Raw genomic sequence first — 121,896 nt, 5'->3', positions numbered from 1 at the left:
ATTTTCAGCTGTATCGCATATATACTCGGCGTCATTCTATCTACCTGTCTATTCTTCTACCTATCCACCGGTCTATTCGTCTGCCTGTCCTCCTGTCTTCCCGGCTTTCTATCCACTTGTCTCTCCGGCTTTCTATCCACCTGTCTGTCTGGCTTTCTATCCACCTGTCTAATCGTCTGCCTATCCACCTGTCTGTCCGGCTTTCTATCCGTCTGCCTATCGACCTGTCTATCCGTCTGCCTATCCACCTGTCTGTCCGGCTTTCTATCCACCTGTCTATCCGTCTGCCTATCCACCTGTCTAACCGTCTGCCTATTCACCTGTCTATCCGGCTTTCTATCCACCTGTCTATCCGTCTGCCTATCCACCTGTCTGTCTGGCTTTCTATCCACCTGTCTATCCGTCTGCCTATCCCCCTGTCTAACCGTCTGCCTATTCACCTCTCTGTCCGGCTTTCTATCCACCTGTCTATCCGTCTGCCTATCCACCTGTCTAACCGTCTGCCTATTCACCTCTCTGTCCGGCTTTCTATCCACCTGTCTATCCGTCTACCTATCCCCCTGTCTGTCAGGCTTTCTATCCACCTGTCTATCCGTCTACCTATCCCCCTGTCTGTCAGGCTTTCTATCCACCTGTCTATCAGTCTACCTATCCACTTGTCTATCCGTCTGCCTATCTGCCTGTCTAACCGTCTGCCTATCCACCTGTCTGTCAGGCTTTCTATCCACCTGTCTGCCCTGCTTTCTATCCACCTGTCTAACCGTCTGCCTATCCACCTCTCTAACCGTCTGCCTATCCACCTGCCTATCCACATGTCTATCCGTCTGCCTATCCACCTGTCTATCCGTCTGCCTATCCACCTGGCGGTCAGGCCTCCTATCCACCTGTATATCCGTCTGTCTATTCATCTGCCTATCTGTCTGTGTATATGTATGCCACCTGTCTATCCGTATTCCTATCTGTGTGCCTGTCTATCCGTCTGCCTATCCAGTATTTATTTTAGCTACCTATTCACATGCCTATGTAGCTACTTATTCGCCCTTCTAACTACCTATCCACCTGTCTATCCTACGATGTTATGCTAACTTTATATATAACCTGCTCTCATATAAAGCTACGGGCATGCATACATTACTGATTCTATCATCTCGCAATGTGCAGTGAGGCAATGAAACGAGCCACGCCCTTGCAGTGATTAGTCACCCGTGTTTCAACAATGATATTCGACTGAGGGTAATATTTATTTTTGTTATGAATGTACTTCATATCGAAATTCTTTAAGGTTGTTAAAATGTTAATGCTAGTTCTTCAAAATAGTGATGTACACGGTTGCTGCTTGTGAGAACTGATGTAAACTGCTATTCGTATTCATTAATGCAGACTTAGACCATTGCGTGTATGTAAGGGCGCGCTGTACATGGAATCGGTCATGCTCGTGGCTACGGGCGATTATTACAATATACAATCTCACAGCATATCGTACATTAAAACAGAACCAATATTACACAACTCCTTTGTGAATCGTGTCGCACGTCTTTGGCAACTTGCTCCAAATATACACGCTCATTAAGCGATGTACACTAGGTGTGTATTGAGTCTTCACAATGTAATGTATTCGTGAGTGTGTGTTGGGGGTGGGGTGGTGGTGGGGTGCGCTACGATTATACCTATAGGCAGCGCAAGTCCTAACATAATATAGACAGACAGACGGACAGTTTATTTGAGTCTCATCTCATATATATAACAATATAAGGAATATACGAGCCGCTCTATAAAAGTAACGAGAGACACACACACACACACACACACACACACACACACACACACACACACACACACACACACACACACAAGAACATATATATATGCCATAAAAATGCATAAACATATTTGAAAATAAATACATACAGAATACTTAAAAGGTAAAACATAGGCATGCAATGATATATGATGATGCAAATTGCTGCTGGGCGAAAACAACCTGTACCCATCAACGTTTGATGGAGACTGCAATAAAACAAACATAAAAGGTTAATCGATGGTGATGAATTTGATTCGGATTTGCCTTGTTTCGGCGTCATTGCCTCATAACGTCTTCGATAACGTTTGTTATCATTTGGTAAAATACAGTTTTTAGTTGACTTCTTTCTTTTGTTAGTCAATTGTATTTAAAAATATATGTATTGCATTATAAATCATAGGAAACAATCGCACGTATGTACATGTTGTTACTTTTATCAATATAGTATTTCATTTTCGTCATTTGTTTTTACCGTATTAATAAATATCAGTAATGCATATTTAGAAAGCAGGCTTGGTGAACCCGACAATATACTCGATGTTCAGACTGTAAAGTAATGACATTAAAGTAATAGCTTTGGAAATTTTATTTTCGCCGAATCCGATTTCGAGAAATACATTTATGAGATACGAACTGGCTACTGTTTGGAGCAAGCGCCCCCACAGCAAAGCTCATGATGTCACGCGCGTGAACGCTACTTCCTGTGACGTCACAACAGCACTCGCCTGCCATTTTTCAGTGAGAAAGGCACATCTATCGTACCAGCCAGGTATTCTACTTTCAGGCCAGGATTGGTTGGCCTTTCGGACCTCGTTTTACCATGACAGAAAGTGACAATGTAAACAGAAGCAATTTAACACTATTGTGTAGCTTCTAACACCTTATTTCCCTGACAGTCCCTCAATTTTCCACACCGATTTTTACCGGAGAGTGCATGCTTCACATTGAAAAGTGCATCATCGGATCACATAAACTTCGATTTAGGAGAAAATCCAAGGCGGATTGCAAAGGGCAGTTACAGGTAATTATTCATTATCCGAGAGACCAAATCTATTCAGTTAGTCTAAAGTGAACGTTTATGCCGCTGTCAGGTGAACGTTAGCACAAGAAATATCAACAGCCAGCGTTGTTGAGTTGTTCGCTGTCACATGGCAATTCTTTTTATTTCATAACTTCATATATTGTCATGCTTTTTTCCCAGTCCACCTACACAGGTACACTATTATCTGAAAGTATAACTGCCGAACTGCCTACATAATTCCTTTGGAAAATAATGAAACGTTCGCTCAGTGCATGATCGTAACGTGAGATTTTAAATGTCAACTTGAGATTTTATGTTTACTTCACTCCAGTGTAAGTGCTTTGCCATGTGTTTACATGCACAAGTTGATGACCTGAAGATACCACCCTTGAATTAACCTGGTCATGTTTGTGATAATTCACCTCAATGCCATATTTGAATTGGAATAACAAATAAAAGCATCGTGACAAGTGATATTTCCCCTCAGGTTTTCTCAAAATCATGGTGATGGAGCATCATCATAGGTTATTTACTGACCGAACTCCCCTTAATGCATACAGTATACTTGTAACATAATCTTAGTATTATAATGTCGGTGTGGGGATGGATGGGTCATCTATCAAATGGACCCGCGCCAATATACAGACAAGGGAGTTTGGTAAAATCAGATATCCACATTTGTCTCATCCAGATGGATAAATTGTCCGGGCAGGGCAACATGATAAGGAAAAAGAGTTTGTGTTTTATACTTGTATACCTGTATTATTTTGTTGTTAATAGTTAGCCAGCCCCAGTCATTTGACTTGATTTTCATGAACCAAAATTTGTGACTATTAATCCAGATTGTTCATTAGAGTCAGATGATGATCAATCTTTTTGTACAACACTGCTTGTACATGTTTTGAGAGGCTTCCCTTAAGGTTGGGGTAGTTTAGTGATTGCAATAAATATTCGTTTAGATTTCAATCTGGTAGTGGTAAACCCTGAGCTCTAATCAGACTTACTGATCAGTGATGATTAAACTATTACTCTCGATAGTTTTACTATTAAGTACTTTTCAACCTGCTGTTAGGATATGGCATCTTAAGACATTACAATTCGCCATGCAGTTTTGTCGCAAAGTTGCATCTCCACCTCCAGCTTTATTACCACTTGTTCATTAAAGTCATTTTGGAAATAATAATATAATGATAATAATAAATAATGTACTTATATAACGCTGCAATCCAGACAGATATGCCTGCTCAAGGCGCTACAAGGGTATTGTCAGATAAAAGGCAGGAAGTGTTCACTGGATTTAAATGTCACTATGATACTTGGAGAACATATGGGTCTTCAGTCTTGATTTGAATAGTAAGTAAGTCATTAATGTTTCTATAGCCCCAAATTGTGACGCTGACCGAGTGAAACCTCATTTCTATTTGAATAAACTGCCGTTATAGTTTTATAGATTATGAACTCATTGTAATGTCCATCTGAAAAGTGGGATTTCCACATGAACAGTGTACAAACAAAGGAGATTTCACTCTATGTGAACTATTATGAGCTGAGCATACCAGACAAAGAAATTTTACCAGACTTGGTCTTTGGACATTTGTGGACTGAACATTTGTAATTACATTTGTGTCTCACTTTTGCCTCTTGTCTGAAGCATCAGTCAAGGAAAATTCTCTTCGGTCTTGTCATTTCAGGAAATATTAGTCCACCAAATAACACCAAAATCTACTGAAAATGTCCCCGATAGCTAAGTTTGAACATGCAGACTCAAAAGATTTTGGCACAGGCTGCATTTATTGTTTGAAGGGAGAAAGATGGTCAAGGATAAATGCTTGCAATTGCCATTCCCACCCCTTGTGCAATACCGTATTCAGAGTGAAAAACATGAGTCAGATGGGAACTAGAATAACTATTTCCCTTGCATTGTACAGAATGTGGAAATTTTGGATACTATATTAGGTATATGATAAAGTATTTGAAGAGTGCCAGTGGAAACCTTTATTCAACACGTGACATGATCACACTAGGTTGAGGGGAACTAGGATCAAGCCATTTTTTAATCCTAGAATGTGTGATTCAATTGATATAAAATCCACATGGTTTGTCTGTATATAGTTTGATGTATATCAAACTAGCACTCAGTGACTAGCATAACTGTACATGAGAATGTCTCAGTTTTGCACATGGTACTAATTAGGTCGTCTTGATCCAGTCTTATAATGTGAACCAGGCAATGTGGTATGGTCCACCCTTAAATATACATTATCTTCCAGGTGAGAATGTCTATGTTATTTCATTGTCAAGCTTCATTAATACTGATGTCTCTGAATTCTCCAGTGTGTGTAATTTGACAAGAAGAATTATGAATGAAATGAATAGTGTTTTGAAGAGTAACACAAACACTAGATGCCTAAACCTGAATAATGTCCAATAGGATTGCCAGGAATGCTGACTACTTCCTGGTTCCAGGATATTGTGAGATACAACATAGATGATTGCACTTAGGATATCACTTTCGTTATCACTGACTGTTTGGTCAGGAAGCATTGTGTGTTGTGGATTCTCAGTTAATGCTATTGCTGTTAAACATGTGATTGCTTATACTTGTGATGAAAGAGAAGATCCACTCCATTTCATCCATTGGCATAAAAAACACTTCAATGAAGAGAAGTGAGTAATCGTTTGTAATGTCTGTCTTCAGGATTATTAGCAAAGGTTATGTAATATTGACCAATGTCCATCATGGTTAACTGATCTCATAACATGATTACCTGAGTTGACATTAATTGTGGAAGATTCATTACCATGCTTACAAAAGTATTTGTACACAAATGTACAAGTGTTTTATCATTCTTGTTACACACGGCAGTTTTCAATACCTGTTATTGAAGAGTTTTGTAGCACGGACTATGGCTCTACAGGAATTTTATGTCATAGACCTACTCACTTGAATAAAATAATACGATTATCCCATCATTTCAGGTGAAAGAAATTGCCTTTTACAATTCGATATACAGTACCTTTGCTATCACTTCATGGCAGATACAGGTAGCATGCATCAATGAAAGCATAAGTGGTAAAAGTATGTCAGGTTATCAGGAAACCTGTCATAGATACCTTCATTAATGGTTTGGCACTTTCAAATGCTATTATGAACTTAAAATAGACTCTTGCTGTCTGCCTGCCAGTTAAAGGAGAATACGAACGAAAACAAAACTTTTGATATATTGTAAAGGACGTTCTAAAAGTCACATCCATGATTAAAATTGAACAAGAAGTTTGTAAATAGCAATAAAAAAACATACTCGTATTTCTGCCTATTACGGAAACACCCGACAGTTAATGAGCAAAGGGGGTATCACGTGACATGACGTCATATGTGCCGGTTGCTGATGGCTTCCTCTTTGATTTTACCTCACAACTTAACAGTGTCCATGGATTCTGAAGCAGTAAAAGATGTTCCTGATGTCATTTCTGAAACGAATGTTAGACCGTATCATTACGATCCGATTTTACTTCTTGCAAGACAATCTTCCAGTGAAAATGCAGAAAAAGAATCAAGCGAAACGGAGGCACCGCTTGAGTTCAAAATAAATGTTAAAATAGACCATATAATTTAATATGAATACTATTTGTCAGCAAAATGTGATACAGTTCCAACCAGCAAACCCACCCCTATATAAATATGACCAGTCCCTAAGAATTATTTTTTTTGAAATGTGATTGCAGTTCCTTTTGTGTCAAACGGGTGACTGTAGAGTGTCTGGGATTTAAAAACAAAATAAATATGCTTCAGACAGGGGAAAATAGAAATTATCTGCTGCAAAAATTACACTGGAATTATTTTGTTGAAAATTTTTTAGGATCCTAGTTCTCATTAATAACGTAGCAAGTCTCCACACAAAATCCCAGCCTGGTCGAGCAGAGATAATATTTGCGACGCAGGTAAGTTATTCCCCAAAACTGGTGAATTATAAAATACTAGTCAGGACCATGGATTTTTCCCTAGTTATTGGTTATGGAAATAGTTATGGTACTCGGTCATAGCCTTAGAATGACATCTTATCAGCCAATGAGAATACAGAACAACTTTCACGGGCACACACTACTGACAAATATATATGGCGAGTCTGATGCCAACGTGGGACAAAATGGAAAACAGTGAAAGCAACAAATACTTCATGATTTGCTGTTGTATTCGGCAATGTTTCGGGTAGACTGCAGAATTTAGGGCTCAAAACTGAAAAGAAGGTTATAGCGAAAACATTTTCAAGCTCATGTGAAATCTTTTACTGATTTTGATAATAAATTTATTTATTACCCGCGTGGTCAACGTATGGGTAGTTGTATACTAATCTCGTACGTCACACGAGTGTCGTATCGCGTTGACCTGTGTCGTATCGCGTTGACCTGTGTCGTATCGACTTGACCTGAGATTCTAACGATTTGATTGGATAACCGATGACCTCTCAATTAGGTCTCATTCTGACGTAACTATTTTTTCATTCATAACAAACACGTGAATTCATTCATTCTACAACTTAAATGCATTGTGGGAATGTAAACATCGCGAACGTGAGTGAGTCGAACTGAGACATTATATCCGTCGAAAAACGTAAACGCAATATTACCACCAGTGATGTTAGCCGAATGAAGCAACTGCAAACCAAGAAACGGGGTGATACGGAGTAGTTTACTGTAGGAGGCTGTACGAGGCGATGGCAACTGACATGCATCGTGACGTCGGTTACCAAGGCAGTGCTGTCATTACATTGTGACGTCATGCAAATATTGTACTACAGTACAAAACTCTACCGCAACCTCTTTATGAAACCGGTTTCGGTTTGAAACCAAAATATTAACAAAAATACGCTATTTTGTCAATTTAATGCATGTAAGACGTGGGCAATAAATAATATATTACTTCGGTTCATTACATACGAAGTATAATGAAACTGGTGACCTTCCTATAAAGATCTGACCTCGCCACCGGGTCAGATACCATAGGAAGGAGACTCGTTTCGTATAATTCGTATGTAATGAGACCTCGTGTAGTATTCTCTATATATCTCATGGGTACCAGTGGAATTGCCCCAGCTACAAAATGCCCCAGCAAATTTGGTCATTCATTCTAATTTGGTCAAATTTATTTAACATGATTAAATATATGCCGTAAATGCATAGTTTTTGTCAACTTTGATATTATGTTCTTCATATAAAAGTTATTAAGAAGTAATATTTCTGAAAAATGTTCCATTAGTAAACTCATAACTATGTATATACTTTTATATGAAGAACATAATCTCAAAGTTGACAAAACTATGCATATATGGCCTATATTTAATCATTTTAAATAAACTGGGGCATTTTGACTACCACCTGGGGTTATTTGACCAAAACCCCGGTCAATTTGACTAAATTTGCTGGGGCAATTTGTAGCAGGTGCAATTTGACTGGCAATCAGACTTATGTCTAATTTATGTTAAAAATACCACTGACAGTAAGTTGTAACAGGGAATGATGGAGTATAAATGAATCTCGTGGGTACTTCTTCCTTCTTCAGTTTAGCTTTGGGATTTTCATACCCCATGTGTGCATGTCTCTTTCATATGCATCCAACTCGGAATGATCGGAGCATTTATCGTGCCTAAATCTGTCTCTTTACTTGGAAAACGGAAGAAATGGTGGCTCTTTCCATTGCTCGATGATTCCATGCATCCCCAGGCAACGGAATACACCATCGTACCATTTACAAAAACGACGGAAACAACACGATTTGTATTACTGTAGCGCTTGTTCTTTGGCAATATGGCACACGCTTGTCACATATGACGTCACGAGCGGAAAGGTCACGTGGGTTCCAGCGAAATATGCATAATGGCCGAAGCTGAGATTTACAGAAACTGTTTTCGCGATTAAAACATAATTATGCATAATTTTTAATTGAAAATTTGGGAATATGTTTCTGATGACTTTATCTTTCACCCAGCAAATTATTGCAATTCACTAGTATTCTCCTTTAAGTTGCACACCAGATTTCGTAAGGAGTGATTACAAAGTTAAATGTACATTCACTTATCAGTCTAATTGGCTAACAACTAACTCACAGTGAACTATGAACGTGACTGCTATTTGAATTGCATTTCCATTGCCAGGTCTAAGACATGGAAGTCCATCATGGATGTATTGGTTTCTGCAGGGGATGTTACGGCATCAGTTTTATATGTTTCAATTGGATCTATAATGTAAGAAGCAATGGTTGCTAAAAACAAACAAACAGTGAAATGTCATTAAAATGAACCCTATATACTTCATGTATCATTTAAAACTATGCTACTTTTAGGTCCCGATGTCTTCAGTATAGTTGGGGGATTTTGTAAATGATTTGTTGGTTTCAATTTCAAAATTTGGAAATGATGATGAAACAGTTTGGCCTGGTCACAATAGATATGCTTATTTTAAGGACCTATATGAATACTAAAAGCATGAAAAGAAGGTCACATGTGCTTTTATATTTTGTTGTATTCTCTTGATGATATCTACTATTAGTTTTCCACATGGCATTATGAGTAGACCCTCTTGCCATATCCAAGGTTCCAAAACCTGTGAACTTTCATTCTTATATTTTAAACTCTCACTTTGCATTAAGCGTGTTTGTTAGGATTAAAAAATACATTACATGTTAGTAGATTATCATAAAAGATTGGCAATGATCCTTAAATCAAAGAATATGTTAATGTTGTACCTAAACAAGTGGATAGTTGGCACTACCTCACAAAGCTCGCTTTACTTCCTTGCATTTTACATTCATTTAAAAGTTGACTTTAATTATTGCTGTTCTTTTGTTTTTTCTGACATTTGAAATAGCAACTTAACAAAATATGGCATAGTTGTTTATGATTGTTTTAATGATTGAAGTGGGTAAGTGTCAGATATTGCTATTTTTGCAAGTGTTTTGTTGTGTTTGTAGCCATATGGCTTATTATTTGTTTGTTGTTTAATGCTGCATTTAGCTTTATTTCAGTTATATGGCGGCTGTCTGCAAATAAGCTAGTCTGGACCAAACCATCCAGTGGTCAACATCATGAGCATGGACCTACAAAATTGTGATAGGATGACATGTTGTCAACCAAATCAGCTACTAGCCTGGTGACCCGATCCCGTTAATCTGCATTTATGACAAGCGTGGGTTGCTGAAGACCATGAGTTCTATGGCTCTTAAAGTAATCAGAAATCCTTGACCATTTGAGCTTCAGTATATTGTACATATCCCAAGCAACCAATCTACCTTGCACCAACAACTGTGGCATTGGAAAACAAATATCCACAGTAGTGTCCATATAAAAAATCTTGTAGCTTTTTTAAGTTTAGGATAGATTCAAATGTTCATAAATATATAAAATAGCATAACATAGAGTTCCAATAAATCTTACAATCTAATTTCAGTAGTAGTATGTACAGTATATGGTGTCATGTGCTGTTAACAACATTGACATTAACTTTACAAAATCCCCAAATATTGCTGCCACCCAATCAACTATTAAGGCTAAAGACGCAAAGACTCATGTAGACCGTTTAGAAGGTATGTATTTATTGAATAATGAATGCAGATATCATCATGATCAACTCCTGCAGAATAAGATCCTTGGTGTAAGTATATGAACTAGGGCTGTGCAATATTACCGGTAAACCGGTATGTACCAGTACAGTATCTCACGATACGATTATCGCAATAAGGTTCAGATTCTGCAATATATTGGGTCATCCAGAGTAAGCTCCCTTTGAATTATCTGCCCTTGATTTCCATAGCAACAAAATGTGCTCTAAAAGTGCCAAATATACTTTTGTTTCTTTTCTGTTTCATGTAACATTGTACAAGTGGAAGTGTCTTTATAAGTGGCTCCAAAAGTGCCAAATATTCTACCATATGCTTAAAGTTTTGCGGTTTTAATGGTGTCATATGTGACGTTTTGGAGGAATTAAGTGGCCTCAAATGGACCAATCTTTTAAGAAAAGCAAGAGTAATGGATATCAACTTCTTCTTGTGAATTACACTGTTTCGGAGTGTATGCTTGCTCCTTCATCAGGTGATGAATATTCACAATAAAGAAGTTGACATCCATAAATCTTGCTTTTCTTATCCATTCCACTTCTATACCCTTCAAAGATTTGACCAATCTTTTATTTTGACGTATAAGTAGAGCTACTGGCTCTGAGTGACCATTTCACAATTCACATTTTTTTGTTATTTTTGTTTTGTTTCATAATGGGACATATGTTATCAATTTACGATAAAGGCCAAAGTCTTATAAATTTTGTAGGACTGTATAATGGCATTCTAGTCACAGATCTTAGAGATTTTAAGCTCAAGTAGTTCACCTAAATCATGTTTTTGTTTCATTTTACAACAGTTCATGTTAACACATGTTTATATTGGATGGAATCTGAATGAATCACTGACAAACAGTAACGATAATTACATACTGCATTGAAGTGCATTCTTTTGAAGCAAGCAACACTGACCATGAAAACCATGTTATACTATAACCTTTATCATTATGTTCGCAAAACTTTGTTGCAATACAGTGCTTCGATGAAACATTCCACATTAATGCTCTATATCATTTATCTGTACACCACTGGCATACAGCCATACACAATGGGGACGGGGAGCCTGAAAATATGGTGTAACAGCAACTAAGAAGACGATGTCGCACACAGAGAGCCCCTATGAATTTATGATGTACGCACTTGGACAGAAACCTTCCAGTCAATATATCACAATATGTATTGCAATATCTCTTGAATTATTGCAATATATCACAATATGAGAATCAGGGCAATATCCAGCCCTAATCTGAACATGCTTAACATGTAATTTGACCTTGTTGACACTATTTCCATGACTTAGATCATGTTTATCAGATCTTGATGCACAAATGTACAAATCCATTTTAATGTTTCTGTGTATTGTGTTAAAGGATTACAGGTAAAGTTCAAACATGTGGGTCAGGTACACAAGCAAACCTTATGTTAAAAAAGTGCTACTTTTAGTTTATAAACCTTTAATCATACTGCATACTGTTTTTCCATCTGTCCAATATCTAGCAACTATTTAATGAAAATGTCTCAAGAACAATTCTGAAGCATAAGTGTGAAGACTTTTAGAAGATTGAAATTTCATTGAACCTTTAGTGTATAATGTGTATGTTGTTTCCCATCCATTTATGTAGGATGTTTGATTATATTTCTCATTATGCTATTTTTTAACTTTGAAGGAGTAGACTAGAAATTTGTAACCATATTTTTTATACAAGTTGACTATGCAACTTTATGCAAATAGCACAATTGCATGGTATCCTAATCCAAGTTATTGTCTCAGAATGACACAATTATTTTGTGTCTGACCTCATATTGTCACATACATTGGTATAAAATTTTACACCTAGTAGATAAATATCCGTATGGGTATGTGGGGTGTGTGAAAACTTTATCTTGCTAATTGCAGCTGATGGGGTTCCTTCCGCCAAGGGCAGATAATTCTCATGAGTTTTTGCAAATGAGATTGTCTTAGTTTTATCCTAAGTGATTGTATTTCCACTGAAATATTTTGTGGTTTATACAGAAATCCTATACTACTGAAACAGGTTTCAAGTCATGATTGTTTTTTCATGTTATTGGTGGGAGAGTGTTAAATATTCACAAACCTATGCAACAAGAAGTACATTGTGTTAGAATTTGTTTGAGGTTCAGTAGTATTTTGTGAGTTGAGTGGACTAGTAAGGCGGAAGGAAAACAACAGGCTCCATCTTACAGCATCACAAACATGCATGCATATATACATTGCAATAAAAGTTCATTTCATTTCAAGATGACAAAGCTCTTCTGTGGTGTATTGGTTAGAGCACCCGCCCGGAGAGCGAAAGGTTGTGAGTATGATTCCCGGCCGTGTCATACCAAAAGACTTTAAAATATGGTCCTTATTGGTCCCTGCCTGGCGCTCGGCATTGATGGGTACAACAAGGACTGCTCGGCTCAGAGTCAGTATAATGTGTCTGAGTGGGGTATTCATGCTTAACTGCGGCATGGCATCTCACTGAGCTAGCACTATAAAACCAGCTTAAGTCTGGGCTAGTACAAGCAGCCACACATACACACGCATGTACGTCGTCATGTGAGCAAAATATTCTGAAGTATGACGTTAAACCCCATTTCACTTCACCTCAAGCTGACAAATATTCACTTTTGTACCAGTCAGTGACTTGAAGCCCAAGTCAAGTAAATATCCATACTTTAACAGAATAGTCATCAGAATATGTGAACAAACAATAATATTGGTTGAGGTCTTTTCCCATGGTATTTTAATCGAGGGAACCCTCAAATCTAGATTAACGTAAGGCTTATGATGAGGACTACTTGGCATTCATGCTTAGTTTTGAACACTGCATGTAAACTCCAAGCTTGTTGGGATACCATGAAGAATGGGATTGCTGATTGAGATATTGTACTTCAACACTATTGCCATTATTGGACAAGACCTTTCCAGACAGATAATCAACAGGTTTCACTTTCATTATCTGATTGCAGTAGTTTACTCTCCTGATCATTAGGTGAGGGGCACTAATTACATTGATTATGGTATACCGAAGTGAAACAAGATCAACTATCAGCAAATAAGCACCCAGAACTTGTACACAGGATGAGAAAGTCTTCTTGTAGACCGAGTATTTAGTCCTGGTGAGGTTTATCATGCCCTTTGAGGTTTCTGTTGCCTGAAAACAGTTGCTGCCCTGAAAATATACCATTCTGAAACTAATATCAATATCTTTTCAGTCAAGGCTGTGCCTGGGATAGACTGCTAACCAGCTGGTTACATTCTGGCAGGTTGTCTGTCCTTATAAGGGCACTGTGTATTGTTTTTCTGTCCAGATTCAATTATCTACTGACAACTGTGATCTAATGTTAACTGCGGCATGTGACAGTATTCACTTACTCTGTTTTTTGTAGCATGTCATGGATTGTGAAATGATACATTAGTGATGCCCAACCGCAGATAACGTGGAACTTTGGGACCTGCCACTAAAAGTGTCAGTCATTTTAGGAGTGAGTGAGTGAGTGAGTTAATATTTAACGTCACATCGGCAATATCTCCGCCATATCGTAACGACAGTCATTTCAGGAGGTGGGCCAGTTTAAGAGACTTCTGATGTACAAGCGTATAGTAAATAATCACCCTCCCTGAATGCATGTCATATTTTTGTGTAGAGGAACCCCCCCTCGACCTAAACATATTTAACGTGACAAAAGACGAAATGCAAACAAATATTTTATTATGAAACAGGGCTCCCACAGGTCAGGGAAAAGTCAGGGAAATTTGGCATTTCTCTGAAAGTCAGGGGAAAGTCAGGGAATTTGGGGGTTAAGTCAGGGAAATTTAGGGGTTTGGTCAGGGAGAAATAAGACTCAGAATGTCGCTAATCAGGTATGGTAGTAGTCAAAGTCAAAGATGCAGCACACGTTACAGACATTTCATGAAATAAATTACAGTTCAGATCAGAGATTGCTTTTAAGCATAACAGCATGTTTTACATAAAGCCCTAGATTACATATTACAGTTTCATTTCTGGAGGATAGAATGGAAACAAAGTCACTTGAAGGATATTTTTACAGATAATTATTTGGCTTGTATTGTTTTCTTAAATTAGTATAATGTGAATTTCATCTTCTACAGACGGGTTACATAACAGACATATTCTTCTATGAAGCACAATCGGTTGAATTTGTGAATCAAACAATATGAAACGTATTTTCCGGGTTAAAATTCCAAAATTCTGGGAAACTGACATAAATTTGATAAGAGCCTTCTTATTATCTTTCTTCTTCCCCCCCCCCCCATCATGTAATGCAGGGGGGATATAGTCATCCGTCCGTAATCATTTTTTTTCTGGAGCATAGCTCGAAAACGGTTCAATATTTTTGAACAAAAGTTTGCAGATATATCAAACAGAACCTAAAGTGGTGCCTTTTGCTATTTACAATTTTTTGTAATATCTATTTTTCTTGGTTTCCATGGAAACGTTTTGGACTTTGTCTAAAAAAATGAAGTTCAACTTTAAGTAACTCTCAGATGATTTGCTCTTTCATATTTGTAGGGGCCGGGGGATTTGTCATCTTCTGATGACTCTTGTTTAGTATGGAAAAACACTAGTCCGAGATAGGCATAGTGATTGACAATAGATAATTGTTTGCCATTCAAAAACATTTTTCTTTATAGGCAATAGATCCACCTCTTCTAAAGATAACTATGCTAACAGATAATTTTCCATTCATTTGTATACCGTGTTCCAAAATATTATAAATAGTATGATGGCTATGGTGGTTTCTTGCAAATTGTGAAAGCCCATTTTGGCCAAAAATACCCATATAAGTTTCATTGTTAAAGTACAGCATAGGTTTATAATATGCCCTATGTTCTGACATTTGCTGTTTATTTACAAAATTGAAAGTGGTTGAATGGTGTTCATAATCTAGTTGTCATGGTTGTACTGAATGTAAAGTTACATCTTGCATGTTTATTCTTTTCAAATACGCCATTGATAATTACAACATTTTGTGATAATGAAGAAATGTGTTCCTGACATTGAATGAAACAATTCAATTAAATCATTAGTTTCACGTTTATGCTCTTTGTCAAAAGCCTTTAATATAAAATACAAAGTTTTCAGATGATATATTACTGACTTCACCTGGGAATATATATTTTATGGTCACAGTCAAATGTATCTAATAGTATTATGTAACATTGTGGCAGTCAAGGAAAATTTTCTTCATCACAAATATCAATGTTTTGGTTAATGTAATAAATTAACAAATACTGTGTGTATTTATGATATGTGTGAAGGAAATATCTTAACACGGTGGTTAGGACTGACTGAAAGGGAGGAAGGAGGCCAGTTTTTACACTTAAATGGTCAGGGAAAAATCTATACTTGTCAGGGAATTTTGGCCTGCCATGCCTGTGGGAACCCTGTAAAATGTTGAATCAGTTTTTTCATGACCATCCCCCAATTTGCATTAGTTTTAATGATCCTCCCCTGTTCCTTCTGACCCACCAATCCTGTAATAAATGGCTGGTCCCATTTATAGACAAAACAAAAAAATAGCCTGACCTTTGTTGTAACCTACCCTCTGAATGTGAGGTTCCATTAAGGACAGACTATTTACTCCCAAGATAAGTGTCAGTAGCATGTACGTCTTCGCTGTTCTATAAAACTCTTGATCTTTGCAACATTAACTGTCATGAGACTGTTATCATCATGAAGCAATGGTTAAACAGAAAAATACCAGCCTTTTCAAAACTATTTCTTTTTATCAGCCATGTTAGCAGCCCTAAAAAATGGATCTACTGAAGATTGTTGTTTGACTGCCAGCACTCTTTGCACTGTTCGGCAAATATTTTCAGGATAATATTGCATAAGTGTTACAAGATTGAAATAGTGTTAGGATGGTTTCTTAAACTTTCCCACTGTTTGTCTAAAAGGAAATCTTTTTTTTTCCTTCACAATATAAAATGTGAACTATTCTCAATACTGTTGCTTGCTTGAAAACTTCAAATGGGCATAACTGTTTTTGAAAAAAATTTCCTGAACACTTTGTTTTATGTAACATTATACTTATTTGCTGTAAGCTGGTACATACAATTCTGGAAAATGTCAATACTTTTAAAACATTAATTATATATTTTAGCTTTCATGTCCGCTTCAGAGGGCTTAGCTTGTAATTGTTGCTGTACATGATTTGGCTTGATCAGTTAGGAAGCTTTTGTTTATATTGTCCTTGTTGTCAACTGTCAGTGTTGTGGTTAATAAAAGTAATCAAGCACTGTTGGTAAAACTTGTCATAGAGTAATAAGTGAACACGGCTCAAGCAATGTGAAGGCAACATTTTGTACATGTGAATGTAACATCCATACACTGTTGGGGGGGGGGGTGCTGAGGTGTAGCCTAATCATTAAAGTGTTTGCTCGTCAAGGCAAAGGTCTGGGTTCAATTCCTCATGGGGGTCAAAGTGTAAAGCCCATTGTGATATAACATGAATATTGCTAGAAGCAACATAAAACCGTTCACATGCTGTCTTTGTGTATAACAGTTGTTTATATGGGATTTCATGTGATCTGTCTGTGTTCACTTCATATTCATGTTTTCTTGACATGTTCTACATGTTGAAACAAATCTTCCAGAAGAATTGGACATATTACTTTCAGATGTTTAGAGTATATTTATGACATCTTCAGTTACAATAATACATGTTTTCTTTGGAAATACATCAGGTCACAGCGACTGTAGCAATTGTCTGAAATAAGGTTTATTAACTCAACCAAATGACCATTTTTGTCCCCCGCCGCAACGCGGAACGGGGCACTATGTATTCAGCGGCGTTCTTGTTAACACGATATCTCATGAACTGTTGCACCCAATGTCTTCAAATTTGGTGACAGCCTACATTGGGAGATTATGCAGACACCAGTTGATTTGGGTGACCTTGACCTTATTTTCAAGGTCACCACGACACTTTGACCACTTTTCAAACTCTTGTTAACGCGATATCTCATGAAATGTTGTACCCAATGTCTTCAAATTTGGTGACAGCCTACATTGGGTGATTACGCAGACACCAGTCGATTTGGGTGACCTTGACCTTATTTTCAAGGTCACCACGACACTGAACACTTTTCAAACTCTTCTTAACACGGCATCTCAACGACTGTTGTACCCAATGTCTTCAAATTTGGTGACAGCCTACATTGGTTGATTACGCAGACACCAGTCGATTTGGGTGACCTTGACCTTATTTTCACACTTTTAACTCTTGTTAACGCGATATCTCATGGACTGTTGAACCGCATGTCTTCATTTTTGGTTACAGTTTACATTGGGGTATTACACAGACACCAGTTTATTTGGGTGACCTTGACCTTATTTTCAAGGTCACCACGATACTTTGACCGCTTTTTAAAGGCGATATCTCATAAAACATTGCACCCAATGTTTTCAAGTATGTTGACAGCCTACATTGGGTGATTTTGCAGACACCATTCATTTCAGGCATCTTGTATGTGACCCAAAAATAAAAAGTAGTAAATATAGATATTCCATTCTTTAGCGGCGGGGGACATTGCCACATCAGTGGCAAACACTTGTTATCTTTGATACGCTGTCTTCAATATTTTACCCTAAAACATTGGTTGACTTTAAAATGATATAAAAACTATGTCTTTGACCCCAAAGGTGGAGATGTTATTACAGAAGTCACTAAACCTGGCATATTAAACAGTATCTCCAGTTATATATTTTTGTTGACTTTTTAATGGTGATTTCAAAACGTTTTATGCACAAGGAGAAATCTTGGGATTTTGTTGTAATATTGGAGACAGTGGTTGAAATGTGGTAAGTTTTTTGGTGTGTATATGTGTTAGAGTGGAAATAAAGTCTTAACATTCGTTAGTAATGGAAATTAATGTGGTTATTGATGCCCTAAATCGTAACTAATGACATTTGGGTTGATCACAAGGACCTCTTGACTTCATGATTGATTTTAATCACTGCTTCCATATGCAAAAGTGCTATCCCATCACTTGATGCACAACTGTACAAGAGGCTTTCATTTGAGGAAGCTCAAATTGCTAGGCTTTTGAATAATTTGAAGGTACCATTTAATCAATTCATTAATGCTGTAATATTTCACTTAGCCATTCATAGAATTACAGGAATCACTTGAACTTGATTGATATTGATTATATATCATTTCTGAAGTGCAGTTGCCTTGTTTTCATGCTTTTGTTTGGATGTATTTTCTGAATCATAAATAAATATTGTATGTGTTATACTGAAGCATGAGAATGCTGATATATTAATTAGTTTTTTTCTGTAATATTTTTTATGTCTTATCTTTTAGCCCGTCTTCAAATATCACTATCAAAAAATTAAAAATATATTTAAAAAACTGAAAAAATATCAACTCATTGTATCCTGTCCAAGCCATGAAGATGGTGTATAGTTTAAACAACATTTGTCTGTATGAGCTCATCCTCGCCACCCTATTTTTAACATAAAGGAGAGCTATTTATTAGTTCTGGTATTGGCATACAACCTGCGATACGATACATCACGATGCTAAAAGTTTAGTCATGACGATATGTTGCCAAAGAATTGTGCACTAAAGCTACGAAACGATACAGGGTGGCGATACGATACGTATCGCAATGCTAATTCTAATACCAATTATAAAACACCTGAAGATCAAAACAAACACAATGTTTTAATGAAAGAAATTTTAATTTGAAAAATAAGTCACATTAGGCACTTTTTTAAAAAAAAAAGTACAGAATAAATAAAACATAATACTGTTATTAACAGAAAACAGAGATCAAAACATCAATGAATCGTCACACCACTACTATTCATATTTGTTAAGATTCCCTTGATGCTCTTAAGAGTTATCATACACATCTTGGATGCTGTCTTGTGTTCCATGCAGACTGGTGACACATATATTGTCAGAGATATGATTTGGACAGTACACGAAGCTATTAATGCATCTTCACTAAAATATGACAAAACGTTGATGTATTACTTTTCTGTTGAAGCCATTTTTGAGAGTGCTTATGATGTGCAGTCAAAATAACACTGGTTTGAAGTTCTCTTATGGCAAATTGGCAACCATACTATTGTAGGAATCCCTTCGACATTACATTTCTCAAGGGCTATTTAATTCAATTTACTTCAATTTCAGGGATCATGTTTGGATTTTCCAATGTGTATTAAGTTTCAAAATCATAAATAAAAATTTTAGCACCTCGAATGAAGCAAAACCTAACAGTAACTTGTGAAAAGTTTCTTTCATAACAATGATTAATAACACATCAACTCAATCAGAAGCAGTTATTGTGTGGGTTTAGGTTTGGGTTGTCAGCACCATAGCTGTGAGTGTAGCAATTTTTAAACGAATTGTTTTTCACATTACTCGTCGCTTTGCTTTTATATCATTGCTGTGCAGAGTTACATCCTTTGGGTATACTAGAAAGAGATAATTATGGGTTCAATGTCTGGTTCTGTCTGATTATGTCCTGGTTTGTCAGCACCCTACTGGTGCTGGTTCGTTTTATAAGTAAGTAGCAAACATCTAAGATCTGCATCATTAATGGTTTCCCCCAACATCAGACAAACATTCCGTGATATCACTGTAATAAGGTTATCTGAAAGCAGAGTTAAACTCAACTCACTCATTCTATCATCGAATGAAGGTGAGCTTCTGTACCTTTGATACTCAGGGCATGTTTTTTTTAAAAATATAATTTCAACATATATGACTTTCTTTCTTGATTTTCATTGTTTCATTTCCATGCAAACACATATATTTTTGGAATATATGTATTTTTGTAAATATATATATGTTACTTGTCTCTTGTTTATATTTAGGTTGTAGATCAACCTTGGGATGAAAACATAGCCTGCTTTCTTGTGGAAATACCAAGTAGCATGAGTATTTTCTTTGTTGCATCTTGAATTTGACCAGGTGAGCTAACAACCCTTGGCTTGCTGATCTACCTGTCTAGCTGCAACTTGTATTCATGAAAGCATCATTTTGCAAATGCATTATCTATGCAGAGAAGATTTTGCCTCGTCATTAAGATATTGAGATTTTGAATCACTGGTGGCAAGGGCCATATTGACCCTTATTTGCTTCTTGTCATATTGCAGGGCTATTAGCCATGGTGCATGTATTGACCCAGTTCCGTCTGTCGTACTGTTTCCTTACAACTGACTCAAGGTGTGTGGCTGCAGCATTCTAACATAAAGCGAGTAATTATGGGCTGCTGAGTGGGGAAATGTGTTTCTGGGGTATGGGAGACTGATCATTGATTTTCTCGATGAACTTAGTCATGTTGACTTAGCCAGATCAGTTGTACGTAGGCAGACTGTGTTTTGATCATGAGTCATGCGCTAGTTGCCAGTTGCATAGACTAGGTAGGGGGAGCTGAGGGGAGAGCAAGGCAGAAGCATTGGTCTGGTAGTTCACATGTCTCTGCCAGTGTGTTTACAACCATGTCAGCTGACTGTTGAATACACAAGGGGACCTGCTTAGCTCAGGGTGGCACGATTTTAACATTGCTGGCTCTGTGTTAATTATCATTCCAGATTCACAATCCTTTCGACACGATTTGTGAACAAATGATTTAACTTTCCTTTATCATGAAAACATTGCTTGTGAGATTTGTAAACAGTATAGTGTTGGTATCTCCCCTTCTCACTGACAAACATCTTCAGTAATCATGATAAATAACTGAGTAGCATGCTCACAGTTGACAGTTTTCTGTAGCAGATAATGCATTCAGTTCCCATTGAACTGGGAAGTAACCATTAACTGCCTCATGTGACCTTTGAACTGGAATATGTAATGAAAACCTGGGCCAGGAGCAACTCAAGTTGTTTTGTTGTGGCATTGAATGTGAACATGGTTGACGATGTGCCAGGTAACCAGGAAGTGTTAGAGCTGCAGTTTGATAAGAATTCTATGCTTGTTGCGTGTTTGCATAGCATAGATATTGAAGATAGCTTTTGATCACACACCCACACCATGTATGTGATTATGTGAATATGAATGAACAGCATTTTCATTGTGAACAAAGTTTGGTTCACCTGAGGAACATGCTTTACTGAGTTGAGTTGGGTCACTGTGGCCTGTGTAATGTACAAGGATCTACATTTTGCATCCCAGATTTGCTGCTTTTTCTGTCATTGAGAAATTTGTGCCCATGGCTTTCACCAAAGTGGTCAACATCTATGTGCATCACTTTGGGCTCTTAGCTGACCATCCTCAATAATCTCCAGGGTATATGTTCTGATAAATCTCCACTATACCCTGGATGCATCTACGGCTCCCATGATTTTATTACCTCCCTTGGCTGGCTTTTTATCCAATCAGGTGTCTACAATGGGAAATTGAGCGTACCAATCACATCTCACTTTCGCTTCTTTTATCTAACCGATTAAATTTGGCAACATAATTCTTGCAGAGGTACTCTGAAAGCAGCAGAAAGAGTTCTTGCATATATTTTTTAAGGTTTCAGACCTGTTTATTTGTCTGGATGATTTCCCCCAAAATCTGAGTCGCACTGTGACCGCTATCTTTGTTGACACTGGCAAGATCGGTTGTAACGGCGGCTTAGCTGATTGGCTTCTGTGAGAATACAGAGCCAGCAAAGGGAGGTAATGAAATTATCGGGCGGAGCCATAGATGCATCCAGGGTACTAGTGGAGATTTATCGGAACGTATACCCTGGAGATTATCGAAGATGTTAGCTGACACACTGAAAGAAATTAATTTTCTATCTCAAGCAGTATAATTGAGTGCATTGTGATACCTGTTATGGTTGTGACTGACTGACTGAGTTTGGTTTTACGCTGCTTTTAGCAATATTCGAGCAACATCACGACGGTGTTATGGTTGTGAACATCCAACAGATCATCATGATGCAGATTTGACAGTCTTACATTTTGACATAATTATGTGGAAGAACCAACTGATATAAAACCGGATAGATTAGTCTGACCCAGTTCTTTATTACAGTGCAGGTGCACTGAGGCAATTAAACTTTCATTCCAGCATTTCGCTGCTTCCATGGCTACAAAGACTTGTTGAAGATGATTTAGGCTTGTCTGGATACATGCCCTTGGTAATTCTTTGTAATTATTTTACATTCTGATTTCTTCATCATTCATGATCATTCATAGAGCTGTTTTAAAAAGCTATCTTCAAAAATAATACATTAGTATCGTGTGATAAAGACTTAAAACATTCATTGTGTGCAGATGAAAGATATGTTTACATTGATGTTTGGAAAACTGATATAAAACATACAGAGTGAGAGTACTATAAAGACTCCAGTCAGTAAGTCAAATTATGTGTTGATCAATAATTAAATGATTGATGAGGTACACACGTAAGTTTCATCTGTCAATTCACCATGTTGATTATCTGTCTAATAGTGTCTATGTATATCCATGAAACACATACATACTGAAGTTGTTTTCTGAGACAGATGAATCAACTTATCTGTCCAATTTAACTATCTATTATCTATATCTACCTTGTCCTTCTGGAAAATGTACAGTTGAAATGGGAAAGTAGATAGCTGCTTGTTTGTTGTTTATAATGTCAGAACCTAGTATATTTCCCTATCTGACCAATACCAGGCGGTAAGTACTAGTGTATAGAGATGTCACAGTACATCTTCTACAATCAATAATGTTTGAAAGTCAGGTAGGAGGTCTGTATTGTATCAGTGGCATTTTCTACAGACTCTCACATTCATGTATTATATACCAAATGGTCAAAGTGGGCGAGAGGTGAAAGATGACACTTCTTCACGACTATTGGCAAAACCTTAATTTCTGTGTTGAGTTTCTTGTAGCATTGCCCTTTAGCCTTTCAGGCGACCAGTGGAGGCAATTGGAATTGGAATACTGGCAGTGCACGCTTTGTTAACATATCCCTCCCACTCACTGAAAGATCCTGTTTGCAGACCTGTCTACTAGCTTGCCATATGGCTGATGATATAATTTTAGCATTTTTCAAGTCTTTTCTCTTGACCTGTTTATTGCTTTGAACATTTTTTAGGTAAGTGGACAGAGGATCCTAAGCCTTTTTATGGCTAGTTTTTAGTTTACAATAACCATAATAACAATTTCACTTATCGTCGTTAATCCTTGTTGTGCACAGTCTAGACATTGGTCCATGTCCCATTTTGTTAAGGTTGGTTATCAGTACAGATTTATCAATTATAGCATCATGACATACTGTGTAATTATCATCATGTTGATCAATGCTGGAGTGACAGTGGATATGGGAACACTTTTTTCACATGACCTTATTGACATTTGTCTCTGGTTGAGAATTGCGATATTTCAATTCAGTTATTAGTTACACACATGGATAATGAGATTTGTTAGCTAATAAAGATAAAGTTGTATATTTGGCCTTGGTCTCAAATAGAGCATGAGAAAAAAATTGGACAGAGAAAGCAAAGTAAAGAATTTGAAGTGATTTATATTTATTGTCAGTCAGCATTTTGGCAATAAATTACCAAAATGCATGTATCTGAATTATTGTTCATGAATTGGCCCTTTGGAATCCACTTTGATTGTGATGAGTCACATCCCATCCATGATAATTATTGCAATCTATTAGTATAACCTGTAGTTTATGGGTATAGGTCTGTGAGGGCCATTCTAATTGATCTATCCATAGTGGACTATTTCCAAGTGACCCAAATCTGTCATGAAACATCATGGTGACATTAAGATGTCGTCAGCAAGTAAGCAACGTTAACAATTACACACTCTCTCTCATGCCAGTCAAGTCCCAGAATAAGTAATACTCATATGTTTATTTTGTGTTCTTTCACATATAATTAGTTCTTGACTACAATTCTTGAATACAGATCATGGATCTAACATACTATACAAGAATGGAAAAAGCAGCTTATCATATAGCATGTTCGTTGATTATATTCTCTTTCAGAAACTTCTGTCATCTTGGACACTCTGCGTTTATATGTGGAATGTATATTTATGGAGAAAGATTTGTTCGATTACAGGCAAGATCATATGTTAAATTACGATATTAAAGCAGGTTTAACAAGGTTGAATGGTTGAATCATCACTGCTAATTGTGTTGATTTGCCCCTCAAAGGGTATATAGCAGTTGTCAGTGACACTGATAAGAACGGAGAAAGATTTATCATATAACATATCACTCAGTAGTGTTATTTAGGTTTTTAGAGCTGTGTACACAATCAACTTGAGAGAGTAAAAATCTGTAACTTTGCATTATGCTTACTGCTGATGTGCTTTTGAAACATAGCAAACAATACACAAGTATAACAAACTAGTGAGATATGACCTGATAACTGTTGGTTTGGCTTGTCTATGTGACTACTCACGCTTCCCTAATCATTATGGACTTTCTCATTTGGAATACGAATTAGTCCAAGACTGCTCTTCTGTTGAGCTGTTGTGTACTCATCAATACTTAAAAATATATCTTTACATTTGGTAAGGTGTCCTAACACTTACCTCAAATGTCCTTAAGGGTATGAATCTGTTGAGGATAATTATCCCAGAGAAAAATATTAGCAGCAGAATCACAAGATTCCTTCTGTCTTTTTGTGAATTTACAAAATTAATTGATTTAGCAAAATGCTTCAGAAACCTGAGAATGAGTAAATATGTATTTTTAGCAACATCTTCAAATGGTCTTTATGGAAGTTGCTGCTTCAGTTTCAACCTCAGCTTAACACAATGCAATTAGTGACCAAAGGGAGGTAACTCAGTTTTGACTGCTCAGTCACTCCTTGACATTTGGAGGTAGGTAATTGAATTTTAGTGCCTACACACACAGGTGTATAGTTTAAATGCAAACTTATTATGCAAAAAGCATTCAAGATATCTGGCTTACAATTTGCAAGGTAAGATGTGTGTATGCATGAAATGCTCCTTGTAACTCTCACTATAAGGTGTGTGAGCATGTATCATCACAGGTTGTCCATGGGGAGTATGAGAGGAAGCCAGCCAGAGATTGCAATGAACTGTTGGTGTGTTATTACACAGTGCATTGATCGTGTACCTTTTGTTTTCACTAGACTGAAATCCTGTATATTTCAAGAATCATTGTCATTCATGAATCTTGCTTAACGCTTTTAATTCATTATTTTGAGTAATTCACCTTTCATACTTAATTGTATAATTATTTAGCTCACCTGACCAAGTTGTTTTTTGTAGGAAAAAATTTCTTACAGAATAAAGCTCAGCTAGACAACTGATTCATTATTCCTTTCAGTATTGTTGTAACATGTTTAGTTATTTTCAGTTACATGCTGTAATTGGAACTTTTGCTTTTGAAGGTACTTGGTATGTAAATTTTATTCCTAAACTGTTAGCTAGGAACTGTTGGGGAAACCTAGCCTTGTACAGGCATTGCTGAAGGCAATTCTTCAGAAACCATGACTTTGGGCCCCGTTCCACCATGTGATCTCAACATTAGGACGATTAAAACATCTATTCTTCAACAAAGATTTGCAAGAGTCTGAGCACTAAGACTGCTTTCAGGGACCTGGTAAGAAGCCCTACTTTGATAAATTTCATAACTTACAATTCTCCTGTACTAATGGAATAATAAAAGCTACTGACACTTATATTTTTTATGAAACAATTCACAGGAAGGCTGGAACTCTCTTATGTGAACTAAGATTAAGTGCAAAGATTTAATGCCCCTGTATTTTTTATCTGCTATTATTGTATCATGTAATTTAAGAAATGTAAAGTAAAATTAATTTTAATTTTTTGTTGTTGATAAAATGGTTTGAACTTCATCAATCCTCAGTGTGAATCATCTCTTCTTAATGATAAAGCTCCCAACCTCCAGGGTACCTGAAACATTCAAACAGCCATAACAATAAACTTGTACAGCATTGGTATATATATTTAACATGATTGGCAATTATTTGTTGTTTATGTAAGTGTTAGATATTGAGTTATTTTTTCGTTTGTCTGCAGAACAAATCTGTACGGATTAGCCATTTCTGTGATGATTGTAGTGGTTTTTTTACAAATACATTTTATGAGTCCTTCCAGAATTGTTGATTTTCCTTTTCCAAGAGGACTTACAAAAATCCAAACCATACTTATTTTCATGGGTAAACAAAGGAAGCATCTCTTGTTCACATATTAAATGACATTGAACAGTCTCTTCCAGACTTAAAAGTATTAAGCTGCACACTTATTTGAAACAGTCTTTTAAATACTGTTTGCTGCCTGCCTTCTTGCTGTTCATGGTAACATTTGTCAGCACACGTGAAATGTATTCTTACCTTCACTGCTGTCTAGTAGATAGTGGAATTGTATCTAGGTTTAAAGCAACTGCCCTTTCTGAAGAAATTCCTGAAAAAATGGTTGTACTCATTCCTGACATTTTTCAATTGTGTCCGTGTTTAAGCGTGTTTATAGTAAGACCTGGAAACCAAATGGTATTGCTATGTGTGCATACCCAAATGTTGGACATTAATGCATACAACTGGGAGAAAAAAACCTATCAGGTTAAGTTCATTCATGCGACAGGACAGCATAGGTAATAACAAAGGGAGCACCAAGAAGAACCTTGCATTGAAGTAACTCTTTTCATAGAAACTTGATCTGTGAAGCTGGTTCCAGCAAAAGCATCTTCTGAGTCACTGCTGCTCTGCTGCATTCAACAATATTTTGTGGTCCAGCAAAGTGTCTTGTTGCAGGCTGTGTGTCAGGGTGCTACTGCACCAACATACAACTGCTAACACTGATGTGCTATAGACTGCCACCAGTATGCTGAATGGTGTATACTGTATGTATGCTGCAACCAAGTTTCTGTATGTCTACCACAACCAGTATGGTGTATGCTGTATGTCGGCTGCAACTAGTATGTGGACCTACTGCAGTCAGTAAGCTGTATGTATATTTGCTGCTATCATTATGCTGTATGTCTGCTGCAACTAGTATGTGGACCTACTGCAGTCAGTAAGCTGTATGTATATTTGCTGCTATCATTATGCTGTATGTCTGTTGCAACTAGTATGTGGACCTAATGCAGTCAGTAAGCTGTATGTATATTTGCTGCCATCATTATGCTGTATGTCTGCTGCAACTAGTATGTGGACCTACTGCAGTCAGTAAGCTGTATGTATATTTGCTGCCATCATTATGCTGTATGTAAGTTTGCTGCCACCAGTTATTTGGTATACATGTGTGGTGAAAGTTTGCTGAATATATACTTCCATCAGTATGTTGTATTTAGGGGCAGTGGGGTAGCCTAGTGGTTAAAGCGTTCGGTCATCACACCGAAGACCCGGGTTTGATTTCCCCCATAGGTACAATGGGTTCAGGTTCAATCAGTATGCTGTATGTCCAGTTCTGCTTCCATTGGTATGCATTCAACGGATGCATTTGGTGAGCCCTCTCTACTAAGTGACCCCTATTAAAAAGATATAGCTTGCAGAGTGCCCCTCCGTCCCCTTCCTAATACATGTCACTGCAGGTTAAAAATTATTAGAAGCATGTACACTTATCTGGCCTCACACATAAATATTGTTTTCTGATTGGCTGTGCGCTCTTCTATTATTTTCAATGTACCCCGGTTACAAGCGAGTAACATTTTCTGTGTACCCTGCTGGGAATGCTGAACTCATTTGGTACTTCGTAGTAGTATTTCTTTATCTAGAATAACATTAAATCATGTATGATGTACGGAAATTACCGATGTTTTGCGAATGCAAATCGATTAAATTGGAGATACCTTCTTTTTTTTTTGTCGTCTTGTTGTCTGGTACTCCATACTATGATCTGATACCCGTGCTTCAAACAGTTCAAAATTACCATTGAGGTGTTCAGTAAGATAAATATGTTGTTCACTGGTCCCTCGGGGCCCATGGGTTGATGTACCCTCAATGTTTCTGTATGTTCTTTTGAACATAAACAAACATCGAGGGTATAGAAAATATTATTATACTCATAATGTTTATGTGATGAACTTTTGAAAAACATTAACAATATTACCTTCAATTGGGAAATCATGTATGTTTTTTATCCAGATAATTTAACATATCTGATGAAAAGATCAATACTCCACTGGTTCTCCCAAAGGATATGTGTTAATTATTATGATGTCCATTGAATTCTCATTTTGAACCCAGATGACCCTTTACATTCTCTTTGTGTCAGATTATACCAAATAAGAACGAGAAGCTCTTTATAAGGCAGAGGTTATGTGTTTTTGGCCTGATAAGAAACATACAGTGGTTCTGTTTATACGCTTCTTATGCTAATTGTGCATCAGATACTGACAGAGAAATGTGCAATCCGAAGCGGTTACTCTCACTGGATGTGAAGTCCTTCTGTTGTACTGTAGCAGTGATGATAATTGATGGATCTCTTTTGTACTGGACATGAATCAAACAGTAATTTCTTTGTTCTTTTATCCTTTTTTATGTGTATAGGTTTGGTTGAATAAAAATATTTATTGCCCGATTATGTTGAATTAAACATTGAGATGCATGTTTAAAAAATACCATTTAATTGACATCGACTGGTTTAAATTGTGTCGACAACACTTCATATGCTGCTTTACAAATCTTTCAATAGGATATATGTAATGGGTTGAGTTTATTGCATCTTTTTCATGTGTCTGTTGAAGTCTTATCATTTTTTTGTTGGGTTTATGCATTGAATGTTGAAGGTGAATTGTTGTCAAAATCACCATGCGTGTACGTTGAAGTATTTCAGGGAGAGAAACAAACAAGGTGCCTTGGAGCATATTCGCTTGACAATAAGCTATGAGTTGATTAAAGGGTGTAACCAGAGCAGCATTTCACTGCTACTTGCCTGTGACAGCTCCACCCATGTCTCCCACCTGTCCTCGTTGTAACATCACATAGCAGTGGTATACAGCAGCTGCCCTATGTTTACACTTGGAATCAACAGGTATGATCGGAGATTGGAGAGCTGAAATAGGTGGGAAGGGCATCTGTTGTGCGTCAGTTTATTGCGCTACTGGCTTTTAGAGGATGTCACTTATCATATTCTGTTTAGGCTGAATTTAGAAAGTCAATATTTCTTGGAACTAAGTATGCTCAATGGAAACGGATCCAAAACTTATCTGATATCATCAGAGATCCTCTGATTGTGTGAAGTTACTGTTAAGGTAAATCACAACATATGTAACATTTGTAAGTGAAAGTCATGTCTATGTCGGGGAGGGTTTCAAGGATCTTATGATGAAGAAAACAGTTTGTAAGCTGTATACTGCATTATGTGTTTTGTTTTTAACATGTTACAAATGTGGACATTAGTGAGATATATGTAGATTATCATGTCAGTATACTTTTTGATATATGCATATGTTTTACTAATGAAACCTGTGTCAGGTATGTCCATTTATGCTCTGTACTGTTGGTATATTTCGAGCAAGATTAATGACAGACACAGTATGTAAATGTCTATGTCTTAGTCTTACAGATTCTATGAAACAAGTATCTATTCTTGTATTGCCTAAGGGAGAGCAAAGGGAACACAAGAATTCTTAAGTTTCGTAAAATCAGTCAGCCTTACAAACCAGGTTAATAATTTCTTCATTACACATTATTCCTGAATTCTGCAGGAAAACACCCTGATGTTGACTGCTGCCTCAACATATGTTGAATGATGTCGTCGGTCTTCAGCTATGGTGTTGTTTCTGATGCAAGATGAGTTCCACTTCATGTCACAATAAGATTTGAATGCTGTGAACAATGCTGTCCTGATGATGTTACCAATGCACTGGGCTGCATGAAATGATGTTTGTACTTGTTATTTTTTATGAACTCTGTTTTTTTCTCGCCCTTTCAGTAAAATACTGAGATTATTTACCACAGAAAATACACATGCTTCCTTTCATCATGTACAAAAAAACTTGCAAGGGACCAACTCATATTCTTTGTGAGCTTTTGTTTTTGCATGAATAGCATGTTTAAAAAAGATAAGAATTGGGATACAGGGTTCAGTATTGACACTTGTTTTTTCTCCCAGAGTAAACAATGCTGTAAATGTTGACAGGACTACACACTACCTTTAAAATGTAGTTATTTTTTGTAAACAATAGCGCTGCAACAAATCCACAAAGAGATGAATATGATACAGAGAGAATCTCACCCGAGTGTCTTTTGATATCAAATATATCACCACGAGTTGATAAAGTAACAAATATCCGAGGCTTGCCAAGGATATTTTTACTTTTATCAACGAGTGTTGATACATTTGATATCAGAAGACACGAGGGTGAGATTCTATTTATCATCAAAAATCACTCTTCATAAGTTTTCAATGAAAACTGTACATCTCTGAACACAGTACTGCCATTAGACTTGCAGTGCAGCGATATCATAGCATTGTGACGTCATCAAGTTCATGACATCATAGCATTGTCAGGGCATTGTGCAAAATCTACTGTCAAAATGATATCTCCTAGGAGATATCGTCTGATATCACACAAGCAATATCTCTTGTGGAGATAGGTTTTGGATGATAAATAGCAATAATATTGAGTAATGAATATCAATATCAATATGGGGTAATAAATACAATAACAAGCCAGCAGTTCAGTGAAGCAATAACCACAAGTTTTTAATTTTTACATGTTTTGACCATGTTCATAGTGTTAATTGTGACCACATTGATGTTAAATTAAATATATTAGAGTGTTGATTATTAACATGTTTGGCATGGAAAAATTCCATTTTACTTATCACATTTTCATAGATAATTTCAAATTCAAGTAAAAACACCTTTTTACACAATTCGAAACTCTAAGATTCTAGTGATTGTGTATAACAAATTGAATTAACGAAATAATAAGCAAGTGAATCTTAACTGCCCTGATAAACAGCTATATTTACATGAATGGTGAACTAGTTTGATAACGTAATTATTTCTTCTCAATGAAGTGTCCAATGCCCTTTTGGGGTTCTGTCCAATATTTTCCATGCATGGACTCATCTTTTTCATCATCTCCAATTTCTTTTCAAACCTGTGATGTTTATAAGATATCATTTGTATGGTCAGTTCTTGATTTGAGTCTAATTACCTCAATTACCATATCATCTGTATTGTCTGGTGATCATTGTTGCAGAACAGTACTATGGTGCCTTAGCCACAAACTGGGCAGACTGTCCCTGTGTGATGGCCATGTCATGTGTGATGGCCGTGTCATGTGTGATGGCATGTGTGTCATGATGGCAGTGTCATGTACAATGGCAGTGTGATGTACGATGGCAGTGTCATGTGCGATGGCAGTATCATGTGTGATGGCAGTGTCATGTGTGATGGCAGTATCATGTCAGTGTGTGTCACGATGGCAGTGTCATGTGCGATGGCACCCATGTGCGATGGCAGTGTCATGTGTGATGGCAGTATCATGTGTGATGGCAGTGTCATGTAAGATGGCAGTGTCATGTGCGATGGCAGTGTCATGTGTGATGGCAGTATCATGTGCGATGGCAGTGTCATGTACGATGGCAGTGTCATGTAATGCGATGGCAGTGTCATAATGCGATGGCAGTATCATGTCGTGCGATGGCAGTGTCATGTGCGATGGCAGTATCATGTGTGATGGCAGTGTCATGTGCGATGGCAGTGTCATGTAAGATGGCAGTATCATGTAAGATGGCAGTGTCATGTGCGATGGCAGTGTCATCATGTGTGATGGCAGTATCATGTGTGATGGCAGTGTCGTGTGCGATGGCAGTGTCATGTGTGATGGCAGTGTCATTGTCATGTGCGATGGCAGTGTCGTGTGCGATGGCAGTGTCATGCAAGATGGCAGTATCATGTGCGATGGCAGTATCATGTAAGATGGCAGTGTCATGTGTGATGGCAGTGTCATTGTCATGTGCGATGGCAGTGTCATGTGCAATGGCAGTGTCATGGAGGCCCTGATGTCATTTAGTCACATCACTTGTATATGTAAACAATGACAACAACTCTTGTGATGCACAAATTCATGCATTATTAGGTGTTCATGTACTTTTTGCAAACCTTAATATTCTTGTGGTCATGGTGGATAATAATACCAGTCACATGATGACATGCACATGTCTGTTACATACAAGTAGCCTTCTACATTCAGACCGAGATCAATAAGATAACTCCCATTATAAAGCAAATGGATCAAGCTATCTATATTTGAGTATAACTGAAGGCTTGAAATATGGTTTTCTCATAAATGCGTGAAATGTTTGGCCATTGTGACTGTATACTTGTTTACCAGGTGAAACCACTCTGAATGACAGAAGCCTGCCCTGAATCTATAATACTGATATGTGTCTGTCTTCTCCTCTCTGTCTTTGTTTATATTCTATTGATTTTTATGAGAGGTTTTGTAGGGATGCTATGATCATGCTGTAATACGCACAACTCCATACAAACTTCTATGAATAAATCATATGCACATACATTCAAGACACAATTATTTTATGAAGCATCTGTCATCAATGTGAGACAATGGATTATCAGGTAATGACAATAATAGGTCTTGGATTATTTTCAAGTTACTTGACACAAACCCAAACCAATTTTATGTGCCTTATGAGTTTTTAATGTGAATTTCACATCTCAGACTGTGTCTGTGGATGAGAGATCATTGTGATGATACTGTATCTGGATTAAACTGTGATAGGCATTTGTTTTTAAAAGTTTTTTAAGTCATGTAAACAGTGTAGGACTACATGAATATTCATGGGCAGTCCCTGGTGAAAGTTGTAAGGTATCAATGTTAATGATCGTTCTTCAAATACCTTTCATACTCTCATTGGGGATTACAGGTTTAGAATGCTGTGTATGGTATTTTACAACACAGAAACTAATGAGATTTGACATTTTGAAGAGTCAGTATTTTAAGGCTTTCTGTCTGGGATAATAAATATCCTTGCTACAACCCATTCTATAAATATGCTACTTATGTATTTAACTCTTCAATATAGAGACATTTGGAAGAGCACACTTCAACCATAATGATAAGTATCATTGCCACATGCTGGAGTCCTGAAGCTGTTGATCATGATGTTCCATTTTGATGTTATTGACGTCAGTGCATTACCATGAACTGTAACTGGCATGTGCGTTTGTAGTGGAAGTGATTGACATATGATACTGTTGTTGAAACCTATTTGTTGTCAATAACTAATAAGTGTACAATTACTCAGATGTAATTTTTAGGGTATTATGAACATAGATCCTGTTTTACAGAGCAAAGTATTTTCATGATACAGCTTGTGGTTATGTGGCCTTCAGTGTATGCTTTGAGGTAACATATTGCAGTGGTGTCAAATAAAATAAAAGAAAAGAAAATGATTAAAAATTACTTTTGCTCTGAGTTAATGAAGAGTATGAAGCTTCATGGAGTGAAACATTGTTTGTATGTTTTCCCCGACACAGATGTTCAAATAATATTGTATTCACAGTTCACACTGTAATGAACTCGCTCAAATTGAGGTAAATCACTGAATGGTTAATGGTACCCATTAACATGATGTTTGAGCAGCTAAGATATTGCATCATTGAAGAATGAAAACAGTCACCACAAACTGAGGTTTAACACTTGATATGTTTATCAAATTTAGGATGTAGTAAAGTTTTAGTCAGTTTTCAGACTTTACAGGTTATAATGTGACAAAACATTCAATCTAATAGCCCAGGACAGTTTCTTTTCATATATTGTCATTTGAAATTATGTTAATTGTTGCTTGAACGTCAGTGATTTTTTTTTCATTTCTGTATGTTCCTTTCAAACATTAGAACAGTAGTACAGCAGTACGACCACACCTTCAGGGGTAAATATGTCTAGAGAAAGACTTCCTGATTCGTATAAGATGATATCTTAAGGACCGGCGCAGAGTGATATTTTGCTCATTTGTATGCATCAAGAGATTGAGGTTGCTTCTTATTCGTACTGAACAAGGAAGTGATGAAAGTAAGGACTGACAAATATACCTCTCATGGAACTTCAAGTTATGGCCGGGTGACTCGGGTCTGTACAATAATGATCACCATGTTGGTCTACATGTAGGTTAGCGTACGCCCAACCCTTGACCTGCTAACACAGTTTCATAACTACAGTAGCACCCTACTCTTTTATTGCTCACTTAGCATGCTAAATTAACTTTTGTGTCAGTCACAATATTCTGATCTTGTCATAAACAAGATCATGATAGGAAGATTGACTTAACTATGATTTGAAAATATTGATAATTTTGTCAGTGAATCCTGGTTTCATAATAACTTTTAGTGAACACTTACCACTCCAAACTAGGTTATACTAAGAAAGTGTAAATGCTCTTTAGAATTTCTTTAAAATTTGTGATGTTTTTTTCTTTAGTGTTGGAACAATCAGTCAGGATCTGTTGTTTGGTATTCCGTTCAATAATGTTGTTTGAGACTAAGTATCTGCAGCTTTGTCCTTAGGCAATAGTGCCTTATTTTGCTACTGTATGAGGTATTTTCTTCGCTGCATGTGTTAACCATCATTAAAAAGTGTGTGAGGGCAGGCTGCTACTGGTTTCTACATTAATCCAAGCATGGCAATATGGGTTGTAATTGTATGCATGTCAGTTGGTTGGGTCAGGTTATGAGGGTAAGTTCAGCGTCACCTGGAACTGTTCCAAACGTGTTTCCATTCTTAGAAGTTCCATTGTGAGTGGTGTACACACGATCAGAGTACTACTACCTGGAGCAGCAACTGCTGGGCTGGCTGCTGATGCTGCTGATGCAGCCACCGTCTGCCAACACAACACCTGCTCAGCTCCCTTATAACATGTAAACACAGCTCCTACTCGCCCTATCTCTTATTGTATTACTTGTCTCTTAGACTAAGGCTGTGTATCACAGAAGCTGGAATATAGGTTGTGTGTGAAACAGGCACATTATCATGGCGGAGTGTTCAGGATATTGTGATCACAAGGAAGCTTCATCAATATATGATCTAGCATTCTGAGTATGTTCATCCCTTTGTCTTTGTGTGTAAACTGCAGAAGAATTGTGTTTATCAGATTTATGATGAGTTATATTCTGTTTCTTCACGTTGTTGGTTTACTGAATGTTTATTCAACAATATTGATCAGTACATATATAAAATTACCTTGAGATGGAAAATATGTTTTCAGTTTGGTTTATATTCTCTGTTTTGGAAGCCTAAGTGTCTCTGCCTGCAGAATTAGACCATGTTGAGGAGCTGTTAAATTTTGTCAGTGTGTTCATGAATCCTCATATGTTGAATGTGTGAGGACAGCGTATGTTTCAGGTAAACAATTTGTTCTGTCAACTAGAAACCAGTTCTGTTATAGCGCAAATCTTGTTTGTTATCTCCATACATTATTTGATTGATTGAAAACACCAAGCATAGAGTTCTGTACTTGCCACTTGATAACTGAATCATAAGGATGAAGTGTTGTCAGTTTACAGTTTTGAACACAATTTGAAATATGATGTATGTTCCCAGTGCTGACATCAGAGAAGATTTTCTAAATATTTCTTATTCTTTTCATTAAGAATTTGCATACTTACTTATTGAAACTGTCATATTTTGTTGTCATATATTTTGATTTACACTCGCGTAACCTTGATTCGTGGATATAAGGGAAATGCGGCGAAATTCATACTTTAAATGCATCCTTTCATTTTGTATACGAACTGATTATTGTATTCATTAATTCAGCAAATTGAAAATGCCTAATATTGCACTTGTGAATGAAACGGAAGCCATTTGCAATCATCACCCATTCGTGTGCCCACAAAATGTGACGTCACGTTTCGTGGGATTACGACATCCCACTGCAGTAAGTATTGACACCAAGGAAAGCAGACAACTAGAAGTGAGAATGTTGGAGCTAACGGTATCTTTTTTACTTGACATTTTGTGAAAATAAAATTTGGTAATTGTGGTATTAGTGATTTGGGGTTATTTATCTATTAAATGCTGGATAATTATATTTAGTATACTTGCGTGTAATGCAGAGATTCGGACCTTTTTTGTCAGTGAGGTGTGGCATTGTATGTACATCAAAAGTACCGCTTTGTGACGTCAGTTGAGACTTAATTTACGAGCTAGCATGATAATTTCCGCGATCCACGAATCAAGCTTATCCACGAATTTAGGTTACGCTTCTGTACATATAATTTAAGTTTTAAATCAAGTTTTAACAGAAATTCAGATAGCTTGATATATGTATACGATAAACAAATAAGTAATAATTTGGAATTGTTTGGGTAAAAATTACTTTGACATGATAGCCAAACTTCCACCATAACCGGGAATTCCCGTATTTAAGCCTACTCACTGTTCTAGCGATGACATATTTTAACCATATTTAAGCCCAGGGTTTAAATTCGAAAATGCGCAATATGTTGATAAAATAAAAAGAATCAGGTTTTTTAAGACTCTTTTATCAGGAAACTGGTCTATAAATTCAAAATTGAATGACCACATGGTTCAATTTAACTGTAGGGGTTACGATGATCAATTTCTGTCTCTAATAACTGCCCTGTAACCGGTGTCCAAAATGTTCTCCAAGCGTGATAACCTTGCAGAGGCACTACTAATGTTAAAAATGTCGAGGTTTGCCATACGTTTGGAAAGGGACATCACTCTCACTCTAAACACCCAAGAATTAAATCCAAATTTAAGCCCCTGTGCTTAAATAATAATAAAAAATTCCCATATTTTAGCCCATGGGTCCCGGTAGGCTTCCCTGACCACGGTAACACTATATGAACTTCAGTTGACAAATGTTGATTACATTTGTTACAACTGCCTGATAGCAGAGCTACAGATAACTTTTTGGGTCATAGAGTTAAGTACTCGCTTGTGTTCATCTCAATTGGGTATCTTAATTTTCCTTTGAGTAACCTAATAAATTGTACCCACCTCACTCCAACTCAATTGGGTATTTTGCCATTTTCTAATAACTGTAAAACTATAAAAAGTTCAAATGTTGGTTACGTTTATTTATTTTTCATCTGTAATATTGCAATATATGAAACTATCAGAAAGACTGGAAGTTGCCAAGTCCATGTGTTGAAGTAGAGCCTCTCAATATGCCTCACTTATTTGATCTATTCACCGGTACGTAAGCTAAGATTTGACATTTGTGTGTGTACGCATGTAAGATCAAATTTATTGAGTATTTACAAAACGCAAATGAGTACATGTACGCAATAGACATAATAGGAATTGAGTTTTCTCATAAATCTTTGCATAATTTATGCAGATACGCAGCTTATCTGTACCTCTGGATAGTCATGATTTTTTTTAATTACATTATCAAAGATTATGTCGCTTATGGTTTAATTTTCCTGAACGATCTGTACATTTATTACCGAGATCGAATTATTGACCACTTACTTGATCAGTTGCCCCAGCAAAGCTGTCAATCAAACATCGGCTATTCAGAATTTTACTTCATTTCTGTTTCGAATTGTAGCTAAGGGACATCTCTTAATTAATTGTGCATGATAAATGCATGTGCTTGGGTTTTAGTCAGTCTTTTTCTCAGTTTTTCAATCATTTTTCCAACTTGAAAATTAAGTCTATGTTCTGTTGGTATTATGAACACAAAAATGTTACAAAACAATGTTGCAAGGCCAAATAAGATCCATAGAAGCAGAATGCCATCTCTTTGGAGATGTTCTCTACAGAAGGGCAAAATTCATGACTTGCCAGGGGATAGTTGTCAGTATTTAACATAAACATATTTGGTTGGTGCACCAGGTAGTGGATTAAAAGATAGGTCCAAAACCGCCACATTAACAGCTGTGACAATTCCTGGGTTGAAACCAATATAAGTGGTATAAGTGGAATGCAGTTGGTTGAAAAAGCACAATTTGATGTCCAGCATTTTCTTCAGCTGACTTCCATGCCTACTTCTCTGTGGATAGAATCTGGGTTCAGAAGATGACTGGGTCAGAATACTGTTCACAGACGAGTCCAGGCTTCAACTTGAAAGCAATGTTGGCCATGCAAGGGTGTACAGGCATCAAGGAGATGTTTTACTGACACTCATGGTAGTTGCCCTGAGTTGTCAGATTTACTTTTCTAACATGGCCTGCTGTTTCTCAACACCTTTCTCCTTGTATCCAGGATGAGATTGGATAACTCAAATGACAGGATCAAGACCAGTTGTTGATGGTTGTTGAGTCTTTGGCTGAGGTTTGGAAGAAGGCTGTTTTCAATCATTTGGTGTCCTTAATGTGTGGCACTAATGGCCGATTTAGAAATAAGTTGTTAGTGAATTTCATATCTCAAGTTTGACTTAGCTAGGAAAAGCTTAGTCATTAAACTTTCACCAGAGGAACACAACATTATTTGTTTTAGGTGCTTTGTTAGTTCTGACCAATTATATATTCTTATGATATATTGTTTTGTTCTGCAAGATCGTTTTGGATTCTAACTGCTGTAAAACAAATGACACATGACAGTTGTTTGGGTAATGATTGGACCTGAGTTAGAAATGGGAAATCTCCTTATGGGTTGTTTAAATTTTGCTGCACATGAAAAGTAACTATCGATTACGCTCACAATACTTTTGTTTTCTGTGTCCATTCTCTACATTTGTATGTACTGGACGCACATTTGAACATCGCGTAAAACTTTGTAATGGCATCTTAAATGCTTAAATGTTTGTAATTTTTTTTATGTTTATACATTTTCCAAATCAGAATTCATTATAGAAAAGGTTAATCTTGTGTAGGGCTTGCTTGTTGAAGCTTGTAAAGTGAATTATCTGGTCTGGGTTATTACTAGGGGTGTTGTCATTTTGTCAGCATTGATGTGCACCTGTGGAGACCTGGAAAAATATGTCCACCCACCCTATTGTAAGTTAACTATAGCTGAATGATGCATTAAGCATTTAACCAACCATCCAGTCAACCATTGATGTGCCTGCTGATACTTTATGACATGATACATAACATTTGATAAAATACTTGTGCTGATATATCATGCTTACAGTGTGTGAAATTTACGCTTGTAAAGTGATCCCTGTCTAGTAAAAATTCATCAGGACCACTAAATCATAAGTTTGTAGTGGTCCTGGTGGTCAGTGAAGTTCGTATTGATAAAGCTATGATACTGATACTGGAATATCAGGCAGTGCCTTATGATGTTTTTCTGGGGCAGTTGGGTGGCCTTGTGGTTACAGCGTTCATCGAAGACCTGGGTTCGATTCCCCACATTGGTACAATGTGTGGAGCTCATTTCTATAATGCTGGAATATTGCTAAAAGCGGCGTAAATCCATACTCACTCACTATAATGTTTTTCTTATGATTCTGTCATTCAACGACCTCAATTTCAGGAATATTATATGTGTTTTTCTTCCTGGAAGACATTTTGAAATGTGAACAGACCTTCGTAAAGACAAGTTTTAGTCATTAAGCATTATATACAACTTGTTATTTTTGTTTCAGTGGCCCTAAATGACCATGGCGGAGTCTGAACGTCGGTCGGGCAAAACACCGCTGAAAAAACAACCAGAGATAGAAGAAGTGGAGGAAGGAGAACAAGAAACAAATGGAAGTCCGAACTCTGACGTGTCTGACACGACCATTACACCAGGTATACATATTAGCCTCAATAAACATACATTGTTTCATTCACAGACATGCACAAGAGAAATAATCAACTGTTGCATGGATCTTCAGCATAACCTGTAGGCTCAGATATATTTGATAGTTATCAAGGGAAATAGGTATACCCTGTTTTCTCTGATTAGCATGTTTAGTCATGCATATTCATGACAACCATTACACCTCATTATTGTTTACTCACAGGCATTGAGGAGAAATTCATTGTACTGGATATTTTTACTCTTTAAGGTTAAGCTTTGCTTTATTATTCTGAGAAGAAGTATTTTGATTTCTGTTGCCTTGAGATGTTTAAGTTCATGTAGATTAATGTGCAATCTGGTCTCTCAGTGTTACAGTTCTTTTCTAGAAGAGCAGAATCATGTGAGGTTTTGTCCCATTATAAAGAGTCTGTCTGCAAGATTAACCGCTAGCCTGAGTCTTGTGAAAATCTGTTTATTCTTGTAAATTCTGTTATCAGTTCATTTATTAACAGTAAATCAATAGTTATGATAATTTTGCCATGAAAGAACTGGATAGAACACCACCATCTTCTGAGTTTGACACTATTTCAACACTAGTAGTAATCCAGAGAGTATACAATATGTCATGACCAACCTGCACTTGACTGAGCACCACATTGCCAGTTTTGTGGGCATTTCCAGGGAGAGAGTACATTCTGTTGTCACAGAAACTTTGGCAGTGATGAAGAAATTCATCATTATCATTATTACTTCTGTCATGTAAGGACAACAATGTCTTAAGGTGTGAGTTTATCACTGTTTCATCTTGTACTCTGACTAAGGAACAACTATCTAGAAATATATTTTAACATAATTTATCAAAGGGTGCGATTTTCTGTAATATGGAGTAACATTTTAAAAACCCAACCAATGAAATTTTCTCTTTCATTTCGTTTCTGTGCTACGGAATTTTGCAATAAGTGGTGAGAAGTACATGTTGAATGCTCCACATTTCACTCAAGCAAAGTTAGTGTCGGAGGAGAAAATGTGCAGGGACCACATACTTACTGTCAGTTTCTTTTTCAAATGATACCTAAGGTTTGATTGATAAATGCTGAACCTCACAGAAGCATGTGGGTAAAGTGAAATCTCTTGAACATTGTGTGATGTCATGGAGGTATTTCCAGATAAAACTTGAGGATATTGTTTCATTGTCACATGTCAGTGAAATAAGAAGGGATCTGTGATCATTGGAAAATGGAAAAATTCAAACTGTGGAGGAACATGCAGCACATCAAGTGCTTCCGAAAAGGGCTTTAACATCAAAAGTCATCAATGAAAGGCATGAGTACAGCACAAGGGAAGGATGACCCTTCTTGTGCTATGCTGAAGAGTTTGAGAGCAGAGTTTAAACATGACCAGGACAGCCTTAAAGATGACCCTCACCCTGGAAGGCCTTTCATGCTGCACCAGACATGATCCAGAGGATCCATGATACAATGATGACTGACCAACAAATGATTTGGTGCCATAATGCTAGTTCAGTAGGCATTTCCTAGGAGGGATTACATCACAGCAACTGAAAAGAGTAGAACTTTTTGAGGTTCCAGAGCTTCTGATACCTGATAAGTATTCACCAGGCACAATGTGTCTTGTGATAAGCAGCTCTGTTTGAAGCTGTTCTGGCTGGGTCCTTGCAAACATTTTGGACTAATCATGAACTCTGGTGCTCTCCCTCTCCATCTTCCCTACCCATCATGAAACATAGTATGCTATGTGAACACAATGTAACAAATATAGATTTGACTAATTATCAATGCTTAATGTACCAAGGCATTACTTGTGCAAATGCAACATTATTGCTGATAGTGCCCTGACAGCATGTGAGTGACCTCATTTAAACAGCTAATTGACATTGAGAAGTGCACGCAGCGGGTTATCTAACATGATGAAAAGGGTCACTGAGTGACTGAGTTTATGAAAGTGGGGATGGTATAGCACTAGATTTCAAGTAGACTTAGCAGATGGTGACAGAGGTAGTGTTGAGACTGTTATGAAACAGTGGATGTTCAACAAGTTTTGGTCCAAGTAGGAAAGAAATGTAATGGTGAAATGTTGAACCTTTATCTGAGAAATATTTGACTGTGGATGTGCAGCCATATCATCTGGGAGGACATTAAATCAGCAGGTTTTGTCAGTGCAAGCTGACATTTATTAACTTCTGCAGGTTGAAACTTTGTAATTAGACTCTTAAGAAGTGTAAATAGTTGTGGTGATAGTATTTAGTGATAGTGGTGTTTATTCAGAATCCCTGATTTGAAAGAAGATAGTAGAACCCAGAGCGGTGTAACCTTGATGTTACATGTGAAAGAGTCGCAGATTGATATGATTTTGGATGTTGGTAGCGAACAGACATTCACACAGCACTTTCATCCCTTCCTGATTGAAAAAATTATTATGGTACTCCGTTGTAAGGCTAAAATATATCTGTCACCAGCTATTTATGGACATACCGGGCATCCTATCTGTTGCTGGTTGAACAAAACAGATGGAAGTGATAAATGTCATTTAATTCATATGATATAGTACAATCTGGGTATTGTGTGTTCTGGAAGGAAGACTTCTAAATACCTGTAGAAATCATCCAATAAGCATGGTAAGATAGAGAGCCTTGTTCTTTGGCAGCAGACCACATTGGTTGTTTCCTTGAGTGAATTGTTAGTTGGTGAAGCACCATTGTGTGTGTGCCCTGCTGTGATGTTGACATTACCTCCAGGCAGCTGTAATCCTTCTGCAGTCATTCAACCCTTTACTTTATATTAACAGTTGTGTCACATATTTTGAACTTGTAAATAATGCTACTTTGATGTTCCTTATTTATGAATTTCTCAAGTTGGAAATTAACTTAAATAGCTGTAAATGTCTAGCTGCAGTCTCTGTGAAACTGATGTTTTCCTATTGTTTGTGAATACAAATACTCTGTTTATTGCCTTGTTCTAAACATGAGGTCATAATTGATGGAAATGTGACATAATGATCCTTTAGTCAGGAGATAAGCATGGCACCTCATTCAAGCATTTAGGGAAAGTTACACCACATCAGTGATGACTTTGCTGAAGAGAGATATTTCCACCGCAACAACATAGCTGAAACTTTATTTTTGGAAACATTTACACAGCTGGTTGTGTCTGATACATGCAAGTCCTTCTGCACCAAATGAAATTATGGTGCCGTGTGGATAGGTGTAGCTGATGAAATATACACTGAAATGCTAAATTAAAATGGATTCTCGTCATACAATGTGCAACATCTTCTTTGAAGTATATTCTTGTTCCAACACATTCTTTTGTACATATAAGGATAAGTAACAAGTTACGTCTTTTCTGTTTGGACATGTAATGTGAAACCAATGGCCATTTTGCAAGTGAGAAGTACAACCTTTGGTATTTTAATGTCAGAAATTTTTATGGGAACTTGGAGACAGCAAAAAGCCTTAGCACATGCACAGATACAGAGTTCCTTTCACCATGGTAGAAAGAAAATGGCTACATTAGTGACTCATCATAGCTGAGAATAGATTTATGGCTATGATGACAGAAGATTTCTATTATTTGTTTTGTTTGCAGAGTGTAGTCAAATTTATGCAAGTTGAAACCTTGAGATAATTGGAAAACACAGCATCAGCAAGTGCAGATTAAAAAACAGTATATATTTAACAATCCATTCAGATACAAAGACTATGCCATCAAATCTACAAATAATGTCTAAATGAAAACAGAAAATTGTTGCATTGTATGTTTATGACAAGGCTGATACTTTGTTACCTGCACTGGTGCAACCCAATATTACAAAGTGCAATCTAGTTATTTGTTTAACTTGCACCAGGTGCAAGTCAAGTTTTGAGAAATATATCAACAATAAATCTAACATTAAAAATCATAATTATGTCAGCTCATTTTTCTTCTAAACTTTGAATAATTCAATAGCATATTTCTTCCATTACATATTGCAATAATAGCAGTGCAACTGGAATTTAGTTGGTGCAACTAGGTTGTTATCTTAGGTTGCACCTGGTGCAAGTAGGTTAACATCTCTTAAATCAAGCCCTGTACTTGATTTTCAAAGATTGTAAATCCAAAAGGAATAATACAGCTCCAGAATGTAGATTTTTTTTGTTTTCTTTTGATCAATTTAGTCCACTATTAAATGATTCAAACACGAGCCTGTTATCCAGTTGTGACTAGTGCACATTAGTATGTTATTATTGTCTTGATTGGTTAAATGCAATGTCTTCATAAATTGTATTGGCCATTTCCAAAACTTCTTTTATGGGCCTTTGAGATATAATTTCATATCATTAGACATGTAAGCCTTGAAGATATGGCATGATGTATAGCATCATATTTTAGGTTGGCCAATATTTGTCTTCTCCTGTATTCCTGCTATTACTTTTGTACAATGTATACTGTCTGTGTTGCTTCCTCTGTTTCTTTAACACCTTATTAGATTGAATTATTCTGTCAAATGTAAAGGGAGTTATTGATTCATAACATGATAAATGTTGATATGCGATAAACGCTATAAATATACACTTAGTATTGTGTCACACTCTCTTCTATTTCTTGTGGTATGTTCAGATTATATTCATTGGGAGTCACGGTTCTCAAATATATCAGGGCATCACAAATTTGAATTTGACAGTGCTTCAGATATCATTGATGCCATTGTGAGTATTTACTAATATCAAATTATTCTCATTGATATGTCAACTTTGCTAAGGGTATGCTGTATAATTGTATGCCTGAGGTCTTGTGTATTGGGTATTTTTAAACTAACTTAACAAGGAGTAGAATTTTTGTTATAAGTTCTATGTTCATGAATGCAAGTAAGGTGCTGTTTTGTCTGTCCCATATTTTTGCCTCTGGCAAGTTGGTACCCATTTGATATATTCCTCCTTATGGTGTTAGATGCAAAGTTTAGTGGCCCTTTTCCGTCAGATGTTGCACTATGAGAGAGGTAGTGCTTTTGTGCAATTTCACTTCAGAAAAGTTCATCTGAATGATGACTGCATTCGATCAGAAAAAGTTCAGGATTTACTTATTTTCTGCATTGGGTTACACTTAGTGTAGTTGTCCTATTGTGCCTTTGAAATGCTTAATACAGGGATGAGAATTTTCCGCGGATCCGTAGATTTGATTGCACTGGGGTCATTGGATCTGGCATGAGGACTTACGGCTCCCAACACCCCGGGCTCATTTCTTCTTTTTTTTCTCTCATACCCATTCTCATCCCTGTTAATATAAATTGGTCCACAAACAGGTCAAGGTTAATTTGGTAATGGTTATTTCTTTTGTTTATAATTTATGCAAATACAGATCTTGTCTGGAGCGATTATCTAACATTAACTTAATATCATTTAAAATATTAATTCTGTATTGGTTTTCTAAATTTGATAATTACAATATTTTGCAATATATAGCATCTTTATCTTCCTTCCAATATCTGTCCTGAACTAAACGGTTACACAGTTGCAACATAACCTTGTTGGTAGAAACAGTTTGTCCCACAAGCTGCATGGAACATACAGATGCGTACGTAAGAACAAGGTAACTTGATATGAATTGTATCATGATTGAAGTACTAGGATATGTCAAGTGGTGTACACCTGTATCAGTAAACGCTGATGATTTTTGCAAGGTTTGCAGTGGATCAATCTATTTTCAAGTCTAGAGGAATTCACATGACATTTGGTAAAATCATGTGGGGATCTGATCTGCAGATTGCATCTACCGAATGTTAGTTTGAGCAACCATGATTACTGCTTCTAATGCCTTGAAACTGTCATATGTTGTCCGAGAATGAGAAATGTGTTTGACTTGTTGTTAGTTGGTCTTGTACTATTGTTTGCCAATATTTTGTTTTGTGATTAAAATAGCAAAATTGGGGGATGCCTTCATGTCTGAATCATTAATTGGCATCATTGTCTCAAATGGTAAATTGTCAAACTGTTTTGTACATGAGAACTAACAAGTAACGTACCAAAGTAGCAAGTCCCAGTTTATTTTATCTGACAGTTACATGGAGATATTCAAATCTCTGCATATATGACGAATACTGACAGTTTAGAACTTTGTGTTAATGAGAATATTTAAATAATAATAATAATGATAATATTTATAACGCCCCTTTTCCAGGCTAGATATCGTGCTCAAAGCACACAATCTGATCATTATTACGCCGGATAAACCAAGCTGCCTGTTAGGCGCTAGAAGGTTAATAGTCTCACGACTTATTTCACCGGGTACCCATTTCCTGCTGGGTGAACAAACTCGCTTGCCTAAGGTGAGACCACATGTATCACATGTGCTTCGTTGTCGGGCAGGACTGAAGTCCTAGAAACTCTCAGGAGTTAAGCTGCCAACACGGTCACCCATCCAAGGGCCCAACGTTGCTTAAGTTCAACTGATTTTTGACCTGAGCGCTATGCACAGGACCACGTGTTGACTGAATTTTGTCTAAAAAATCACATTTCATTCAATATGTCACTTGTGTGAAATGGTTTTCCAACAGGAATATTATGAAGACATCAGGCAAACCTTGGCAATACCAGGTTGTGACAATACCAGGTTGTGACAATCATGACACATAGCTTACAATGCCAGAAAGAGTTTGTCCCTATAGCGGCCATGAATGGGCTACCATTTGCATGTGTACTGGTCTTTGCATCAATGTTTTTCACTTTAGTTAGTAAGAAAGTTTACGACAACAAAACATTCAGTCAGGCCAGGTAGATTTTCAGATATTCAAGCTTTTAAACTCAGTGTCACCAGAGGATTTTCCTTCATATCAGGTGAGGTAGCCTAGTGGTTAAAGCTTTCACTCATCACGCCAAATTCCCTGGTTTGATTTCCCACATAGGTACAATGTGTGAAGCCCATTTCTGGTGTCTGACCTGCTGTGATATTGCTGGAATATTTCTGATAGTGGTGTAAACCTAAACTCACACACTCACCCTCATATCAATCTGTTCATATGGACTGAAATATTGTCCACTTACAAGTGCTTTAATTGTGTTTCACATGTTCAGAGAAAGGTTTCATTCATATATTTTTCATATTATAAGTCTGGAAGAAATCATTTTTCTTGAGCAGAGTTATATGTTCACTACCTCTCAATCTGTCCTGTGTATCATCTAGTAATCTACACAATTCAGATTTACTTAATGTTTATGAACACATGTTGAACTGACTGAGAAAGAAGTGTCTTGCTCTAATAATGACATTGATATCGGGTATAACCATACAGCCGTTCCTATGTAAACTCCACAAACTGGGTCAGACTTAACAATCAGTTGACAGGTGTATATTTCTGTAAGAGTTGTTCATATTAATTCACACTCTGCAGGGTTTGTTTAGCTAGTATCCGCTGTAGCTGAAGATTGAGGGCAATGTTTGATGAAAATATTCTACCTATTGTGTGATGAAAACTCTTTTAATGAGCACCAACATCTGATAATACATACTTTTCACATGTTTATGAATCAATGTTTGGTCGACTTCTGTGTTATTGTGGACGTGTTGAAAACAAAGATAGACACCTTTGGAAATGTCCAGCTCATCTGCTGCTGATTTCAGACTAGTGCTTCATGTGAATAGCTGGATTTTAGGTGTAAACAACTGAAAATTGTTTTTTTCACTAACTCTCATGCTAACGCCAATTGGCCTTGTCTGTCTAGGGGAACATATGACGCCTGCTACTTTCGGTGATTTCATTACAATTTTGGCTTTAGTTTTTGTGAAAAAAATTAGACAAAATTGTTACTGGCATTTGAAACCTGTGGCACATATGCCATATTTTTACTGAACAGGGTCAGAAGTTAAGACTGACTGACCGAGTTTGGTTTTACGCCGCTTTTAGCAATATTCCAGCAACATCACGGCGGGGGACACCAGAAATGGGCTTCACACATTGTCAGAAATTAAGAGGTGTCTCTGAGGAATTATGTTTTTTTATTTGAAAGGATTTTTGGTCTCTGCATATTTTGGTGATAATAGTGATTATAAGATCCTTGATTGTTCCCCATACATCAAAACTTGGTTGTTGATAGGTTTTGATTCAAATATATGACATCAAAACAGAAAACAAAAAAATCCCCATTTAAAATATGGAACCTTGCCCTCATACTGAACTTGAAAAAAATGTACTTGCAGGTATTGAAACCCCTGTTGCCCAGTCAGCCACAGGTTCTCCAGATTCTGAGACTGGATATGAGACAGTCTCATCCCAAGATGGAAAGTCTGATATTCAAGAGCACCATCAGACAGTACGAACAAATTCACAGGTGATGCCAGCCATTTTGATGTAAAGATCATGCTATTAGAATGATTTCTTTTCATAGGATGATAATGTACTTGTGTTCCATGTTTTAACTTAATGAGATGTTTATAGTATAGTGTGAGTAACATGGTATTAGATTGTTGACAAGACTCTGTATGACACATGGTTTCAAGTAACATATGTAACAAAGTATTGGCTTCAACTTCTGGTGGGGTTATTGTTGATTCTCGTCTGTGGTATCGTTTACCATTTATGGTTCATGGGAATGTAATGAAATGAGGCAGAAACATCAAATTTGTATATTTCACAGTTTCCATGTTTAGATGAACTAGAACTAGTCATTCAGATTTCCTAAGTAGAAGATTGTCAACATCTGCAGTTGAGAGTTACCTCCTTTAATAAATTTATTAATATTCTGTAATAAACCAGCTCAACAAACTGAGATCTAGTAGCAATGGAAACTTCAAAAATGACCCAATACAGATTGGTAATTTCTCACCACAGTTTTTGTGGCCTTTTTGAAGTGTTTCATTTTGCATATACCAAATAAGGGGCAGCTGCAATTTTGTGTGATAAATGAAATTTATCTGATTGGGATGTCTGTTGGATATATGTTGTAGTTCCATGTGTTAACACAACAACAATGTGTTTCATTCCAGAGTAAAATGAAAACTTTACAACGAGCTGAGGCTTTATGTGATGACAGTCCTCCTCCTCCTGATGTGATGTACCCAATAGAACATCTGGAACCCAAGGAATCAAAGGTGTGTTGGTTAAAGCAAGAAATCTGATTGGAAACTTTAGACAGCAAATTATGTGTCTGATGTGAGGATTTCGACATTATTTTAAATCTAGTTGTCACTTCCTTGTGTCCAGAATGTGTAAGCTTCATAAGGTTAATGACGTTTAACCTTTTCTTTGAAAGAGACGAAAGGTCAGGTTAGCCTTAAGATGATGACGATGCTTCTTGTTTCAAATTATCCTCACGCCTCCAGTTTGTTGCCAGCACCATGCTTAGACTGCCCCCACAAATATTTTTGAGCAGTACAGATATAGGCTGAGATAATGGTCAAGAAGCCTTGAATGTTCAGTGAAAATGTAGGGAATTTCTTTTGATGCCTTGGACAATTCTTCTGTGGGTATTATTGAATGCAAGAGATCCAAGTATTTTCAGCATCCTGCTGGTCAATGGAGGTTTATAAGGACATTGAATCGGTCACTATGAGAATAGTGCAGGGATGTGTTGCCCTTTGAGAATACTGCCTAACTAAGTGCATTTATTGCTTGGTAACAGTTTATGTACACGTATAAAAATTCAGTGTGTGCAGTCTGCTTGAGTTAGTGAATGCTGTTAATGACACAGTCACCAGTATTACCTCTGTTTCACTATGTCCTGTAAGTAATCCACCTGAACAAGAACTGTCTACTTAGGTATAATAGGATCAGTTAGTAGACCCTGGTGATATTGCTATGATGCTCAAAACTCCCTGTAACCTGGTGACTTCTATTTACCCTCTTTTTCCGGAGAATGGCATTGATAGTTTTTCTTTCAGAATATGATGTGCTATGCCATACAGTCAAAAGCAATAATTGAAACTGTTTGAAAAGTCAGTTCTACTTACTGTCTGAATTGTTTCAACTTTCAGACAAAGAGTGAGAGAAGGTTAGAGAAAAGTGGATCTCAGAGCTCAGAGGCAGGAACCTCATCAAGTTTATCTAGAGGTAGGGGATGTTGAAATTATGCCAATATGTCTTTGACAGCAAGCACTTTAACACATAAAAACAGATTCAAGTCATATATATATATGTATATTGACAAGGAGATCAAAGTATGGCACTGGTCTGACTGTGTGACTATTGCAGGTGATCATAGCTGGTACATTGATGATCAACTTAGCTGTGATGTGGCTGTTTGGCTCTTATCACAGACTGACTGCCTGGATTGATTCTGGCAGTCATTAGGCCGTCTGCTCCAGATTCTGTATGCTGTTGAGGCTGAGATATTGCTGACAACACCCAATCACTTAGTGTTGGGCTTCAAATTGTTATGAAAAACAATATGACAGATCTGTGATGTCATAATGATGACCATCTACTGCAGTTTGTAAAGCCGGATGTCTGGACACATGTATGAATATTGATCGATGGTATTTCCACGCCTATCATGTTTTCTTGCAGAATCCAGTTTAGATACACAGTACAAAGACTCCACTGGGATTGATCTAGAAGAATTTATAAAAAGGACTTTAAATAAATCTGTGAAAGATAAGAAAATGATTTTACAGTTAGCTAGAGATCTCAAGAAATTTGTCAAAGAACCAAAGTAAGTATTGCTGTGTGTGCATGTGTGTGTGTGTGCGACTGCCTCTTTGTATATGAACCTGTGCGCATCTCAGCATGTGTCTGTGTGTCTGTGTGTGTGAGTTAACCGTAGCAATTATAACAAATCTTAACATGTGGGCAAGAATATTATTGGCAGTGCTTTGGGAGGTTTTCAGTGGCTGTAAATTGTACACGAAAAACCTCATAAATCTGAATGTGCCATTATCTATTGCTTCAGACAAAATGTCAGATAGATAATAATGAACTTCATTTAGGCACTGTGACTTTAAACATTTACTGTATAACCAACATTTTCCAATTAAAGTTTTGTGCTTATGTTCATGCAATCATTTCTGCAGACATCAGTTTCTCCAGTTTGCTGAGATGTCGTCGTATGATCGTATGCTGGTTCATCGAATTGCGGCGTTCTTCGGCCTGGACCACAATGTTGACCAGAGTGGCAAAGCTGTAATAGTCAGTAAAACCAAAATCACAAGGATGTAAGTATTGCATTTAATATTTATCTAATATATCTTTGGTACTTGTTTAAGTAGGTGCATATATACTCAGCAGCAAAAAAACCCGTCAGTACGAATTCAAAATTAGATAGGCACTGTAATCAAATCATTACAGAAATGGACATAATAAGCGGATCAAAAACATTTTTTGTGTACAATATCTTGACACATCAATGAATAACTCAACACAATTTCAAGACATTATGTGAACGTTTGCTGTCCATTCAGACTCTTGACTTCAGTGTCTAGTGTGACCACCACGAGCGGCAATAACTGCAGCACAGCGTCTATGCATGGAGTGCACCAATCGATTGATGAAGGCCATTGGCACCTGGAACCACACTCTGATAAAGGCCTGGCACAATATATTGGGTGTGTTTGGCCTTGGTATGACATTTTTCAGTCTACTCTGAATTTCATCCCAAAGATGTCCAACTGGGTTTAAACTAAGAACTAAGGGCTGGCCACTGCATAATGTTGACTCCGTTCTGCTGTAGGAAGTCCCGTGTAGCTCTGGCAGTATGGGCTCGGGCGTTATCATGCTGGAAAATGTTGTCCCGGTGACGTGCTAAATGTGGTATGACGTAGGGTCTGAGAGCTTGAGTCGATGTAGCGCACCGCTGTGATGCCGCCTCCTCTCCTTGAACCAAGGTTTTGGAACACCACAGGACCCACTCTCTGGTTCAGGCATATTCCACCCCATACCATGATGCTTGCACCTCCCCATGATTCTCCTTCCATAACACATTGGTCTGAGTAACGCTGGCCACATTCTCGCCATATTCTTGTTATGCCATCTGCAGTTGATACGCAGTACTGACTCTCATCTGTGAACAGAACAGTTCTCTATTGCCTGTATCGCCAGTTTTGGTGTTGTATGGCAAACTGTAGACGTTCATGCCAATGCTGAAGGGTGAGGATAGGTCCCACGGTAAGATCTACGGCAATTGAGGTTCCCGCTGTTAAGACGTCAGCGTACTGTATCAGTACTGATTGGTCTTCCGGGTGTTCCCACTGTCTGTCGTGCTTTTTCGGATGCCTGCATGAAGGGATTCTGAACATGCTGTGGCACAACATGGCAGTCTTGTCGTCTTGTGGTCACCCTTGGTCTGCTAATACGGAGGCTATCATTTGTGGTGTTGGTGACCCGGAAACGTTGCTGCATCCTGTAGATGGTCCGAACGTTGACCTGGAAGTGATTGGCAACGGCTTGTGCAGTGTGGCCAGCTTCAAGTCTTCCTAGTGCCTGGTTCCTCTCAGCTGTCGTGAGTTGCGGCATCCTGCTGACGTTGTTATATGAATGTTTCAACCAGGTTTGGGGTGCATTTTATAGGGCTGGTCCTTGTGAACAGCACGTGCAGCATGAGTTGCATGAAAAACATGGAGAACACCGTACCATCTCCGAGATCAGGTTGTGTTTTTGAAACCATTTCCTGGGTTCCATTCTGAGTTTGGGAAAGAATGTCTTTGTTCAGGTAAAGTTGGAGATGTCAAATATATACAATCAAAACATTAAATGAGTTTACAGTTGTCCGTTTATGCGAAGGAAAATTCCAAACTGACGTTTCTTTTGCTGCTTAGTATATTTGATTGTTTATATTATTGTAAACATTATTTGTCTTGAAGATGCACTTTCTTTGCAATGTTAAAGATTGTGTGCTATTCAGTTGTGTCTGCTTACGTTATATATTGTTACCAGATTATTAAGAAAACCTGCAGAATCTTTATCACAGTAATGATAAGGATATCGTTTGTTAAAAATTGGACTACAATCTCTGTCAGCATCAATATCCAGTAATGCAGAAGATGGTCAATCACAAATCAAGAGTGGTGTGTTTGATGTTGCACTTAAATTTGTTCATTGTAACAGTTTAGTATCTATGCGTTTAGTTTGTAAAGCTGTTTTTATACTTTTCTCATCTTTCTGGAGAATTATGATTGCACCTTCATTCTGGAGTTCTGTTGTTCTGAAACGTTCTGTCATTATTTTTGAATGGATTCGACTGGTGGCCTAGTGATTAATACATTTGTTTTGTCATGCTGAGGGCTTGGGATTGATTTCTGAAGTGGCCACCATGTCATTTGTCAAGGAGAACTTCAGAATATTTGGAATGTTCTTAAAAATTGTAATGATACATTCTCTTGCTTTGTTTGCTTTCCAAGTTTGAAGCATAAATCAAGCCAACCATCTTTGTCAGTTAATTATGTGATCACTTCTCCTGTTCTTAACATCTTTTTACTTATTTTCAGACCTGATTTTTGTTTTGAAGACCATATACAGAAGGGTGGGGATATGGGTACTAAAAAGAAAATATTACCTAGGAAAGCACCAAGTTTAGATGAAAAAGAAGTAAGTATTAGATTATGTGTTAGTAGTATTGTAGTCCTCTGATTTTACTTAGGCTAAACACTTGCAATGTTTTCAAACGAAACTGAAGTACTGTAAACGTACTTTTTTCGCTTGGTGCAAATTTTGCGGAATTGACAGTTTAGACTACATCGCACGGTCAATTATTCGCGCAATCAGTAATTGCCGGAACTGCCATCTGTCTCTTAGGCCGCCACTAATAGCAATGAAACAACCAGAGTGGCTTAACCTGTCAGGTGGCGTGTATTGCTTACTCACAGGAAATCCCTACCTGCACGATATATGCAGTAATACGTTTACTCGCGGAAGTATTAAGTACTTAGGAAGTGAGATATCGTGATGGTACTAGTATACTATATAAAGAGATGAAAAACACATCAGTCTTATGTTCCGAATTATGACGATCTGACGATGGCATTGCGAATGTGGTTAAAGAAAGCCCCTACCCCCAAGACACCTGGACTTCCAGACTTTGTGATTTCATTTCATGATATGCAGGAATAAATATAAATAAAATCTTAATGAATAAATAAAATACTGCTGTATTATTTCTTTCCGAGTCGTTTCATGGTAATCCGTTTTGTATCAAACTATCTGTCACTACGACTGGTCAAAATAGAACATGTGAGGACATGATTTGGGAAATCCATTACAGCGACAGTTAAGTGTGATTCTTTATGCTACTATCAGTCGTCATTTTAAGATTCCTGTAGATTTCTGTCTTCAAACTTGATGTGTTATGGTAACAACTCAGAGGCGAGCTGGGGGTAGAGTGAATGAATGAAAGGTTTATTCGCTGTGTATAAATTTTTGCGGTAAAATATTTTGCGCGAAAATAAAACCTGCGCGATATATAATACGTTTACAGTACTTGATGCCAAAATAGAAACAATATATATGTATAGACAAAATACATTTATTTCTCAGCCATGAAGGGATCATACCTTCATTTGAAATCTAGTGCATTTCTTTTGAGAAAGTTTTAACTAGGATGAATATGACAGATGTGAAATATGTAACTTCTTTGAGAGGCATATTAGATGTTTTGAAGATGAAGGAAAACCAAGTTCTATGGATAGTCAACTTCTTTATTGCAATGAATGCAACTATCGGTGCAACACTTGATATCATACATACACCGAAACGTTGTATTCATTGCAATAAAGAAGTTTACTATCCATAGAACTTGTATTGGTTTTCCTTCGTGAAATATGTAGTATTGTATTTTGTGATGTTTCTAGTGACATGTTTGCAATGCATACTGATATGTATTTAATTAGTTAAATATAAATTCATTATTTTTGTACTTCATTCCATTTGGCTTTTATACATTGTATGATCTTCATTTTTTTCAGAGTAAGGGTTTAGAAAAGCACTTATTTGGTAGTAACCGTGCCAAATCGCTGGAAGAAAGACAGAAGAGCTATGAAGAAGCCAAAGCTAGGATATTCAAGAATGGAGAGGTAGACTTTGTGTTCTGTGACTGAAGATAAAATATGAACTGCATTAGTAAATAAAAAAAAAATCTAAGGAATCCCTTGATGAATTTTTATATGAGGATTATGAAAAGGCTCATTGCTTAGTTTCAAACACTGCGAACATTATGTCACTCTGTAAAGCCACAGTTGGGAACAGTGGAATACATAGAAAAATACACAGTGCTTAATGTTCCATCGTTGGGGCATATGACTATACTTTGGAAGATTTATATTTATAGATTTTGGTGATATCTGTGTTAAAAATTCTAGTTATCACAAATAACGAATTGAATTCATGAAGGGATAGGGTTCAATTCACCGAATATGCACAGCCATGTGTGTAGTACACAACACCCATAGTTAAGTGACTCAATGTTTTGGAGGAAAAAAATCATCCCAAGTAAATCATGCGCAGACGAAAGACTATATTGTATACCTTCAGCGAATTCAGGTCATGTCAATACAAACCCAGTAAAGATACATAAAATATTAATATTTTGCACAGCACTTCGGTAAAGCTGATTAGATATTTTTTACATGTGAATTTTTTTTACTAGTCCTGTCAGGCGTTCCTGTGTTCAGCGATTACAAAATCTTTGATGGCATATTACAGTCAAATTGCAATGAGTAAGACTTTAAGCTGGTCAAAGTATGGCATCTATGATGAATGCACCCATTTTCTGTCAAATAAAGTCCATTTCAAGGCAAGGTAATTCCGATGTTCTGTGCACATGGTCCTGCCTGATCATAATGTAAAAACTATGAGAATTCATCATTGTGTATATGATGCACACCCTTTTCTACAGAGAAGTGCAAGTGCTCACTATGCACATGAAAATACAGTCAGTATAGGTCATGGAGGTGAGCGTGATCGTGGAAGTGTGTCAGCGTTTGTGATGTGTGGTGATACCTGTTCATTGACTGTATTGTGTAATTTTTAGCCTGTTCCTATTTAGCGCTCCCACCCGCAAATCACCCATTCCATCTACCATCTACAGGTATCCTAATCAGGGCCTTTTTAGATTTTATTTACCTCGGCACCTATGGGGCTAAATCGTTGAATACAGTATATGTTCAGATGGCGATGTGTTTTTCCTTCTTGATGAGTATACATGTACAAGTACCAATATCAACCAATGCTTGTCGAAAGAGGTGACTAACAAGATCGGGTGGTCAGCCTCTCTGACTTGGTTGACATCTGTCATTGTCTCCCAATTGCATAGATTGATCCTCATGATCACTCGATTATTTACGGACTGGAATGTAACTGCAATGTTGCTGAGGGCCTGGCTAAACAACAAACAAAACAAGTAGTGTCATGACAAATAGCCCACTTGTGACTTTCTCATTTACTCTTGACATTAAAATTCCTCACTTGTTCTCAGTAGTGACTCATTTTTGTTTTATCAACCTTATATATTGTTTTCTTTCTTTATTCTGTATTCAAATTGTTAACAGTGGATGTTTTCAATCAAGGACTTTAATGTTGTGTTTTCCTCCAACAGGGTGGTTCTGAAGATTACCTGTCTTGTGCTCCATTAGTGAGGTATGTGTCTCAGTCATGTGATATCTCTCCATTGCATCAGCTTGCATAGTGATCTTACGTACTTAAGTATCTCTTTTCAAATTTTACATTTTCACACTGCAAGATTTAAGATTTATTTCCAGTTATAACCAGAGATTTAGTTTAATTTAACAAGGAATTATGCAAGATGGTTTATGATATTTTAGTAATAGTCGATCGGGTAAATCCAGCCTTGTGAGCAGCAAGGAAGACCTTGGTTCACGTCAGCCAAGTACAGACTCCAGTGGGTATGGGTCATGTGAAAACACGGGTAAACAGTCTCGACTGAGCATACAGAAAGCCAACAGCTACGGGGGCATGCCAGGACATCCACTGGTGAAAAGCCATGGCTCATCAAGCTTCTCCAAAGCAGGTATAGTAAAACAGTAACCGCTTGTCATAGTAAAGGCATACAAATTCATGTTGATCATATCAGTTGCAAGGAGTGGTGTGATCCACCAGTTCATCATTGCCCTCATCATACATCAAGTTACAATACAAAAATCAATGTTTGACATACAGATTTGAAGTGATATATTCCATATCTGTTTTTTCTATATTTTTCAATGTTGTTATCAAATCAGGCCAGACAAACCAGTGACTGATGTGAGCAATCAACACAGTCACTGTGACGATCACTTGGTTTATATTTTAATTTTGACCTGTTCTTCACAAGAATCCCAACAGGGGATGTCTGTTCTTGAAGAAGAAAGATTTGATGTGTGCTATTTCAGTTTTTGTTGTAACCTCACTTTGTACTACCATGAACACCTCATATTGTTTTTGTTGAAAAATGTCCTCTCCAACCAGATTCAGTAAGCAGTGGCACATCGGGTAGCTTTGACTGCGGGTCTGGTCGTCCATACCCTGTGCCAACGTCCCCGCCAGGCAGCCAGTCGGATCACTCGCCCCTCTCCCCGCAGCAGTTCCACTGGCCCTGTACCATCACCGCACACCTCAGGTAAGGCAGCATTTTCTTTTTCAAATATATGCAACACCAAACACCTCAGGTGAGAAAACAGTTTGTTCACAACTAGGGTGAGGTAAGAGGCCCTTTTTTCACCATGTTTGGAATATTTTCTTATATGGCCTGTTATTGACTGAGATTGTTTGACCGAACAGTATTTTAATGGACTTGTGGCTAAAGTCACAGACTGTTGGAGTAACATGGTGGGACATTCTACAGGATCAGAGCCAGCTCAATTAGGAACAAGGACAAGAACAGATTTCGGATGATTTGAGGGTATCTAGCGTGAGGCTGAAAAGATCACCTTTAACTTGTACAAGCGAGAGGATTTTCTTGTGATACACCTTGATGTCATTCTGCAGTGTTATGGTGTGCCTGTGATGTTCACTCATCTGTCTCATATGTCACACCTGGGACCTACAAGATTCATGTGACTGTGTGAGGAATCTCCCAGCTGCTCACATCAGGACTTATAGCTTCAAGGACAAACCAGCATCAACGTGAAGTCCAAATTTCCTTCATGATGCCTAGTTAACAAGTCATCATTGTATATGGAGGACACCTATTTACTGAATTCATGTGATGAGGTTTTTAGGCAGTATTATAACATTTCTTGTTGCCTTCACCACCAACCAGGGTTAAGGCCATCATTATCTACACTCTTATATTCTCTACCATCAGCACGTGCTTGGGTTTAATACAAGAACCCTTTCTCCACCTCAATAAAGCATCTTTCACCAGTATCAGAACTCTTTTCTCTGCTATGACCATTACAACAAGCTATTGCAGCATTTGATTCCAGGAATAAGAACCCTTTGTTTTCCCCCGCCATCATCACCACTCACTTGGAATAAAGTTGAAGTCATTTTAGCCCTGGAATCCCAGATAGTAGTAATTTGTTCCATGAGGTATTTAATGTGCGAGGTTGAGATAAATATTGTGCCAACTGAACTGCAAACATGGATTACAGTATAGATGACTTCAAACATCAGATAGATAGATTTCGACCTGCCTTGGACATAGATGTAGTCATCAGGATGTTTCCATGATAAAGAAATATAATGAGATATGAAGAAACCATGTTGCATAAATGTTTCTGGATGTTGACAGTGATGACATATATTGATGGGACTGTCTTTATTTGGTTTACAGCCTCATTAATGAGTGAGGTTGTTAATGTCATAAGACATAATCTGAAATGTACAAATTACCATCTGACAAGTAAAATCATCCTCACTGAATTATTTACACAGGTTAGTGTAATCTCTGAATCGGTCCTTTATGCCTCCCAGAAAAATCATACATATGAAATATGTCTCACCATCATGCTTACTGATTTTCATCTTCTCAGATTTTCAATGTGAAAAGATGTGCAAGGATGAGGACTTGAGTCTGAAAAACTTTGTCCTACATTGCAAACTGCAGTGATATGTTAACTGTATCGCTTCTACCCACTGGGTCAATGACCTCATCAAGTGATTCTATGACTTGAGTAGAGTATCGAAATATTTGACAGCAGCTCCTTTACTTTGTTCAGGTGGTGGTGGACCAGGCCCAAGTTCCCAATATGCCTTCCTGGTAGCGATGGACCCTACCAACATCCCGCCTGGAAGTATGATAATCAACCCACAAACATGTGGGTGGGATTTGTCTGTTTTAACAAGCATGAATCCCTTTTCCATCTTTTCGCTCCTTATAACTGTCTTTGTACATTTTGATTTCTTTTCTGTGATCTCTCAGGTATATGCCCATCAAGCTGCCAAACATAGTGGAATGTTTCAGATGGTTTATGGGACTCGTTGATGGGACATGTCTATAATTTCAAATGCCTGTATTTGCTATTTATGTTACTGTGAAAGTAATCATGTTAATCATTTTTATCCTATGTCAAATGTTTTCTAAGTAGTACTAAAGAAACATGTTTTGACAATTTGTGGTTATTTTCAGGGTAGAGAAGTTTGTTTTATGTTAACACTTGATCTTAATTTGTACGTAGATACATGCATTGTGTACTCTCACTGAATCCTGCTGTAATAAAAGTGAACTAATAGCCTAAATATGGTTTCGGTTTCCCTCAGAAAGAATGTGCTCCATGATATGATACTTTCCTGCATTGTCTGAACAGTTACATGTGGAGCATCTCTCACCTTCGTCCTTATGAACGTAATGTTCATCATAATGATGAATAAAGAATGTGCTACAACCATGAACATCTGACATCATTCACTGTTTGCCTGTCCTGGTCATTGGCTGCTCACACATTCATGCAGAAATATGTCTTATGTTCCATATTTGAAGATGCAGCTTAGGCAGTGATGGAAATTAGGAAATGAAAATAGAGTAATTCAGACTCCTGATCTACAAAACGATCTTAGCGCTAAGACAATCAAAAGATCATACTTCAACATTGCCCTATTTGAGACAATGATTGCTTTGTGGAATAGAGCTTAAATACTGAAGCAGAAAACTTCAAAGACCCCCTCTGAATTTCTATCACTGCCAGGTTTTGGCATAGACCTGTGAGATTATTTCAGTTTACATTACCTCTTGTAATGTTCTAGTTTCAACTGATCATTAAGTTACTGCATCAGTTGTAGCTTCATGTATATTGGAACTATCACCTGTAATCGCAAGCTTTCTAAATGTCACTGATAGTTCACATACTATGTACTGAATTACTATGTAATTTTGTGTTTGCGCATGCTTTCATACAAGAGTGTGGATTTTCATAATGTAGATACATGTGCCTGTTTCTTGGATGATAGTGCTTGTTAGGCTAATTTGAAATGGATTGGTTGTCTTTTATGATGTACTTGAAGTGATTACTGTTGCCGAATGTCTTTTTTGAGTTTGTTTATTTGATTGTGATTATTTTATTGACTTTTTTTTTGAGTTATTAATATGTTATTTGTGTGTGATTTTTGAGTATTTTTTTTATGTTTATTACAAAGCTAAGTGTTTTTTTGCATTTGATAAATTAATAAGTGTTTTTAAAGAGTGATATCAGTGTTCATTTACCTAAAGAAATATTGTAGTAAATGCTTCCATGATTTCATGTTTCAGTACAACCCCATGTGAATCCTGACGGGTCCTTGTATCGGTACGATCCAGCCCAGCCACCACCCTGGCTACCTAGTGCAGGGTCATCAGCACATCCATCAACACCTTCATCAACATCATTCCCAAATAGTCTACCAACACAATATTCTAGTGTATGTACCCATGTTGTAAGTTGACAGTTGTTTTGAATCTAATTTTTTTATTATTTAAAAAAGCAGCAGATTAGAACCTCTCTTTCTTACTTTTCACTGTTTTCGGGAGCATACATTTATCACCCTTAGCCTAGGACTTTTGCTGTGAAAACCTACTCCTTAAATGTTATGCATAAAGATTTGAATTGGGAACTGACATGACAGATATGTTGAGGCAGGCATCCTGGAGTGTTGGGTCGATGTCCATGCTGTGATATTAATAGTTTAGAACCAAAGGTGCATCCTCAGACTGTTCTAGACACTAACCTTGCACATTTCTTCTTTCCAGGATCAAGACACAATACATCAGTTTTCAAACATGCATATGTCAACAGACATAATAGAATCCCTGCAGCAGCGTGGACCCGCCCCACACACCCAGCAGGGCTCACACATCATGATGAGCACCCAACAACCCTACCAATCCCAACCTCCGTATATACAGGTAACTCACTTTGTGTCTAGAATGTAGTGATACAAGATCTGCTTGCAATAACCACTTTGTCTTGTTGCATTTACCACAGGCATATCTGAGCTCCAACCATTATGTTATTGCAATGTGTGTTTCTTTTCAGTTTTGGGGCGGTGGGGTAGCCTAGTGGTTAAAGCATTCGCTCGTCACACTGAAGACCCAGGTTCGATTCCCCACATGGGTACAAAGTGTGAAGCCCATTTGTGGTGTTCCCCTGCGGTGATATTGCTGGAATATTGCTGAAAGCGGCGTAAAACTAAAACTCGTTCACTCACTCATTCTTTTCAGTTTACTGGTATACTGAAAATGCACACAAGCATATTGCAGATTTACATAAAATACAAACATGCACCAGACCATTACTGATTTGATATAATCAGACATGAGAATTTTCCACGGATTTCCAGGATTTACATGTCAACTTGTGTCAATTTTTAAATCAGCATAAATCTGCATTAACATTTTTAGGGAGCCGATGGCACTTATAATAATTGGCTTTCTCATCCAAACATAAACAAAGGGAGGTTGGCAGCCAAATACAAATGCATCTCTCAAAATCAAATGCATCTCTCTCAATAATACTAACTATCAGCCCTCAGGGAAGCTACCATATAATTTATTTCCCCCAAAATTACGTTTTTAGATTACAATATTTAATTAAAAAGTTCAAATGAATAAATGCAACGTTGCATTAGATCAACTCTTGTGCCCTCTACTGGCCGAATATTATGTCAAACGAACCCCATAGAGTTATGTCCCTTGGAATGCGCTTTACGAATATCCTACGCACAACTTATAGGAAGCTAAAGTGAGTGCATATGCCCCCAATATATAAAATATAGGCCAAAATATTGTCAAAAATGTGTGACATTGTGCCTTTAATGTGATCTTTGAGTTGTCCAATTCCAGTGCTCATATTGCAGGAATTGTTTTGACTTCTGAATGTTCTTCCACCACCCAGTGGCAATCCTTTCTGCTATTTTATGTCATCCTTTAGGTAAATCTTTAAGAGTTAAAAGGTAAAATCCACAAGTTTATCTCCCTTAGATGTCATCATCGTTTGTCCATTGAGTATTATGTTGTCATTCTGTTTCAGCCTCTATATCTGTAAGATGAGGGACACACATTGACAACTTGAATGAAAATTTATCATCTATCCATTTCATATGTTTCTAAGAAATGAGTTCTTGGACATTGTGAGAAGAACTATTCTCTGTAGATCTGTGATCCCTGACATGTCATCTGGATTTATTTAAGTTTATACCTCTCAACATAGCAGACTTTGTGCTTCATTTTCCAGTGTATCCACGTCATATCTCAGTCTCTCATTACACTAGAAATATAACTGAAATTCAATGGCAGTTGTTAATGCCTATAATCATCTTGGTGTAAGTGACTAACAGGATTAGGTGGTGGTCAGGCTTACTTAGAAGATACAAGTCGTTATGTCTCGGCTGCATAGATAGTAAATCACTGGCTTGTCTGGTACACACTTGATCATTTACAGACTGCTGGAATATTGCTGAACGTGGTTTTAAACAACAAACATAAAACTTATATGTCCAATATGTTCAGTATCTGAAACTGATTTTTAAATGCCCAGTTTATGATCAAGATCAACCAGAAATTTTGACCTTTATGTATATGTACATCTCCTGTATTTAAATTATGGGTCATATGGCCTTAAAAGCAAATAAGACTTATCTACCATCTGTGTGTTACAGCCTACATACTACCCTGGGCCACAAGGTGTGACAGGCCAACCAGTGCGCTACACGTATCAGGTGCCATATCAGATGCAGAGTCAGAGTTCTATGGATAGTCAGCCACAGCCACATCCAGCAAGTGTGCCCCATATAGGACAGTACTCACAGGCCTATGTTCAAGGTTACCCAACAACAAACTATCCAAATGTTGTGGTACAACAGAGTGCTTCTCAAAATGCAGACATGTCAGCATCTAGTAATGTGTCACAGACTGGAGTGTTCACGGGTCCTCACCAGGACAGTAATGTTCCCTCATACTCTATACAATACAGCCCCTATAGCCAGCAACAGCAGCAGCAGAGCAGCTACGGGCAACAGGCCCAATCCCCAGTGTTCTATAGTGTATCCTCCACTACTCCTCAGCTGGGCTTCAGCTTTACTGGGCCAACTGGCTCCACAATTAGACCCACTACACCCCCTAGTCAAGGTAACAACATACCAAACCCTAGCATAGCAATAAACATGGCCCAACCTGTGAACTTTCAGCAGCAAGCAAGCGGGTCTGGTGGTGGGCACAGTACTGCCACCTCGCCACAGTATGGAACCTACTACCCCCAGCTTCACCAGCAGGCAGCAGCAGCCATCAGGCCTGTCAATCAGGTCGTGCAAATTGCCGGTGTTCAGTCACATGCTACACCAGGCCCTTCAACCCAACAGCCATTCTCCATCGTTAGACCAAGTATGCAAGTAGGCCTCCCTGCGGGGAACATCCCGCCACAAGCAGGTAGTATCGGGCAGCATGCAATGGGGTTCAAGGGATACTCTATCAACACCTGTTTCCAGAAGCAGAGTGTTGGAGGTGATGGCAGCAAGGACACGGCACCCACTCCCACCGTGTTGCCAGGCAACCTCAGTCATATTACTGGTCACATGGCATCAGGGTCCAGTGTGAGACCACAGCAACTAGGAACGGGTAAGTCACAGTGTAGAGATCCCCCATTCTTGACTGTTAATAAAATGTATTTTTTTATCCCCCACAACACGTTTTGCGGGAGTATTAAAATGGAATCCTCCAATGCGTCCTTCTGTGCACATTTGTCTTTTCCCAAGCAGAATTTTATACCATTCACTATTTTTTCACCAAACTTGGCACAAACATAAATCTGGTGGTTTACTGGTGACTTTGGGTAGTTTGGGATTTCTGAATAAAATATTTTTTTTGCGTTGACATGGAAACAAGCTTGACTTCGATTGAATTTGGTGGTAGTGCTCCTTTCTGGAGCAGAACTTAAAAACCTTTGAATATTCTCCTTCCACTTTGATATATACACGCCAAAACATTTGACATAATCATAATTCGTAGACATATTCATGAAGAGTATTTTACCATTGCGGGGGATATTGATGACTTTGTCTTCTTGTTGCAGTTGCTTCTTGTTGGAAGGTATATTCCTTCCATTATGAAAAGTGTCTTCTTACAAAGCCATTTGGAAGATTAAGTGTCAATAGCATCAGCTATTCATTTATGTTTGTAGTGTAATTGTCCTGAGTAGGACCAAGGCCTTATTTTCTCTTTTGTGTCTCTTAATTCCAAATATCAGTTAATGTAAGATGTATGACTGCTGGGTGTACCTATCAAAGGCAGATAGTTACTGGAGCCACAGATATTTCTAAGTTGTTTGGGGGCGGTGAGGTAGCCAAGTGGTTAAAGCGTTCGGTCGTCACGCCAAAGACCATGGTTCGATGTCCCACATGGGTACAATGTGTGAAGCCCATTTCTGGACACCCCTACCGTGATATTGCTGGAATATTGCTGAAAGTGGCGTAAAACTATACTCCTCACTCACTCTAAGTCATTTGTATTAGGAAGGATGGAAATGGTACCATGATAGACTTGTAACTTGTTTCCTCCCTACTTCAGGTGACATGCGAATGTATGGGCAGACATATCGCCCACAGCTACAGCCTTTACAGTTTGGGCAGAGAGCCACTGGTCAGCAGCCCCCAACCCAACAGCCCAACAAACCAAGGTGATGCGAATACAGTCCTAGCTGGCTGTTGTGTGTACTTTCAGAAAAATATCAGTTACATTGTGAGAACCTAGTGGTAGATTTGTCCACCATACATTGTTAGTGATAACTCTGTGAAGAGTCGATTTTCAGGAAGGAAGCTAGGTGTGAGTGGTATTTTGTTTGTATGCTTTACATCAGTGGCATAGTTGGTTGCTCAGGAGGTTGTCAGATTGCTGTTTAATCATCAACTGGCAGCTCAGTCCTTCAGTGGTATAGCTTGCAATAGCTCCTTACCAGACAAGATGATATTGAAATTCTAACAAAACATCTTTTTTGCCCAAATCACATTGTAATCATCTTTTCACCTTTTGTTGTAGAGAGTGATCTGACCCTGTTGGGCGTGTGAGTTCACCTCGACCTGGAGATCTGATAGAGCAATGTCGTCGTCATCGTTGTTGTCACAGGGTGCCTATCTCTAGTTTCACATCATCTGCCACTGCCACAGGCACTATCGTCTGCACTGCCGGCCGGCAATTTCGTACCTGCGTACAGACAACCATCAGTCGGGGAACAACAACAATCAAATTTTACCATATCACAGTTGTAAACACCATGTTTTAGCAATATAGTGAAATACAGGAGAAGCTGCCTCACCTTGACGTGTCACCATGATTGGGATTGTGTACAGGTCAAGGTCACTAGACAAGGTCAACATCTGCGAGACATGAGCGAATCAGGTCTCATTAAGATAAAAGAAAGATCATTATTTTTATAGGAATTTTTAAAAGTGTTTTATTCAGAGATCAGCTGAGATCTAAAGAATCGGATGACACATTTCAAGTACATATAAATGTAAAACAACTACTGAGACGCGATGTCATTAGAATGAAAGATTGTGTGTTTCATGCATTTGTCAGTCTTCTGTGTAGTAACTGGCTTATGAGGCACATTACTTTGTGATGGAGATGAATTACTTGTAGACCATTGAAGATAACAACTGATGGGGATTGGGTGTTGGATGAGCATAGAGTCACAAGAATCAGCTTCCTAGAATTGGCACATTGTGTGTTGATAGTAGTAGACAAAATTACACCTGGTACATCCATAAGACATATATTATAGCACCAAGTCATTCCTGTAGTCTGTTGTTACAATCTCCCAGTGAAACTCACACCAATGTACGCACCAGTTATGTAGTCAGTTGTAGGGCACTTTACAGGGACTGTGCAAGATATACCTTTCTGTTACCAGGAAGTTCAAGCCAGATTTCTTGGTTGTTTTTAATGTGTGAAGTGCTCAGCAGTTGGATATGTTGAATTCTTTTGAACCAATTGTATATTTTAGGCCATAAGTTCAGAAAAGGGTATCTAGAATCATCTGAAAATCATTCTAAAACATTATTCGGATTTTGTTCAGTGGACGCAAATACATATATGTTCAGATAGAAGTTACTATTCCATGAGCAAAATCAGTCCTGACTATGAGTTTGCACTTAATGTTGTGATGATGTGTATGTTAATGTAGCCAACTGGAGACTTTGTTGTATGTCATATGTATAGTTGACTGTTGAGCATCATGTTGTTATATCACACCAGTCTGGAATAGGAAGCTGCTAGGATCTCCACACTGAAGCATGCTATCTTGCACAGCCCCTGCTGTCATGTGCCACATGTACCTCAGTCTTGGGCTACATAATTAGCCATGTGTTTCATTCCTTGTCAACCAAATACACTTATTTATCTAACTCTGCTCTCAGACATGGGTCAGGTTGAGCCAGCCAACCAATGTGGAATATTCGATATCAGTTCATATTGTGTTTGTGAAATTTTATGACAAGTTTGTTGTTTTGCTGGCCCCATGTTCAGGGTTGAAGTCAGGTAGGAACAAATGTGAACATCTCTCCACAGTCTGAAGCAATCAATATCTAAATTAATAAATTCTAATTTTCTATGGCTTGGCCATCAGTTGAATCTTGGAAAGGGAGGTTTTTTCATAAAGTTTGAAAGCTGCCTGTCAAAAGCACTTTTGTATCTATCTGTTGCACTTGAGTCTGTCATAACTCTTCATATGAAGGGATCATGATGAGACACCGCAGCTGGTTGGAGACTGTGGAGACGTGGAGTTAGAGTATGTTTATTACTTTATGCCTTCATCTCTTGTTGGTTTGCACAATGTATGTCCGGACTTGTGACTTCTTGGTGCAATATTTACTTGCAATGTTCCTGTCACTTACACTTGTGTTCCTAACCGTCAGTGTCATGGTAAAATCTGAGAATAGAACTGCTGATAGCAATAGGGAGAACATCGAATACACACCCTTTAAACATTTTACAATATTCATTTCTTTTTTAAAGCCTCTTTGACATGCTGAAACAGCTGAGACTGTTGAAAGTAAATAACATGGATTTTTGACATCAATTGTTGTTCTAAATTTAATCATTTTCATTTTGAGGGTAAATGTGTACTGAAACAGTATGTAAAAGTTATAAGAGTGACATTTCTTGTCATTATTTTTCTAAATTACGCTTTGTATTGGTGCAGAGTATTGATCGTTTATGATGGCAGGGATGGCTGCTCTTATCACCTGTTAAGATTAACAAAGAGTGATTTTATAATCTATTTGTAGTAAGTATGCTATCACCTTGATCATCATGCAGTTACTTCAGTTTTAGCAACTGTTTTTATGGCTCAACATATTACACAAGTGTTAAGAAAGTTCATTCAGTTACGAATGACTTCTCAAAGGTTTATCCGATTCTGAAATTGCATGCTGTTGGCAAATCTGCCTCAAATTTGACTTGTATATTGCTGAAGAAGTGAAAAATTTTATCAAAATGTGTCAGTTTACCTTCACCACCTAAGTAATTTTATGTTGATCAAGTGATGCATGTTTACACTTGTTGAAAATGTTATTATATTTGAAGTCAGTTTGTTACTTTATTGATATATTTTAGATTTACCCATTAGAATCATTTGAAAGGAGCGTTGGCTGTTATGAAATTCTGACAAATTTTGTTTGACATACAGGACAACTATCAGAAGTATTTTTGATGCATTTCGTAGTGAGTAAATGATATGTTCATCTTGCTACATCAGTTCTTCCAGTAATAGACAATGTTAAATAACAGAGAGTTGCTCAATTATCAAAACACAAACTTAATTTTCCTATGCTGCCAACTTGTGGTTGATGTTCAGATATTTGCAGTATGGTCGGTACAAGATAATTGCAGGAATTTTTTGCGAGACCAAAATTCAACAGTCACAATTATTAGTGCATGGTATCATTGAAATAAAGATCAGTTTATTGTATCAGTAAGTGAATCAGAGTTTAACATTGCATTGGCTGTATCTCTGCCTTAGAGCAAGTAATATGAGATATTTTTAGTTAATACTTGAATATCGTTAAAGAACTGAAAACCTTACAACTGAGGCAGAATAAATCTGCCTTATTTATGTATGAGTCATGAAATGATAACGTTCCACTTTTGAGCTCTTTGTGAGTATTCTACTGGGCTAATGTTAGAGATGGGCAACATGTTGGATATAAATCTGAAAGTCCGCCATATGATCGTACAACTAGTTGTAAAATATATCATCTTTTCAACAAATTTAATAGTGTTGTTACACACTGTGTGTAGTAATGAAATCAGTCAAATAAGTGTCAACTGGTTTACAAGAATCATCAAGTTCTACAAGTATATAAGTACATGAGAGGATTTGTGTACTTAATGAAACTGATCAGATCTGACAACTTTGTGGAGCTAGTGTGGACACAGACCCATTACTACACACACCAATCTGAGTAGATTTCATCTGCCCGGTGACACTTTCCAGATGATCATAGTGTATAGAGTAAATTAAAAGACATTCATTCTGCATCTGTTACAGAAACGGTACTGTATAAAGGTATTTAATATGAAAAATATAAAGGTATATCTTTCATTCACCCTTTCATTAAATGGCTACAATAGTGCCACTTCTACAGAGGAAAAGGCTTCTTGGAAAAAGTAATTTTCAAGTCGATAGGGACTATCAGTTTGTGCTGTCTGTGAGACTTACAGAGCAGTCGCTATAATGGGCATGATCACAATTGAATATGGAGAGGGGCAACTGACTGGTGTGTGCCCAGTGCTTTTACTTTGGCAAGAAATATCAAGACTGTTGGGGGATTTAGTGACATCCATATGTGAGAGACTTAAGTAATGTACCATGCAGGTTCATTAAATCATTATAATCTGATTGTTGATGACAGTGAAAGTTTTTATGAGAAAATATGTCTTGATATGTAGCTTTGATGCGACCCTTGGATGTGATCTTGAATTGCAGATGTATGGAACCTAAATGTCTTGGGTTGTAAGGGAGTACAGTGTACTTGGTTACTGAACACAGGTGAAAACAAAAGATTGTGATACTTTCACTTGATTGTGATGTTCCTTTTGTACAGTGATGTGAACCAGTGCATGGAGAGCAGATGGTATTCCAAGTCTGGCAGTCAAGCTCACACCCTAGGGTGCTGTATTGTAGCATGAGATCTCATGTACAGATAGTCTCTCTGTCCCTTCTCCCTCCCTCCCACTGTACATAGAATTAATTTCTCTCTCCCTCAACCCTACCACCTGTGTGATGATTGCCAGTGGTCCATTACTTGTGTCCTGTCGTCGCTGACAACCTCCATACTTTTGATATGTTTTCTTATCCTAGCATTGTGTGACTGCATTGTGATGTAACGGTATGTTGAACACCATGCACCTCCTTCCCCTCCAGGGTTACAAGTCACATTGCTATCCAATCATGCAAGCCATTGCCACCGGCTACAAGTACAGTTATTTGCAGCAGCATTCGGTAGTGATAATTTATCAAGATTTCTCCTTGTCAATGCATTATCTCCACCGCAGGAAGGGTTCAAATTGTTAATCAGAACTATATTTTAAATAGTACAGTGATGTGAGGGAGTTATTTGGCTCGGGCTCAACGTTTATAATGATAGTATCATCGTGAAGGTAATTCGAAAATATCAAGCATATCTGTTATTTTATCCAGGTCTCTTGAGTACTCATTATTCCATCCTGTTTGTGTCAGGTCCAATTTTCATACCATGTCTACAGTTGTCTGTTGAGTTGCCCTTGCATACCGGTGGTTTACATATAGAAGTATTGTCCATGTTCACCTACTATGCACATGATTATGTAGTGTAGTTGGTTGTAGTTAACCCTTTCAGTGAGAGACACTCTAACACAGTGCGTTTATTTGGGATTTGTCATTGTAAGAGTTAGGTCTACCTGTGAGTGAAGCATCTTGGTGGGATAAGAATGATGCTCTGATTTGATCGGAGGTCATTATATGAATTAGTATTAAATGACACAACCTCTTGACAATTTCTTACATGCAAGTGTCAGAAGGCTAGATTGCTGTTAGTCCTGTGACTCCACAGAGATAGACAATCACACTGAGAGGTTACCTGTGCCAAAACTGTCAGAAAGTGCTACCTAGTTCTTAGTTGTTGTTCTTGCTGTGTCTAAGTTGTCTGCTTACTCTTGTACAAGATATTGTGTCCATTATTGTTGTTGTTTGTAGCTGTTGTTAGGGAGGAAGTAGAATCCTTGTTGACACTCAAGGCAGACACTGTTGTGTGAACATAGTATGAATCTTGTGACTCAATCTACCAAGAAGTGGAGCTGGTTGAGGACTCTCTCCATTCTAATACCTGTTGATGTAGGCAGACAGAAGGGGAAGGATAATATATTGTCAGAGGTACTGGCACAAATACGCAAATCTATTGATAACCTATTCACTAGTAAATTATCTATTTAAACGTGTGATCTCAATACTGTTCAGGAGGTTGTTTTCAAAGTCTACTCTATAGTCCAAGAGTGTTCTTTTAATCTTCTGGTTAATGCAGACATTCACATTGTGAGGAGGTTACCAATAGATCTTCAGTTTCTGTTTGCATAACCTCTGGGTGTTGTCACAGAAAATCTATGTATGTTAGAGACAAGTTAGGATAGTCCCAAATGTTTTCCAGCTGGTAGTTTAGCCTAGTTTCAATGGTGGCTGTGACCCTGGTGGGAAGGGATGTGCTATAGTTCAGCTATTCTACAGTTGAGTCTGGGTTATCTATTTCATGTTGTATTGCGTTGACTCAGTATTGTCAGCCCACTCTGGAACTCCCATGCTCTAGTAAAATTTATTTGCCTGTTGATTCTGTTTGTTATTTTTTTATGAAGTCATGAAAATATTTTCTTGATGTTGACAGGCAACAGGCTACAATTGTTGATGATTGTAAGTTCATTATTGCATAACATGTACATTGATTGCTCATCTCATGAAACACCTTGGGTCAATTTACCAGATGGGTAAAATGTGTAAAGCCCTTTCCTGGGTTCCCACCTCTGTGTTCTTGTTAGTGGCATGGTTTTACCATGCTAAGCAAAAATGTACCAGTGAATCACAACTGAAATGAAGCTAAATCACTTTAGAGAAAATATATTTATGTTAGAATGTATCATTTACTGCCTTGCCTTGAACTGGGACTGTATTGAACATGAAATGAGGATGGAGACTTTGTGAATTCATTTCTTACAGTGGTGTAACATCCATGGATAACAGGCTCCTTGAGACATGGTAGAGCTGTTTAGTACAGGATGAACTTTGATGAGACTGAGGTACAGTGATATACTGACTCAAATTAGCTGGTCACATCTTCTTGAGTGGCTTTTTAATACCAGGCTGAATGGACCAGGCTGTTGGGCTTAGTATTTTGGTTGATTTCAAGTATGATAAGGTGGCATTGGACAGTCGTATCAATCTTGGTCTGTCTGATTCAGGAGCGGATACAGCTTTTTGAGAAAGGGGGGGTGCACACTTCACTTTTACCCGAGTTTCAATGGTCATTTAACAAACTTTCAGCACAAAAGGGGGGGGGGTGCGCACCCCTGCACCCCCCCTCTGGATCCGCCTATGGTCTGATTGATCCAGATGAAACTTTTAAGGACTGTGCAAACAGACAGAAGATGGTTTGCCGAACACAAGTTTTTGTATCCAAAAAGAGGAGCTGTTGACAGGACTGGGTATCATGTGATGTTTGTTTGTTGGGTCATCACTTTGCATCACTCTGAGTCTTCTTCCATGGATAATGTGACATGTAGTAATCAACTAATTACAAGTGTCTCTGCAGTGAACCAGGTGTCTGCAGCCTATGCTTGTCATGAAGAAATGGATGGGATGAACATGGTAGTTTTGTTTCATTGTACTCAGCTGGTGTGCTACAATTACCACATCAATCACCAATCACTGGATCATCTGGTCCAGTCTGATGAATAAACAGTGGGTCAAACTCCAAAGTAGGTTATATCATTTACAAATGTAAATGCACATGGAGATATGAAGCGTTTGTTATTTAACATTTGCACTCTGCAAGTTTCTAGCTAAATGTCGTTGGTCTGTGAGGAGAAAAAGAGATGGGACTAGGCAGACCTTTTTATTTGCCTCTTGAGCATCGAGAACTAAGTGGAGAGCGGCGTTAGCAACTGGAATATACCTCAAAGCATACAGCTTCAATCTTAACTTAAGCAATCAAGTTTTGAGCATTCAAGTCAAGATTAATTATTTGCATACAAGAAATTGAAAACAAATATGTAGGAACATGTTCTTGCACAGTGATGCACATGGAACGAGATGAGAACCTAATTCTTGTGTATTTTGCATGTACAAAATGGAAACATTTAAGGTTGAAACCACAAAAACATGATTCGCATCTAATTTCTATGGGCTTTCACCGTCATCCTGCTGCCCCCAGCTCACAAGCCATGTTCTTCAATGCTTCAGTGGGATCGGAAGCTGTGCGTAGCTGTTTCGGTCGGGCACATAAGGTTGACGTTTAAAATTTCTCACTCCTGCGATCGAGGTATGGTCAAAGGGAGATAATCGTTATTGCCTAAACTCTGCACAGTATTTCGCGTAAACTTCACACATACGACATGTACCCTCAGTCACAACATCAAGAGTTGATCCAAAGTGACTTAAGTCTGTTTCACGGCTACCTTGTTTGACGTCAACTCGCGCCAAAGCTTGGAGCCGGTGTATTGGCCCCATATCAACGTGGCGTGTTCACTGACAATAGGGACTTTCTTTGATTCAGATGAATAGATATTATATTCGCTCAGTTTTCTGACAAGTTTATAATAAGAATTTTTGTTGCACAGGACAATTAGGGGGTGTATTTGAAAGACGTCAAACTGTTTGCGCAAATAGTGAGTGAGTTTGTGCCCATGTGGGGTATCGAACCCGGGTCTTCGGCGTGACGAACGAACGCTTTAACCACTAGGCTACCCCACCGCGACTATGTTTACTATTATTTCTCGTGAATATTGTTATACCTAGAATACGAGAACAGTTTCAAACAAATAAGTACCATTGAAATTTACAAAGGTCTTTTTAACGCCTTTTAAATTGGTTTGGCACAACTTTCGTGGAAGGATAGTGTTTCTGTCTGAAAGAAGCCATCAATGAAAGAAAATATTGTCTTTGTGGAGCACGGTAGTGTAGTGGTTAGCGCGCTGGCCTCTCACGCAAAAGGCCCGGTGGAGACACCAAAATTTGTGACCTGGGTCTCATACTGTGTTGTGTTCCTGGGCAAGGCACTTCGTCCACATTGCACTCAGTCCACCCAGCTGTTCAAAATGGGTACCTGAGAAGCGGATGTACGGACCTATACGGTCGCGCGAAGCCGACATACATTATTAGATGGGTTAAAGGAATTCAGGGGTACATAGAACTCAGTATGTCAGTGTCAATGGCTATCAATCTTCTTTACTCTCAACCTCTACTGGAGCTCCACAGGACTGTGTTCTTTCATCCGTATTCTTCTGTTTTGTATACCAATGACTGTTACTTGTCATTAAATGACTTGTTTACTGTGAAATTCGCAGATGACGCCACTGTTACTGGCCTAATTTCTGATTCAGAACCTTATGACTGTCAAGGCATTGACAAAACCGTAATGACAGTTGTTATCAAACACTTATTCAAAGTGTGTTGACCTACAATTTACTATGTTGGTATGGGGCCTGTCTGATCGCAACAAAACAAACTTTTCAAAATTGTTAATACCGCCGACTAAATTTCGAGTATATTCCCTTTATCTATGAGCGCCAGATTGTCAAAAGACAACTAAAATTAGATTTGATGGTTAACATATTTTTATCTCACCATTTTGAAAGAGTGTGAACATTTCTTCTTTAGTAGCAGCTTTGAAAGTACAATTCCGTCAGGGTAATAATGTAACGCCAGAGAGCAGCATCGTGTTGGATTCTAGGCGCAAAAATTAGCATTATTATTATTATTATAATTATTATTATTTCGAAGGCGTTAACAGCCATCGTCTCTTTGGCCAATATTGCAAGATGAGGGACCGGATCACCTATAATGGTAACAGGCCTAGTACCATTTTAACAAGTTGTAGACGTCACCTACTGCCAGTTGCGCCAAACAGCCCACATTCCAATTCCCTATCTCAAATTTTGAACTGTATTATTCAAATGTTTTAAGGCCACCACGATGTGACCAACTTGTGGTATTCCGGGCCAAGCCGAATATGGAGGTTACGGAAAGAAGTGACGAATGTATCAAACGAGACGGCAATGTTGTCAAATACAGGAGGTTTGATATTCACAAACCGGGAAATTTCGGAATGGTAAATGGTGCCAGATGGAATGGGCCCAATCCGTGAAACGAGGTTTGAAGCAGAATGAAATGCACGAACCAAATCAGCGAGCCTGACCACCTGGTTTCGGGCCTTGCCTCTAAGGACAAGCATGGGCTGCTGAAGACAAATTGTAACGCGGATGTTCGCAGTGAAGACAAAGTAACGCAAATCAAATTTGGCACATGCAGTTACTAAACATGAACACAGAAATGATGGTAGATAGTCAGCCATAACGAAGAAATATGCAAATATATACTGTCAGATAGGTAGTTCATGCGGTGCTTTAAAACAATGTCGTCGTTTGCCCGTCGGAGATCGAGTCAGAACTCATAATAGGGACGTGGACAAATTACTTATCAGCGGTCCTGTGATCATTAACCGACTAAGGCAGCCACATGACACGTGTTCAAAAGACAGCATTCAATGTACTGCACTTAGAATCTTGCATTGCATAACTTACCTTTTGCTCACAGGCGGATCCAGAGGGGGGGTGCAGGGGTGCGCACCCCCCCCTTTTGTCCTGAAAGTTTATTAAATGACCATTGAAACTCGGGTGAAAATGAAGTGTGCACCCTCCCTTTTCTCAATAGTGTGCACCCCCCCTTTCTCAAAAAGCTGTATCCGCCCCTGTTGCTTATTGTGAGCCTGACGAGGAGACATTTCATCATTTGCCCCTCGAGGAAGCCATACTTACTTGCTGCGAGGGCAATCCCACGACAATCGGATCTGCTCGTTTAGGTTCGTTTTTGAGGAAGAAATGATGCTGGGAATGCTCGTTTATATTGAGAATGCACAGGCCTCCATGTTGAAAGTTCATATGACCTGACAAGAGGGGCGCTGTCCAGATTTTGACGATGATATCAACTAAGAGTACAGGACCACCTCTGATGAGATTTGCTGCTGTCGATATATGTTGACAACAGAGACAGTCAGTATTATTGTCTATATTACACACAAAACATATGTGCAGTTAAACTAACACGGTAAACAAGTTGATATCATCTAACATTGAAAGTACACACACTACACCTGAAACATGCATACCTTTCAATACATCAACATTTGAGAATAGCATGATATTAAAATGAATATGGATATATCAGGAATAATCAGGAAGTATCATCAGCGTTTTCCCGTGAATGATATATAACGCGTCAGTGATGCGCAATGACTGAAAGGTTCATGCCGTGAAACAGAGGGACAACCAATCACATTCTGTGGACCCTTCTGCAGTTAAACTCGCAAATTTCCTCTTTGCACTACTCCTTTGAAAGATATTAAGTGGAATGTTTATTTTACGCGATTGATTTCCCGTGTTGTAGTTTCATTTATGTATGTTTACTTAATTCAAACTATATACGGTTTTAAAAAAATATGAATATATAATATTGCTATGCGCAAAGCCTCAAGCCATGTTTTTGTTAGATAACCTAGAGTGCATTAATGTCAATAAGCGAGGTGGAGTGAAGGGTGCGAATGTTTGTTTACTTGCATACATCAACCATTAAACTGCTTTAGAGATCTTACCCTGCGATTCAAAACAGATAATTTACACTCCTAAATTAAGATATACCTTTAGAAACATGCTACACCTTAGGCACTGAAAGGCACCGGTTCCATTTAAATGCTAACGTTCTGGCGTGTACCACCGGCTCTGAATTAAAAGGACAACTGACTTCCAGTATCCTCGAGGATAATGTGCCCGGATCAACAAGCCAATACACGAGGTATTGTGTATGTTTAGTCGCCAGATCCACAGCTTCAAAGACGGGCTTGCCCAGAAGAATGCTGCCATAGAAAGTCTCACTGACACGGAGGGTAAGCGGCAATTTTCAGATTATCTCTATAGTGGTATTGAAGAGCATTACGACGTCAGATCTTTGTGTGCGGGGCAGTGTACGACACTGACGACCTAATGAACAGACAAACTTTCACCTCGAAGGATGTCGGATGAACACGAAGAACGTCACCTTTTTCGTAATTCGTTAGGCGTTACGTTACTGTCACTTCGCCTCGCAGTTCCTCAGCAGTTTCCGTGTAGCGATTCGCTATACATTTACCGCTGTGTGGAAGAAGGACTTTACCATATTAGGAGCTGGACAATCACTCGTACAAGAGTTTATGGAAGAGGACTACCAGCTGTTTTGACGACGCTGTAGAATTGATACTATTGACCAGAAAGAGATTTGGATTGAAGACGCCATGACATTTAGATCCACCATGAGATCGATCCACTCTCCTCTGACATAACAACACACGTCACGCCAAAACAAGTGGTTTGTCCCGATCATCCCATAATGTAAGGAGTCAATTGTCGCCTTATGCCTCTGTTTAAGGAACTACTGTCTAGGAAGTAAATCAACAAGCTGGCCAGTCCTGTTATTTTTAAGTTTTAAAGACTGAGACACCGCATGCATTGCAAATTGTGACGGTTGGCACGTATCGCAGACATGTCGTGGGACTTTAACCGACACCATGCGGCCAAGAAGGTCCTCGCCAAGCATATGGATGCCCTGGACCGGAAGCAGGCCAGCATCTGTAACCGACGAGATGAGAGTCTTCGAGACTTGCAACGTGAGCTGATCAGTCTCCAGTCTGTATCCACGCCAGATCTCGGGAAAGGTGAGCTTTCAACGTACCTTTCTTTTCAGAATATGTGAGAATGGTCGTTTCGCTGTGTCTTTTCTTTAGAAGTATTATCACGCGAAAGCCCTTCGATTTCTCTCATTGTTTTGGTTATATATATATGAAAACATAAGACATCAGTCAGAGTCATAGCCACCCTCAATACACGGTTGTAATGATGACACGTAACTGTTTAGATTAAAACCACCATAGAGCACGGTCAGGTGATGAGGATGTGATGTGATCTGAGATGATGTGAGGTGAGGTGAGATGATCTGATCTGAGATGATGTGATCTGAGATGAGGTGAGGTGAGGTAATCTGAGATGAGGTGAGGTGAGGTGATCTGAGATTATGTGATCTGAGATCTGAGGTGAGGTGAGGTGTCTGAGATGATGTGAGTGAGGTGAGGTAATCTGATCTGAGGTGAGGTGAGGTGATATCCGAGTGGTGAGGTGAAATGGGGATTAACGTCAACATTAGTGCTATTACATAACCACAGCGCGCGTGCGTGCGTGCGTGCGTGCGTGGCGTGCGTGTGTGTATGTGGCTATTTGCAGTAGCTTCGACCAGGGACTGTTTAATAGTAGCCCACTGAAATATTATGTCCCTCAGACACAGTATATTGACTACGAGGCGACCGGTCCTTGTTTCACCCCTTTAAGAGCCGGAGGACAGTCAATGTAACAAGTACCGTCTTTGGTATTACGCAGCCGAGGATCGAACCAGTGGACGTCCGATCTCCTGGCAGATGCTCTATCCACTAGACCAAGATGACAGTCAGAACATGGCCAATTATGATCCGAGAATGATCCTTCATAATAAGGAGATACTATATCCAGTAGTCCGATCAACCTGTGTTGATGTCAGTGTGATAGGTCAGTGACATGGTATTCAGGAATGTCGGCCACTAACCTCCAATATACAGCATGACGCATATTCAGCCATATCAATACCTGGCACTCTGTACGAGGAATGAATAGTGGTACGGCCTTATAACCCGAGGTTCACAATAAGGGGACTGTGTATGATCCGCCCAGCACACCCTCAGTAGTTGGGATATCCAATGATTAGAATTCCGATAGGTATTTGCGCTTGGGTGACTCGGATCTTCAGTCAACTAAACTATAGCAATGGGTACTGTCAGCGTTACACAACAAGGTCCTCATTGAACTGGGCCGCACGTATTTCTCAGTGCAGATTTCCCGTAATATTTACTGTAGTATTTGCACGACTGTCCCATTATATACATGTAGATATAGAAATATATCATAAAGGTTGGACTGACTGACTGACTGAGTTTAGTTTTACGCCGCTTTTAGCAATATTCCAGCAATATCACGGCGGGGGACACCAGAAATTGGCTTCACACATTGTGCCCATGTGGGGAATCGAACCCGGGTCTTTGGCGTGACGAGCCAACGCTTGAACCACTATGCTACCCCAACGCCCCCATAAAAGTTGGAAGCGGCTTGTTCATGTAAATGAGATACCTTTTGTTTGCCAGCTTGTCTTATATGAAATACAATATCACATCTCCTTCTCAGTACAGATTTTAAGTAATATTGTCTGAAGTATTTGCGAGACTGTCCCATTATATACATGTAGATACATATAAGTAAAAGTTGGAAGCGGCTTGGTAATGTAAATGAGATACCTTTTGTTTGTCGATTTGCGTTGTATGCAATATCTTTGTCGAACATTTACTGAGGGGTCTAATTACAATGCCTTCATATCCTTCCACACAGTAGACTCCGTGAGTGTCGTACCCTTAGTATATAGTTCCAAATGGTGAATTGTTGTTTCGGCATTAATGGGGTAGGGCGAGGACCGGTCATCTCAGAGTCAGTGTTATATGTTTCTGAGTGGTGTATTCATGTTAAACTGCAGCATGATGTCTACGTAGGCTGGTACAAACAGCCGGACACAATGTATGTAGCTATATAAGTGCAATAATCGTGAACGCCACGTTAACACCAGATTCACTTCACCCAGACTCCAGCTGGGTCTTTGACGCACACACATAGAGGAAAACAGACGCGAGAACGTAAGAATCATGTATCAGCCTCTTCCATTTGGTAGACAGTTCCTACCATGAAAACATGCAGACATGTTTAGGTCTAAGCATGTTTAGGAATGTGTTCAGGTTTTACACATTGCATATTTACTGTGTCCTATCTAAACGCTTTGATGGTCTAAACGCACGGAATAAGCTATCGTATCACAGCCTTAACGACCCCTAAACAAAACACCCCTTATTCTAAACATTTTTAGAATTTTCAAACATGTTTACAACAAAGAGTCTATCATTGTATATTGCCCAATAACCTAAACATGTTTAGAATTTAATATAAAGTAAAATGACTATAGATCAAACGTAGCACAGCCCGGTCCAATAGATCTTTGTGCAACTGTGCAAATCTCGCGTCAGTATTCAGTGGTACTGGGTTCAAATCCCGGATTATGATTCTTGATTTGTCAGCACCAGATCCTTCATATAGGTTTTACTGAATGGTAAACACCACAAACCTGCATCACGTCGTAGTTTCTAAGAACATTAACTTGTAAAGATATTACATAGCTAAAATATTTATCATGGACCATGTTAAAGGTTCCATGATGTATACATCAGCACTGTAGTTTGTTGACCTTCTGGTTCACTGGATGATCGGTGAGTCGAACCATGCAGGTGCGCGTAATTAAAGAGGTGATCTGGAATAATTACTTATAGGTCTGCTGATCCGACACACTGGCCCTCCCATGTATCTATGTATCACCACTGACATCCCTTCACTTTGTCACATGGAAGATACTTCATCTGTGACACTTGACGATCTGTTCGCTGTGGTAGTTGATGTAAATTAGGAAAAACAAGTCATTTCAAATAGTAGTAGTGATTAATTGGTGGAGGGGAGGATTATTGGATTATCCCCTACTGACCTGGTTAAGAGTATATGAGAGGGATTATATAGCTGGATGGATCAGAGAGTGTATAACACTGTTAGGCACGTGCTCGGGTTGAACGCTGCTGTCGTAGTTTGAGCACATTCCCAGTGGAGTGGCTGACTTGTCAGACGTAGGTATACACTTAACTATGTGATCAGGAACAAGATTGTCTGCTTATACTACGTTGCAGTTGAATGAAATACTTGGCGTGGTTTTTGTGTTTGACAATGAAACCTGCATGGAATATATGCTTATATCTTAGAATTGTAAACGTCAGTTAAAGATTGAACAGGTTAAATGCAGGCGGTTCAAGCAAAGGTTGTAGTACTGATTCTGAGGTGACTTGCCTTTATACGACATACGACACTGACAGATTTTGTGTAGACCAACGAATTTGTTGTACCAGGAATCGAAATTACTTCTATTTCAGGCTTTATCAATGCTATGTTCGATGTGAAACGCAACTAAACATTCGGGCAAAGAAATACAAAACGATAGTTGGCTTAAAACAGGCGCTGAAAACTGTAGCAAACGGAAGGTTCCAAACACATCTAAAATACATCTATCAGATCCATCAGAATCGACAACAGCATTTCCGGGTGTTTCATTTGTAGTCACCACATAGGGCCGAATACTTTTTTTCCATTTCAGTATAAAAGAAGGTAGTGTTGAAAAAAATAGTCTGCCGACATGCCAACCCGCGAAGGCGACCTCCAAAGCACCTAACTCAACAACAACAACATAGAAAAACCGAGAATGTCAGTTGTTGTCTTACTGTAGACATGTCTTTAAGACAGATACAATGGGCAATGGACGCTTTCATTATGTACATTTGAATAAGTACTTTATTCATTAGTTTGGGTAAAATGTCATCTAAAAACTTCATTCTTTCTATTTCAGGTTTGGGAAGTCCTCGAACGTACAAGAAGAGTCATCAGAACTTGGATAAAGATACTTCAAAATCCTTAATCCTCCCTCCTGCGGGTAGGACCAGCGTTAGCAGAACCCCTCCTTACACCCAGGAGCCTGACCCCGGCTTCCTGCCCCTCGCCTCGCGTCTGGTGAGCAGACGACAATCCGAGCCAGTGGCGGTGAGCAGACAGGAAGTGAGTGACCTTCAGCAGCTCATGAAAAACATCCTGAATTTGTCTGAAGAGCAACCGGAAGAGAGCTGGAACAGAGTCTTGGAGTCTACATTGCCCGGTGTTGAAAATACCAGCGCTTCTAGTCGACTGACTAAACGACGAGGCACAGTAGCTCTTACTGAAGGGATCCACATTATGTCTTCCAAGAACAAGAGTAATATGTTTACGGACACTTCCACAACGGAAAGCGTGAAACCGAGCAGGCTTCGACCAAGGCGAGGGTCTGTGCCTGTAAATTCCCTCAGTCTGAATGTGATCCACGAACCATCTAGAGGCGCATCTGCTCGACCAAGGACATCTAAAGACACTAATATGCAAACCAAACGTACATTCGGTAAAAAGACAAAACGAGGAAGTCATTCCAAATCTGCCAAGACGTTCAAGGAACAACGTGGCGTGAGTGTCATGTTTTACAACGAGGACACCGGCGAGGAGTCCATTCCTGCACCCCTACCTCTCATCCCCGGTCTGAAGGTGGAGGGGGAAGAAAACCCGGAGAAAGATGAGACCGGAGGTGTGGCTGATGGGGATCAGGAGGAAGGTGTTTGGGATGAGGTGGCCAAGTGCCGGTACATCAGAGGGTACGATCCACCCGAGATGAGGATTCCGGATGAAGACTCGGCTACATATGTGTTTGGGAGGAGCTACAATGACGTGTTTCAGGCCCAGGATCTCCACCAACAGTAGTCACAAGCCTATATTTAATGGCGCCTAATTGTTTTGACCTCAAACATATATATATGTCGACCTCACATGCCTGTGTCGTCATATGTAAACAATTTGTATATAGCTATGAACTCTCAAGTGGTGAACACACGGCTGTAAGCCGAAGAATACTTTTAATCAAGCCACTATATGACGTTAAATTTTGTGTTTAAATTGAAGATTTTGTTCTGTAGAAACACGTGTTGACCGCTCTTGATATGTTCACTGCTGTCTTCTGTAGCAAAATTAAACAAAATGTGCTGTTTGGCAGGTGTACTTCGGTGATTTCATGTGACTCCAGGAGCATCGTGCTGGATCCGCTTGATAACAGTGTAACTTGACATCGGCGACGTGTCTGTTGAAATCAGAAGGAACGATCACACCCATTTTAAATTCACTCTTAACCCGTAAAGATCACGGTCAGTATTGGTCTTCAGCAACCCATGCTTGTCGTCAGAGGCGACTAACGGGATCAGATGGTCAGGCTCTCTGACTTGGTTGACACATGTCATTCTATCCCAATTGTGTAGACCTATGTTAGATAACGCATCTGTTATGATAGCCAGGCACACATATTTTTCACTATGAAATAAAACCTGCTGTCGGTTTAAGAGTTGAACTGTGGCTCGTTGCGCCCATAAGAACAACAGCACATGTGTGGGATCAGTAGCTGTATTTGAAGTTCATAATGAGGTTTTGGAGATTGTACGTGCGCTTTCCGACATAATGCGTATTTCGCACAGGGATTGAAGTTGAGAATTTGATCCCATGAAATAGCATTGGGTATGCTACTAATCATCCAATCAGAGCATTTGTTATCTGTGGACGTAACCATGGTAACTTGAGGATAGTGTTTATGGGGAATGTAAGAGGTGAGATGTCATGACCTCGACCTATACTCGGCGCGCGCATCAGGGAAGGGGGAACAGTTAGAAAAGATCGAACATCCACCACTTGAAAATCCCGTTTCTCTGTGGATATTATATATGTACCAGAACAATAACTTTGATTACTCCAGGGGACTACTTATTTAACCCCTGTTTCAGGCATACGCCACCTGTCCTGGCCTGTACTTCATCCGGCCTGGTTCAGTGGGTTTGCATCACAGAATACTCAGGGAACAAGGGGTGCAAATATCCTGTATGCAGCACAACATAACCCGGAAACGAGGGGAACCAATATCCAGTATGCAGCGCAGCATAACCCGGAAACGAGGGGTGCAAATATCCAGTATGCAGCGCAGCATACCCAGGGAACGAGGGGTGCAAATATCCAGTATGCAGCGCAGCATACCCCGGAAACGAGGGGTGCAAATATCCAGTATGCAGCGCAGCATACCCAGGGAACGAGGAGTGCCAATATCCAGTATGCTGCGCACCATACCCAGGGAACGAGGGGTGCCAATATCCAGTATGCTGCGCAGCATACCCAGGGAATGAGGGATGCCAATATCCAGTTAATATGCCGCGCAGCATACCCAGGGAACGAGGAGTGCAAATATCCAGTATGCTGCGCTGCATACCCAGGGAACGAAGGGTGCAAATATCCAGTATGCTGCGCAGCATACCTAGGGTAACGAAGGGTGCAAATATTCAGTATGCTGCGCTGCATACCCAGGGAACGAGGAGTGCAAATATTCAGTATGCTGCGCTGCATACCCAGGAAACGAAGGGTGCAAACATCCAGTATGCTGCGCTGCATACCTAGGAACGAGGGAGTGCAAATATTCAGTATGCTGCGCTGCATACCCAGGGAACGAGAGGTGCAAATATTCAGTATGCTGCGCTGCATGCCCAGGGAACGAAGGGTGCAAACATCCTGTATGCTGCGCTGCATACCTGGGTAACGAAGGGTGCAAACATCCAGTATGCTGCGCTGCATACCCAGGAACGAGGGTGCAAACATCCTGTATGCTGCGCTGCATACCAAGGGAACGGAGAGGTGCAAATATCCTGTATGCTGCGCTGCATACCTAGGTAACGAAGGGTGCAAACATCCAGTATGCTGCGCTGCATACCCAGGGAACGAAGGGTGCAAACATCCAGTATGCTGCGCTGCATACCCAGGGAACGAGAGGTGCAAATATCCTGTATGCTGCGCTGCATACCCCGCCAAATAGGGATGCAAATATCCAGTATATATGCCGCGCAGCATACCCAGGGAACGAGGTGTGCAAATATGTAGCATGCCGCGCAGCATACCCCGGGAACGAGGGGTGCAAATATCCTGTATATATGCCACGCAGCATACCCAGGGAACAAAGGGTGCAAATATCCAGTATGCTGTGCAGCATACCCCGGGAACGAGGGGCGCAAATGTCCAGTATGCCACGCAGCATACTCCGGGAATGAGGGGTGCAAATATCCAGTATATATGCCGCACAGCATACCCCGGGAACGAGGTGTGCAAATATCCAGTATGCAGCACAGCATACCCCGGGAAGGAGGGGTGCAAATATCCAGTATGGAGCACAACATACTCAGGGAACGAGGGGTGCAAATATCCTGCATGCAGCACAGCATACCCAGGGAAGGAGGGGTGCAAATATCCAGTATGCAGCGCAGCATACCCCGTCAACGAGGGGAGCAAATATCCTGCATGTTGCGCAGCATACCCAGTGAATGAGCGTGTGACGTATCGGTTTGTGCCAGATAACAGGCTTATTAATAAAGTGAGAAACGCTCAACTCTGTCAGGCGAGGTTGACATGCCATTGACAAACTCACCAAGCTTGACCACACGATCGAAATGTAATAACAATAGTATTATAAGTTCATTTGGAGATATATTTCGACAGAGCATCACTCCATATCCGTGAACCTGTCTCCACGTTTGATGACGACCTGACTGTCACCATGTCTTCAACGTTTTGATGATGGTTCGGAGATTTTACATGCGCTTTCCGACATAATAAGAATTTCGCACACGATGTTATTCCACATTTAACATCAGCCTTATACGCAACAAGCCAGCCATATGATCAGTATACGGAGGTTGATCTTGCCGGGTGTGCTCGATTTGCCACCGCCTCTTGTTTCAGGCGCATTAATTGTATAGATAATAGAACTTGGCGTGGGTCATCTCAAAACGTAAAGTTCTATTTTACTTTCGCATACGTCATTTTCGTCAACTGTCAGATTGACATTTGTATCTTATATAGGTTTCCAAATACATTTTGACATTTAATTTATACATCAATTGCCATATAGACATATAAAAGTTGTCATGTAACTTATTGTTCATCGTATAAACATTTTACGTCAATAGAAGTCAACACAATATTTAATAATTCACCCATATATACAAAACACACCACATTGCGTATAAACAAGATGGGAAACAGAGGCAGCAGGCTTCTCGAGGTGCAGGCGGTCTTCAACAAGTCTGTACGTATTCTTCCAAGGCGGCCGCTTGCCCCCCATTATAATTTGGCTGATCACAAGTTAGCCTTACAGCTGCTCTTCTTCAAAATGGCTGGCAGTAAACTGATACAAGATAGTTACACCTGCTTCACGTGACTTGTAACTCTACAAGGACGGATAGATATCATCTCCACCAATCCAGGGAATTACATCCACATTCAGAGAAATACCCGTGACCGATTTACCTACCCCAGATTCCCTTTAACCAGACGCGAACATACAAACTGACCTTTATTCGAACCTATATTTAACCGGACGATTCCACTAGGATTTGGTTGGTTAATTGTTTGGTTGTTGTTAAACGCCGGACATTATTCCATCTATACGACCGCTGTCTGTAAATAATCGAGTCTGGACCAGACAATCCAGTGATCAACATCATGCGTATCCGTCTATTTTTTAAGTTATCTGTATTATATTTAAAGATATCCATAATGTTTTTAAGATAACACTAAATAATTGTAAATATCTGTAATTAATTTCTGATATCCAAAATAGAATTACCGATGTCGTAAAATGTAACTGAGATATCAAGAAATTATTTTGTGATATCTCTAAATGTGGTTGAGATACATCAGTTAGAGATATCTTCGATTCAGTTAGAGGTATCTTTAATTCAATTATAGATATCTTCCATTCTAGCCGTTACTTATGTCTAAAATCAAATCAAAGATATCATTGATAAATTTGAAGATATCTTTAAATCAATTATTCATATTTATAATGCGGGAAAGAACGTCAAAAGCATCTCTATTCGAGATACCTTTTATTAATTTCAAGATATTTGCAATTTGATTCTATTTTCAGATATCAGTATTTCTTAGCACATGTGAAAACGGCTTGCCATAGCACAAGCCACCTCCACTTTGATTTTGTTTTAAGATGTTTATACTAGAAGACAGGAAAGAATCTGTTAAGATAAATTTGTTGAAAAATTACCAGTTTGGGTCTATGTGATTTCACGCGTCCCGCGTTGCGATATATACCAATTGCATCTGTCTTGTGATATAAAAACCTACCCTTAATGATACGCTATAAGGTATATTAACTCACTTTCACCTTTGACTGTTCTGCATGTATTTGTCTCCCAGTATACATGGTTTAGTTGTGTGCGGTGTTGACATGGTTTAGGATGTCACGGTAAGACACACCCCGCCGGGGAGAGGTGGAATGCTCGACCCGACACACGTCTTCACATACTGCAGTCGCCGGAAGACGCCGACACGCGGCTGAGATACGCACGTTACAGGTGAGACAAATGGGGTTTTATTCTGTTTAACATAGTCAAGATATATCTGACAATCACATCATAATCGAATAATTATACTTTAACTTTGCGGATGTACGTCGAAAAACATGATATACATACGATAACAGTTAATCAGTTCCTGGAAGGAAAATTGTACACGTGTATGATAAAAATGGTAATTATGTCTTATTATAATGATGATAATATTGGACCAGTGCCTTTTATACCATTTCACATAGCTTCTGTCAATCTTTGTTTTCATTTGTCGCTATTTTGCACATTTTGTCCATGTTGTAAATGGAAATGAATGGTCAGAGAGGAGAAAAAACCCTCCTCTTCAAGACTTTCCGAGCTCCTATGGACGCCCATGATGCCAGCTGCATCTAGTCTGACTGAACCACCACTCAGCTATCTCTGTGTTGAATGTGCACCTACAATCCGGGAAGTAATTTATCAGGTCCCAGAGTTTCCTCTCACGCCCTGTTTCTCAGTTGTAGAAAATGGTAGCACGTGCACACTGAGTCCTGAATATCGCAGTGATGTTGCTGACTGCGTGTTTCGTGATGGCGGCCGTGCATGGAGTCGCGGCCAGCACCTGGGTCTTAAACGCGGAAAGGTAATTCTTCTTCTTAATTATCGACGTAAACTTACATTTCGTTTCGTATCTATATGTTTGTGTTTGTGTCGTATGTACATATGTATTTCTCTTTGTGTTTTTTTCGCCTCTTTGAAAAACAATATCTATTTCACCGCATGTCAGTTTAATGCTTTTTGCGATTTTTTTGTGAAGATAATGGTGTGTGAAGATCCGAGTTAGAATTGACCTTAAGCAACCGACACGTATCGTAAGAGTCCACTAACGGGATTGGGTGGTCAGGCTCGCTGACTTGGTCATCGTATTGTATCGTCATCGTATCCCAATTGCGTAGATCGATGCTCATGCTGTTGATCACTGGATTGTCTGGTCCAGACTCGGTCATATTGCCGGAATATTGTTGAGTGTGGCGTTAAACAACAAGCAAACCAACCACAAACCAAGACGTATTATAAAGTCAACCGCTGAATCGAACCCGCGGTCATCACGACTTGGTTCAGCGAGTAACTGCGCTATGAACGACCAGCCCTCCTCTGTCTCCGGTAAAGTTGTCAATGGTCATTTGTCAGAGACAAAATAGAAACAAATGATATCCTTATCACTAATCTGTGTTTTTCCAAAGAAAAGCCATACATATCATGTACGTCATTGGTGGATTTCAGTTACATTGGTCATTGGTGGATTTCAGCAATCAATAATTATGCTTATTGAACTGTAATGAGTGTGTAGAAAGAAGTTCGGAAAGAAGCGTAACGTTGTGTCCGTTGTACAGCTGAGTGGTAGTATATATCCTTTCAGGCCTGATGCCTGGCGTAGATCTCATTATAGACTTACGTTCACCGTCTGATGATTTTGCCATCCACTACAGTTAAAACGTTTACCGTTTCTACTGTTTCACCCATTAAAGTTATTAAAGTCGGGAACTTTCGGGAGGGGAGACCGTGCAAGGTACATCGTTTGACACAAACATATGGATGACTTCTGAGTGGATTCTCTCCTGTCTCTCAACATGGTTCTTACATTGCCAGGTTTTGATCAGTATATATAAAATGCCACAATTATTATTATTATTTATTATTATATGATATTTACGCACATATCCCGGCAACTAGCTTGCAGTTCCCTCGATCATTGATGTCAAGCGGCACATCGTGTTATCAATGTCAACTCCTGGGATCATACAACTCTTGCAGCCACTGGCTGCCTCTCATCCTAACGGGGTCAGAGATTCACAGAATGATGGATTGTGCCACAGTGATCAATATTATCACATCTGTCCAAGTTCATTGCTGCTGTCTGGAGAAACTTCATATACCAACAGACGGCTTTAAGCATTTGTGTACTGTACACTAGGGTTGTGACAACACTGAAGGAGAATAACGTATCGAAGATTTTACACCGCACAGGCCATCCCGACATCATCACTAGCCTGGCACCTTCCAGCTCGCCCACCTGACAGTGCCGGACGTTATTAGCCAGTTCAAGATTAGCGATTGTTCACATGCCATGTGCTCCGTGGGGTGACAGTTTGAATGATGTTTTGTGCCACAGTGATCAATATTATCACATCTGATGCTGTTTCTGGAAAACTTCATAAAGGGCGGCAGCATTTCTGGCCATGATGAATAATGTATACACGCAACACCACTCATTAAACATTAGCAAATGTCTCAAGCTTTTCTACTCTAGAAACTGCTAATACAGACCACCGTGTAGGTCTCCATCCAAACCCACAGACCATGTAGGTCTCCATCTGGACCGCTAACAGACCTCGTAGGTCTCCATCTGGATCGCTAACAGTCCGTGTAGGTCTCCATCCAAACCCACAGACCATGTAGGTCTCCATCCATACCTACAGACCATGTAGGTCTCCATCTGGACCGCTAACAGACCATGTAGGTCTCCATCCAAACCCACAGACCGTGTAGGTCTCCATCCATACCTACAGACCATGTAGGTCTCCATCCATCAGACCATGGACCATAACAGACCATGTAGTTCTCCATCCATACCTACAGACCATGTAGTTCTCAATCCATACCTACAGACCATGTAGGTCTCCATCCAAACCCCACGGACCATGTAGGTCTCCATCCATACCTACAGACCATGTAGTTCTCCATCCATACCTACAGACCATGTAGGTCTCCATCCATACCTACAGACCGTGTAGGTCTCCATCCAAACCTACAGACCACGTAGGTCTCCATCCATACCTACAGACCACGTAGGTCTCCATCCAAACATACAGACCGTGTGGGTCTCCATCCATACCTACAGACCACGTAGGTCTCCATCCAAACCTACAGACCGTGTAGGTCTCCATCCAATCCTACATACCATATAGGTCTCCATCCAAACCTACAGACCACTTAGGTCTCCATCCATACCTACAGACCACGTAGGTCTCCATCCAAACCTACAGACCATGTAGGTCTCCATCCATACTAACAGACCGTGTAGGTCTCCATCCATACTTACAGACCATGTAGGTCTCCATCCAAACCTACAGACCATGTAGGTCTCGATCTTGACCGCTAACAGACCATGTAGGTCTCCATCTGGACCGTTAACAGACCATGTAGGTCTCCATCCATACCAACAGACCAAGTAGGTCTCCATCTGGAACGCTAACAGACCATGTAGGTCTCCATCCATACCAACAGACCAAATAGTTCTCCATCCATACCAACATACCTTGTAGGCCTCCGTCTGGACCGCTGACAGACCATGTTGGTCTCCATCTAGACCATAACAGACCATGTAGGCCTTCACCCATACCCACAGACCATGTAGGTCTCCATCTAGACGCTAACAGACCATGTAGGTCTCCACTCATACCTTACATTCCATTATGGGTTAATCTGGACCATTAACACACCATGTAGGTCTCCATCTAGACCATAACAGACCATGTAGGTCTCCACCCATGCTTACAGATCACAAAGGTCTTTCTTTGGACCATTAACACAACATGTAGGTCTCCATCTAGACCATTAACATACCATGTAGGTTTCCAGACCACTGTCCCAACGTGTGGGTCCCCCAGTTCTTGTTTCTGACCTCCTATGGTAGACCAGGATTACCTTGAGGACGACGCGCCGTGTTGCACCTTGACCGACAAAGTACATATTACTGTGTACACTCGCAGTGTCAACAGTAGCCACAACTGGTCCTATAGTTCTTTTCCGTGCGTTAAGCAGGGAGCATCTAGGTCATCGTGTACTGACTTCCCACCCCTTCCATCTCAAGTGCCAGATCTTAGTAATTTGCAGCAAGAATCCTAAGGTTATAACCTCTGCACAAATTCGATCCTTGAGCAGATATTTGCAGAACAGTGTATGTGGAGCTGCGTCGTTGAATCGATCATCGCTGAAATATCTTAGGGTTCATTTGGATCTGATCATCACATGTTTCATTCACTCTATGTACGCAAGACACCTGGTTCTAAACAAATTTTCAACAGTAGGACATCGGATCAACTGTATTAGCAGCGTCATAATTGTTAGCTACGATACATTCTGATAAATTACACATTCGTGGTATTAAGCAAACTTCAGCGTCACGTGATCATACATGGTGTAACTGGATATTTAATCCCCAGGAGAATCTGTCCATGGAATGTAATACCACAGGTAAAATTTCCAGTGGAAGTTTTTCCCAAGTATTCTACATTCTAAGTATTTATACATTCAGCTTCTGGAATATTTTGAATATTCAATCATTTGACCCGGAATCATTTATCGTTTACTAAGTCACGGAAAATTTTGTAGAAATGGCAGCTATCAACCTTGACGACGAAACAGCAAAAATAGACTTTGGAACAATATTATTAAAAGGAGAGAATGTTGTATCGTGTTTCACAGATGTGGGCCTTGGTTAGTGCAATACTTATAACAGAACATCCCTGGTCAGTTTTGTGTCACACATAGCATAAATCAGACACCAGAAATGAAATAGGCTTCACACATTGTACCCATGTGGAGAATCAAACTTTTGTGTGACGATCGATGATGATACTTGCGAGCACATATTATACGCTGAAGCCATCACTGTTGTCTACAAGAAGGCTAAAAGTGAAATGTATATCAAATCGATCTGGAGGTTGTGTCGGCTAAGAAGGATTTTACACTATCTTTGACAAGGGCAAAGTCACAAAAAACAACATAACAAAACAAAATGGATGTATGTTAAATATTGCTAACGTTACATAATTTGAACAGAAATCGAGCCATGTTTGAGAAAGATCGTGAAAATAGATCAGAAATGTCACATGTCGAAATCCGTGGACCTGTTACAGCAATCTATCAACGTAGAAACCAAAACTAAATGGTCCAGGCCTCTAAGGCGCCGCAATTTGATCTGCGGTGTTGCGTCCCTTAGCGTGGCAGACACACATGGCGTAGCGCGTCAACTTTCTGCCATGTTAACACGTGCATTACGTGGCGACCACTCAAAAACCATTTCCGGTCATGACGGCAACGTGCTGGTGTTTGGAGGATGAAGCCCAGGCTTATAGTTTTACTTACTATAATTATATGCATTCATTACTCCCCACTCAGCCAGACTCACTTGATCGTTAACGTTTCACGTGCAGCGGCAAGACATGTGTAATCATCTATTTCCCCTGCGAACAGCAAAGAAATTCACTGGCCACTCCTTGAGACACGTTTTGAGATTATTTGATTCTGGTCTATGATCACTATTTCTTCCATGTTCTGGAGCTCACCTATCATTTCCATCATAACCAGGAGCTCAGTCTTATTGTAGGCCTATTAATAAAATGCATAAACTGTTTTCATTTGACAGCTGACTATAGTTTGCAAGAAAAGGGCTAATTATTCACCAACCTTCCACCCCGTACCCATACATTGTGCATGCAATTTGTCTGGTATTTGTAGTAAAGAAAATCCGACAATATTGACTAGATTCATGCCTGAACATCTAGTCGTTATATACTTCCCATCAAAAGTTTAGACTCACTTAAAGCACTCACTATATGTCATGTATATATATGTATATGGTTATCATCGAAGATGAATTTCTCTACAACTTGGGGGAACCAGCTGCAGATGGGTTGCACGAGGATCATGCATCAAATTGCTGAAAAACATGTGCAAGTATCGTGCTTGTGAACAGTTGCGTTTTGGTGTTGCGTTTTGTTAAGAATTCGCCGATTTTCACTGAGTTTCACCATTTATTGAACTCATGACAATAATCTTTTCAACGTTACGAATTTGTTTTACAAGACATCAGTTCATGTGTAAACAGTACCTTTAAACAGTATGGCATATTTTGCAAAATCTAGTTTAGAACAGTTTAGACTGAAGTAAGTGGCTATATTTATACCAGTGAGTCTAAACTTTTGATGGGTAGTATATTATGCATGGGCTAGATGTCTAGATGTCGTTCTCTTAAAAATAGTCAGGTACGAATATTTATTGCCAGATAAGCAATAACAATGAAAGAAAGTGTCAGTGAGAGCCATTCTAAATGCTTGTAATTTCATATTGATATGTCTACAGATATATCATTGTCCACGTTTCCTACCTCGACTCGCTGATATCATCAGCTGTTCTCGCATGTCCCTGTGCTAACACGAAGTCCATGCCGGGTATTTTGTTGACAAAAGAGAGAAACAAGAAACCCCAGACAGCTCTCTTCCGTTGTGTAGTTTTGTCATCTAGTGTTACACCATCAACAATGAGGCCCCCTCTGACCCTTCCTCTCTGTCGATGTTTGATCAACGTGAGTTGTATAACCGCTGAATGGTGTTCCACCGAATTATGTATATCGTGAAAAGGTGCGAGAAAGCGGGTCGCATTAGAATACCATGAAACGAGCTCAGGTCAGGTTTTTCTCAAAGAAGGGTTTGAAGCTATCAGATTGGACATAATGGTAAATTGACCTCGCTATGAGGATGGAGGAAACAAACACACCGCTGTCCAGAAGTTTATGCACTGAAAAACCTAACACGTCGTACTAATGTATACACATGGAAAAAGTATCGCATCAAGCCATATTTTTATCATTCTGTTACCATTAACAACAGCAAATGAACTTGGCTTACCATCGGGATAAACTGACCCTAGGGGAATGATTACACGGCACATTTAAACGGACAAAGAACGAAAAATGTAGTTTATTCAAAGCAGCAAACATTTGGAAAATTAACTCATTCTGTAGTGATGATAACTGTGGTCGTATGACGTCGATAAGTGCGATCATCTTCTAGAATCTGACATACAATACCCAATAAATCACCTAGGTATCATCAACAGCATAATGTCAATAGCTATGGTGTCACCTAGGTATCATCAACAGCATAATGTCAATAGCTGGTGTAACCTCACCATCACCTAGGTATCATCAACAGCATAGTGTCAATAGCTGGTGTAACCTCGCCATCACCTAGGTATCATCAACAGCATAATGTCAATAGCTGGTGTAACCTCGCCATCACCTAGGTATCATCAACAGCATAATGTCAATAGCTGGTGTAACCTCGCCATCACCTAGGTATCATCAACAGCATAATGTCAATAGCTGGTGTAACCTCGCCATCACCTAGGTATCATCAACAGCATAATGTCAATAGCTGGTGTAACCTCGCCATCACCTAGGTATCATCAACAGCATAATGTCAATAGCTGGTGTAACCTCGCCATCACCTAGGTATCATCAACAGCATAATGTCAATAGCTGGTGTAACCTCGCCATCACCTAGGTATCATCAACAGCATAATGTCAATAGCTGGTGTAACCTCGCCATCACCTAGGTATCATCAACAGCATAATGTCAATAGCTGGTGTAACCTCGCCATCACCTAGGTATCATCAACAGCATAATGTCAATAGCTGGCATGTAATAGCTGGTCGCCATCACCTAGGTATCATCAACAGCATAATGTCAATAGCTGGTGTAACCTCGCCATCACCTAGGTATCATCAACAGCATAATGTCAATAGCTGGTGTAACCTCGCCATCACCTAGGTATCATCAACAGCATAATGTCAATAGCTGGTGTAAAGCACCTAGGCATAATGTCAATAGCTGGTGTAACCTCGCCATCACCTAGGTATCATCAACAGCATAATGTCAATAGCTGGTGTAACCTCACCCTCATCAGGTATCATCAACAGCATAATGTCAATATCTGGTGTAACCTCGCCATCACCTAGGTATCATCAGCAGCATTATGCCAATAGCTGGTGTAACCTCGCCATCGGCAATAACATCCCTGACCCTCCTCATCGGCTGTATCATAAGTTGAATTTGAGGTTGAGGTATTGCATTCCGTTCTGGATGGAGGGTTTGTTCCATACATCAGTGATGTTTATATGCGATGTGTTAATTTCTTTTATGTAATATAACACAAACGTTGCTACTTTTATTTTAGTCTGCCAAAGAAAGAGGGAGTGAGGAACTGAACCTACGTTACATGGCCTCCGTCGGTAACGGCCACATCGCCACAGTCGTCTACAGCCCCACCGTCTACATGAACGGTCTCTACAATGGACCTCAAGGTAACATGCCCGCAACAAGGATACAGAACTGTCCAGTTCATTCACATATTAACAGTAGGGGATGTGTCATAATGATACAAGCCAGTTTTAATCACAGTGTCGCGTGCTTTACTTTACATTGCCAGGCGAACCAACTTGAGATCAGGCAGAATAATGATACACCATAAAGCATCAATATTCTGTGAAAACATTCTATTTTTCAAATTCATACATAATTATCCCATTGGCAAACATTTAGAAGAAAACCATTCAAATAAAACGGTGGCAATAGATGTGCTTACATATCCACCTTTATTTATCTGTATGCATATTCAGGACAGTTTGTCAGAAGTAAAAGCAAATGTCATCTTAAGTTTACTGAGAAACCATTATGCCGAATGATGGACTTCGTCACTGATGTCACTATGTGAAAGTTTGGGAAAGAGGTTTGGGCAAGAATTATGTATCTGTTTCTTTAAACAAATGAATCCGAAGTTTTGTTCGGATTAGCAAGATCAAAACAAGGCATCTTGGACAAGAAATTCAACATCTCAACGTCTGTTTCATGTCTAAATCTATGCATACAAATCCAGAGTGACAAAACGATGCAAACAAGACTTTATGACACGAGGTATGACTTCCGTTTTCCAACAAGCAACTTTCCATTTGGGTAAACAATTCCTGCAGCTTCAGCCATTGGTGTCTACATATCATAACGGTTCATACATCTGCCGCCTTGTGGTTTTATGTCTTACTTATCAAGTTAATGACAAAGAATGTTGCCTGTCATTCCGTTATTACGTCATGAATACATTTTGTCCTCAGGATGGAGCCATCGAGCAGCCATCCAGTCACAGCATGACCTGACCCTCTCCGTTGCCGGGGAAACCAACAGGAACCACGCCCTGGACATGTGGAGAGGTAGGGCAACCTTGATTGTCAGCGACCCACGTGTTTGTCGTCTACCACATTACACATATAAACGTGATACACATAAGCTAGCTAGATCTTTTAAGCATTTATTTGCCCGTGAGTGTCTAATGATTGTACATACAATACACCCTCGTTAACTTGGGCTTCATTATCTCAATACGTTGATTTGAAACAGTATAACGTCTCCGCGGAAGATTCATGATGCGGCCTTTTAACTTTTGTATCAACTCCTGCTGCTTGCTTACTCTGTTCTGTGGTATCTTCGGTAGACAAAATACCATCGTAATGCTACCACACAATCTGGTGGTGTATTCGGACATACTATTACAAGTGTAATACAACCACACAACCGAGTTTCCTATTTGTTCCTTGTCCAGGGATGTTCGTGACGACGATAGAGACAGCATCTGTGGTAATCAAACACAGGACATATGCGCACCAACACTATACGCAGCTCCTTGTCACCGAGATAGTCGTAGACCGGAAACAAGACGCCGAGGCTGCTGTCGTCACCGTCAATCTCACCAGGTCGGAGATTGGAAGCACTGTTGACGTCGTCCTTGACAACATCACGGAGAACGAGGTAGTGGAGAGGTGAGTCACAGTGGAGCGGTGAATTATACTGAATTTAGCCCCTGATGAGTGAGATACGTTACAGGTAAGGTAGGTTGTACAGGTAAGTCGCGGTGGAGAGTAGGTCGCAGTTCAGAAGTGAGTTACGGGAGAGAAGTGAGTAGTGGTCTAGAGGTAGGCCAGGGCGGAGAGGTGAGTCGCGTTGACCATGATTTCGCCACTTGAAAATCCAAGCAAGTTTAATCCCAATGTTTTAAACTCCAGTCTGTGTGTCTTCATACTGCATGCCATCCACCTAGCAGGCTTAACAATATTTCAGAGGTGAGGTGAGGTGAGGTGAGGTGAAATTGGGTTTAACGTCGTGCTTGAGAATATTTCGCTCATATGACGACATGCATGCGCGTGTATGTGTATGTGCGGCTGCTTGTACTAGCCCAGACTTAAGCTGGTTTTATAGTGCTAGCTCACTGAGATACCATGCCGCAGTTAAGCATGAATACCCCACTCAGACACAGTATACTGACTCCAAGCCGACCATTCCTTGTTGTACCCATTAATACCGAGCGCCAGGCAGGGACCAACAAGTACCATATTTTAACGTGTTTTGGTATGACGCGGTTGGGGATCAAACCCGCGACCTTCCGCTCTCCGGGCGGACGCTCTAACCACTACACCACGGAGGCGGTCAATATTTCAGAGAGACAGTATTTGCAGTGTTAGATACCGACTGGAACTGGCTCCAGACCAGGCAGCGACCCCTTTAAATGTTACCCGGTTGTTCCAGATGTCCGAGCAGATGCTTCCAGACACGCGGTCAGACATTCACCACCGAGTCCCCTCGAGCACAGATTGGCCAGGTGTTCCTCTACTGGACACATATACCCGACGTCATCACTCTAGACGCTGGAACGAGGTCCAACAAGTGGACGTATTTCACAAGCATGGACGCCAACGAGCAACGTAGCCAGACGGTGTTTCAGTCCGCTGCCCGGCGTCTCTTTGAGGCGAGCGAGAGGAACGACCCAGATGTCCTCCTCAATAGTCATCTCTCGGCCTGGGAGGAGAAGTGGAACCAGGGCAGGGTAGATGTGGGCGGCAACGACGTCCTCTCCCGACTCATCCACAGCAGCCTCTACTACATCCTCAGTTCGCTTCCGTCAACAGATCCAAACCAACCCAATGAACAGTTTTATGGCCTCAGTCCTGGAGGTCTGGCCAATGGTGCCAACGGAACCGACTACCAGGGTCACGTGTTCTGGGACATGGAGACGTGGATGTATCCTCCAATTCTCATGCTATTTCCTGGACTGGCCAAGGACATGCTCTCGTACAGGTATTCAGTCGTCGCTTGGTTCACTTTGTGAACAACTTGTGAATAAACGTACATGTATCGGGTAGTTCCTCAAAAAGGTCTCGTTTGTACTATTTGTATTTTGAAGAATACCCCCTTACAGCCAGTGTTGTAATCAGCTTATTGAGAACAATCATGTAACATCTTACCTTAGGCAAGTGAGTTTGTTCAAAATTGCCTCTGTTCATCCAGCAGAAAATGAGTACCCGGTGGAATAAAGGCATGTGACTATAACACTCTAGCCTAACAGTCAGCTTTGATTATCCGGGGTAATAATAACCAGATTGTTTGGGATCGTGCATGGATCAATGCGCATGAGAAATAGACTATAATTATTATTATATTATTATTCTTATTATTTTGGAATCTCATGAAGTGTATTTGCAAGGTTTTGTTTGGAAGAACATGTTACTACCAACACACACTTCTGGCTCATTAAGTTAGATGATTCCTATGTTATAGAATACACGGGATGGATCCTGCCTACGACCGTGCGCAGGCAGGTGGGTACGAGGGCTTGCGTTACCCCTGGGAGAGCGCCTACACGGGGGACGAGCAGACCCCAGACATCTGTGTCCCCTGCCGCGAGAACCAGCAGCACATCACGGGGGACATCGCCCTGGCGGCCAGGCAATACGTATCAGCAACCAGGGACGTGGATTGGCTGCGAGACCAGGAAGGGTACATCTTCATCAGAGACATGGCCAAGTTCTGGAAATCCAGACCAACGTGGAACCAACAGAAACAGGCATATGAGATTAACGGTAACTGTGAGAAGTAGCTGTAAATGCTGTAGCGTGTACAATCTACGTGTATTTGGTGTTCACTTAGACTCCAGAGAGACTGCCCATTTAGGGAGACTAAATTACTATATGTTTCTGCTTATTCAAATTTTATGATGCACACATCAAGTGATTACCATGACGAAGATGATCTTGTCTCGGTTTTACACATATATACAGATATTTGTTGAAAACTTTCAACGGAATATGGAGTTTGGTAAGGAAACAGGAAATACATAACCCATCAACACTCATATGTGTAGAAAAAGTCAAATAAAAAGGTTGTGGTCGTCTTGAGGTTCAAGAGCGACTGAGCAAGTATTTATGCCCTTTTTTTGTAGGAGTTATGCCCCCTGATGAGTACGCCAGGTACATCAATAACTCCATCTACACCAACATCGGGGCTCGCAACAGCATCCACTTCGCCCGCTATGCAGCATGTTTGACTGACATTGACAAGTTTAATGAGGTCGGCGCTGATTGGCTGAACGTGGCGGACAATCTGTACATTCCGTTTGATGACAGCCGGAAGTACCACCCAGAATATGAGGGGTACGACTACACCAACATTGTGAATGGTACGCATTTAATTTCTCAGCCTTATATCGTTAAAAATACATCATAGTAGACTCATCTGAGATCTTTCATACCAGGTCGAGTAAGCAGGATATAAAGATTACCCAGAGCCGGGATTTAGTGTGATTTAGCCATATCTTGCCAATTGTTGTTTGGCAGCAACATCCCTCTGTGGTTTGTTGACGATTGAGTCTGGATTAGACAAACTAAGGTGTGGGTACGATGGCACCCTCTCTGCCACTTTGAGAAATGTTTCTGTATTGTTGTTATGGAAAACTGTCGTGTGCCGAAAATCCATACAAGGGCCATTGTAGTCTCCCATAGAGTGAATCCGGCGATTTGATGATCCAGCCTTATGATAATGAGTGAACCAAGGCGATGTGATAATCCAGCCTTATGATAATGAGTGAACCAAGGCGATGTGATAATCCATCCTTATGATGATGAGTGAACCAAGGCGATGTGATGATCCATCCTTATGATAATGAGTGAACCAAGGCGATGTGCTAATCCTTCCTTATGATAATGAGTGAACCAAGGCGATGTGCTAATCCATCCTTATGATAATGAGTGAACCAAGGCGATGTGCTAATCCATCCTTATGATAATGAGTGAACCAAGGCGAACCAAGGCGATGTGATAATCCTTCCTTATGATAATGAGTGAACCAAGGCGATGTGATAATCCATCCTTATGATAATGAGTGAACCATCCAAGGCGATGTGAACCAAGAGCGATAATCCATCCTTATGATAATGGTGAACGGCGATGTGATAATCCATCCTTATGATAATGAGTGAACCAAGGCGATGTGAGATAATCCATCCTTATGATAATGAGTGAATCCAGGCGATGTGCTAATAATCCATCCTTCCATGATAATGAGTGAACCAAGGCGATGTGATAATCCATCCTTATGATAATGAGTGAACCAAGGCGATGTGCTAATTCAGCCTTATGATAATGAGTGAACAAGGCGATGTGATAATCCATCCTTATGATAATGAGTGAATCAAGGCGATGTGCTAATCCATCCTTATGATAATGAGTGAACCAAGGCGATGTGCTAATCCTTCCTTATGATAATGAGTGAACCAAGGCGATGAGATAATCCATCCTTATGATAATGAGTGAATCAAGGCGATGTGATAATCCATCCTTATGATAATGAGTGAACCAAGGCGATGTGATAATCCATCCTTATGATAATGAGTGAATCAAGGCGATGTGATAATCCATCCTTATGATAATGAGTGAATCAAGGCGATGTGCTAATCCTTCCTTATGATAATGAGTGAACCAAGGCGATGTGATAATCAATCCTTATGATAATGAGTGAACCAAGGCTATGTGCTAATCCAGCCTTATGATAATGAGTGAATCCAGGCGATGTGCTAATCCATCCTTATGATAATTAGTGAATCAAGGCGATGTGCTAATCCATCCTTATGATAATGAGTGAATCAAGGCGATGTGCTGATCCATCCTTATGATAATGAGTGAATCAAGGCGATGTGATAATCCTTCCTTATGATAATGAGTGAACCAAGATGATGTGATAATCCAGCCTTATGATAATGAGTGAACCAAGGCGATGAGATAATCCATCCTTATGATAATGAGTGAATCAAGGCGATGAGATGATCCATCCTTATGATAATGAGTGAACCAAGGCGATGTGATAATCCAGCCTTATGATAATGAGTGAACTAAGGCGATGAGATGATCCATCCTTATAATGATAATGAGTGAACCAAGGCGATGTGCTATCCTTCCTTAATCCAAGCGATGTGCTTATGATAATGAGTGAACCAATGATAATGAGTGAACCGATGTGATAATCCAGTCTTATGATAATGAGTGAATCAAGGCGATGAGATAATCCTTCCTTATGCTAATCCCAAGGCGATTATGATAATGAGTGAGCGATGGCTAATCCATCCTTATGATAATGAGTGAACCAAGGCGATGTGATAATCCATCCTTATGATAATGAGTGAATCAAGGCGATGTGCTAATCCATCCTAATGATAATGAGTGAACCAAGGCGATGTGATAATCCATCCTTATGATAATGAGTGAACCAAGGCGATGTGATAATCCATCCTTATGATAATGAGTGAACCAAGGCGATGAGATAATCCAGCCTTATGATAATGAGTGAATCAAGGCGATGAGATAATCCATCCTGGTGTTGCAGACTCCCACATCGTGAAGCAGGCAGACGTCATTATGCTGGGATTTCCTCTGATGCTGGAAATGGACGAGGAGGTCCGCCGCAATGACCTGATAATCTATGAGAACGTGACGGACCTGGGTGGACCTGCAATGACCTGGAGCATGTTCTCCATCAACTGGCTGGAACTGGGCGAGGAGGACAAAGCTGACCAGATGTTCGACCAATCACATGCCTTGTACACCCGGGAACCCTTTAATGTAGGATTCGTACACCATCAATAATATGTTCACTTGTTGGTAGGGACCTTGGTCTGCCGATACCATTCTTCTGTTCCTTCGTTAATGGAATGCATAGTAGCAAAATACGTAATAATGTACTTGTTGAATATAAAGGGGACACGTCAACGGTATAACAAGTGAAAGGAATCTTTTCAGTACATCAGGCGTATACAGCGAACTTCATGAATACACAATGCCTTTAAGAAAGTGGTCAAATGCAACACGTGTTTAATTGTGATTACATGTTCTCAGTATGGTATACGAGATTCCAGTTAAGTATACAGTTTCAAAAACCGGATGGGACTCAACTCCGAGTACTAGAATCTGTACTTTACTGAGGAAGTGTAATCCCATATATAACACATGTTGGTAAAAAATGTGGAAAAGTTTCCGAATTTTGTCTGGAAGCAGTTATTAATTCATTAAATCCTCCGAATATCAAATGATTGGCCCTTGAAGGCAACATGTTTTCCCTGTCAGTTCTTGGAGGAATGTGGGGCAGTGGGGTAGCCTAGTGGTTAAAACGTTCACTCGTCACGTTGAAGACTCGGGTCCGATTCCCCACACGGGTACAATGTGTGAAGCCCACTTCTAGTGTCCCAATGCTATTGCTGGAATATTGCTAAGAACTAATGTCACTCACTCACTCCTGCAGGTATGGACTGAAGCAAGGGCGGAGATTGGTGCCGTCAACTTCATCACTGGCATGGGCGGTTTCCTTCAAGCTTTGATATTCGGGTATGGCGGCGCACGTCTCCATCCCGAGAGACTGGACTTTGACCCGAAGCTGCCCCGGAATACGACCAGCCTGCGTTTGGCTGGGCTCGACTACCTTGGAAACTCCTTCAGTCTCAATATATTTCCTTCCAAGGTGATCGTGACTGTCCAGAACCGATCGGAGACCCTGTACAAGCGGCTGCACCTCAGGCTGAAGGCCACAGGAACAGAGTGGATCCTTAAGCAAGGTACCACTGTAATATGTATATTGCACTTCACAGGGGCCGTCAATGTAATACTTTGGTGATGTCCTGGGAGAGTTGTTGGAGACAGCATAGCGGTTTTGTTATTGTTTAGCAACAATTACCTGATATTGTATGATATAATTCCCGTGTCCTGCGACGGAATTCGAACCAAGGACCTTCTACTCCGAGGTTGGACGCCTTGTCCACATGACCATAGGGGCTACCCCTTTCAGCAAGCAGACAAAGTAAGGATGCCATCTGTGGGATGACTCCAGATCAGGGTACCCAATATTCTTGATAAAAGTTCGATCAAATTTTGATCAAATTGTCTATCCTTTATTTTAATGCATTAAATATGTCAGACGTATGTTCATACCAAGACCGTTGTATACAGACGCTTAAATGTAGAAACTGTGTTGCATACATGCAGCATAACCCATTACCCGGTTTGGGAATTGCATATATTTCGTTGATTTTGTGAACATTATGCATATGGATTTGAATTTCTTCTGTGGGTAATATTTTATTGTTTCCAACACAGAGTTTAGTGATGTATGTTCTGCAGGTCGTGAGCTGGTCATCCCACGTGAGGCCTTCTCCCTGTATACTGTGGAGGTGTCCGACTGCCCCCTGCCAGAAGGTAAGTATAAGTAGTATACCTACTGCTGCACTCAAATTCCATTTTCCATATCAACGTTAGTCAACTTACCCGGGACTACTTACTTGCGCTGAGGATAAGCAAAAGTACAATGATAATACAACACATTCACTTTGATAGTAGCTTTTGGGTGATATATGTCTATAACGATGTTTCACCGGTTCAAGTTTGCCACAAACTGGACCTGAATGAAACTGCCTAGAACTCAACCGGAATAAGGATGAAATAAGGTTCTTAAGGTTGCTTTCTGTCAAATATTCGTCCTGCCTTTTGAGAATTATAAAGGAACATTTGAATGAAACACCAAACGCAGGTGCATGTGTTTTTTAAATCTAGTGGTAAATATTGCGATTATGCATTTGATTGTAAACGTTTGATGGTATCACAAAATAAGATAGTTATCGTGTTATTTTATGTTTTCTTTTTGGGAAGTCATGGGGAAGTCAGCACCCAGTCTGAATCCTCGTGTCACTGACTGAAACAGAGAACTCTTCAGTATCGTAATGTCGTAGTGTGTACCAGATCAGTTAAGCACGTTGTGTAATTCACTCAGGCTCGTCATGTCCAACAATCATTACTCCTGACGGTGCGATGGTCGACGAAGTTGCGTCGCGGTCTTCAGCTGATGATGTAACCTACGTTGTTGTGAGCCAGACAGGGGGGAGATAACTGTACCCAACATTGGACGTGTGTTGAGAGAGTACGACAGCTGAAGGTATGTTGTCATATGGAAAGGGGAGATAGCTGCTACTGTCTCTGAATGTGTCGAGAGTGGTGCTACTAGAGGTATGTTGTTTTGAAGAAAGGGGAGACAACTGCTACAGTTTTTGGACGTGTGTCGAGAGAGTGGTGCTACTGAAGGTATGGTGTTTTGAAGACAGGAGAGACAACTGCTACAGTCTCTGGACGTGTGTCCATAGGATCGATGGTGCAATTGAAGGTATGGCGTCATTTAGATTGGGAAAATGACTTGTCCGATCACTGTACATGTGTTCAGAAGTTGTGACAACTGAAAACGTGTTGTCAGCATGACAGGGGACAAAAATAATAAACTGTACCAATACAGTTTTATTTGTTATTGATGTACCGTTATAAATTATTTCATTCTTCAGCAACAGGAACGGGATGTCCGCGTGAACTTCTACCTGGGGGGAAGATGGGCGAATCTATGAAGGTGCAGGGTGGAACATAAGCATGAATTCCAGGATAAACACCAGCTCTCTCAGTACGTTGTATACACCACTTCCAGCAAATGCCCGCCGTGATGTTGCTGGAATATTGCTAAAAGCGGCGTTAAACCAATCTCAGTCAGTCAGTCCAGCAAATGCATGTACTGGCGGTACATGATGGGGCAGGATGGAACTGAAGAGGTTGTGTGATGAGAAATGGGGGACTTGGGGTCTGTTATCGGATTTTGCGGAATTTAAGCAGCCAATAGCTCTAAACTTCGTGCCTCTACTCTGAAAAAAACAAGAACAGCCTTTTCGAAGGTACATCCACATGAAAAGAGATTGTGTCCTTCCCTGGGTGTCTTGGTATACAGTCCGCAACAACTTCATCTAAATTTTCATATCGTCATCTGATCATAGTCTCATTTAGTGCAGAGTGTTCATTTGATATTGAGGCATAGAGGTAGTTACAAAAGGTCTTCGAGGTGGGTGGTGCAACAAGAATATTTCAAACTCTCTTCTTCTCATTCACAGATATAGCAGTTATTGGCGACTTTAGCTGTTCTGGTCCTAATGACTTCGCCCTACGGTCCTACAGGCATCTCCTCAAGTGTGCCGTGGCCAAGTAAGGGGTTTGCACAACTCTGTTACTTGACAATATATACTCCACATCCTAAGTACCCCATGCCCTACACAAGGGCCGGCCCAGATGAAGACCAGGTTGCCAGAGTGTGTGATGTGGTGGTGGTTTCATCGCACCACGGTGTGGATTGTTACTTAAGAGTCCAATGTAATCAGATTCCTACGTGATATAATAAAATGTTAGCTCACCGCAGCAAAGCATTCTATCAATCACTTCATGTCACTTCCTTGTTGATACTGAGTGTACAAGCTGCATCCATAACGTAAGGACGTTCCCCATTTCATTTGTAGAGTATGTAAAATATGAACCCTTAAGGTATTTCGATTGGGTATATTTTCTAAACAGTTGCATTTTATATGTCACTAGGAACATCGTATCCCCGAACTTCATCCTGTTGGGAGGGAGGCAGACACAGCTTCCTTCAGACTTCGTCAGTGACCACGACCGCCTGATGTGCAGGATCATGACAGACAGGCACTGGGTAGGTAGATATAGATGTAGAAGGAGTTGAATGAAGACTCCATGTACGCTGAGCTAGATGGAGTCAGGTACCGTGGAGGTTGAGCTGGATGGAGTCAGTTACCGTGTAGGTTGAGTTAGATCGAGACAGGTATCGTGTAGGTTGAGATGAAGACAGATTTCCTCTGGAAATGATTATTATAGCCTCCATTCTAACCCTTGTGGGTACGGGTCAACACCAGAACGGATCCACAAAACAAGAAGAGATGTGATAGACAAAGCTCCACCGACACTGTCCTATATATATGTCTACATACACCGTATCCTGTACTACCAGATGGAGTATCAGCGAGGCGGGCAGTACACAGCTCCGAGGTGTAGTGGGGAATGTTTCAGCCCCATCCCCAAACCAGCTAGCCAGTATGACGACATCAGCGACGACCCGACAGTGTTCCAGACAGACAGGTACATCTAATCAGCTGTATTCACTTGACAATTTGATTCTATTTTACCAATTAAAAATTAGTTTTAGATTAGTTAAAGGTTACTTGTATCATTCAAGATATTTCATGAACATGATATGCTGTTTTGCTGTTGTATATGTGATAATATGACATTTATCCAGCCTACCAAGGAAAGACAACTCTGATGAGATAGACTTCCGGTATATGACGTCAGTGAGCAATGGCCACCTCGCTACCCTCGTCTACAGTCCCACTATCTATTTAAACGGACTGTACAATGGACCAACAGGTAAACCCACCAGCATCATCGGGAAGCTTCTAAATCAAATCAATTCACAAACCTAATTTCTTTTGCAGTGACAGCATTGAATTAACTACCAGGATGCACGGATAGCTCTGGCGTCCAATTTCTGTGTAGAGTTGCGTCCCTTGGGCACGCCAGAAATATTTGATCGAGGGTTAAAATCCCGGTTCACGTCGAAATGTAGGTTTGACAGTATCTAAGACCCGCATCACTTTAAGCCTTCCTACCACATTTAGCTGACAAACTGCGATGTAACTGAACTACTGCACAAATCGGGAACTCACACAGTAACTACCATCAGCTCAGTGTATCGTACAAGACTAAAGATGCCGTTTTGGTCCATGCAGAATCTTCATCAGTAGAGTGTGATGCAAACAATGGAAATATCTATAAAATTCACTTAGTCCAAAGGACTGTCGACCTGAAGTGTTTTCATTAATAGATTTCGAGAATGTATTTATTGTTATCTGAATTGGTGATGTAAACATTGTGACTGTAATGCGCTCATGTGTCTAGTTGTCTCCCTTAGGGTGGAGTCACCGTGCACGAATACCTTCAACACAGGCTCTCACGGCCAACATCAGCGGGCACCCGGATGCCAAGAGACTGTACGCCCTTGACGTGAAGAGAGGTGGGTCTCATCAGCTCTATGTTCCCTATCTAAAACAATGGTCTGACCATTTAAAATTCGGAGTGATGAGGCTGGGCATTGTCGATTATAAGTGGTGGTGTTTCTGGAAAGAGTGATAGAAAAAATAACGATCTCGTAGAACACCGTGAGCGCCTAGTCCAGAATGTAACATTTAGGCGGCTAGGGGCAGTAGAGTAGCCGAGTTGCAAAAGCGTTCGCTTATAAGGCTTAAAGCCTGGGTTCGATTCTTAACATCGGTCCAGTGTGTAATGACTATTTCTGGTGTCCCGCACCATCATATTCTCTTGCTCACCCACTCGGTTGGTGTATGCTTCCGCTGGGTAGAGATTGCCAATACAGAAGACAGGGATTATCAGCCTTCAGGCCTGTCTCCTATCATATTGACAGTGTGCCTATAGGTATTCTATTTGTATGGATCAGCCCAGAAATGGGTCATATGGCATGGATAGTTTGGTACAGATCTGTTTAGGAATTTGTACGTTGTTCACTAGGTGTGTTTGAGGAGACGTTGACGACGCCCACGGCCATGGTGACCCTGCGACTGTACGCTCACCAGTACTACACACGCCTCCTGGTGTCAGAGGTCACGGTCCACAGACTGGGCGATAACCCTGATACCATCACTGTGACACTAGCCAATCACCCAGGAGAACCAAGCACAGATATCAACTTCCAGCCAGAGGTGGATGTTTCTGGAGATTTCCAGTGAGTTGCGTAATATAATATCCATTTAACCATGTGAATAAGTGAATGAATGCGTTTGGTTTTACGCCATTTCCAAGCAACGAGAAAGAATTATATATTCATAAATATACGTCTTATTTGATTTCCTTCGCATCTTCTTTTACACAGGAACTTCGGATTCGACTCCCAGGGCCATTGGGCGAAGCTCTCGGTGATATTGTATGAAAATGTCCAATTGACATTTTTAGTCTTCCTTCTTTCAAAACATCAGAATATCTGCTGACTCTTGATAGGTACTTGATACAAAACGTATGACCACTATTGAAGCATTAGATATATGATATTTGATGAATATGTTTGATGCATCTTTTCTAAACTGACAACCCGCGAATGAACTACTTCGACCTAGCTTGTAATACTATGTTTCCAGGAACTGTCTGTCAGAGTGCCACTACCAAACTGGGGTAACCTTGGTGACCGAGAGCAACACCACAGATCCAAGGAGCGTCCACATCTACAACACCATGGTCCAGGAGAGTGTCATGTTGCCAGCGGCAGTGACCAGCAAGACATGGGTCTTCCTCTCCTCTATTGACATGTTTAACGAATACGCAAAGGACACGTTCAAGAAAGCGTTGGACCTACTGAAAGATGACGTAAATTCTCTTTACACTTCCCACGTCGAGGCTTGGATGAAACGATGGGCAAGAGGACATATTGAAGTTGATGGAAATACCTACCTATCTAAAAGAATCTATGGCTCGTTCTATTATCTTTTGAGCTTCCTTCCAGCATTTGACCCGTACATCAAGAACAACCAGTTCTATGGCCTCAGTCCTGGAGGTCTGGCCAACGGTGCCAACTGGACCGACTACCAGGGTCACGTGTTCTGGGACATGGAGACGTGGATGTATCCCACAATGCTTATGTTCCACCCGGAACTGGCCAAAGACATGCTCTCTTACCGTACTTACGCTATGGGTCCTGCGTATGAGCGAGCAGCAGAAGGTGGGTATGAGGGACTACGCTTCCCCTGGGAGAGTGCCCTGACTGGCGTTGAGCAGACTCCAGATATCTGCGTGCCATGCCGAGAGAACCAGCTTCACATCACCGGCGACATCGGCCTGGCAGCAAGGCAGTATCTAACAGTCACCAGAGATGTTGATTGGCTGGAGAGGGAGAAAGGTTTCCAATTACTTCGAGATATGGCCCACTTTTGGGCAACCCGTCCGACGTATGATGAACAGAGGGACACATACAGCATCAACGGTTGGTTGGTCCTTATTGCGTTTGATAAAAGTCTCCTTTCTCTACGGACATTTCTGCTGTAGTAAACGGCATTATTGGTGTAAAGAAACCGTCCTTCTCCTTCGCAAAATATCCGTCTTACAATTCATGACAGTAGGGTATTTAGAGTATGTAGTTGAAGAATGTATTTGTTAGTGAGAGAAGCCTTCTTTATCTGGTGTATTACTGATACTTGTCATGTCATTTCACTTCAACAGGAGTTATGCCACCCGATGAGCATGCTCAGAGCATCAACAACTCGGCCTATACCAATGTTGGTGCTAAACTCAGCGTGTATTTTGCGCGCCATGCTGCTTGCCTCGCCGGAAAGAACGCAACAGGAGAAGTACCGGATTCCTGGATGGACGTCATTGATCGTCTGTTTGTGCCTTTCAATGAAGAGAAACAATACCACCCAGAGTTTGAGGGATTTGAAGACTGGACAGGTATGAAGTGTCACACTTGTGTCGGAAGAGGTGACTTACAGGTCGTCAAGCTCGCTGACTTTGTTGACACATGTCATCGTATCCCAATTGTGTAGATCGATGCTCATGCTGTTGATCACTGGATGGTCTGGTCCAAACTTGTTTATTTACAGACCGCCGCCATATAGCTGGAGTATTGCTGGGGGCGGCGTAAAACAACAAACAAACACACTTGTACTTCGAACACAGGAGTGATTTCTAATCAACAGTCACTCATACAGAACTATATTTAAGGGATATGTACACATTTGTCCATCAGCATATTACAGCTTCGTTAATTGGGTGCAAGCAAATCATGCTCCTGATGATGTTGCAGATGAGAGGGGCGTGAAGCAGGCTGACACCATTATGTTGGGCTACCCCCAGATGTGGCCTATGACCTCCGAGGTCAGACGCAATGACCTTGTAGCCTATGAGAAGGTCACGAACCCCTTGGGTCCTGCAATGACTTGGGGCATGTTTGCTATTGGCTGGCTGGAGCTAGGGGATGAACACAAGGCCCATGAACTCTTCCATAGAAGCTACTCTCCATATGTCAGGGAACCCTTCAAGGTGAGACTGAATTCATGTTATATTCTAACTTTCAAATCTACTTCTAAAGCCTAATGGGTCTGGAACTAATCCAAGATTGCAAGGACGTACGAGAATTAAAGCGTAAGAGGGAAAATGAGTATAGTTTATAGACAAAGTTCAAGACCTCTTATGGAAATACATCAAATTTATTTTAACCAGATGATACTTTTGAGTGACAATCCAGTGCGTTAGCCACACTACTAGGCAACTCGGCAGCCAAGAGTCAAAGAAGTGTGTAAATTAATAACCCGTGTAGTTCATTAGTTGTATGAAAATACGTTACTTTAATGTTATCATTTCATCAGATCTGGACAGAGGCCAGGTCGGGTATCGGAGCAGTGAACTTCATCACCGGGATGGGGGCTTCCTCCAAGCACTGTTCTTCGGCTACGGTGGCGCCAGAATCTTCACAGAGCATATGGAGTTTGATCCCCGAGTACCCCCCGGCAACAAGGCCCTCAGGTTCCTCGGCACCAATTACCTCGGCAACTCGCTGGATATCGAGATCTACTCCCAAAAAGTGATTGTAATGAACAGAGAAGCATCAGCGGAGTATCCCTTAATCTTGAGGATCACTGGTACTGGATCTGAACACTGGCTGCAGGAAGGTGAGATGGGCAGATGGACCTAATACATGACTTTCATGACTCTCTTTCATTGTTTGCTTCACATGTTCGTTGATCGGTGATAACATAAGGGCGATACAATGGCTCTCAGTAGTGAAACGTACATATACTCAGCAGCCAAAAAAACCCCGTCAGTACGAATTCAAAATGAGATAGGCACTGTAATCAAATCATTACAGAAATGGACATAATAAGCGGATCAAAAACATTTTTTGTGTACAATATCTTGACACATCAATGAATAACTCAACACAATTTCAAGACATTACGTGAACGTTTGCAGTCCATTCAGACCCTTGACTTCAGTGTCTAGGGTAACCACCACGAGCGGCAATAACTGCAGCACAGCGTCTATGCATGGAGAGCACCAGTCGATTGATGAAGGCCATTGGAACCTGGAACCACACTCTGATAAAGGCCTGGCGCAATAAATCGGCTGTGTTCGGCCTTGATATGACATTATTCAGTCTCCTCTGAATTTCATCCCAAAGATGTTCAATTGGGTTTAAATCAGGACTAAGGGCTGGCCACTGCATAATGTTGACACCGTTCTGCTGTAGGAAGTCCCGTGTAGCTCTGGCAGTATGGGCCCGGGCGTTATCATGCTGGAAAATGTTGTTCCGGTGACGTGTGAAATGTGGTATGACGTAGGGTCTGAGAGCTTGGTCGATGTAGCGCACCACAGTGATGCCACCTCCTCTCCCTGGACCAAGGTTCTGGAACACCACAGGACCCACTCTCTGGTTCAGGCCTATTCCACCCCATACCATGATGCTTGCACCTCCCCATGATTCTCTTTCCATAACACATTGGACTGAGTAACGCTGGCCACGTCGTCGCCATATACTTGTTCTGCCATCTGCAGTTGATACGCAGTACTGACTCTCATCTGTGAACAGAACAATTCTCCATTGCTTGTATCGCCAGTTTTGGTGTTGTAGGGCAAACTGTAGACGTTCACGGCGAAGACGAGGGGTGAGGATAGGTCCACGGTAATGTCTACGGCAATTGGAGGTTCCCGCTGTTAAGACGTCGGCGTACTGTATTAGTACTGATTGGTCTTCCGTGTGTTCCCACTGTCTGTCGTGCTGTTTCGGATGCCTGCATGAAGGGATTCTGTACATGCTGTGGCACAACATGACGGTCTTGTCGTCTTGGTCTGCCAGTACAGAGGCGATCATTTGTGGTGTTGGTGGCCCGGAAACATTGCTGCAGCCTGCAGATGGTCCGAACGTTGACCTGGAAGTGATTGGCAACGGCTTGTGCAGTGTTGTCAGCTTCAAATCTTCCTAGCGCCTGGTTCCTCTGAGCTGTCGTGAGTCGCGGCATCCTGCTGACGTTGTAATGGGAATGTTTCAACCACGTTTGGTGGTGCGTTTTATAGGGCTGGTCCTTGTGAACAGCACGTGCAGCATGAGTTGCATGAAAAACATGGAGAACATTGGCGGATCCAGAGGGGGGTTCAGGGGGTTCGACCCCCCCTTGAAAATGACTCAAGACCACATTGAAGATTTTTTTTGCGTCGGTGGAGCCAATGGGGGGTTTGAACCCCCTGAACCCCCCTTTCAAAATTCCTGGATCCGCCCATGGAGAACTCCGTACCATCTCCGAGATCAGGTTGCGTTTTTGAGACCATTTCCTGGGTTCCATTGTGAGTTTGGGAAGGAATGTCTTTGTTCAGGTAAAGTTGTTGTCAAAAATATACAATCAAAACATTAAATGAGTTTACAATTATCCGTTTCTGCGAAGGAAAATTCCAAACTGACGTTTCTTTTGCTGCTGCTTAGTATAGATGAGTGATCAGTTGGACAGTTCAATTTGTCGACTGTTCAGTCACTCTACGTCCAGACCACTTTTCTTTTGTCAACACTTTGTTTGCCTTTTACAATCTGAAATACGACAAAACATTTTGATTCGTTGAAAAATGTTGATTTTGAATGACTGGCTTCACACATAGCACCCTATGGGAATCGAACCCTGTTTACTCCACCTCCCTATGTCATTACAGGTAAGGAGATAGTGACCAGCCGGGTTCCCTTCTCCATCAGAACACACAAGGTCACTGACTGCCTCCTCCCCAAGGATGAAGTACTGAGAGGTGGGTGTTAAAGCTAGACCTAAAGACCATTTGATATTCATATTACTGATATCCCCTGTCTCTTACCTGCGAATTGGAGCGCCTCTCCATATAAAGTTACCAATATATGCTAAACAAGGTAATGTGATCATTCTGTCCACCAGGAAAGAACTGTCCGCACATCATTGCCCGGTCCGCGTGGAAAGCGGACAATGAGTATGAGACGGAGACGAGGTCGGCAGCAGCAGACTACGTCGTGGTTGACCATACAGCTTGGGGGGACGTGTACAGACCTTGCAACATGTTCCCGTGTCATAAGACACATACAGGTAGCTTGTCATGCATACATGTGATTACGTATCAATGATTCAAAGTAAATGTTTCCAGATATCTACGACCTGTAAATACTGAGGACTTTCAGTATACATTTGTCAGTATACATAATATTCAGGCAAATTCCGCTGTATTTTTCGAGGGTAATTTGAAATGTAGTAAGTGTGTGTGTGAGTACTATTCTTTGCAAGAACGCGTTTGCGAATGTGAACATGCGTATACTGAATAGGGTAAATGTTGCGTCAGAGAGTTCCACAAGGACATAACAAAAAGGACAATCGCAATTTATTGTGCAAGTGTTAACTTGCGTAAGCACTATTTTTAGGCCTCTTCGAATACAAAAGTGCACAATTTAGGTATTAATTAGAAAAACGACCGATGTAAAGGCGGGTTTGAAAAAGTCCCCAGTAGCTCGTGTCCTCGAAATAGCCGACTGAAATGGGTATGGGTTATGATATACCATTAGGCTGATGACGTATTATTGGAATAATGGTGGTTTGCTGCTCGTGTTTTAAGTCCCTGGTTTGCATGATCAAGGCCTTAATTATTTGCTACTGTTGTGAAAAAAACATTATTCACTTACCTTTAACCACTATATTTACGCTCGGTCCAGGTATGGCATCAGAAGATCGGGTACCCAGACATTGCCTACAACTTCCTGATTGGCGAGGATGGCCGTCTGTACGAGGGAAGAGGCTGGGATGTAGTTCCTGGGAATGTCACTGACCGTAGTCGGGAATCTATCAGTGAGTTATGTCCCTTCTCTAACCCTTACACTTTCTTAAACGTTTGTGGATGTTTGTCGCCACCCCAGCGTTTGCCTTTTAAGTTTTTCAACTTCGTCCAAGAAAAGCCAACATTCGATAATAGAAAATGAAATAAAGGTAAAGTGTTCGTCTTATTACTGGATATATACAGAGGTGTTGTGACACTAGGTACATGTATCACACTGTTGACTATTCCCCAGGTATCGGGCTGGTCGGAGTGTTCAGGTGTAAACAAGCTAACATGAGGATACAAGAGACACTCAAGAGGCTGACCAAGTGTGGCGTTGAACTGTGAGTCTCTGCAGAATCAAATCATAGGAATTATGGACTTTTTAAATACTATAACTAACATAATATATCTAAATATTGAGTTTCCAAAACTGTATTATTTACACGCAAAAGGTCATGTTTAACTTCCATATCAGTTTCCAGTATCCCATACTTGTGTGTATCGTCCCATGCCCGTCTTCTTTATTTCATACTTGTCAGCATTATTCCATACCTGTCTGCACAACCCAATAGGTACACTAGCCAATATGATTCCACACCTGTCTGCGTTTTAACATACCTGACTGCATTCTCCCAAACCTGTCCAAGTTATCCCATACCTATAGGGTTGTGCTATACGTGTCCCTCTTATCCCATACCTGTCTGCATTCTCCCAAACCTGTCCAAGTTATCCCATACCTATAGGGTTGTGCTATACGTGTCCCTGTTATCCCATACCTGTCTGCATTCTCCCAAACCAGTCCAAGTTATCCCATACCTATAGGGTTGTGCTATACGTGTTCCTGTTATCTCATACCTGTCTGCATTCTCCCAAACCTGTCCAAGTTATCCCGTACCTATAGGGTTGTGCTATACGTGTCCCTGTTATCCCATACCTGTCTGCATTCTCCCAAACCTGTCCAAGTTATCCCATACCTATAAGGTTGTGCTATACGTAACCCTGTTATCCCATACCCGTCTGTATTATCCCAAACCTGTCCAAGTTATCCCATACCTATAGGGTTGTGCTATACGTAACCCTGTTATCCCATACCTGTCTGCATTCTCCCAAACCTGTCCAAGTTATCCCATATCTATAGGGTTGTACAATACCTGTCCCTGTTATCCCATACCTGTCTGCATTCTCCCAAACCTGTCCAAGTTATCCCATACCTATAGGGTTGTGCTATACGTGACCCTGTTATCCCATACCTGTCTGCGTTATCTAATATCTGTCTGCATTATCCCAAACCTACCCACTACATTTTTGGCTATGCTGTACCTGTCTATATTAAGCTACACCTGTGTGTGTGTCACAGCGGCAAGATCAACACTGACTACCACCTGGTGGGCGGGACGGGGATGGAAGGTGACATGGCGACTGTGCCTCTCGCTCTCCACTGTCAGCTCCGGACCTGGAAGCACTGGGTGAGATATATACGTCACTAGGACTCACAGGATACCAGCTGTTGCTGAAACACCAGCAGTATATCATTTCAACGGCACTGTTTTTCTGTTGTATTGGAAAAACAGCAAAGTAAAATCTATATGTTGTTTTAGGTGTATCAAGGACCAAATAAGTTGAAAACGAATAATATTTAAGATGATGAGTTGGTTGCAATGACAAAAAAGGTGAGAGTCAATATCCTCATCACACTCTCCTTCCTTCACTATCAATCCACCCAGCTGTGAATGGGTACCTAGTTAGGATGAGTAAGCCACAATAACTCGGTGCGCCCAGTGGCTGCAAGAGTTGTATACTTCCCAGGGAGTTGAGATCGATAATACGATCTGCCGTAAAGATGGACATCCAATGATCGAGGGAAAAAATACCAGCGCCTTGAGCATGCAGTAGTTGCGTGAAAATCTTCGCTATATAAATATCCTATATTATCAATCCCTTAGACCTATAATTCTCTATAAACTCTCTCTATCCCTATAAACTCTCCAACTGCACCCATGTTTATATCACCAAGACTGTTCTTCATAGATGACCCAATATCGTGTTGATAAGACCACACCACAGTACACAGGTAGTACTTTCTGTATTACGCCTTGGCCGCCAAGTGAGCTTTTTGATATCAGTCCTATTCTTGAAATGTTACTGAACATCTGTATGAAAGCACGGCACCTTGTGATAGCTTGAACACTTCTTGTGACATGCAAATGTGCAACAGTCCCCTATGTGTAGGACAAAGTGGTTTGCGCACGGAGGAACCGAAACATGTGTACAAGTACTCTCAGGGGTTCTAGCAACCACGGAGAGATGTTGTCTAGATATTGCTCACGTAATTATATGCATATCTCGCACACGGGGCAAGTTGTGAAAAGCTACTGCTTGTGAAAGTTGATGGTTGCGAGTTTCAGTTGCTGATTCTAAGATGTTATCTTACTTACTCTTAGGGTATTGAGAACATATTCAACCTACAAAGTTTCAGCTCCCAATTTCAGAAATGATAACGCCAGATGTATACAGTATTATACTCCACGGGTTGTATATTGTTGTATAAGTGCACACGCGATGGAAACACCAGGTGTTGAGAACGGTACGTATTATACAGCAACTGGGTGTAACCCCACGTATTGTATTATATTACATGTGATGGCCAGGCCATGTGTTGTATCACGGTACAGATATTAAGAACGTCCACTTCATCGTCGTGCAAACTGCGTTGACGCCACTTGTTGCATTGTATTCCATCGATGTTATCTCCACTTGTATTGTTTTTCTAGTGGAGCGAGGATTCGTCGTGGCACCGCTATTGTGACATGCCCTGTGATGATGCCACGCCCACCCTGCCCGGAGGGGTGAAGGACACCAGCTCGTCACCCACAGTCTTCACTAGTGACAGGTCAGAGATTACAACAGCCCCTCGTTTCATTTACAGAGCTGTTGTATATGTGTACATACAGGTGGCTTCGAAAGACAGTATGTTCAGATTACAGAGGTTGCATTTTACGTTTCTATATTTCCTTTTTTATAGCGTACTAGGTTCTTGGACATTGTTTGCCTTTCTCTCCTGACCATGCACAGTAATACTTTTCTGTAACTGTTCCAAGATAATAGACTGACTTCATCTGAAACATTGTTCATTCTTTTTTTTCACAACACTTTATTTATAGGAAGTCAAATGGTTCAGCAAAATGTTTTGTAAATGTCGAGGCAAAATTCTATTTACCGTACTGTTCCTTTTGGAAAAAGAATAAATATAATGCCAATTGGTCGGTATATATGTTTTACTTTAATGATTATATCCCATACTGAGCCAACACTGACACGGCTAGGATGGGCCATATACATACGATTACTGGCCTGAGAATCTGTGATCACGAGAAGCAAACATATTTACCTGCCTGTTCCAGACTACCCACCCGGGACGACACGGGGGAGACCGACTTCCGGTTCATGCCGTCTGTGGGTAACGGGCACCTGGCCACGGTGGCACTCAGCCCCACCGTCTACGTCAACGGGTTGTACAACGGGCCAACTGGTAATACCGTAACAGAGAGAATTATCATACTAAAATATCAGCAGCATTTCAAGATGGAACTCTAAACAAGAAATTACTGTAAACCGGAAATATTCTGCGCCTAGAAAATTTTGCGTCAGCGTACCCCCAGCCTGTTCTGCGACGTATTATTTTTGCGAGAGTAGTAGGCTTTGCAAAAACAACATATGCAACTGGGACGATAATGTTACATACATACTGATTCATCCTCTTCTATAAACACGGAAAAGTTGAGACACTTTTGCCTGCCACGATGTAAATAAAAGTACGTATTTAAACTCATTTGGAAGAAGTACCTGACATACAATGGTGATAATTCCTGATAGCGGTATGTGTGTACGTACAGCTGTAACATTGCTATGTTGGCAGGGTGGTCACACCGCGCCCGTATCCCCTCCCTCAACTCTCTACATCTGACGGTGACGGGGGTAACCGAGGCGGACACCACGAGGACTTTCTCTCTGGACGTCAAGCGAGGCGAGTTTTGCAGGACATCACTGGCGACGTACAATGCCATATTGTAGATATTGCTATGTTAAATGTTCCGGCGGACAATCGAGACTGGTTATGCTCTGGCGTTGACGTTCAATATCATATCCTTCAGATTTTCCTGAATGTATTCAAAGTAATGGATCTGAAGCATTTCTGTGGTGTTTGCCGCAGTCAGAATTCTTCATAGCGTTAATTTTCCCCAGAATCGATAATTTAAACAACAACAACATCTGCTTGAAATGTAGCCTTGGCGTAAATCTAGCATGCAGCCTTCGTACAGTAACAGTGGGCTGAATCGTGCAGAGTTGTGTCCCTTTACTTGTGCCAGGATCGCTTTTCTGTTGAACCCACATTTCTATTCGATTATGTAATCTTGGCCTTTTGACACCATCTCTGGTTTCAACTATCTACACCCTATGTCGTTTTGGAGGAAAACCCCGTTACAAGATAAATAATATCTGAAAACGCAATGTAACTGAACTCACTCACACTACGTTTTGCTTGCCTGCCTGACTAACTGTTGTCTGTTGGCAGCTGTTTTCACTGAGACTATCGACACTCCTATGTTGACGATTGAGCACAGAGTATATGCTCATCAGTACTATGTCCGACTGCTTATCACGGAGGTCATCGTCACGAGAAAAGCTGTTGCAGAGGGCCAGGACGTCATCATTAACGTCAAGAACAGCTTCCAGAGCAACTTTACCAGTGAGGATATTCAGTTTGAACCCAGAGTCAACCTTGGAAGAGAGGACTTGTAAGTGTTGACGTAGCTGCACGTATCTCGGAAGTAATCTAAGTCTGTTATATCTGTGAACTTGATGGACGATTAAAATGCCGTGCCGGGAAAATAAAGTATGCACTTGAAAACTGGACACTTGAAAAAACCAACATTACGAATGCATCTCGTATCAAACATATCAACATCGAATAATCATTTCATGCATGTTTCATTTCTTGCTACCACCTGTGTGGATACTTATGCCATTTTGAAAGTGGTCAGTTTAATGTTAAAATATGGGAAGTGCTAGAATCTACTAGAATCAGAAATTTCTGAGAAAGTGCAATCCAAAATGCAACATATGTTACCAACAAACGTTTGTGTGGACGTCATTTTGTCTGGCATTTATCAAATGCTAACGGGTTTCACCCAAGGTGGTGTAACGCTGATCACCTGTAATGCTTCCTGCTTTCCTTTCACGTAATGCTGACACACCGTGATCTAACTGAGAAAAGAACGGAGACCGGTTAAGCCAAACTACGTCACATACTTATTCATTCAGATCCTCTTTTCTCACTGTATGTGTTTAGGAGTAAATCCAGCATAATTCTGTATATCTATCCTTAGTGTCCTCATGTACCAATGTATTGTGTAATGTATGTATTGTGTGTATGGTATGAATAACGTGTAGAATATGACTTCTATACAGATGCCCTCGGTGGAACTGTTGGAGGACAAAGGGGACAACTCTGATCCCAGAACGCCAGGACACACCTCTACAGGACATCTACATCGCCTGGTATGAGATCCCTGACACTCTGACACTCCATACAGGCTCGAACACAGACCGGTGGATCTACATGACCGCCATTGACCAGACTATTGACAGAAGCAACATGAACTTTGAAGCCGGTAGACGGGACTTCCTGGCAGACAACGATCTGGTGTTCCAGCGCCATGTTGATGCATGGACGACGAAGTGGAATAATGGACATATAGAAATCAAGGACAACCTCCAGCTAGCCAAGCTGGTACATGGAAGCTTCTATTACATCATGAGTTCTCTCCCTTCAGAGAAGACATACCTACCAACAAACCAATTCTATGGCCTCAGTCCTGGAGGTCTGGCCAATGGTGCCAACTGGACCGACTACCAGGGCCACGTGTTCTGGGACATGGAGACGTGGATGTATCCACCGATTCTGATGTTTCATCCAGGTCTGGCCAAGGCGATGCTGTCCTACAGGATCTATTCCATGCCGCCATCCTATGCCCGAGCAGCGTCTGGGGGCTATGAGGGTCTGCGGTACCCCTGGGAGGGGGCTTCCTCAGGGGCTGAGGTCACGCCAGATATATGTGTTCCTTGCCGTGAAAACCAACAACATGTGACAGGAGACATAGCGTTTGCAGCACGGCAGTATCTGTCAGCCACTAGAGACATGCACTGGTTGAAACATGAGAAAGGGTATGAGTTTATCAGAGATATGGGAAAGTTCTGGGTCACGCGGCCTTCCTGGAATGAAGACAAACAAGCTTATGAAATAAATGGTGAGAATTGTATGACAATATATATATATCAAATAGTTGTAGCTAGATCGTACTACTTAAGTGAGTGAGTTCCTGGCTGGTTGGTTTGATTGGTGGCTGCTTGAATGGGTTGGTGGATGTTTGGATCGGTGAGTGAGTCTCTGACCCTTTGAGAAAGTTGAGACCAACGCAGACAGTACCATCTTGAGTTCGAGGGATATGAAGATGTCACAGGTAATATATATAATAGTAATACAAGTATGCAGTCGTTAGTCCGACGACGGATGGATGATGGAAAGTGCGCTTCCGATTCAAACACTACTCTGTGACTCATGACGATCCGGGTTAGAACTGATCTTCAGCAACCCATGCTTGTCGTTAGATTAGGTGATCAAGCTCGCTGTCTTGTATGCCATCGTATCCAAATTTCGAAGATCGATTTCAAGATGTCAATCACTGGTTTGTGTGGTTCAGAGTCAGACTCTGCAGACGGCCACAGCGTAACTGGAAGAACACTATTCCGAAATATTGCCCAGATCGATGCTCATGCTGTTGATCACTGGATTGTCTGCTCCAGACTCAATTATTTCCAGACCGCCGCCTAATCCAAATAATACTGCACAATTAACTGTCCACACATTATACGAATCGTGCCTCCGATATGAAGATTCACTTCACTAACCAAAGGGTTACCCAACCACCGCATGTGTTTAATAAGACTATTAGAATTTGACTGTAACGTTTCAAGCCACAATTTGCTTTCCAAGATAACCATATTTCATTCACCCAGCAACTGTCACGTGCGTGTCAGGGTGGTTACTCTGACAACGTTTCATTCATAAATTGTTTCATATCTTTTCTAAATCATTACATAATTTTACAATGATAATTCTGTTTCCCTAATTATTTAAAATAATAACGATCAAAACAAAAGCTGATGAACTAATTTACCTGATGTTATTATCTCTTCAAGGTGTGATGCCCCCCGATGAACATCAGATAAGTATCAACAATTCAGTGTATACCAACATAGGAGCCAAACTCAGTGTCCACTTTGCTAACTACGCCTCCTGTCTGGCTGGAGAACATGTCAACACCACGTGGACGGACATTGCCGACCAAATATACATTCCGTTTGATGAACGCAGACAGTACCATCCTGAGTTCGAGGGATATGAAAATGTCACAGGTAATATATATAATGGTAATACAAGTATGCAGTCGTTAGACCGACGACGGATGGATGATGGAAAGTGCGCTTCCGATTCAAACACTACTCTGTGACTCATGACGATCCGGGTTAGAACTGATCTTCAGCAACCCATGCTTGTCGTAAGATCAGGTGAATAAGCTCGCTGTCTTTATTGGTGTATGCCATCGTATCCAAATTTCGAAGATCGATTTCATGATGTCAATCACTGATTTGTGTGGTTCAGAGGCAGACTCTGCAGACGGCAACAGCGTAACTGGAAGAACACTATTCCGAAATATTGCGCAGATCGATGCTCATGCTGTTGATCACTGGATTGTCTGCTCCAGACTCAATTATTTCCAGACCGCCGCCATATAGCTGGAATATTGCTGAGTGCGGCGTAAAACTAAACTCACTCACTCACTATTCCGAAATGACCTCATGGTCCTAATAGTGCCACCACAACCACCCTGCAGCGGGAATATCAACAGCATCACAAACACATGCTAGATTACCATGGAGGATTTTAATTCATGTATAAAATGTCACGCCAGAGACTAAACAGTTTCCATTGGACGAGAAAAGAAGTGATGGAAAAGATAGAATACGCCAAGCGTGCCCTGCTCTAATGGTAACAACTGCCACTTACCCAGATGATATATAACAGTAACATTTTCAAAATTGTTGAAATATAGTCGGGTACAACAAACAGTCATGAAACCTACTCTAGTAGGTAAGCAGACAATTTGC

The 121,896-nt window shown here is 40.0% G+C and overlaps 1 protein-coding gene and 1 long non-coding RNA gene across 2 annotated transcripts in view; one reads left to right on the top strand and one right to left on the bottom strand.

Annotated features, from left to right (window-relative positions):
* Positions 1 to 2,514: 2,514 nt before the first annotated feature.
* LOC124281353 (cAMP-regulated phosphoprotein 21-like) lies at positions 2,515 to 71,205 on the top strand. Its single transcript, XM_046717388.1, has 18 exons — positions 2,515 to 2,822; positions 39,895 to 40,042; positions 48,224 to 48,354; positions 49,010 to 49,114; positions 49,997 to 50,072; positions 50,529 to 50,673; positions 51,032 to 51,172; positions 53,441 to 53,540; positions 54,914 to 55,021; positions 56,542 to 56,582; positions 56,768 to 56,973; positions 57,411 to 57,561; positions 59,064 to 59,203; positions 60,631 to 60,794; positions 61,108 to 61,263; positions 63,015 to 63,969; positions 64,918 to 65,026; positions 65,386 to 71,205. The coding sequence occupies exons 2-18, from the start codon at positions 39,904 to 39,906 to the stop codon at positions 65,390 to 65,392; spliced, it is 2,874 nt and encodes a 957-aa protein (XP_046573344.1). The 5' UTR covers positions 2,515 to 2,822; positions 39,895 to 39,903; the 3' UTR covers positions 65,393 to 71,205.
* Positions 71,206 to 116,063: 44,858 nt separating this feature from the next.
* Positions 116,064 to 121,896, bottom strand: part of LOC124281394 — a 20,529-nt gene continuing 14,696 nt past the window's right edge. Inside the window, exon 3 of the long non-coding RNA XR_006899921.1 lies at positions 116,064 to 116,075. This is a non-coding gene — a long non-coding RNA (uncharacterized LOC124281394). The remainder of the gene's footprint in view (positions 116,076 to 121,896) is intronic.

This window comes from Haliotis rubra, unplaced genomic scaffold (assembly GCF_003918875.1).
Source record: "Haliotis rubra isolate DU_JTF1 unplaced genomic scaffold, ASM391887v1 Scf283, whole genome shotgun sequence".
NCBI classification, from domain to species: Eukaryota; Metazoa; Mollusca; class Gastropoda; order Lepetellida; family Haliotidae; genus Haliotis; species Haliotis rubra.
The sequence above is the reverse complement of the archived record's forward strand: the minus strand, read 5'-3'. Positions and strand labels throughout refer to the sequence as shown.

Excerpts from the sequence above, each read along its gene's own strand:
- LOC124281353 (XM_046717388.1), top strand. The coding sequence starts at position 39,904 with ATGACCATGGCGGAGTCTGAACGTCGGTCGGGCAAAACACCGCTGAAA. Across the intron at positions 50,674-51,031 it reads AAATTTGTCAAAGAACCAAA|ACATCAGTTTCTCCAGTTTG; the intron begins GTAAGTATTGCT and ends TCATTTCTGCAG. Across the intron at positions 57,562-59,063 it reads ACCATCACCGCACACCTCAG|AGTATCGAAATATTTGACAG; the intron begins GTAAGGCAGCAT and ends TGACTTGAGTAG.